This window comes from Bos grunniens, chromosome 24 (assembly GCF_055505025.1).
Source record: "Bos grunniens cultivar Pamir isolate PY7600 chromosome 24, Bosgru_T2T1.0, whole genome shotgun sequence".
NCBI lineage: Eukaryota > Metazoa > Chordata > Mammalia > Artiodactyla > Bovidae > Bos > Bos grunniens.
The window spans coordinates 62,354,666-62,468,865 of record NC_141188.1 but is presented as its reverse complement, the minus strand read 5'-3'; the positions used below and the strand labels follow the sequence as shown (position 1 = coordinate 62,468,865).

Sequence of the window (114,200 nt, the reverse complement as noted above, 5' to 3'; positions counted from 1 at the left end):
TTTGGGTTGCGTAAACTGACATGGGCTTCTTGGTGGCTCAGAGGTAAAGAACCTGCCTGCAATGCAGGAGATACCAGTCCAATTCCAGGGCAGGAAGAGCCCCTGGAGGAGGAAATGGCAACTCACTCCAGTATACTTACCTGGAAATCCCGGGGACAGAGGAGCCTGGCAGAGAGTTGGGCATGACTGAGCGACTGAACAAGGCCCGCTGGAACCAGAGGATGGATGTAAAGGGGCACAAGGGCAGCATGCTCGTTCACCAGATTCGATGTTTAAATAGGAACGAGTAAAGCAGGAGTTATACCTCAGACACCTGCTCTTCACCCAGCACTGCACTGAGAGGTAACCGAGGGGCGTGAGACGGTGTCATTGCCACCCCCACAACTCGAGGCCACAGTGGAATGGAGTGCGGGAGAAGGACATGCGGAAGGTGGCCTAGCACCTCTCAACAGCTGACCCCATGGACAACAGACTGGCTTTAATCTTTAGGTCCAGACTGGCGGGATGTTACTTCCCCGGCCAAGGATCAAAACTGTGCCCCCTATCTTGGAAGCACAGTCGTGACCACTGGACCACAAGGAAGTCGGTCTTATGTGTGTGTGTATATATATACATACATACATATACATATATATATATGTTGGTCTGGGCCAGTGCCTCTGGCCCTCAGTAGAAGCAAACTTGAGTCCTCTCTGGATAAAAGCATCCACATCTTAGGCCCTCAGGAGGCCCCCAGAGATTGATCAATGAGCTCAGAATTAAACACTGTGAAAAATACAAGCAAAACAGCCACCATGAGTGAGAATCAGCACAGAATTAAACTCCCTTCCTTCAGCTCATGAAATTAATCAGACACAGAAATATAAAATGATGATGTAGCACAAGTTTAAAGGCTGGACAAAGGAATCACAAAATAAGTAAGTGATATAAGACCATAAAAGAACCAGGAAGGTTATGGGGGGAAAAAGTCAACTTAAACAATTATAAAAGTTAACAAAACACACATCAATGTGGAAAAGAGAAAATTAGTATAGCTGAAGAGATCATTTTTTATCTAATCCTTAAATATGTACTGAATATTTACCACAAGTCATTACTGTGTTAGGCCAGGGGAGTATGCTGCTGCTGCTGCTGCTAAGTCGCTTCAGTCGTGTCCGACTCTGCGACCCCACAGATGGCAGCCCACCAGACTCCCCCGTCCCTGGGATTCTCCAGGCAAGAACACTGGAGTGGGTTGCCATTTCCTTCTCCAACGCACGAAAGTGAAAATTGTATAGCAGTGAACAAAACGGATAAAGGTCCTTGCCCATACAGAGGTTACAAAGTAGACAAGTAAAATACTTTAAAAACCAAATGCCTGGGAAAAGAATAGAGAATGCCACGTGTGGGTAGAGCTGTATTTTAAACCGGAAGGACAGAAAAGTCCTGGCTGAGAAACATGTTTGGGTAAAGACTTGAAAGAGACGAAGGTCCTCCCATAAGAACACAGCTGGTAAAGACTTGAAAGAGACGAAGGTCCTCCCATAAGAACACAGCTGGTGCTGCTCAGTCTCAGTCTCGCCCGCCGCTGCCACCCTCGGGCCACACACTGCCCCCTAGCCTCCTCCGTCCATGGGATTCTCCAGGCAACAGTGCTGGAGTGGGCTGCCATTCCCTCCTCCAGGGGATCTTCCCGACACAGGGATCAAAGCCGTGTCTCCCACACTGGCAGGAGGATTCTTTACCACTGAGCCACCCGGGAAACCCCACCCATAAAAATACTGGGGAGACAAGCATACCAGGGAAAGGAAACACTGGGAACGGTGGCTCAGGGGCCATGGGGTGGGGATACACTTGATAAACTTGACCTCCTGGAAAAGAGGTCTGGAGGGGGTGAGAAGATGGGGCGAGGGTCCAAGGGCAGGTCCTGGGACCTTGTGGGACAGTCCGGGATGAGGCCAGGTGGCGCTCACGCCTGAAAGTGCATCTGCAGTCAGCGTCTATGGACTTGAACCTGCCTGTAACACGCAGCTGGCAGGCGACCCTCAAGCTCCTCCCTCCCAGTTTGTCTGGCCTGCCTTCTCGTGTGTCTGCAATCCTCTCCTCCCCCTAGTCCTTCACCTTTGACGTTTTCCCTGACTGTTTCCGTCTGATTTATTTGTACCCTGACCCCTGCTCCCATCTCAGCCTGTATATACAGACCCGCCTTTGTGTCCTATTGACTGTTTCATGCCTTCAACCAGGAGCTCCATACCCATGAGGAGGAGGCGCAATCATCAAAGGCAACGCTCAATATATTGAAATGTCCTCTACAAAATGCCAGATTATTGCAGGAAAGGGCTAAACGGTGACTGCAATAAAATTCTTTTGGCGCTATTACCGGATTTGGCTTGTCTTTAATTTAGGCGCACTGCTGAATGTGCAATCAATATTTTAGTAATTATGTACAAATAGCTCTTGTTATAAATCAAAGTTGTGCTCACTGCCTTAAGCTCTGGCTTCGGTAACAAGCCTTTTCTTGAACACCGTGCTGTTTCGGTGTGAGTCTCTTCACTCGGCTCCCAGGACCTTTCTCCCACAAAGCTGCATGTTGGGGCCAACTGGTCACACAGATACTAACTTCCCTGCCCGGCTGGAGTGAACCGAGATCAGCTCGCTTACCCATGGGAGAATCAGGCTTCTTGTCTTGACCGCGGGATTCTAGCCAGGAGGCTGCGCTGTGTGGTCCAGGCCACCATGACCCCCTGCACAAAGCTCTCCAAAGAAGTGCTGGGACTTGAGCTTATTCTGCGTGAAGGGCAGTCTGGAACACACGCTGCAGGGCGGAGCTGGCCCGTCCTGGTGTGCCGGGCCTGGTGTGCCCCGTCACCGTGTGCGGCGGCTCGTCAGGCTGCTGCTGGCAGGGGCAGCGTGGTTCTGGGAGGGGGGTCACCCCTGAGGTAAGGCAGCACTCAGGTGCCCTCAGCAGTTGGGAGACAGGTATGTGGACCCAGATAAAGAGCATTTGGGTGGGCACCCACAGTCACCAATTTGCACTTTCAGAAGATTCAAACTGGAACAAGAAGTCTTTGCCAACAAAGGGGAAGAAAGCACAAAACTCTGTATTTTTTCTTCTTCTTCTTTTCCCATGAAGAACTAGGCTTAGTAGCAAACCAAGACAAAGGGGGATCTTTTTATTTTTCAAAGGGGGTCTTCAAGGAGTGGTGTCCTATGACAAGGCAATTTACACGGAGCCCGAGGTTTCCATGAAGGTTCTTCCCTGTCACCATTGAATGGCTCCGTTTTTTCTAAGCTTGTCCAAAGCACGAGACAAGATCTACTTTTCCATCTTCACCACGGAACCCCATCTCTGCGTTTGCAGGCCTCTCCCCACCAGCGTCTGCACAGCCCTCCGGGTTGGGACAGGACTCTGCAGTGACGCCCCAGGTCCCCGTAAACACCCCCATTTTCAGCCACAGTGATTTACATTCCACACGTCTGTCGTGGGTGGGCAAGAAGAGCAGACGCAGTCGTGACCGAGGGCGACTCCAGAGCAGGAAAGATGCCCCGGCAGCCGGTCCCCGGGACTCACCCCTCCCTCCGTCTCGTGATCGGAGAGCCACCGCCGTCCAATCAGCGGCTGAAGCGACATCCGCCCGCCCAATCAGCGGCTGAAGCGACATCCGCCCGCACTCGGCTTCGGTCTGACTCCCCACGTGCTCCCCACCCTGTGCCTGCTGTGATCGGCCACAAAGCCTTCGTGTGCAGCCCAGCACACACATTATGGGGGCTTATATCTACTCTTTTTTTTTTTTAGTGCTTTTTTAAGGGTGGTAAAAGTCACATAATACAAAACATGCTCTTCTAACCGTATTTACGTGTACAATTCAGGGCCCTAAGTACACTCACACTATTGTGCAAATCTCGCCATCGTCCATCTCCCAAACGTCTCACCTTCCGAGACTGGACTCTGTCCCCACGAAACGCTAACTCTCCACTCCTGCCCCAGCCTGCATCTGCTCCTGGCGCCCGCCAGGGTACATTCTGACTCTGTGAGTTGACTGTTTGGGGTACCTCATATAAGTGGAATCACAGTATTTGTCTGCACCAAATGTGTACTGGAATGAATTTTTAGGGTTACCATATGTCCTACAAACAGATTGTGTGTGTGCTCAGTAGTTCAGTCATGTCTGACTCTTTGCGATCCCAAGGACTGTAGCCCACCAGGCTCCTCTGTCCATGGGATTCTCCAGGCAAGGATACTGGAGTGGGTTGCCGTGCCCTCCTCCAGGGGATCTTCCCGACCCAGGGCTCCAACCGTGTGTCCGTGTCTCCTGCGTTGGCAGGAGGATTCTTCACCACTGTGCCAACCGGGAAGCCCACAGACAGATTAAATACTCTAAAAAAAAATCAGTGTGTTCGAAGCTCTGCTGCCGGCCTCCCTTCCTGCCCCAGGCACGTTCACGAACCTTCCTGCCTCCCGGTGACCTGCGCTGGGAAACTCCCGGGCCTGTCCCCTTCTCATCCCTGAGATGACAACACACACCCAGTTCTCGTCTCACTCACGCCGGGAACCTCGATGTTCCTCTCCATTCTTGCCTTTGGCTCAAAAGAAATTAAAAGCCCCCAAAAAATTCTAATAAGAGATGAAAACAAACACCTAACATATCAAAAGAACTAGTCATTTGACCCCTGGAAGTATGAATAGTTCCTGCCTTCTCTGTATCAGGGCACTGAATTAAAAATGAAAACAGAAACACACGTGTTAAATACACGTTTAAGTCTCACCTCCGACAGATGACTGAGGGGTGTTATGTGCTGAATTGTGTTTTTTTGTTCAACCCACAGAGATAATTATTTACTCAATAAAATTTAAACAGTTATCATGGCATAATTGGAAGCCGAGGGGAGCTTCTTTCTCTTCCCACCTCCTCTCAGCGGCAGTTGACAGAACCGCACCTTAGACAACATGGTTATTTTAAATAGTTTGCTTCTATAGTTTGGTGCTTCCCAGGTGGCGCTAGTGGTAAAGAACCTGCCTGCCAATGCAGGAGATGTAAGAGACACAGGTTTGATCCCTGGGCCGGGAAGATCCCCTGGAGGAGGGCCTGGTGACCCACTCCAGTATTCTTGCCTGGAGAATTCCATGGACAGAGGAGCCTGGAGGGCTATAGTCCATGGGTTGCAAAGAGTCAGACATAACTGAAGTGACTTAGCATTACCAGTCAGCTATAAAGTTCTCTTCTTTTTCATTTATGAGCTTATCAAGACTAGGAAGGTTTTGAACCATCCAAGAGAACCACTGGACCTCAGTGTCCTAAGGGTAACCTGGACACTTAAAGGGCTCCAAGGTCAGGAATTAATAGGATTAGCTGGCACCTGGCTCATCAGGACAGCTTGCACATCCAGCAGGTAAGCTAACTAGAGCTCACAGGAGGGATATTTCCGCAGCTGACAGCTTGTGCATAGTTAACAGCTTGTTAGTAGGAGACCCAGGTCGTGATCCAGACCAGATCACAGTGACTCCCCCAAGGGGCTCCTGACCCCTCTCCCCAGTTGCACGACGGTGGTCTCCTGGGTGGCTCTTTGAGTTTCTCCTGCCGTTTGGAAGGTACCATCCTTCTGCCTGAATTTCCACGTGGCGTTCTGCTGCTGCTACTGCTAAGTCGCTTCAGTTGTGTCCGACTCTGTGTGACCCCATGGACTGCAGTCTACCAGGCTTCTCCATCCCTGGGATTCTCCAGGCAAGAACACTGGAGTGGGTTGCCATTTCCTTCTCCAATGCATGAAAGTGGAAAGTGAAAGTGAAGTCACTCAGTTGTGTCCGACTCTTAGCGACCCCATGGACTGCAGCCTACCAGGCTCCTCTGTCCATGGGATTTTCCAGGCAACAGTACTGGAGTGGGGTGCCATTGTCTTTTCCCATGTGGCATCCTAGGCAATGTGAAACCCAGGATGGGGTGAATTAACCCTTATTTGAAATGCATTCAGTAAATCACTCCAGTTCATCAAAATATGATTCAGGAATCATGAAAACAAAGCACATGTTTGGTGCATGTCTTGAGAACACACAACGGCCCTTCCTGAGCCCAGGTTAGGAGGCGGCGATAGTTCAGCCATGTTCTGTGCTTCTGGGTAGCACCTTCTGCTGGGGGATGGACAGTGGACCCACTCGGAAGGAGGTGCAGCCGCCCCAAGGCTTCGGTCTGCCTTTTGTTTGGCACATCACCTGCTGCCCTTCTTGGAAAAGGCCAGAGGCCTCGTGGGCTTCTCTTCCCGTTCAGGGGGGCCTTCCTCTGTCTGCGTTTTATTGCCTGGAGCTCTACTAGCTGTCAGGCCGGCCTGCGGAAATTCCTCACCTGAGCAGTGCCTCTGAGTCAATCCCAGAGACACATGAGGAGCAAAGAGGCAGAGGAGCTTCGTGTCAGGGAAGGAGGCAGGTGAACATGCAGCAACCCGAGGGCACAGAGACTGCTGGAAGGCGTCCTGTCCTCCCCGACCTCCTTCTCCTTTTTCTTTTTTTTTCTTTAACTTTTTGGCCACACAGCATGGCATGCCGGATCTTAGTTCCCCGACCAGGGATCAAGTCTGTGCCCCCTGTGGTGGAGGCACAGAGTCTTAACTGCTCGACAGTCAGGGAAGTCCCCTCTCCTCTTTCTCGTTTGCTTCTTTTGATCCGTCCATTCCTGAGGACTTCCGATGCCAGCCCCTGCCAGCCGGGAGCCCAAGACACTGGGTGATGGTCCTGTCTAGAATCTGTGCTCTGAGAATGGCCTCTCTTTCACCCACTAGAGGGGAATAAACAGTGTCATGGAAATTTAAATCATCATTAATGGAGACTGCTTTATGAGAAAAGGTATTTTTCTTTTCCGAAGGGGATAAAAGATTATTAGCCAACTAGTTACTTAAGTTTATGTGAGCATACAGCATAGGGTGCCAGTGGTTTTCTGTTATTTTCAGGGGTAACTGTAAATTAAGGAAACGACAAGATAACTTGAGGACTTCCCCCCACCGCCCAAAGATAAATATGGGTTGTACCCAAGAGCTCTCAAAAAATAAGAAGAAATGCTACCTTGAAAACTAGATCAATGTGGTAGATAAATACAATGGGATATTACTCAGCCATAAAAAAAGAACAAAACTTTTCATTTGTAGAGATGTGGATGGACCTAGAGTCTGTCATACAGAGTGAAGTAAGTCAGAAAACCAAATATCGTATTTTAACCCATATACATGGAATCTAGAAAAATGGTACAGATGAACTATTTGCAGGGCAGGAATGGAGAACAGACGCGTGGAGACGGGGAGGGGAGGGGAGGCTGGGACGGCCGGGAGAGTGACCCTGACGTGTGTGCACAAGCGCGTGTGAGCCAGCTGGCCAGCGGGAGCCTGCCAGCCGCACGGGGCTCGGCTCAGAGCTCTGTGGTGACCCGGGTGATGGGTGGGGGCTTTAGATGGAGGGGCCGTATGTACACACACCGCCGATCCCCTGTGTTTACAGCAGGAACTAACTACACCGGCAAGCAACTATGCTCCAAAGATGAAACTTAAAAAAGAAAGAAAATTGTCAAACAAGAAAAATAAAAGCACCTTTTTCAGGCAAAATGCCCTGATCAACTGTATCCTCACAGCCAATGACCATTCTCGTGAAATACCGCACCTGGTGATTAAACCTGTTAAAGATCTGCTCAGCCAAGGATCAAGAGGGCACCCCTCACCCTCCCCTCACCCTCCCCTCCCATATGGGCCTTCTCACTGGGCAACCATTGCTTGCAAAAAGGATCCCATAGCTTTACATTTTTATGACCCTACTTCCAGCGGCCAGTAGTAGCCCACAGCCCTCATCCTTCTCAAGTCGTCTGCTGAGCCCCTAAGGCCGCCGGGGGCCTTCACTTAGCTCCAGCCAAGCTGAGGCTCTGGAGCCGGCCCCCTGGGGCTGGGCCGCAGCTCTGACAGCGCTGCCAGGGGCCAGCACCACAGCTACTCTGTGAGCGAAACTGGGCCCAGCCTGCAGTCTCAGGGTATTTACACCCACTGCCTTGGTTTGAATGTCGTCCCTCCCAAGAGCAGGGACCACGTAAAGAACTGGGAACAGACGCATCACTTGGAAAGGGCCATCCCTCCCTAAGGCTGCTGTAACAGCTTACTACAAGCCAGGCGGCTGAAAATAACAGATATCTCTCTTCTCACGGTTTCAGAGGCCAGAGGTCCGCGGTTGGCCGGCCACGCTCGCAGGGAAGGCTCTTGGGGAAGATCCTTTCTCCGCTCTCCCGGGCCCCTGGCAGCAGCTCACTAGTGGTGGTGCTCTGCGGCTTGGACCTCACTCGCCACGTGACCCTGCTCCTGCGCTTCTCTCGTTTAAGGACACACTTGCTGGATTGAGGGGCCCCTGTGCCCAGTCATCTCCATCCTTATCTTGACTACACTCGGGTTCTGGGGGGACGTGGGATTTCAACCCTGCATGGGGCTCAAGGATCATTAATTCTGGAATCACCCAGTGTTGACAGGGAGGCTAAGCTGGAAGCAGAGGGAGAGGGGATGTGGTGGATGGGGACGCACAGGGGGCACCTCTCTGTGCCTTCCCCACCAGCTTCCCTGGGGTTCAGCGGTGGGGAAGGCACTTGCCAACGCGGGAGATGTGAGTTCAGTCCCTGGGTCGGGAAGATGCCCTGGCGAAGGGAATGGCAACCCACTCCAGTGTTCTTGCCTGGGGAATCCCATGAACAGAGGAGCCTGGCAGGCTACAGTCCAGGGGGTCACAAAGAGCTGAACACAACTTATCAACTAAAAAACAACAATCTCCCTCATCGCTTACTCCTACCACTGAGATTTTTCCATGAACAATTCCTAACCAACTTGACACAGTCTACAAGCCTCTGTCCTCTCAGACACGGCAAATACCTCTGAGAAATAGTTTGTCAAGCTGCAGTTCTTAAGGGGGTGGGGCGCCTTACAATGGCCTGGCCTGGAGTCTCACCAGAACGCCTGCCCCAGGAATGCTGCCCAGGGTGTGGCGGGGACGGAGGCGTGCCTTGCAAATAAATCATTTCCACAGTGAAGCGCTGGCCCTCCTGCAAGTGTTTTGTATGTCTCAGGTGTGTAGCTTCTGTTTCAAACCGTGATGATGAACTTCCTGGCAATTCGTCAACCCTGGCACTTTTCTGGAGCCTGGGGAGGAGCGGTGGGTGGGGAAAAGGGATGGTCAGGGAGACCAGGGAGCAGCTGCCTGAAAGGGCAAATCACCCACATATCACTCATTTCACGTTTCCTAGAGTAATATGCACAAAGTTTGTAGCGGGGATGGAAAACCCAGTTGAAACCTTGTGTGGAAACGTGGGGACTGAGCAGGGTGCTGTGTTAGGAAGATTCAGCAGCTACATCTCTGTGCAAAGTGGGATGGGAGCCATGATAAAGTCATCATCTAAGTTCACGCAGCACTATTTACAACAGCCAGGACACGGAAGCAGCCTAGAAGTCCATCAGCAGATGAATGGATAAGGAAGCTGTGGTATATACACACAACGGATTATTACACAGCTATAAAAAGGAACACGTCTGAGTCAGTTTTAATGAGGGAGATGAACCTAGAGCCTCTTATCCATAGTGAAGTCAGAAAGAGAAAAACAAACATCATTGATTAACACATATATATGGAATCTAGAAAGACGGTACTGATGATCCTACATGCAGGGCAGCAGAGGACACACAGATGTAAAGACAGACTTTTTTTGGACAGAGTGGGAAAAGGAGAGGGTGGGATGATTTGAGAGAACAGCACTGAAACATATACATTATCATATGTAAGACCGGTCACCAGTGGGAGTTAGATGCATGACGCAGGGACCCAAAGCCGGCGCTCTCTGACGACCTGGAAGGATGGGGTGGGGAGCGGGGGCGAGGGGGCTCAGAGGGAGGGGACACGTGTGTGCCTACGGCTGATGCGTGTAGATGTATGGAAGTGCATGTGTGCACGCGTGCTAAGTCGCTTCAGTCGTGTCCCCCTCTTTGCAACCCCATGGACTGTAGCCCGCCAGGCTCCTGTGTCCTTGGGGTTCTCCAGGCAGGAATACTGGAGTGGGGTGCTGTGCTCTCCTCCAGGAGATCTTCTCAACCCACGGATCGAATCTGCATCTCCTACGTCTCTCGCATTGGCAGGCGGGTTCTCTACCGCTAGTACCACCTGGGAAGAAGCCCAACGTGTGGCAGAGGCCATCACAATATTGTAATTATCCTCCAATTAATATAAATTAAAAAACATTTTTTTAAGTTACCATCTGCCACAAACACCCCTGGGGACTCTTGGGTCAGGTGCCACAAAGCTGTCATGCTTCATGTACAGCTTTGTTTGGATCATTTCCTAAATGCGCTGCTTATAGACACAGGTAACAGACGTCTACGGCCTGACATAAAAATACACATAGTCATAGAAACAAGCTATTTGTATGCTATCCCCGCTTTTCCGTGCTTCTAGAGACATACTGATACTCAGCGGGTGAGTGGGTTTTGAATCGTCAGGTCTGAGGCGGGCGCTGGGTCTGCTTACACTCCCCAGCTGAGTGCCTGCCTGGTGTCACTTGGGTAACCAGGGTTCTGCGCTTAGGCCAGGCCGGGCTAAGCTTACTGAAGTGCGGGGCGGAGGAGAAATTAAGAAACGGGGGTGGGACAGTGCTGCGTTTTAAAGGGACAGGGTTTCCCGGGAAGTCCAGTGGTTAAGAACCCGCCTCGCGATGCAGGGGACACTGTCTCCATCCCTGGTCCAGGAAGACACCACCTGCTCAGAGTAACTGAGCCGCGCCCACAGCCACCCAGCCTGCGCTCTGAAGTCCGCGAACCAGCTCCTCAGCCCGCGGGCCGCAGCGACGGGGACCCGCGAGCCGCCCCGAGCCGAGCTCGGCAGCAAGAGAAGCCGCCGCGGTGCGCAGTCCGCGCACCCAGCCAGAGGGCCGCCCGTGCGCGGCAGTGGAGCCCCCGTGCGGCCAGAGTAGATACTGCATAAACGCGTTAGTTTAAAAAATGAAGTACAGTGGATACACATTGAGGACCTACTCGACAGCACAGGGGACTCTGCTCAATGCTGCGCGGCAGCATGGATGGGAGGGAGCTTGGGGGAGAATGGGCGCATGTATGTGTATGACTGAGTTGCTTGCTGTCCACCTGAAACCATCACGACATTGTTAATCAGCTATATTCCAATATAAAATTAAAAATTTAATTAAAAAAAGAAACTGGGGGTGGGAGTGTTTTTTGGTCCCAGTTCTGCCCCTAAGGGCAGCTGCACGCACCCCCGTGGGTAATTTTCAACTCTCAGCATCTGTTTCCCCGCCTCTAAAATGGGAATGAAGAGGCCGCCCAGTCTTCCGGCGCAGGTTGGCGAGAGGCGGATACGGAGGGGAGGTAGGAACAGAGACCAGGAACAGGGCGGGCGTTATCTGCGAGAAATCATTCCCGCACAGTCTGAGGGCAGGGCCATGACAGAAAGGACTGTGTGCATGAGCGGGGCACTGCCCAGGAAACCCGGCTCTGGCTGTTAAAGAGGACCACCCCGACGTCCCCAGGGCCCAGCTGTTCTGAGGATGCCAAGCAAGGCAAAGCGCTCACCCGGAGGGCGAGCAGTGCCCGGGACAGGGTGCGAGGATCGCCCGAGGGGCGGTGCCCGCGGCCGACCCTTCCTGCAGGGGCCCCTTCTGCAGGCGCCCAGGAGGGGCGGCCCAGGCCCCTGCCCTCACGGTCAGCCCCAGAGCTCTAGCAGGGGCGCGGGAAACTACTCAGCAGAACGTCTGCAGTGAGGCAGAGGGAGGAAGAGCCGTCTTTGCCAGGATCTCAAATGCCTGGCTAAAAGGGGACAAGAACCCTACTGTCCAGAGGCCAGGAAAAGAGGGTGTCTGGAGAGCTGGAGAGCAAGCCCATATTCTCTGCGGAGAGCTGGCCTGGGGGGACCGGGCCATGAGACCAGAGGATGTCAGCTGGGCTCTGATGCCCACGGTCCCTCCCAGGTAAAGGGGGTGGTGTGAGCAGAAAAAAAACCACCTATGGAACTTCTGTTTTTAAATGTTTAATCCCGTGCAAGGGGCTTTCCTGGTGGCTCAGCGGTAAAGAATCCGCCTGTCATGCAGGAGACGCAGGTTCCATCCCTGGGTCAGGAAGACCCCCTGGAGGAGGGCACGGCCACCCACACCAGTGTTCTTGCCTGGGGAATCCCATGGACAAAGGAGCCTACAGGCTACAGTCCATGGGGTCACAAACGAGTCAGACATGACTTAGCGACTCAACAACAACACCGATCCTGTGCAATAAAGCGAGCTTGAGGCTAAGAAGTCACAGGGCTGTGGGAGCAGAAGGGGTTCCTGACGTCTGCACCCCACGGGTGAGGTCAGTCAGTCTTCTTGTGAAAGGCTGTGAGTCAAAAGGCAGGCAAGGGGGCAGTTTGCCTGGTGCAAGAGGGCACACTGTCTACATGGAATATTAGAACACTAGTGAAACCGTCTAAAAGCTGGTCAGCCACCCGTGATCGTCGCACACGGCAGTTCCAAACGCTGATGATACAACATCGTGTGTGCGCTAAGTCGCTTCAGTCGTATCCGACTCTGTGACCCCATGGACTGTATCCCATCAAACTCCTCTGTCCACGGGATTCTCCAGGTAAGAACACTGGAGTGGGTTGCCAGGCCCTCCTCCAGGGGGTCTTCCTGACCCAGGGATCGAACCTGCCTCTTACATCTCCGGCACTGGGCGGCAGTTTCTTTACCACCGGGAAGCCCGGTGATACAATGTTCCTCACCAAAAAGCTGGTCGAAGTTCTAAACGACTGTGGTTACTGTGGAGTTTACTACTATACACTGAAGCCTCGATGAGCACATCTGTGGTGTTTATCCTTTTAATAAATAGTCCACGTGGACGTTAACCTGTCACCTAGGGAGGACGCAGTTACAGGCGCTTGTCCCCAAACAGGGCTCGAGACCCTGACAGTGGGGGCGACTGCAGACAGAAGTGTGGACTGGAGTGACTTCAATTCTGCTGTTCTATGTAAGCATGCAAGAATACTTTCAGACTGTCAGGATCCACCTGGAACAAGGTGCACGATGCTTTAAGACTGTTCTTGAAAGATGAGTGTGAAGACATTGGTGACAGTGCAGCTACTTCTACCAAAAGAAAAACAATAGTGAGGAAAGGGACAGTTATGTAAAAAAGAAAATCAAATTCAAAGAAGTGTTAGGAGAAATGACTGAAGATGTCAATGTTAAATTTGCCAGAAGAAATGAAACTTGCAGTGTTCAACACCTGAGTCAGTTGCCAGGAACTGGACAAATGCCCGGTAACTCGAAGAAGTCCTGTTTGCCATCATATTGGCACTTTCCTCTGATTTTTGCAGAAGCAAAACTTGAGGATCAAATACAACAGAAATGTGTGGTGCTCTCTGGTGATGGGTTTTAGTGAAAACTTTTCAATTGTGGTGGCGTTAGAAAGCTGCTAGAATCGATCCCGAAGAAACCCAGGCTGCATCGCCCATTCTGAAATTTGCTGTGACGTGGGACTGAGCTGGGTCTTCATCAAATTCATCTGTATGGTTCAGACTTCTATGTCTCTACTTATATGTCTTATATGTAGACATATTAGTGTGCTAAGTTGCTTCAATCGTGTCCAACCCTGCGACCCTAGGGACTGTAGCCCGCCAGGCTCCTCTGTCCATGGGATTCTCCAGGCAAGAATACTGGGGTGGGTTGCCATGCCTTCTCCAGGGGATCTTCCCAACCTAGGATTCGAACCTGCATCTCTTGCATCTTTTGCATTCGCAGGTCGATTCTTTACCACTGGTGCCACCTGGGAAGCCCTAGACACGTAAGTAATGACTATTTATATGACATAACTACTTAGATGTCTCCTCTTACAGGCAAGAGAAAACTTCAGAAATTAAAATGAGGCAAAATACTCCTCCATCCACTATGAGCCAGATCGGCAAATGTGACTGTGCTCTCTTCAGCCGTCTCCTCAAACCCTCGCCCACTGAAGGCTGTGTCACAGACTCAGGGGAGAAAGCTGGGGTCTTGGGGGTAAAACTGACTTGTTTTGATAATCCTGGCTCTGTCCCTTACTGGCTGCAAGCTCTTGGGCAATTCATTCTCCAAGCCTCCATTTTTGTTGTCTGTAAAATAGAGACAACAGCAGACTCTGAAAATCATTAAATGAGTACATACACACAGAGGATTTAGAACAGATCTGTCCTGTAGGCAGCAAAGCTCTGGACCCCAGGGAGGGACGTTCTGTAGTAGTTTAGGCATCAGACAACAGGGCGTCGGGAGCAGTTTTAAGGGTAACGGGTAGTTTCTTCTGGGAGACCTGCTCTGCTGTGTCTCAGAGAATGGACCAGTTGGAAGATGCCCTGTCCTCCCACAGGGACCCCCCTGAAGCTCTGATTGGAAGGCTGGGGTGTATTAGCAATTGCTGCTACGGCAGAGAGCTTCTGGCCTTGCTTCTCAGCTGTCAAAGCCAAGCATCCTAAAGCTACGTCTCCTTGTGAGCACGACGTGGCAGTGGACGAAACCTGGAGGCTTCAGTGAGAACGGCACACACAAGGCTGAATCCAGGTCATGCTTCCCTAGTGCTGGGCTCATCACTAGGGGGTGGGGTCGGGCCAATCTTAAGGGCCCACTCGGCGACTCTAAGGACTGGCAAGGAAGGAAGAAACTGGTAAACGATGTGTTAAAAATATGTTAAATGCTAACAGTCTGTCTCATTTCTAATGTTTATTTACGGGTATTTGCTGCTATTTTTCAGGAAATCTGGTAGTGAGTATCCAACTATCGCAAGCCTCCACCTGTTCCTGGGGAGCGGCTTCTGAAACACAGTCACACACTTCCAACAGCCCACGTAAGCTGATGGGTGGACGTGTCCTCTGGGGTGAACTCAGGGATAGCAGAAGACCCTACTTCCAAAACAGTCCAGCCACCTTCTTGGTGAATAAATGAGGAAAATATCACTTAGGAGCAGTGAACAAATGTCCATTGACTCAAAGTTCAATTCAGTTCAGTTGCTCAGTCGTGTCCAACTCTTTGTGACCCCATGGACTGCAGCACGCCAGGCCTCCCTGTCCATCACCAACTCCTGGAGTTCGCCCAAACTCATGTCCATTGAGTTGGTAATGCCATCCAACCATCTCATCCTCTGTCATCCCCTTCTCCTCCTCCCCTCAATCTTTCTCAGCATCAGGGTCTTTTCCAATGAGTCAATTCTTCACATCAGGTAGTCAAAGTATTGGAGCTTCAGCTTCCACAATAGTCCTTCCAATGAACACTCAGGACTGATCTGACTCAAAGTTATTGATAATCAATTATTTTCCTCAGATCAAGTTTTAACAGAGGAGAAAAGGGAAGAAAGAAGGGGGCCTGCAGTTTTGATGAGAGAGCAAAGAGAGGGATGCAGAGGAAGAAATGAAAGGCGGCCGATAGCAGACTTGTCCACTTCACCCTGGATGGAGCAGAATGAACAACAGCGGGAGGCTCCAGGGCTTTCCGGGAGACCCAGCGGTAGAGTCCTCTGTGAAACAGGAGGTGTGGGTTTCGGTCCCTGAGTCAGGGAGATGTGCTGGAAGAGGGAATGGCAACCCACTTCAGTACTCTTGCCTGGAAAATCCATGGACAGAGGAGTCCACGGGGCGGCAAAGAGTCAGACTCGATTTAGTGAATAAAGAAAGTTCTAGCCTGACCCTGTCTGACTCCCCTGTTGAAACACTTACAGTGATGTTGATGCGAGAAGTTGGCTCAGATCTGACCAGAAATGCACTTAATCCTGTCCCATTAAACCAGCCCATCCTTAGCTGGTCCCTCTGAGCGAGCTACGGGGTGTTAAGGCACAAGGGGTTCTCCCCTCTCTGCAGCCCAGGCAGCACCAGCCGACGCGGGCAGATAGCGCCTTCTCTGCCACCCACGCACCCAACCGGGCACAGGCCGGCCCGACGCAGCGCGCCGCGATGCTCAGCTCCGCGGCCGGAGAGCCTCCTCCCGCTCCCCTCCATCTGACTGTGTGGTCCGGCTGTGTGTTGATCCGGGGTCCTTCAAGTGATGGAGGTGATAGGAACTTGATCACAGAGGAGGCTGTTGATGAGGGGAGCAGCCGGAGGGTCTATCTAAAATGAGAATTAAGGATAAGTGAGGTGGTCTTCTGGGCTTCCCTGGTGGCTCAGAAGGTAAAGAATCCGCCTGCAGTGCAGGAGACCCAGGTTCGATCTCTAGGTTGGAAAGATCCCCTGGAGAAGGGAATGGCTGCCCACTCCAGTGTTCTTGCCTGGAGATTCCCATGGACAGAGGAGCCTGGCGGGCCACAGTCCAGGGTGTCGCAGAGAGCTGGAGGCGGGTAAGCAGGACGGCACAACAGCTCGGTCGCTGGCGTCGTCAGAGCCTCTGAGAACCGCCGCGCTGACACCCTCCTCCATCCCGGCCGCTCCGCTAACAGGTGCTGGAGGGGCCCCAGGTCCCGGGCCCACTTTCCACGGGGCCCGTCCCGCCAAGGGCGTCCCTTCAGGCGCGGTGTCAACCGGGTGAGTGGGCATTTCCTAAACCCGAATCAGCTGAGTTAACACACTGCGGATTTAAACAGGACGGCTCATCTGAGCGAGGCGGTTTCACAGCCTCATAGCGGGAGTCCCATTTAAGACCTCGACTAGGGCAGCAGAGTGCGCCTGTTTGCACCAGGACAGAAGTATTAACGGCAGCGAAGGAGAGAAGAGAACCTGGCGATGTCCTGGAAATTCCTGTAAAAGATCACGCGTGGGAGATTACATGAACACCACCCTCAGGGAAAGAGGCAGACAGGTGGCCTCGCACCCCGGGCTTCAGAAGCTGGTCTCAGCCACCAGAGGAGGAAAACGCCGTGTCTTTCCCCACCCCGGGTGGGCTGCTGCTGCTGCTAAGTCGCTTCAGTCGTGTCCGACTCCTGGCGACCCCATGGACTGCAGCCTACCGGGCTCCTCCGTCCATGGGATTCTCCAGGCAAGAATACTGGAGTGGGGTGCCACTGCTGGCATGGTGCAAAGATCCGACGTGTTTAGGCCCTTTGCACATCACCTGCTGCTGCGTGCGGTCTGAACACAAATTACTTCAGTCCCCTCGTGTCTCTTGTGTAGAGCAGCTCACTATAATTTTATCAGGTTAGAATTTCAGGGGATGAAGAACCGCTCCGATAAACCCCCAGCACCCAGCCCCTTGCTGGAACTCCTCTCCGCCAGAAGCCGTGTATTCGTTTCCCGGGGCTGCGTTCATCCGGTGCCGCGGCGAGCGGCTTCAAACAGCCCACGCGCCTTCTCTCCGGATGCTGGGGGCTCCGCGGCAGGTGAGGGTGTCAGCGGGGCCGCCCTCCTGCGGGAGCCGGGGCGGCGCGCGCGCCTCTCCCGGCGGCTGTGCAGTCCGTGGTCTCCAGCGGGCAGACTCCGGCGGGCAGACCCGCCTCCGGCAGCGCATTCGGTGCTCCCCGAGTCCGCCCCCGCCCCCCGTGCGTGCCTCACGCGCACTCTGTGTGTGTGTGTTTCTCGTGCTCTTCTAACAAGGACCCCAGTCCTGCTGGGCTTGGGGTCACCCTCGGGTGAGCTCACCATCACTCTTGAGTACGTCTGCACAGAGCCCGTTTCCAGATCCAGTCCCGTTCATAGGTCCTCACATTCAACCCACAAGAAATAGGAAGGGACAGGAGCAGGCAGAAACCCTCAAGACCAGGGCCAGGGACAAGTGTGAGAGCAGAGGGCTTCCCGCATCTCATCCCCAGACCCGCATAGTCTGAGGCTCTGCTGGCAGCAGCAGATAGCACTGCGCTCTCATACACTATTATTTCAATGGGCTGAGACAGGGTCTCAAAGATACGCCATTTCCCGAGAAAGGCAATGAGGCCCATTACTTCTCTGGAACAGCCTTCCAGTGCGTATCTGCCACTAACTTACCGCCCTTTACTTTTAGCAGGTGCAGAGGAAATAATATGATCCATTTACCACCATCTATGCATTTCCACTGAAACAGAGACTCAGCCTGAACTGTATAGAGACTTACGTCTCAGGCTCTATCTGGGATTCTTTCTTATTTAATACACTATCCGTTCTATAGGTCATTCAATAAATCCTACTGCGCTGAAACATGGACCGTTCTTGTTCCTTGTGCTTTTTTATGTCCACATTGCCTTGTTATTGATAATCCATGCACGCATGGATTACACTGAAGTGCTGTCCTCATAGAAAATATTTTCTCCTTCCAAACAGATGTAATAATGACATCTATCATTTACTGAGAGTCTTCTGTGTTCCAGACAGTGTGCTAATTGGTTTATATACATTATTTTATTGAATTCTTAGGACAAACATGCTGTCTGTATTGTCATTCCCATTTTACACTTGAAAAACCTGAGTCTTGTATAACTAAAATTTTATCTTCAGTTCAGTTCAGTTCAGTCGCTCAGTCGTGTCCAACTCTTTGAGACCCCATGAATTGCAGCACACCAGGCCTCCCTGTCCATCACCAACTCCTGGAGTTCACTCAGACTCATGTCCATCGAGTTGGTGATGCCATCCAGCCATCTCATCCTCTGTCGTCCCCTTCTCCTCCTGCCCCCAACCCCTCCCAACATCAGTGTCTTTTCTAATGAGTCAACTCTTTGCATGAAGTTGCCAAAGTATTGGAGTTTCAGATTTAGCATCAGTCCTTCCAAAGAACACCCAGGACTGATCTCCTTTAGAATGGACTGGTTGGATCTCCTTGCAGTCCAAGGGACTCTCAAGAGTCTTCTCCAACACCACAGTTCAAAAGCATCAATTCTTTGGCACTCAGCTTTCTTCACAGTCCAACTCTCACATCCATACATGACTACTGGAAAAACCATAGCCTTGACTAGACGGACCTTTGTTGGCAAAGTAATATCTCTGCTTTTGAATATGCTATCTAAGTTGGTCATAACTTTCCTTCCAAGGAGTAAGTGTCTTTTAATTTCATGGCTGCAATCACCATCTGCAGTGATTTGGGAGCCCCCCCCCCAAAAAAAAAATTCTGACACTTTTTCCCCATCTATTTCCCATGAAGTGATGGGACCAGATGCCATGATCTTAGTTTTCTGAATGTTGAGCTTTAAGCCAACTTTCTCACTCTACACTTTCACTTTCATCAAGAGGCTTTTTAGTTCCTCTTCACTTTCTGCCATAAGGGTGGTGTCATCTGCATATCTGAGGTGATTGATATTTCTCATGGCAATCTTGATTCTAGCTTGTGCTTCATTCAGCCCAGCATTTCTCATGATGTACTCTGAATAGAAGTTAAATAAGCAGGGTGACAATATACAGCCTTGACATACTCCTTTTCCTATTTGGAACCAGTCTGTTGTTCCAGTTCTAACTGTTGCTTCCTGACCTGCATATAGGTTTCTCAAGAGGCAAGTCAGGTGGTCTGGTATTCCCATCTTTTTCAGAATTTTCTAGTTTCTTGTGATCCACACAGTCAAAGGCTTTGGCATAGTCAATAAAGCAGAAATAGATGTTTTTCTGGAACTCTCTTGCTTTTTCGATGATCCAACGGATGTTGGCAATTTGATCTCTGGTTCCTCTGCCTTTTCTAAAACCAACTTGAACATCTGGAAGTTCACGGTTCACATATTGCTGAAGCCTGGCTTGGAGAATTTTGAGCATTACCTTACTAGCGTGTGAGATGAGTGCAATTGTGCGGTAGTTTGAGCATTCTTTGGCATTGTCTTTCTTTGGGATTGGAATGAAAACTGGCATTTTTTCCAGTCCTGAGGCCACTGCTGAGTTTTCCACATATCTAATCACATAGCTCTTTGGTGGTGAAGCTGTAACTTAGATTCAAATTTATGATTCCAAAGCTCACTTTGGACCATCTTTACATTTTTCACAGTATTCCTGGTGGATTTTTCTTGACCAGTCTAGTTTTGTTTTTTTCCCTCTCCCCAGTCTTTGACTCCCAAGAAGAGCAGCCCAGGTGGAGGGGCAGAGACTGACACCTAATGGTCCAAACCCATCTCAACACGCCCGCATTTTGTTTGCGGCCACCAGGGGGCGATATACCGATAAAGATCCTGAACTCAACCCAGTCCCTCCGCGAGCGCGGCTCCAAGGGGGCTTGGAAGCCCCGCATCCAAATGGCTGTAGAACCAGAACCAGACTACTCATGAGTCAAAACACACAAGAGTGGGCTTGTGAACTACCTTATTCACCGCAGCGTTTCCCTAGGCTTTATCAAAACTGAAAAAAAATTCCACACTGATGCCCTGTGATGGCTGAATCAAAATCCACTCATATACAACAGCCTCTATAAGCTTGGAAGCCACACGAATGTGCTTTCGATCTGTAAAGAGCTGCATCGATGTAAAAATCGTAATAATAAAAATTATATGTCCCATGAAGCTGAAGATGTGACCCCTGCCTGCCTGCTCAGTGGCTCAGTCGTGTCCGACTCTAGTGACCCCATGGACTGTAGCCCACCAGGCTCCTCTATCCATGGGATTCTCCAGGCAAGAATACTGGAGTGGGTTGCCATTTCCTCCTCCAGGGGATCTTCTCAACACAGGGATCAAACCCATGTCTCCTGTGTCTCCTGCATTGGCAGGTGGGTTCTTTACCACTGAGCCACCTGGGGAAGATTCCTGCAGTTATCAGCACTTAATTGCCTTGGACGCCTTAAAAAATATTTTGAAGTTTATCTAGAGTTGCAAGGGAACCAGAAAGACGGGTAGCTGAGCTCCTTGTTGCAGTGCCCAAGAGGGAGAAGGAAGCCTGGGAGAAGCGGGTGGTGGTAGCTAAGGAGGGTCGCCCTAGGGCCCCCTGAGCAGAGGGGACATCCTCACCTCACAGAAACCCTTCAAAGACATCGCCCACGGGGAAGCAGTCCTCAGGGGACTTCCCTGGGGCCAACCACCCAAGAGGAACCAGGATCTGAAGAGCCACCTCAGGAAGCTCTGAAGATTCCAGGGAGCAGGCTGTGTGAAACCCGCTGTGGCCAATCCCAGGGGTTCTGCTGATCCATCAGAGCCAAGGAACAAGGAAGGCCGCTCCCCGGCCCGAGGGACGGTGTAAATACTGCTGAGGTGCTGACAAACGCCTCCGCTTCAATCCGGCCCCTCAATAGTGCTGTTGTTTCTGTATCATGGAAAACGATCTTTCTGCTGGGAAGTGAAAAATAAAAGTTAGCTTCGAGAGGTGAAGCCCCGAGGAGGGGCCCTCCAGCTTTAACCTCTTGAGTTCCTCATCCTCATGGCTCGGATGAACCATGTTTGGGGGGCAGGGGGTGCTGGGAGCGAACACAGAGGTGGTGACTGAAGAGGCGGGTCAATCAGAGAAACGACAACCCCGATGACCAGTACGATGTCACCATTTAAGGAAAAGGGGAATCTGGGACAGACAGACGAGGAAGTGTTCATTCCTGGTGAAAGGCTAGACTCCGTCACTAGGCAGGCTTTAGCTTGAGGCGGCTGCCAGGCCCAGGTGGTGCCAAACTCTCCACAGTTTCCCGTCTCTCAGGGTCACCAGTAGATCAACAGACAGGGCAGTCGCGGAGCTCGGGTGTGTGGGTTTTGGCACAGGCTCTCATGCAACCGTGGAAACAAGACGGAGAGATGCACCTTGGATAGCATCGCATCCCGGCCGTGGGCTGGAGGAGCAGCGCACCCCGGGCAGAAGGCTTCCAGCACAGGCTGGAGGGGCAGTGCACCCCGGGCAGAAGGCTTCCAGCACGGGCTGGAGGGGCAGTGCGCCCCGGGCAGAAGGCTTCTGAGGCACAGGCCCCTCCCAGTCCCCAAACGCGGACAATCCACAGGACGCAGCTTGGAGCCAGGAGCTGAGAACCGACCGCACTCGCACCACTGTGTGAATGCTTAATACTGTGGCTGTGAAGACGCCCTCCTTCCCTGAGTGAGCTTGTTTCTCAAAAGACTAAACTCAGTATCCCCACTAGGTATGTGTGTGCGTTAGCCGACTCTGCGACCCCAGGGACTGCAGCCCGCCAGGCTCCTCTGTCCATGGGGTTCTCCAGGCAAGAATCTGGAGTGGGTTGCCATCCCCTTCTCCTTCCCAACCCAGGGATCGAACCTGGGTCTCCTGCATTGCAGCAGATTCTTTCCCATCTGAGCCACCAGGGAAGCCAATTCCGCTAGGTGCCCACTCAGAAGCCTGCGCATGAACATTCTTAGCGGCATCACTCACTGTTGGTTAGTTGCTGAGTTGTATCCAACTCCTCTGTGCCCCATGGATTGCAGCCCACCAGGCTCCTCTGTCCCTGGGATTTCCCAGGCAAGAATACTGGGGTGGGTTGCCATTTCCTTCTCCAGGAGATCAGGGGATCTTCCCAACCCAGGGGTCGAACCCATGTCTCTTGCATTGGCACGTGGGTTCATTATTGCTTGGCTAGCAAGGAAGCCCTAGCAGCATTATATATAGCCCCAAAGCGGAAACAGCCTAAATATTCATCGGCTGATAAACAAAACGTGGTATGGCCACACAAGATTTGTGCATTTCACTGTATATAAATCTCACCCTAATAAAAGAATGGTAGACAACAACAGAAAGTGTGGCCTATCCACCGTGGAGTATTATTTGGCCAAAAGAAGATGGGAGTACCAGTACATGCTACGACACTGAGGAGCTTTGAAAACATGCTGTTCGTAAGTGAAAGAAGGCAGTCACAAAAGACTGCGTATCATATGGTCTCATTTCCATCGACGTCTCTGAAATATCCAGAAAGGCACATCTTTAGAGACAGAAAGATTAGTGGCTGCCTAGGGCCAGGGAATTGGTTGGAGGAAAATGAGGGGTGACTGCTCAAGGATGCTGGGTTTCTTTTTCATGGTGATGAAAATGTCCTAAAATCAACTGTGGTGATGACTGCCGCATTCTGCGTGGGCACAAACACACATAACACTGAACTGTACACTCCTAACAGGTGAATTCTGCGGTATGTGAATCTTAACTCCAGAAAGCTGTGTCTAAGAAAAAGAGTAAACTCTATTAGTGGAATCCATGTAAAAAATGACTACACATTCTGAATGGTCTCATGTCAGAGGTTCTGTTAATTTATAATAGAATTTACCTGTCGGTCCCCCCTGCTGCTGCTGTTGCTAAGTCACTCCAGTCGTGTCCGACTCTGAGTGCCCCCCATCACACGGTAAATCCCTCTAGGGAAGGAACCATGCACTAGTCATCTCTGTATGCCTAGCTTCCAGCATGACTTCATGCCACAGAAGCTTAGCACTAAATGTTGAATTCTCAGTAAATTGGTAGCACACTAACTGGCAATCTGGTGAAATTAAGTGCTCAGTGAGTGCTTCTTTGTAAACATGTGACATTGTCCCTTTCTATAAAGTCAATTCCCCACTTACAAGACCGACTTTATAGCACTGAGTGCCCTAACTGATCAAAAATAAACAAAAAGAAAGGAAAAGACAAATCTGTATTTTTGCTAGCATTTATTCAGTCTTGAAATCCAAACAGGTAATATATGTAATACGTTGTGAATATTCTTTCTGGAGTTCTTTTGTATACGCAAGATGAGATGGAGATTTTAAGAGTAAGAAATTCATCAAGTTTTCACTGCAAGCACCATGGTCTTTTCCTAGTTAATTCTTCAGTATCAACCACAGTTTCCTTTATTGTGCCAAGAACTTCTAACTCCAGAGCAAGCTCAGTCTTCTCAATAAGTGTCCATGGATTATCTAATGGGTATAAATGTCTCCAAAGATATTCAGTGGCACATGATCAAAAGAGCTCTCTGAGCCTTCTTGAATCGTGGTTTTCGGCTATTCCACTTATACACACACCCTGTAGCTGGGCTACTCTGAATGAAAGCTTGACAATTCAAGCCCATCTGTAGGAAAAACTTCTTTATTCAATAGCATATCAATAACCTCAGATACGCAGATGACACCACCCTTATGGCAGAAAGTGAAGAGGAACTAAAAAGCCTCTTGATGAAAGTGAAAGTGGAGAGTGAAAAAGTTGGCTTAAAGCTCAACATTCAGAAAACGAAGATCATGGTATCTGGTTCCATCACTTCATGGGAAATAGATGGGGAAACAGTGGAAACAGTGTCAGACTTTATTTTTGGGGGCTCCAAAATCACTGCAGATTGTGACTGCAGCCATGAAATTAAAAGATGCTTACTCCTTGGAAGGAAAGTTATGACCAACCTAGATAGCATATTCAAAAGCAGAGACATTACTTTGCCAACAAAGGTCTGTCTAGTCAAGGCTATGGTTTTTCCTGTGGTCATGTATGGATGTGAGAGTTGGACTGTGAAGAAAGCTAAGTGCCAAAGAATTGATGCTTTTGAACTGTGGTGTTGGAGAAGACTCCTGAGAGTCCCTTGGACTGCAAGGAGATCCAACCAGTCCATTCTGAAGATCAGCCCTGGGGTTTCTTTGGAGGGAATGATGCTAAAGCTGAAACTCCAGTACTTTGGCCACCTCACGTGAAGAGTTGACTCATTGGAAAAGACTCTGATGCTGGGAGGGATTGTGGGCAGGAGGAGAAGGGGACGACAGAGGATGAGATGGCTGGATGGCATCACTGACTCGATGGACATGAGTCTGAGTGAACTCCTGGAGTTGGTGATGGACAGGGAGGCCTGGCGTGCTGCGATTCATGGAGTCGCAAAGAGTCGGACACGACTGAGTGACTGAACTGAACTGAATGTAGACAGGGGGTGATTTTTCTGCTTTGACAACCTCAAAGGTCCTACTGTCCAAAAGAAGTTCTGTTCCTTTGGAATTAAATTCTTAGTATATAGATTATAGAAAAAGAAATAAAAATTTAGCTTCACTAATAGACTATTTTTCCACTACCTTAGGCAAAAATCCAAAAGGAGAGGGGAGAACAAACTCATTGCTGGTGGAAATGCTAAGCAGTACAGTCTCTATAGGTGGGCATTTAGCAATAGCTGGCAAAACCATATGCATTTACCTTTTGATTCAGCTTATAGAATCTATTCCAATGATCTGCTCTCAAAAATAAGAAATGAATATGCACAAGACTTTTCACTATAATACCATTTATAAAAGCAAAGACTGGAAATAGCCCAAATGTTCATCCATAGGGACAGACACGAGCACACTAGAGCAGTCCCCATGTTAGAACACTGGCAGCCAGAAAGGAAGGAGGGTCTCTTCTGACATGGAGAGGGAGCTGTTTCTAGGTGCAGCTGAGCTGCAGAAATGTATGTAATAGATTATTTTTTTTCTAAGAGGGAAAATAATGAAAAATATATTCATATATATTCAGGTACATGTTTTCTTATATCAAAAAACTGAAGGGGACATCAAAGCCCCCCAAAACATATTATGATAGGAACAGGGATATAAGAGAGGGAACAGGAATGACAGCTGGACTTTCCTTGAGATATCTTGTTTGAAGACTTGTGGACCCAGTGGGGAAGGAGAGGGTAGGTGGGGTGGCTTGAGAGAGTGGCTCCAGAACACACAGATCGCCACATGTGAAACAGACAGCGGGGGAAGCTGCTATGATGCAGGGAGCCCGGCCCGTGCTCTCTGCCAGCCAGAGGAGCAGGATGGGGCAGCGACATGTTAAACAGACAGTGGGGGAAGCTGCTGTGACGCAGGGAGCCTGGCCCGCGCTCTGTGCCCGCCAGAGAAAGGGACGGGGCAGGAGGTGGGCAGGAGGCTCTGGAGGGACGGGGCACACACGTGCCTACGGCTGATTCCCATTGCAGTAGGGCAGAAGCCGACATGGCATAAACTGGTCACCCTCCAATAAAGTGTAAAAATTAAATTTAAAAGATCCCTTGGTTTATAGTTATGACCTTTACCTATGTATATATTTAACAACACAAAAGCAAAATTAAACCAAAATGGGGAAAAAACACAAACTCAAAAGTAAAAGGAAACAACTGACCCTAATGGTTAATCACACGGAGAGTCGTCTTTGCAACTGACTTTAAGACATGATTATTATATTATGGTATGTATACATGTATACTGGAGAAGGAAATGGCAACCATTCCTGTATTCTTGCCTAGAGAATCCTGTGGACAGAGGAGCCTGGTGGGCTGCTGTCCATAGGGTCGCATAGAGTCGGACACGACTGAAGTGCCTCATCAGCAGCCGCAGCACACACATACACACACACGTAAGTATACACACACACATACACACACACGTAAGTATACACACACACATACACCTGTGTACTCAGTCCCTTCAGTTGTGTCTGATTCTTTGCAACCCCATGGACTGAGCCCGCCAGGCTCTTCTGTCCATGGCATTTCCCAGATAAGGATGCTGGAGTGGGGAGTCATTTCTTCCTCCAGGGGATCTTCCCGAGCAGGGATCGAACCTGCGTCTCCTGCACTGCAGGCAGATTCTTTACCACTGAGCCATCAGGGAAGCCCCATACATATACCTACGAACTCCTAAATACCAACAAACAGAAATCAGAACAAAAGACCTCCGAAGAAATCTTAAAAGTATTTTCAGTAACCATACTGTTGGTAATGATGTGGTATTGTTATTTTGAACCAATATTTTGAACGTATTTGTAGAATAAAACAAATAAGGAATTATACTAATGTCATTAGGAAGCAAGATTTTCAGTATAAGAGAAAAGAACATGGAAAGTCAAAGAAGCAAAAACTGTATAAGCCCAATTCTGAATTGCAAATATCAGTATGAATTCAGAATGTACAGTATCTTTTAAAAACTTGCTTCCTAGATATTCCATTTAAAAAGTTTAAAAACAGTGATGCTCCGCATGAGGACAGGAGCAGAGGAAGGCAGGCTGTCAGGGAGGGAAAATGCCACTCTCCCACAAGCAGAGAATCAACTGAATAAATAAATAATTGAGCGAATGCAGGAATAAATGATCAATCCAATGTATTTAACCTCCATCTCATGCCTCATAAAAGGCTGGAAACTTGGGCCAGAAGAGTTTGCTTTCACAGTGGAGCTTGACCAGGACCCACACCCGCTTGCTCCTCTCTTGTCAGGGAGGTACCTTCTCAATATACTGAACATACTAAGAGATACGCCTGATGACTAGAGCAATCTGTCTTCCCTTTTGGAAGGCTGGAAAATAGGAAATTCCAAAAATGTCAAGTTGGAAGGTTATTTCATAACTGATGTTTCAGCCATCTCAGCAGATTTCCTCAACTGTGATTGTCAAGGGCTCCACATCGCTTCTGCCAGAACCTTTTCATTATCACACCAGCCATATTTCTGAATTTCAATTTCAATTCCTACAGCATGCAAGCACTTGTCTGCATAAGATGACAGGTGGCAGCTATTAGTTACACGGCCATCGCGCGCTGTAATGCCAAAGCCCTGCCAGGAATACGCTCCTGTGGTTTTTCAGGGAAATCCTAGGAGTCTGAGCATAACTTTTAAAGAGCTACCTCTTCAAGGAACTGATTCCCAGAAATATCCTTAAAGGGGATCCTTGGGGAACTGCCTGCACAATAACGATGTTGCTACTTGACTAACAAGAATACATTTCAAGGAGGATTTAATTGAATAGCTGAAAGGAGTCTTTTAGAACAGGGTCTGCCTCCCTGAAAATCACCTGGAGAAGGCAACTTCTATAATCTGAGATGCTTTGATGAGTCCTCCAGCACAGGCAGGAAAAAGGAAAAAATACCCAGTGTGATGACCTTCTACCAGGACTATAGATTTTTCACTCTAGATTGAAATCTTCAAAGCCTATGGCTTCATCAACTACCAATTTATTTGAGTATCAAGCTGTGAAGACATTGAAATCAATTATGTTGGCTGCAGCGATTAACGTGTGTCTAGCCAACGCTGGCATATAATGACTGCTTGTAACGCTTGCTGTCACAACCTTTTTATCATAAACGATATCCTCATTAATAACCAAACTCATCCCCATGGCTGTCTAACGGCCAGGAGGTCGCCCAGTCAGCACCCACACCTCGAGCTAATGCATCTCTCTAACAGCTCTCTTTTAGTTTTTATACATTTTTCTTCCAATTTTGACAATTTTTCATTTGTCACTGTGACTGAGAAAGGAAATACAATGCATAAAATATAAACTTGGCAAAAATGTCAGAAGAGCCAGTGCTCAAAAAATGAAGCATGATGTTTTGGTGGCAAATGTTAACACAGGCTCACAGACTTCAGACCAGAAGAGATACAGAGATGGTTGTATGATTGCAACAGGATTTCATCTCTAGAGGATCAAGGAGGTCAACCTAGCTAGGAGACCTGTGGGAAATCAGATATGCTATCAAAGACATGAAATTAAAAGACATATGTTCCTTGGCAGAAAAGCTATGACAAACCCAGCCAGCATATTAAAAGGCAGAGACGTTACTTTGCCGACAAAGGTCCGTCTAGTTAAAGCTATGGTCTTTCCAGCAGTCATGTACGGATGTGAGAGTTGAACCACAAAGAAGGCTAAATGCCAAAGAATTGATGTTTTTGAGTTGTGGTGCTGGAGAAGACTCTTGAGAGTCCCTTGGACTGCAAGGAGATCCAACCAGTCCATCCTAAAGGATATCAGCCCTGAATATTCATTGAAAAGACTGATGCTGAAGTTGAAGCCCCAATATTTTGACCACCTGATGCGAAAAGCCCACTCATTGGAAAAGACCCTGATGCTGGGAAAGACTGAGAACAGGAAGAGAAGAGGGTGACAGAGGATAAGATAGGCAGCATCACAAACTCAACGGACATGAATCTGAGCAAGCTCCAGGAGACAGCGGAGAACCGGGAGCCTGGCATGCTGCAGTCCACGCGGTCACAGAGTCAGACACAACATTGCAACTGAATAACATCAATGACACAGGCACAACCTTCGAGATCAACGCTGTCCCGCAGAAGGTGGAGATGATGGCTGGTGCCGGCGAGCATACGGCACCACTACCCACACACGACTTCTGAGCACTTGAAATGCAGCTAGTGCCGCGCAGCAGATGAATCCTCAACGTGATTTTACATCAGTTAGATTTAAATGGCCAGACCAGCTCTAGATCATTAGGTCCTCATGGGGGAAAGGTGTGCACCTTTGGTCTGAGAGAAGGAGGGTCACGTGAGACCTTCTGGAAACCTAACCATTTACATATGGCTATGGCAGGGCGCAGGTAGCCTAACCTGGGTATGTCTGGAGACTGGCTTCCCTGTGCCGGGGGCCCCGACCCACCTCAGAGTCACACAGGGTGCTGTATGGCATCCTCAGATCCAGGTTAGCACAGCCTGGTCCAGGGATGTTTCTGAACTTGGTGCTGAGGAATGGAACAGGGTCAGGCCCAGATATCTCGAGGAGTCACCCTGGAGAGCAAGAGAGACTGTCCTCCACCCAGGTATGGGAGTCAGAATTAGACGCACATGGAGGACTTCCAGGTCGAAAGTAGAATGAGGGCATCTCGTGTGCATGCTAAGTCACTTTAGTCGTGTCCGACGCTTTATGCCCCACAGACTGTGGCCCGCCAGGCCCCTCTGTCCATGGGATCCTCCAGGCAAGAATGCTGGAGTGGGTTGCCCTGCTCTCCTCAGGAATCGAACCCGAGTCTCAGTCAACCTGCACTGGCAGGCGGGTTCTTTACCACGAGCGCACGTGGGAAGGCCCGGGGACCATTACTCCTCCGCCCAGAGACTGAGGGCGCTGAGGAAAGGAGGAGTGGCCGGGACCCCCGAGTTAGATTTCCGGAGCCCAGCGGGGTGCATTCCTCTCCCAGCCCCTCCCCACGCGGCACCCAGGCGGATGTTCCGATAGGACAGAAGGCGCTGGCCGTCAGGCTGAAGACCTCTGCGCGCAGCTCTGGTCAGGAAGGACGCGGCGGCCCCGCTGAGGACCCCGCGGCTGCGACAGCAGGCAGGGAGCGGCCAGGGCACCGTCACTGGCGACGGAAAAGCTGAGGCCTCTCCCCACCTTTTCCGGACAGACTCTCATCCCCTCGGGGAGGCAGAGGGGCGGCCCACACCCGGGCTAGTAGTGACCTTCTCACCGCCCTTGTCAAGCGGAGGCTCAAGGTCACGTTTACTTTGATTTAGAAGAAGCGATGCAGTAACGGGGCACGTTTGGCTCCTGAACGTGAGCAAACCCACACCTGCTCGGAGACACGGCCTGGTTGGCTTCTCAAGCAAGTGTTCTGACCTGTCGATTCTCCCATCACGCCGTCACATCTGCTCCCAGAGGCCTGCTGCTTACAAAATGAATTCTCTTATCTCCCAGGCTCGAGGTCCTTTTCTAGTTTACAGCGGGAAAAAAACGTCCAAAAAACAACATGCGGAGACATGCCTGTGGTTTGGGCCGTTAATCACAGGACCCAGCGGGCCGGGTGGGAGCGCCCAGGCTCCTGGGTGAGGAGCCCCCTCTCCTGAGAGAGAGGGACGTTGTGCCTTCAGGTCAGGTGTGAGCCCCACCTCAGGCCTGAGCAGCCTGGGGCTCCACAGAGTGCCTCCTCCTCCCAAGGACCGGAGGGGTGGGAGCTGGAAATGCAGAAGCAGGACGAGGGAAGCGTCACCGCCCCCGGGGGGCTGGGTAGCTGAAAACAGTGGGTCCCGTCAAGCAGGACCTGGACGGGCTCGTTTATAAGCAAGAGCGCACTTTATTTAGAGCCCCGGGGGACGGTGGCCCCTCTCCGAAGGCAGTGCCATCACTCATTTCCACCGGAAAATAAACCCTCCCCCGCTCGGTCCACGCAGAGGGCCGGGAGGTGCGGGCGGGGCCGGAGCGGCTGGCCGCCTGTGCCCACCCCGGGCGGCCTTGTGCGCGGAGGGGGCTCGGCCCTGCTGCGCGGCCCGGGGCTGGGAGCTGCACCGCGCCCAGCGGGACCCAGTCGGCGGTAGAGGCAAAGCAAGTCCAGAGACGGAGAGGCATGGCCTGGAGAGACGATTGGCCAGGGCAGGGGAGGCCATGGAGTGAGCGGAAGGACAAGAGAGGCTGCGCGGAGCCCGCCCGCGGGAAGCCCGCTCTGGAGGCCCGGGTTCTGTTCACTTAGGTATCTGTACTCTGCAGGTGCTAAGAATACTGTTTATTAGGTGTTTGGGCTTCCCACACGGCGCTGTTGGTAAAGAACCCAGCTGCCAACGCAGGAGACCTAAGAGATGGAGCTCTGTCCTAAGATGGGAAGATCCCCCGAAGGAGGGCCTGGCAACCAGCTCCGGTGCTCTTGCCTGGAGAATCCCATGAAGAGAGGAGCCTGGCGGGCTACGGTCCATGGGGTCACAGAGTGGGAGCCAACTGAAGGGACAACAGGCACATTAGGGTTACAGGCTGTGCCTGGCACCCCGGGTGGTTTACATCACTTCTCAGACAGCCGGTATGTTCTGTTCCTATGCTTGTTTGGGGGCTGACAATTCAAGTGCAAAAGGGAAAGATCACAAGGGCTTTAGGTGACAGCACCATGACCCCAAGTCTGAACCAGGGGTCTGCCTACCCTCCCGCCCACCCAACCGCATGGCAGCAGGCCGGCTGTGCTTGTGCCTGGACACACACAGACACACAGGCGTGCAGCCTCGGAGAGGTCTCTTTTGGGAGGGACTGGACAGTGAAAGCCCACTGGGCCCCTGCCCTGGGGCTGTGCAGTGGAGAGATGAGAAGAGCTCTGGGAAGCAGCCAAATCAGCAGGACCAGCCTGGGGGCAGGGGGCGGGAGACCTCCTGAGCTCGGGGATTCCCAGAGATGCTGGGAAGGGCCCATGGAACCTAAGGTGCAGCTTGGGCTCCATGTTTTGCAGTATTTCTTTGATGGATTCTGGATTTTGTGTTGTGCTCAACTTGTTGTTTAGTTGCTAGGTCGTGTCTGACTCTGCGGCCCCAGGGACCGTGGGACTCCAGGCTCCCCTGTCCTTCAGTTAGTGCAAACTCACGTCTAGGAGTTTGCTCAACCAGATAAAAACAAAAGTTACCAGAATATTTCTCAGCTCTTATCAGCTGTTTTAAAAGAATCTGTGTGGCACCATATTGCATTTCTGTGTCTTGTTTCTTGTGTTCAACCCTTTTCTGCGATTCACCCATATTATTGTGTGAAGTGTATATTCAATCTCACCGTCACAGTATCCCACGGAAGGACTCTGCCAGTCCTTTATTGTTAACGGACATTTGGGTTGTTTGCACTTTGGGACTGTTTTGAGGAATGGTGTTTGGAGCCTCTTTGCCTGTGTGTCCTGGTGCTGGTCTGCAAAGGTGTCTCTAGGTGGACAGCTTTGATGCTGAACTCTGGGTCCTGGGGAATCATCTCTTCAGCTTTGTCCTGACACCAAACTGCTCTCCTCGGTGGGGGTCCCTGACTCCCATCCCCAGCACAGCATAAAAAGTACCCGCCCCTCTGTGTCATCGACAACTGAGACTGTTAGAACTGTTCAAACTCTGCCCATCTGTCGGGTATGTAACGATCTCCCACTTTAGTTTTGTGTTTTCTTGATGAAAAGTGACATTGGGTCACTTTTGACATATTGATCAACTCTTTGGATTTTCTCCTTTTAAAGTAATGTTTTGTTTACTAGATTTTTTTCTTATTGCCAGAAATCCTTCATATATTTTGAATACTAGTTTTTCATTAGCTACATGTATTTCAAATTTTTTCCCGTCTGGTTTTCATTTGAACTCTCTTTATGATGTCTTTTGATGAAGAGACGTTCTTTCAGTGTAGTTGAATTTGCCTTTTTTTTTTTTTAATGATCAATGCCTTTTATATCTTCCTTATGGAATCCTTTTCCTTGGGCGGATCAGTTCCAGGACCTCTGAGAGAACCAAAATCCTTCGATTTTGTAGTGCCTGAGCTTTTCTGGGATTCCAAAACACCAACAGACCTGCCTCTTGGTTCCCCCACTACCAACAAAGGTCTCAACTTTTTCTGATCTGCTACCAGTCACCCACCATCTGCAGCCAGTCATATGCTTTTCAGCTTCTGAATGTTGGTGCTTTCATCTGCTTTGCCTGTTATCTGTGTGTGTGTGTGTGTGTGTGTGTGTGTGTGTAAGCACACGAGCACACATACTTTTATTGTCACCATGGTGGGTTTCAGGGGGAGAGGCAATAAATACAAGTTCAAATCTCTGTGTTTAAATAGAAGTCACAGCAACATGGCTTATGACAGCAAGATAAATTGGAAACCTAAACATCCACCCACAGAAATAAAACAATTAGGTCCACGCAGTGGATACCACACAGCTACACAGCACTGCGTTGCATAGAGGCAGGCGAGTGTGGTGGCGAAGAACACAGAGTCTGACACTCGGCCGCTGTGTAACTCCAGGAGCGTTACTTTACCTCCCCCTCCAGCTTCCCCATCTGTAAAATGGGATTACATTTTAATCTATGTAGAACCGTTGGCAGGATTAAAAAAGTTAATATTTGTAAAGAAAGATGAGGAATTGCACATAAGAGTGACTACTCTTATTAATAAAACAATGAAGTGCGTTTATAGATGAAGACAGGGCTCTCCAAGGTGTATTAATAAACCAATGAAGTGCATTTATAGATGAAGACAGGGCTCTCCAAGGTGTATTACCAGCTTTAAAGGTGAAAAACAGTATGTAGGAAAAACATATAAAAACAGTATGATCGCACTTTCAAAAGGACAAATGTACATAATAGGTACGCAGAACATTTCTGAAAGGATACTCAAGAAATTGTGAGAGTGGTTATCTTGGGGTAAAAGGTAGAAGGGATTTTGAATTTAATGTCTTTTGGTATTCTCTGATTTTTTATGTGTGCTTAATACTGTTATAATTAAAAATAAGCAAATTAAAATATGGATAATTGTTGAAACTAGGAGTTTGTTATATTAGCTCTATATTTGGGTACCTTAAAAAAAACTTTTTAAATAAATTAAAGCAGGTAAACCATCTTTGTTAGATACTCTCCAAAATTCAGAGTTGAATAACTGGAGGCACGTGTGCTGTGCTCAGTCGTTAAGTCGTGTCCGACTCTTGGTGACCCCCTGGACTGCAGCCCACCAGGCTCCTCTGTCCGTGGGATTTTCCAGGCGAGAATACTGCAGTGGGGTGCCACTTTCTTCTCCAGGGGATCCTCCCGACCCGGGGATCAAGCCTGAGTCTCCCGCTTTGGCAGCAGGTTCTTTACCACAAAGACACCTGGAAGACCCAGTTGCCTCACTTGCCCAACCGCCTCCGCTTTTCTCAAATGTTGCTGTAAGAAACGGTCACACGCAATTTACTTCTGCGGTTGCCATAAAAAATTCTCCACTGCACCATTCATGTAAAGCCATCTGAAAAGTTTGTTTTCACTTATAAATGCACGTAAATTAAGCATTTCCCTCAATTTCTCAAGCTATTAGGAAGCTCAGACGTGGATCCATAACCCAGACATGGTGACTCGGTTCACCAGCATAGCTGGCCTGCTTGCATTCTCTTTATTCCTTAATCTTTATTTCCTATTTCATTACATTTCGTGTACATCTATTATTGTCTCTTTGAATCCTTTTTTTTTTTTTTTACTTAGTTGATTCTCTTAAAAGTTTAATAGATTATACCTGCAGAGGCACCTACTTCCTGGGGTGACTGAAGTCAGGATATCTTTCTTCTGCAGGATCACCAAGAACGGTTTCATGAAGACGTGGCATTTGAACGGAGCTTTTGGGGACATATTGGGTTTGACAAACATGGGGAAGAATGTTACTGGCAGAAGGAGGTATAAATAAAAGAGCTATGGAAAGAGTGCACAGGCCATTTTGGGAGGATAATAGGATTTCACTGGGCCAAGCCATGGGTGTAAGGAGATGAAGGGTGGCCATGCTGGAGACATGGGTACGCTCAGGTCAGAAGGAATCCACACACCAGGCTGACGAATTCGGTGCTATGGTGTAAGAGAAGAATTTTTTTCCCAGAATAGGGAAAACTATTGCATATTTTTAGGCAGAGGACAGAAACTATCAAGACAGAGTTTAAAGACAAAGCTCAAATAGTACAACTGCTCTAGCAAGGCCCAAGGTGATGTAGCAGGAAACGAGGATCAAAGCGTTAGCCTCGGAACTTAGCATCACCGACTGAAAGGACAGGAGTTTGAGCAAGCTCTGGGAGTGGGTGATGGACAGGGAAGCCTGGCGTGCTGCAGTCCCTGGTCGCAAAGAGTCGGACACGACTGAGCAACTGAAGGAACCTCAGAAAGACCATGGTAGAAGAGCCACAGATAGTCTCAGAGACCAGGTTCTCCCCACGCTCTGCCGTTCTGGGTGCTTAAATCAAGCTTTTCTTTAGGGGAACCTTGGTAAACATTAAACAAGCAATACCACACATTTCTGGAGCAGGAAATGGCAACCCACTCCAACATGGTTGCCTGGAAAATCCCATGGACAAAGAAGCCTGGTGGACTACAGTCCATGGGGTTGTAAAGACTTGGACGCGACTGAACATCACACATGTAACCACAGCACTAAAATGGATTCCTGCCCAAGAGGTGATGAGGGGCAATTTTGGTTTTGGTTTTCACAAAAGACTTCCAGCCAGCATCTTTAGAGGGAACATGTATGTGTGCTCAATCGCTCAGTCGTGTCTGACTCTTTGCGACCCCATGGATTGTAGCTCACCAGGCTCCTCTGTCCATGGGATTATCCAGGCAAGCATACTGGAGTGGGTTGCCATTCCCTTTTCCAGGGGATCTTCCCGACCCAGGGATCAAACCTGTGTCTCTTGTATTGCAGGGGGATTCTTTACTGTCTGAGTCACAGGGATATAACTTAAAAACTCGACACTTGGAGATAATAGCGACTCACTGGTGGAGGCTGCAACCGTCAGATGAACCTTTGGGGGAAGGAAGAGATGACACTCCTAGGAAAGAACTTCATGAAGATAAAAACTTTCTAAACACAAAGACCCTGATTTGAAAAGTTACATGTGCCGCAACGTCACAGTAGCCTTATTTACAACTGCCAAAATAGGGGAGCAATTTAAGTGTCGGTTAACAGATGAATGGGTAAAGAAGATGAGATATATATATGTAAAATAGGATACTACTTAGCCATAAAAAAGAATGGAATCTTGCCATTAGCAACAACATGGATGAAAATAAACTAAGTCAGAAAAATGCAGATACTGTTAATATCACTAAGCAGCCTCACAGTTACAGAGATCAAAGTGGATAGAGGACGGAGGGAGGGGCAGTACAGGCGGGAGGGGAGTAAGAGCTACAGACTGGTAGGGATAAAATAAGCCACAAGAGTACAGTGTACAACACGGGGGACACAGCCAATATTTTACAAAAACTATAACTGGAGTATCATCTCTAAAAATTATGAGTCACTATACTGTATACCTATAACATACGATATCGGAGAAGGCAATGGCACCCCACTCCAGAACTCTTGCCTGGAGAATCCCATGGACGGAGGAGCCTGTTGGGCTGCCGTCTATGGGGTCCCACAGAGTCGGACACGACTGGCGAGACTTAGCAGCAGCAGCAGCAACATACAATGTTGTTCTTCAATAAAAACGTAGTAAAAAGATCACAGAGTACTTAAGAGTTGCGAAAAGTAAAATGCAGATTACTTTTTCTTCGAGGCATTTACCTCCTATGGAATATTTATTGCTGACTAGAATGAAAAGATAATAAAACATTCCCATAAAACAAAAATAAAAATAGAACTTTCTAATGGAGTGATCGTTAGACCAGTTGAATCCACTGCTCCGTCTAGGACGCAGGCATCGGAAAACGTGAGACAGTCCGATAAACGGGCCTCGTGACACGATGAAACAAGTAGGGCATGACGCCCAGGAAGCTTTCTGCCTAAAATAATTACACCTCAATCCAACTGTGCGTCTTGATATAAACATTATTTTACAGAAGAAACAGTAGGAAGAACTAGTTAAATGACAGCCTGTGGAAGGAATCAGATAAAACCAGCGTGTGCAACATTCTACAGGATAAGTGACCCATTTTCAAACAAATCAATGGCATTATTTTTTTTAAGTCTATAATAGAATAAAAAGGACTAGAGACATAATACTAAAATTGAAACAGTGACAGAATTTATTTCCTTGGGTTCCAAAATCACTGGGGACAGAGACTACAGCAGTGAAATTAAAAGATGACTGATCCTTGGAAGAAAAGCTATGACAAACCTAGACAGCATATTAAAAAGCAGAGACATCACTCTGTTGACAAAGGTCTGGATAGTAAAAGCCATGGTTTTTCTGGTAGTCATGTGTGGATGTGAGAGTCGAACCATAAAGAAGGCTCAGCGCCAAAGAATTGATGCTTTTGAACTGTGGTGTTAAAGAAGACTCTTAAGAGTCCCTTGGACTGCAAGGAGATCCAACCAGTCCATCCTAAAGGAAATCAGTCCTGAATGTTCACTGCAAGGACTGATACTGACGCGGAAGCTCCAATACTTTGGCCACCTGATGCCATGAACTGACTCATCAGAAAAAGACCCTGATGCTGGGAAAGATTGAAGGCAGGAGGAGAAGGGGATGACAGAGGATGAGATGGTTGGATGACATCACCGACTCAATGGACATGAGTCTGAGCAAATTCTGGGAGATGGTGAAGGACAGGAAAGCCTGGTGTGCTGCAGTCCATGGGGTCACAAAGAATCCAGTCCATTCTGAAGGAGATCAGCCCTGGGATTTCTTTGGAAGGAATGATGCTAAAGCTGAAACTCCAGTACTTTGGCCACCTCATGAGAAAAGTTGACTCATTGGAAAAGACTCTGATGCTGGGAGGGATTGGGGGCAGGAGGAGAAGGGGACGACAGAGGATGAGATGGCTGGATGGCATCACTGACTCGATGGACATGAGTCTGAGTGAACTCCGGGAGTTGGTGATGGACAGGGAGGCCTGGCGTGCTGCGATTCATGGGGTCACAAAGAGTCGGACACGACTGAGCGACTGAACTGAACTGAGCGATTGAAAAACAACAACTCAAATGCAATATATGGAAAGAGCTGAGAGCTTCTGGACAACGACCTCCCCTGAGCTGAGGCCAGCGCAGGATCTGGGGGCTGCGGGCCCAGCCGTCTAGCTGGGCACAGGGACCTCTGTGTGATGGGTAGGAAGCTATACCGAGGGGGTGGCCTGGGAGCTGGGACCAGGGGCATCTCAGTCACGCCCCCAGGTCCTGAGTTCATCGACGAGGGTGCCGGCTGCTCCCCACCTCACACACCCCATGTCTGGCGCCTGGTGCACCCCGAATTCTCAGCACTCAGCACTGAATCCTCAGTACTCAGTACTCAGGGCCTCTCTCTGTTCTTTATTTTTAGCCACCTGCATGGTTTGTGGGACCTTACTTCTCTGACCTACGGGAATCCAGAATCTAAGGACATCTCGGAGTCTTAACCACTGGGCCGCCAGGGCATTCTCTCTCTCCACTCGTTTGAAACCACAGATTACATTGTGCTCTGAATAATAAGTAAAATTAGTTTGCAGTAACTATAGCACTTTCCTTCTCATCTTTAACATGATATAAAAATTTATGCAAATTATCTTTAATAATCAAATATTTATATAACACCTGCTGAGACAACAACCAACAAATAGAATTAAGACTTTCTGAGGTGAACTATTTCAAATCCTGAGGGGTGCAGAACTCTGAGGCTGCATTTGGCGAGTGATTTATTTGGGAGGCACTGGCGGGGCTGGAGGGTGATGAGGGCTGTTCGTGGCTGACAAGTGTATGGAGTGGGGGTGAGTTCACATGCGTGCGTCACACACCACGGATACGTAAAGATGGACTTGCCTGGTGGCACGGTGGATAAGGATCCACCTGCTGATGCAGGAGACACGGGTTCGATCCCTGGTCTAGGAAGATTCCACGTGCGGTGAAGCAACTCAACCCGTGTGCCCTAACTGCTGAGCCCGTGTTCCAGAGCCCGTGCTCCCAACAAGAAAAGCCACTGCAGTGAGAGAGAGACCCACGCACAGCAACCCAGCATAGCGCCCGCTCGCTGCAACCAGAGAAAGTCTCTGTGTGGCAACACAGCCTCGGTGTAGCTAAAAAATACATAAATCAATAGTTTTTAAAAAAGAAGTCTTTAAAAAGGAGGTGGGGATAAGGTAAGACCAGGACAGAACTGGTTGATTATGCAGAGGGATCTGTGTAGTCCTGTGCGGGCTTCTAAATTCTCGGGAGCAATGCCGTCCCCGGCAGTTAAGGCAGGAGGCAGGAACCTCCCACTCCTCAAATAAGATCACATTTACAGGTTTCAGGGGTTAGAACTTCAATATTTTTGGGGGGGGGGAGACAACACCCCAATGACCCACCTATATGGGAAACATCTTTCTTCCAGAGTGATCCCTGAGTCAAAGACTCAGGTCTCCATCTAAAATGGGTTCTCTTGTCCCTGATATACTAGGGGGAAAGTGACCCCCAAACTCCAAAGCTTCAGTGGTTGTCCACTGTGCTGACTTCCAGCTGGGGGCCAGAAGTCATCTTTGGGGGCAGATGATTCTTTTGCTTTGGGAAAAATACAGCGATTGCCCGTTTGTGCAAAGTAAAACAAACATCCCTACTAAGAAAGGGTGCATGCATGCTAAGTCACTTCAGTCGTGTCCGACTCAGAAGCCAGGTGCTTCTGTCCATGGGACTCTCCAGACAAGAATACTGGAGTGGGTTGCCACTTCCTTCTCCAGGGGATCTTCCTGACCCAGGGATCGAATCCACGTCTCTTGTCTCCTGCACTGGCAGGCGGCTTCTTTACCACGAGTACCACCTGGGAAGCCCCCTGAAAAGAGTGGCTCAAGATAAAAGGACTTCTATGATAGTGTAAAAATCTGTCTTCGCCAACCTGCAGATTGTTTCTGGGGGAAGTGGAGGAGCCTGGATTCTAGGTAGAGTAAAGATGGTTCCAAGTGCCTTCCTTTGCTTGGGGTGGGGGTGGGAGAAGTGGATGTGAGGGTGTGGGTGGGAGTTACAGGCCGTGCAGCATGGAGCCAGGCTGAGGGCGAAGGGAGAAGTCACCCTGAGGGTACAGGGTGCCGGAGCCGGCAGTGTGGACTTGCAGTAGACGATGGCAAACTGGTCGTGCAGAATTCTGGAAGCAGATAATCCATATGCATCCTATGGAGAGCTAACTTTAAAAATCAACCATTTCCTACAAGAGCACTGACAGCAGCCCAAGGTTACCATTGTTCCAATTTTGGTTTTGGTTTTCCCCAGAGCATAGGAATCTTCACATTCTTTTCAAGACAACATTAAGGAAGATGAAAGTTTCCTTTTAATGAAAATATAACCTCATTTGAATGTTTAAAAATATCCCTTGAGCACAGGATCAATTGCTAGCCTACTTACTGCTTCAGTATTGAAGATGTTAGCGGTAAAGTTTTAATTACATAATAAGAGGGGAAAAGCCATAATTTAAGAGTGCAATTACCCAGAAGAATTTATCTCATTATCAACTTCTTTGAATAGATCTAAAGCCCACAGAAGCCTTGCTTTTAGGAAACAAAACAAACTCTGCTCATCATCAGCAACTATTTTAAACTGCGTTTGGAGTCAGCTTGTGGACAACATCAAGTGCTGGTGGGAGGACGGGGGCAACTGGCTCGAGTACTTTGCTGTGTTGCGAACACACACTCGGCAGACAGTCCAGCAACACCGCCCCTAGGCATTTACCAAGAGAAGTGAGAACTGTGTCCCCACAAAAACCTGTATGTAAAGATTTACGGCAGCTTTATTCATAATTACCCCAAACTAGAGAAGACTCTACACATGGACATCACCAGATGGTCAACACCGAAATCAGATTGATTATATTCCTTGCAGCCAAAGATGGAGAAGCTCTATTCAGTCAGCAAAAACAAGACCAGGCGCTGACTGTGGCTCAGACCATGAACTCCTTATTGCCAAATTCAGACTTAAATTGAAGAAAGTAGGGAAAACCACTAGACCATTCAGGTATGACCTAAATCAAATCCCTTATGATTATACAGTGGAAGTGAGAAATAGATTTAAGGGCCTAGATCTGATAGATAGAGTGCCTGATGAACTATGGAGTGAGGTTCGTGACATTGTACAGGAGACAGGGATCAAGACCATCCCCATGGAAAAGAAATGCAAAAAAGCAAAATGGCTGTCTGGGGAGGCCTTACAAATAGCTATGAAAAGAAGAGAAGCGAAAAGCAAAGGAGAAAAGGAAAGATATAAACATCTGAATGCACAGTTCCAAAGAATAGCAAGAAGAGATAAGAAAGCCTTCTTCAGTGATCAATGCAAAGAAATAGAGGAAAAGCAACAGAATGGGAAAGACTAGAGATCTCTTCAAGAAAATCAGAGATACCAAAGGAACATTTCATGCAAAGATGGGCTCGATAAAGGACAGAAATGGTATGGACCTAACAGAAGCAGAAGATATTAAGAAGAGATGGCAAGAATACACAGAAGAACTGTACAAAAAAGATCTTCACGACCCAGATAATCACGATGGTGTGATCACTGACCTAGAGCCAGACATCCTGGAATGTGAAGTCAAGTGGGCCTTAGAAAGCATGACTACGAACAAAGCTAGTGGAGGTGATGGAATTCCAGTTGAGCTATTCCAAATCCTGAAAGATGATGCTGTGAAAGTGCTGCACTCAATATGCCAGCAAATTTGGAAAACTCAGCAGTGGCCACAGGACTGGAAAAGGTCAGTTTTCATTCCAATCCCAAAGAAAGGCAATGCCAAAGAATGCTCAAAGTACCGCACAATTGCACTCATCTCACACACTAGTAAAGTAATGCTCAAAATTCTCCAAGCCAGGCTTCAGCAATACGTGAACCATGAACTTCCAGATGTTCAAGCTGGTTTTAGGAAAGGCCGAGGAACCAGAGATCAAATTGCCAACATCTGCTGGATCATCGAAAAAGCAAGAGAGTTCCAGAAAAACATCTATTTCTGCTTTACTGACTATGCCAAAGCCTTTGCCTGTGTGGATCACAATAAACTGTGGAAAATTCTGAAAGAGATGGGAATACCAGATCACCTGATCTGCCTCTTGAGAAATCTGTATGCAGGTCAGGAAGCAACAGTTAGAACTGGACATGGAACAATAGATTGGTTCCAAATAGGAAAAGGAGTACGTCAAGGCTATATATTGTCACCCTGTTTATTTAACTTATATGCATAGTACATCATGAGAAATGCTGGACTGGAAGAAACACAAGCTGGAATCAAGATTGCCGGGAGAAATATCAATCACCTCAGATATGCAGATGACACCACCCTTATGGCAGAAAGTGAAGAGGAACTAAAAAGCCTCTTGATGAAAGTGAAAGTGGAGAGTGAAAAAGTTGGCTTAAAGCTCAACATTCAGAAAACAAAGATCATGGCATCCAGTCCCATCACTTCATGGGAAATAGATGGGGAAACAGTGGAAACAGTGTCAGACTTTATTTTGGGGGGCTCCAAAATCACTGCAGATGGTGACAGCAGCCATGAAATTAAAAGACGCTTACTCCTTGGAAGGAAAGTTATGACCAACCTAGATAGCATATTCAAAAGCAGAGACATTACTTTGCCAACAAAGGTCCATCTAATCAAGGCTATGGTTTTCCCAGTGGTCATGTATGGATGTGAGAGCTGGACTGTGAAGAGGGCTGAGCGCCTAAGAATTGATGCTTTTGAACTGTGGTGTTGGAGAAGTGTCTTGAGAGTCCCTTGGACTGCAAGGAGATCCAACCAGTCCATTCTGAAGGAGATCAGCCCTGGGATTTCTTTGGAAGGAATGATGCTAAAGCTGAAACTCCAGTACTTTGGCCACCTCATGTGAAGAGTTGACTCATTGGAAAAGACTCTGATGCTGGGAGGGATTGGGGGCAGGAGGAGAAGGGGACGACAGAGGATGAGATGGCTGGATGGCATCACGGATTCAATGGACGTGAGCCTCAGTGAACTCCTGGAGTTGGTGATGGACAGGGAGGCCTGGCGTGCTGCGATTCATGGGGTCGCGAAGAGTCGGACACGACTGAGCGACTGATCTGATCTGATCTGATCTGGAGATACCCCAAATGTCACTCAACTAGTAAATGGATGAACACACTGTATTCAGGCAAAAGAATATTACTCAGCAATAAAAAGGAACAAACCATTGATACAAGCAGAAAGGAGCACCTTGCTAAGTGAAGGAGGCCAGACTCCAGTAGCTGCACACCGCATGCTTCCATTCACTGTGGGAAAGGCAAAGCTCGACAGGGGACCCAGCGCAGATCTTGGGTGCCAGGGCCTGTTGAAAGGGGGTGGTGTGATTCACTATGAAGGAGCAAGAGGGAATTCTGCAAAGATGGAAACGCCCAGTCTTCTTTATGGTGGTAGCTACACAACTACATGTGTTGCATGCTAAATCGCTTCAGTCATGTCTGACCCTTTGCAACCCCGTGGACCATAGCCTGCCAGGGTCCTCTGTCCATGGGATTTCCCAGGTAATCCCTGGAGTGGGTTGCCACGGCCTCTTCCAGGGGATCTTCCCCACCAATGGGATCGAACACACATCTCAACGTGTGGGCAGGCAGGTTCTTTAGAGCCTTACTAGTGCCACCTGGGAGGAGGTGATGGCGACCCACTCAGTGTTCTCGCCCGGAGAACCGCAGGGATGGGGTGCCTGGCGGGCTGCCGTCCATGGGGTCGCTAGGAGTCGGACACGACTGAGCGACAGCAGCGACAGCAGCAGCAGCAGCAGCAGCGCCAGCTGGGAAGCCATAACTGTATGCACTCGTTGGAGTGCACTGAACTGCAGTCTTAGCAAAGGTGAGTTTTATGGCTTGTACTAAATTATCCTGACTCAATAAAACTGACTTAAAAATCAATCATTTTGTGATTTCCTAAGTATAATGCTGATGTTGAACAAGCTTTCATTAACACTTGATGCAAACCAGGGTGGGGAAGGTGGGCAGGTCCTGTCTTTCAAATCACTAGTCCAGATGTTCTGTTGTAGCTGCTTTGCTCTGTCTGAGCAGAAGACACGTTTTTAGGGGGATAGGGCCCACGACTGACTGCACTGCTCCTGGAGAACAGTGGCCACTACTGGCCCCTCCTGGAAGACGTGCTCTATGCACGGACATCTCCTCACCATCCACACCATCCGTGGATGCCCAGGTATGAAGTGTCAGGTAACTGCTGAGATTGTATTTGCTCAGCTTCAAAGATCTCTCAACCACGCTGTGGAGGCTGTTTCATTATTTATCATAAATGCTCTAATGAATACAGTCATGGACAGGAATCTAGAGCCCTGCAGCCTTCACCCAGCAGATGCAAGTGCAGACAAGTGTCCAGGGGCAGCCGTGAGTGGAGGTGCTCATCCTTCTGTCGTTGTATGTGAATCTACTCTTGTTCTAATGATAACCAGATGATAATTAAGATGATGATAACCAGCATCATCTTAACTCAGAGAATGGAATCTCTTTGGGGACATAGGGCCAACAGATTGTGTGCTTAGGATATAAAGTGTCTAATGCAAAGTTTTAGGGCTCACTACTGAATCTGGGAGATTCTAAGTTTGATTTTAAGAGGGTTTGGGGCTTTAAAAAAATATTTCCATCATTGATTTATTCCACCCACATCAGTTCAACTTGTAGCCCAAAACAGAATACTTCATGATACTTTTAGTGGCAGCAAAACATAGCAGATACATCATGACCGCCATCCGCAAAGTCATTGCAACAGTGGGTGGGTGTGCAAACCTTAGGACTGAGGTGCGAAACCCACATACTAGCTTTGTGAGCTTGTGAAGTTCATTAATCCCACTGACCCTATTCTCTCTTCTGTAAAGATAACAAATGTCACTTGATGTATTTGCTGTGATGATTAAATGGGATAACATATATGTGAAGAACTTTGCAGGCTGCTTCAACAATCGGTTCCCAGGTGGCTCAGATGGTAAAGAATCTGCCTGCAATACAGGAGGTCCAGGTTCAATCCCTGGGTGGGGAAGATATCTCCACTGGAGTGGGGCAACCCACTGCAGTATTCTTGCCTGGAGAATCCCATGGACAGAGGAGCCTGGCGGGCCACAGTCCATGGGGTCGCAAAGAACTGGACACGACTGAGCAACTAACACTCACTTTAAACAAACAGTAGCTGTTTGCCCAAGTGTTATTTACAGCTCACGGGAGGTGAGGCTCTGTCTTCCCCTTGAGTCCAACCCACACTCTTGTCTTCCTGTAACAGGACTGGCAGTGGTCACTGCTGTCGCCCCTCCCTTTATTTACACAGAAACTTGTGTGCGGCTGCGGGGAGGGGAGGCTTCAGGAACAATGCTGCACCTACCTGGCTCACACTTAGCCACTGTCCCCATAGCCGAGGCGGAAGCGGCCGGCCTCGGGAGCATCCACCTGTCAGCGGCAGCTCTTCAGCACCAGCCCGTCGGGGAACTCTCGGCGCCTTTCTCCTACCGGACCTCTCACGGATGACCCCAATCCTTTGCAAAGCTCCCGAGGGTGCTGTGCCTCCACGCAGCCCAGCCTGCTCTGTCCCCCAACACTGGCTCTGCAGACCAAGGGCAACCATGGAGCAATTTTGGCAGGGCACGAAGGATCCTGTTATAGTGAATCTCCAGCCAACAGACACCAACTGGCCTTACCTTCGTGTGACCGAACAACCTTTCCCGTGATAACAAAATCTACCTCAAGGCTACCGGCTCCCCTTGTTTCCAGACACTGGTGATTGTAGAAATTTGGAGTTTGTTTTCATGGTTTCCCTCTCCCAACACCTCTTTATTGCAATATTATTTTTGTTGTTGTTTTGCTGTTTAGTTGCTAAGTCGTGTATGACTCTTTTGCAAAGCCACATTCGGGAGCCTGCCAGGCTCCTCTGTCCATGGGATTTTTCAGGCAAGAATACTGGAGTGGGTTGCCATTTCCTTCTCCAGGGGATCTTCCTGACTCAGGGATCGAACCCGCGTCTTGGGTGTCTCCTGCGTTGCAGGTGGATTCTCTACCACTGAGCCACCTGAGAAGCCCAATACTATTATTAATACATAAAATAATGAAAACAGAAAATATTGATAGAAAACATTCCACGTTTCTAACCAAATACATTTATGCCAACAAGTAAAACACAAAACACAGTTTTCACGGGTGAACGTGCTCTCTAGAAGCCAGACTGCGGCATTCCACAACGTCTCAGAGGCCAGAGCAGCCCACAGAGCAAGCAACAGCTCGAGGCCCTGCCACTGGGAGCCCCACTGTGAAAAGAGGTCCTATTGTAGACACATTTACTCTGAATAAATGCTACTGGTTTACATATCCTGAAACTTAATTTTATTATAAAATTAAAAATTTTTATGTCTTTATTTTTTTCACTAATAGTAAATAAAGAATGCTCTAAAAGCTTTAAATATGTGTTTTTCCATGGTTTCTTTGTCACTGAAATAAAAGGCCTAAAAACCTATATATTCTCATATCCAGAATATATAATTTGCAAAACACAATGAGAAAATAAACTGATTAAAAAATAGGCAAAAAATATGAACACACACTTTACCAAATAAGAGATTAAGATGGCCAAATAAACATACGACATGATGCTCAGTCATGGGCTGCAAATGTCAATGAAATTAAAGCCACAATGACATCTTTTAGAATGGCTAAAGTTAAAAGAAACGGACAACTGACACTGCTGACCGCTGGCGAGGACGTGGAGCAACTGGGATGCAGAATGGTGCAGGCGCTTCAGAGAATAGCCTCGTGGTCTCTTACCGTGTTAAACAGACACATTTACCGAGTGATCCCAGTGCTTCCCTGAGAGCTCAGCTGGTAAAGAATCCGCCTGCAGTGCAGGAGACCCCAGTTCAATCCCTGGTCAGGAAGATGCCCTGCAGAAGGGACAGGCTGCCCACTCCAGCATTTAGGGCTTCCCTTGTGGCTCAGCTGGTAAAGAATCCGCCTGCAGTACAGGAGACCCCAGTTCAATCCCTGGTCAGGAAGACGCCCTGCAGAAGGGGTAGGCTACCCACTCCAGCATTTAGGGCTTCCCTTGTGGCTCAGCTGGTAAAGAATCCGCCTGCAATGCAGGAGACTTGGGTTCGATCCCTGGGTTGGGAAGATCCCCTGGAGAATGGAAAGGCTCCCCGCTCCAGTATTCTGGCCTGGAGAATTTCATGGACTGTATAGTCCATGGGGTCGCAAAGAGCTGGACACAACTGAGTGGCTTTCACTTTCACTACGATCCCACAACTCCACACCTGGGTATTCATTCACCCAGGAGAAGTGAAAGCATGCGTCCACTCATATTATTATAGCAACTGTATCTGTAATTGCCTCAAGTTGGAAAAAATACAAGTACAGGTGAATAAGTGGTGGTACATCCATAGAATGGAATACTACTCAGCAATAGAAAATGAACCAATCACTGATGTACCCAACAACTTAGCCGGCTCTCAAGGGTGTTGCTGGAAGAAGATAAACTCAAATGGCTCCCTACTGGATGATTCCATTTGGATGACTTTCTGTAATAACAGCACAGAGACAGGGAACAGATGGTGATTACCAGGAATCTGAAGGGAAGGAAGGAGGAAACTGACCACAAAGAGAAATGGGGACTGTGGGGGCACTAAGTATAGCCTACATCCTGACTGCAGCAGCGGTTACCAACCTCTTGTTTTTGTCAAAACTCATAAAACTATATCCCTAAAAAGAGTGAATTGTAGTGGCTATAAATTACAAACTCAATAAACATGAGGTAAACAAAAACTTGCTTTTTTCCCATGATACAGTAAGTATTTTTGAAAAGTTCTTCTAACAGCTTTAAATATGCATCTTTTTTTTCATGGTTTCTTTGCCATTGAAATAGAGAGGCCATAAAAACCAATAAAAATGAACTTGCTTTTCCATTTCACTAGGATGATTTACTGCCTCTGCCTAGATTAAGGTAACTCATAGGAGTCTCATCATAAGAATGCAGTTTTTCTTGTGATTCTACAGTCTGTGTAGCCTTGTTTCCAGGGCTACATCTTCTCGTGAGAAATCAAGCACCTTGGTCACACTGAAAGCTTTCGCTGGGCTCCAGTTCCTGCCCATAGGGGTTTGGGCCTATACCACAACCTCTTCTGTGCTGGAGCCAATTTATTGTCCTCCCCATGGAGGGAGAGAAAGCCAGGACTCTAGGAGAAAGACAAACGTGCCATTCCAACCCACACATTCCAGTGTCCTTCACTCTGCCCAAGTGTCGGAGCTATGAAGGGCCCACCAGGGCCCATTCTAGCTGTGCGGCCCCGTGAGGCCGTGGGGGTGTCTGGGGACGAGCGGGCCCATTCTAGCTGTGTGCCCCCAGTGAGGCCGTGGGGGTGTCTGGGGACGAGAGGGCAAACCTTCTCCTTGTTTCATCAGATATGGGAGGAGGGTAACTTTATCAGCCCCTCAGGGTAGAATGAATTTACCAGATCAGACCTGGAATTTGGCATTTTAACTTTTATGCTATTAGACATCTTAATCTTCAATGAAGATTTTTTTGGAAAGTGTTTGTACATGCTAGTTTTATTAATACTAAGGGAATGGGGAGAAGAGATACTGGCTAAGCATGAGTGTCAACCTCACCTTGGGGTCAAGATAACTGGAGTGGTGAGGTGGACAGACAGACAGACATAAAGTCAGACTCCCAAGAGAGACCATGGTGCAGTGAGTCACAGAGGGTCGCATCAGAATCACTTAGGGGTCCCTCCATACTTGAAAATTTATTAACTTCAAACCTCGGGCCACATGGGGCTGTTCTACCAAGGGAGGCAGTTCCTCAGCAGGGGCCACCAGGAAGTGCTGGTCCAGGGTTCCCAGCCTCTGTGCCCCCCTGTACCTTTGCTGACACCTTCCTATGATACCACCTGACATGCTTGTGCCCCCTGCTGGCTCCACCACGGCCCAGTTTCAGGTCCCCACCTATTTTCGGCAAGGCTGTAGTAGGTGCAAGGTAGTCCGTTCACCAGCATAGCCCTGGGGAGTCAGAAATTGCACAGATAACCCCTCCCCAGCACTGCAGCAGAGCCATGTTTACAGTCCTCCCCAGCAATCTAGAACCCTGGACTCCCTGGGACTCTCTAATTATCCTCATCCTCTTTTCCAGGGATGCTCATGGCCCAAGCATCAAAAGCACACTGAATAAAAATGATCCAGACTCACCAACCAAACGTTTGGGCCTTTGGATGATTTATCCTTTCTCGCAAAAGGATGTTATGCAGCTCATACCCAGAGCCCCCAAAAGCAGATGGCCAAAGGGAGTCACATGCCATCAGAGACTGTCAAAGAGAAAAAACTTCAAAATTATACCTCTTCCACCAGGGCCAGCACTTCGGCTCAGGTCACCCTTTCGCCCAGTACCTCACCATCAAGAGTCTGTTCATTAAATCAGCCTAAACGGTGAACACAACATCGTTTATCTGTTTATGAACAGGTTCTTCTACCCAAAGGATCTCACCAATTTCCTTGATTCTGTAAATTATCACTTTTCCATGATCTGTGCCAATGGAAGGCAACAGTACTGTAGACCCAGTACCGTCATCATGGGTATCTGGCTTTGGAAGGAATTTCAATGCTGAAATATGAACGCAAGTCTCTCATTTGCAGGACTTCACTGCAGTCTGCAGCAAGGGAGCCTGCTCAGCGGAGAAGGGAGCCCTGACCAGGGCTGGGAAATGCCCCTCCCCTGCTCCCGAAGCACCCTCCCCACACCATCTGATAGAGAGATGGCAATGTGCCTGTGCTAGAGAGATGGCAAGAGGGCCCCACGCCCCCTTCACTGTCTCCCAATCCCCCAGGGTTCCCTGCAGTTCTGCGTGCCCTCCCCTTCAATCTGAGCGGTCCTGTGTCTTGCTCTTCTCAAAGAATGAGGCAGTAGTGCCAGCCTGCCAGTTCAAGCTTAGGTCTCAAAAGCATGAGACGGTTTTGCTTGCTCTCTGGGAACCCAGCCACCACCAGGACAAGCAGGCCAGGGCAGCCTGCTGGGAGAATGAGGGGACTGCAGGGAGAGGGTTCAGTCCAGCATCCAGCTGGCCAACCCCCAGCACACCAGCCAGCAATCTGCACGTGGGTCAGCAAGTCCAGCCAGGCTCACCCAGGCCTAATGAACCAACCAAGCTGAGCCAACCCACAGAGGCGGGAGCTAAGTCAATGGTGGTTGTTTTAAACCACTGAATTTTGGGGTACCTTGTTACACATGTAGAGCCCTCTCTCCTCCTGCCCTATGAAGGTTCCAATATCTCACACTCAAACTGCTCTTTTCCTTACAAGGAGAGCGAAGAAATTAATTCTTTCTATTTCTGAGAGTTGAACTAGGGTGGGGGTAGAAAACACCAGGCTCCATTTTCCTTCAACCCCTCCACCGCACAGCAACCCGCACTTTAAGGAGTTTTACTGGCGGGATCTACGGTGGCTATATTATTAAAACAAGGCACCTTACGTCCCAGCTCTTGTCAAGGTTTCCACCAATGACACAGTATAACCAACATTTGATACCACAGCACGCCACAGAGATCAGAAAGAAGTCAGGTCATTATTTCACAAAAAGATTTGTTTAAACAAGCCATGAAAAAAAGTGTGTTGTCAAATATAAGTTTAATAATCTCTTTATCACATTCCCCAGTTTTCCATTACTGTCTCCATTTCATCCTGTTTACATCTGTCACACACAACTCTATAATACAGACACAGAGCTATATTTGCTGTCCATTTCCTATCATTTAACTGTCTTTGGATCAGTACAGAATTAGCAAGGATCAGCATGGCAAAGAATATAGCTTCTTCTGAAAGTAGATTCTTATGCGTTTATTTAGCACCTTTTATTTAAGGAGCTCAAGATACTTTAACATTCACTGTAGCATTCTTTTGTTACTTCCAAGTAGGGAAAGTGTCAAAAATTACCATTAGTGCCTTTTTGTAGGAAAAATTTAAAAAAAGAAAGCAGAGAAAGGTAAGGTATCAGTGAGATGTGACAGTCACAGTAGAAACTTGGGGCTTTAGCTCTGCCTTCCCCTCAGTGAACTGAAATATAACCAAAGGTGTGATGGTTACTTCCGTTTTTATAGCATCTCTCTTTGGATGGATGTTATCTCAAAGGGCAGTGCAGACAGCAAATTCTCACCAACGGATCATTCTGGCAATAAGCTTATTTCCTGCCACTTTTCATGTCTGCTAAGGAGCCACAGAAATTATACAGCCACCTCTGCTTCTCCATCAAAAATCATAATCGACAGCTACTATTGTAGCATTTCCAACAGACCTGCAACCAACAGGGAGAAACCCTTGTGTGAGGTCACTGAAGTCTGGACAGTGACTACTATTAGCACTTTCAAAACCTACCAGATCCACAAAATCAATTTTAATGTGCTCAGGCATTGTAACTCTAGTATCTGAGGAAAACAAAGGCTAACTGGCCCAATGGATGAAACACGCCGGGTAACTCCTTTCAACCTGGTCACACTGCATGTTTCCTCACAACAGCACTGATGCTAAGAGAAAGCATCTCTGTGATACATCTTCTTAAGTTCACAATATAAGGACTTGGTTTTTAATTCAGATGCACGGAAAATAACAGGAATGTTTTCCACTTCTACAAGGCTAAACTAAAGACACATATTTAGGAAGAAAATGGGGCCTACTGCCTAACACATTTATGCTCTTCTTGTTTAGAAAGAAACAATGCATATTAACGTCTTTATTCTTCCTTTCTTGAACTTTTGCAGCACCTTCTTTTTTTCACTGAGTGTGCAGGCCACCATCCCATATCCTACTCATTTTCCATGTTTTCCCCATTCTCGAGAATGAGAATGCCAAGTGCAGAAACTTGGAGATTTTTAGAGACTTAGTTACCCAAGTTCTGCTGTCTCTGCTGGGATGGGTATGCACATTCATCTTGGCATATGGATGGGGATGGGGATGAACCATTTTGAGATGGATTAAAGGAGAAAGACACAAATTGCAGCTTTGGGCTGCCCAGAAGTTGACACACACCTAAAAATATTTAGGGGGATTCTCCCTTCCTTTAAAAAAACTGAGAACTCAGAAAAGTTTTCAAAAGCTCAAAGTCTCTCCTCTTGTTTCCCAAGCTTCCCGCCAGGTTTCACATTTCTAGCCTTTTCCCAAAAGTGCTTAATACAGACTCCTCGCCCCCACCCCCTCCATCACTGCACACAGGCACCTGCTTGTGAGAAGGGGTGAAAGAAATATAAAAAAGACCGTCACCCGCAGGAGAATTTTCAAGAAAATCGTTAAACAGTAAAAAGAAAGAAACGGGGTGGGGTGAGGAGACAGTATCAAGAAAAACGTTATGAAAGACAGTGAAATACAAATATCAAATATGGAGAAAGGGCTGGGGGGGAGGATACAGACCCAAATGGAACGGGACAGCCGTAGAAACAGATGCCATTTAGAGACAAACCACTGATGAGCTGATAATGGGAGGTTAAAGGAGAAGAAAAACTAGAAAAGGAGGTAAAAAGGGGAGCGACTGAAGACAGCAACGTGTACCTGTGCAATGCGTTGACACTTGACTGTGGACGGCAGAGTAGTAATAACAAACGTACATTCCCCCCTCCCCCCCGCCAAAGTCCTCGATCCCATTTAAGCAAGGTGGACGAAGGACGCCGGGTCATTTCACGCAGCTGTACCGAACGCAGGGGCGTGAAGGCGCAGACCCCGGGCAACGGCCGCGCCCAACAGGGACCACGCCCCTCCAAGACCACGCCCCGTCGCGCCCCGCCCCGCCCCGCCGCCGGGCGGCGACGCGGCTTCCGACGTGCGGGGCCCGCGTGTGGAGGCCCAGCGGCCCCGAGGGGCGCAGAGAACCGCCAATGCTGCTCCCGGCTCAGCGCCGCGTCTCGGCCGCCCCCTGCTCCTGCACCGGCCGCGAGGCCTTGTCGGGCTCCGGGGCGCCGCACTCCTGCAGTCCTGGGCCCACGTCGAGGCTGGCGCACGCATCCGGGAAGCGCGGCCCGAGGCCAGCGAACGAGTCGCAGCGCGGCGAGCTCTCCTCCTGCACTGGGCGTCCCGCCGGCTCCCCCGCGCCGCCGCCCGGCCCCGCCGGGCCCTCCTGCGAGTTCTGACTGACGTAGACCACGATGATGTCGCCCTTGAAGTTCATCACCTGCCCGCTGGAAATAAACGTGGAGTTACTGTTTCCAGTCACACTGCCTGCAGGGGAGAGGAAGAGGGAAGCGCAGAGTGAGTCAGGGATCTGGGCGGGAGGCTGGTGGACCCACCCGGCTCCGGACACGCGCTCCGTCACCTCCCCCGGCCTGACCCAGAGAGGAGGAGGGGCGCGAGGAGGAGGCAGCTCGGGCGTCGTCGCTGGCCGCGTGGGCGGCACGCGGGCAGCATCGCAGGCCCACCGATGGGTTCAGGTGTTGCGGCCGGCGCGCGCGTGTGACGGATGCGCCGCAGACACGGCCCAGGGCGCAGCGGTGGTCCGTGTGTCGGGAAAGCAGCAGAGGCTGGAGGGGAGGCCGCCGCTGACCCGACCCGGGGGCCCACAGCCCAGCCTCCTCGCTCAGCGCGCTCCCATCTTTTTACCCTCCCCGGAGAGGTCCCTGAGCCCAGCCCTGGATGGCCCTGGGGCCACGTGGGCCCAGGATCTAGCAGAAATTAACTTCCTTAACATTTTTTTTTAACTCCTAGAAAAAGATTAAGGGGAAAAAAAAAAACCTCAAAAACAATCTTACAAATCTCTGTTCCCTTCTGAACCCTGAGGTGGGGGGTTGTTTGTCCCCAGGGTGTTCTATCATAACCTTTTGTGGGTGACTGGATTTAGCCAGTCTTTAATTAGTGAGCCTTTTGAAAACCAAATAGAAAGTTCAGTGAATACTAGGACACCTACTGCCTCCTACTTTAAAGACTAATTGCTCTAGAAATGACCCCGGGTGAAAATCAGTGCCAGAAACCAAGCAGAAGCGGCAAAGCCCCAACCGTCAGCAACACAAGCAGAATCTCAGTCTGACCAGGGAAGGCGAACAGCACAACAAACAGCGCCTCACTGTTAACGCCATCTTTTCTGCTCCTTCTCTGTTATGACAAAGCTTAATAAAAATTTACACAAGTAAAACTTTTTATCATTACTCTCCATGAAGAGATTTCCTCCCGTATGGAGGGCATATTTTGGATGGTCTGACTTAAGAACCAACAGCATCCAGGGAATCCCAGGAGCCTCTCCATCCACCCAAAGGGCACCTGCAGAGATGCTGAGACAGGCCCTGTGGCCCATTACAGGGATTTCAATGAAAACAGATTTCAAATATGAGCCACAAATTGGAAGTCATAATTGAGGATTTATAACTCACGCCGTTTTTCCCATAGGTAGCTGTGTTGGGTGTGACCCTAGATGGGTGGTGGCAGGGGAATTTATTAATTCCCCAAGCAACTTAGGCAAGGCTAGCTAGTATTCCATTCAGCAACACGTTCTCCATTCCCTCTAAAACATTTAAACATGATCCAGCAATCCCACTCCTGGGCATATATCCAGAGAAAACTATAGTTTGAAAGGATAATGCAGCCCGGTGTTCATTGCAGTGCTGTTTACAATAACCAAAACACGGGAGCAACCTAAATGTCCATCAACAGGAATGAATAAAGAAAAGTGGTACATACATACAATGGCACATTACTCAGCCCTTCAGAAAGATGAAATAGTGTTATTTGCAGCTACATGGATGGACCTAGAGATGATCATAGTAAGCAAGTCAGACAGACAAATATCATACGATACCACTTATATGAGGAATCAAAAAAATGATACAGATGAACTTATTTACAAAATAGAAGCAGACTCACAGAAAACAGCTTATAGTTAACAAAGGGGAAAAGTGAAAGACGGCGTAAGTTGGGAACTTGGAATTGATATATACATACTGCTGTATTTAAGACAGATAACCTACAAACACCTTCTGTCTTTGTAGGAACTCAATATTCTGCAATAACCTAAAAGGGAAAAGAATTTGAAAAAGAATAGGTATACATATAACTGAATCACTTTGCTATCTACCTGAAACTAAAACAACATTGTAAATAAAACTAAACTCCAATATGAAACAAAAATTAAAAAATAAACAGGTGTGCCTATAATCCAGCACACCCTAAGCTAGGGGTCTACTCTCCAGTATGCCGATGTCTTTCTGCTCCCACCAGTTACCAAGTTCTCAGGTCTGTTTTTAACTAGTTGAACTCATGAAATCTAATTAAATACAAGCATACCTTGTTTTCTTGCTTGAGTTTATTGTGCTTTGAACACACTGGGTTTTGTATAAATTGAAGGTTTGTGGCAACCTGCAATGTCAGATAATGTCAGCATTTCTTGGCAATAAAGGATTTTTAAGGTATCTACATTGTTTTTAGACATGCTGTCACACTTAGTAGACAGCGTATGGTGTAAACACAATTTCATATGCACTGGGAAACCAAAAGGTTCATGCGACTCACTTGACTATGATGTGTGCTTTCTTGTGGTGGTCTGGAACTGAGCCTGCAGTACACCCAAGGTGGGTCTCTCTCTGTGTAAAGTTGTGAAAGGTAAGTGTGAAAAAAGGCAAATGCTTCTAAGAAAACTAAAGTGAATGCTTTGCAATGACCCAAATAAATGTGAGACACTAAACACAAAAGACACCAACCAGATGCTGAACTGGACAAGGCCTCTGTTAAAAGAAAACAAGAAAAGGAGTCTTTAAAAATGCAGAAGGAGTTTACACTCAAATTTGTTCTGCAAAGATCTATAATTTCTCATTCCCCACTAAAGAAACTGAAATTGGGAATTAGGATGGTGTGGTTAATGTGAAAAAGGCTCAGGAAACTATAACCAACCAACACATATGTCCCTGTACTAAAAAAAGTCAATGTGTGAATGTAAGTTATGTGTTTTAAGTTAAAGATGTTTAAGATATGAACTTGTAAATGACTTTTTCAAGTAACTCAGCAACCAACCAAGCCTGACACAAGGGCTCCTACCATAGCAGCAGCAGAATGAATGAATATAATAACCAAGAGAAGTCTTCCTAGTTGAGGGATCACTAGTTAAACACAAAAGTCAACGTGAGAAATCAAAAGTGATACGTGTATACCATAAACATTCCATTCCAGTTTAAAATATACCATGTTTAACAATAAAAAACAAAAGATACTATGTTTATTTAATAAGAGCAGCAATTGTAAGTGGCTTTAAAGTGTGATTTTTTTTTCTTGGTGTATTTCTTCTAGCTTTTTATTATTTCAACATTGACTGCTGATTCTGTCATTTTTCCAAAATTATATAAACCTACACACAAGGCAATGCTCACCAAAGTATGACTGATTTATGGTCTTGAATCAAATATCCTCTTCATATTGATTTATCTGTTTTTGTCATGGTATATATAATTTCTCCATCCTTTAAAATTTTGTTTTCCAACAAATCATCATCATGACTCCATTGTTGTTAACCTTATTCCTTGTCAGAATCTTCAGTCTGTCTGAACTCAGATTGAAAAACAGTTTTTAAACCATCCTCTTACACGTCAAGATTTTGTGTTAAACTTTTCTTCTTAAGAATTTCATTCCATGCCTTTGCCTCATGGCCAACATATCTTTGATTTACTCTATAGGGTCTATATTCTTATTTTCTAATTTTTTCCAAAATAGAACTCAAACCCTTTTGCATAAGAGATATATTTAAACATTTCAGAATTCTTTGATCCATAGATTGGATCAAGAATATTATTCTTGGGATGGGGAGGTAAAGTAGAGGGGGGAGGAACGAAAAAAAACAAAACTTTATAAATTCCTGACAATTAGGATGTAAAGACCAGTTACTTAGAAAGAGTATGAGATGCTCAATTTTATTCTTCATGTATTTCCTTATCAGAAGTACAATTAATGATAAAGACCATCTTTGATCAAGTCCAAGTCTGTCCTATTCACACTGACTTTTTATGAGAGGAATAAACTGGTACAGACAAGACTTCTTTAACAAGTTCTACTTATTTGCCAGTAGCAGTCAGTGGCAACGGAGCCATGTTCAGGGGCACGTAACCCGTGCAGCCACCCAGGACCCTGTGCTCAGAAGGGCCCCAGGCTTGTTTAATGTTGCTGCCGTCTTGAAACTCTTACTAATATTTGCAGAAGGGGCTTCGTAGTTTCACTGCCCTGGGCTCTGGAAACTTCACAGCTGGTGACAGACAGCCCTCAGAAGCCCTGCTCTGTGTTCTCCCCCTCACTGATGCTCTAACTTAGTGTCACTCTTTGGGGAGGTAACAGTTTATAAACTGGACATGTTTCAATATTGCAGACCTGTCTGCCGATCTACTTTTCTCTACTGAGAAAGAACTTAAGTTTTTAAAAACTCTTGAGTTGCAGAGGATATCCACCAGTGCCCCTACAACACAGATTGTACGATATGTTTCCTTGGTGTTCACGTCACATGTCACTTGCTGTAGAACTTTCAACACCCACTTTCTGAGAGAACTACCGAGACTTGTCCCTTTGAGAGAAGGTCTGCTGACTGGATCAGTGATACACCGAAGGTTTTGCCGCTGATCCTGTTTTGGTTCATTTAAAGTGAAAGGAGGGGCCTTCCCTGGCGGTGCAGCGGCTAAGACCCTGCACTCCCAATGCCGGGAGCTCAGGTTTTACCCCAGGCTAGGGAACTGGATCTCACGTGCTGCACAACTAAGAGTTCGCATGCCCCAACTAAAGATCCTGCGTGCCGCAGACAAGACCCAGAGCAGCCGAATAACCAATTAATTACAAAATTTAGATTATATTTTAAAAAGTACAGTGAGCACTCAGTCAGCTGCCAGGCGGTCCAAGCGCAGAATCCTTCTAGCGTTTTATCCCCCAATCTTGCACAGTCTCACCAATCCCACCTGCAACAGCAAAACGATTTTGGCAGCTCATTCTTTGAATTGTCCTGAAGCACCTCATCATTTTCATAGAAATAATTCTCATGCTTATCAAATTCATTTTTTTAAGCCGGTTAATGTTCAGTTAAAGTTTTAAATTACAAAAGGATCAGCTCACACTCATGGGACTGGGATGACCCATGGATTTTAGTAAGCTTGGCCATTCATTGGCTAGGAGCAGCAGGTCCCAGGCGTTCCAGCCTAGAGTGACCCACTAGCTGTGAGTCATCTGTCAGTGTGTGGTCGGCTTCCATCAGCTCCCTCTACAGAGGCTAGGAGAATGCAGGTTCATCCGTGGTTAAGTGGAGCTAGATTAAGATTAAGCTAGGTCACTATTACAGTAATAACAGTGACGTGCCCTGTGTGCTCAGTCGCTCAGCCATGTCCTACTCTTTGCGACCCCGTGGACTATAGCCCGCCAGGCTCCTCTGTCCATGGGATTCTCCAGGCAAGGATACTGGAGTGGGTTGCCATGCTCTCCTCCAGGGATCTTCCCGACCCAGGGATCGAACCCTCGCCCCTCATGTCTCCTGCAGGTTCTTTACCACCAGTGCCACCAGGGAAGCAGTAACAGTGGTACAACACCCCAAGTCCAGAGCTCACGACGTGTCCCCTCTCTGCTAGACGGGCAGCATTATCACACCAGCTTGCCGTTACTCCGCACCTGAGTGCCTCAGGCTTGCTTCCTTCCCCCCTGGACTGACTAACGTGACTTTAATAATGAAAACCAACACCCTTCTTTCCCAGCCTTGTCACATGCAGACTCACCTGCAAGTAATCTACTAACTTCAATGGCGTGCTAGTCTCCGCCGTCTCAACTTCAATAGCAAAAAGATTTTGGTGGCTTAGAGTGGTGTCTCACTCCCTGAAGAGCAGAAAAGTGCGTGACAGTGACTAGCGGGGTGCTGGTTTCAGCAGCTTCCCGAGCCCAGGAGGGCCAGAGATGGGGCTGGGACGGAGGAGCAGACAGGCTCTGAAAGCCCTGATTCCCACCACCACCCCCCCCCCCCCGGCTTGGCCTCGACTCGCTGTGGAATCCGGGACAAACCACCTAACAGTATAGTCTGCTCCTTTATGAAATGAGCATCAGCATTCAGGCCCATCTAGCCTGGCAGGTGCAGCGCCAGAGCAGGCACATGATAAATGTGAAATGAATGAATACAGGGATGTGTGAATGCCTGGCAGGACAGCGTAGGGTCGAACGAGATGGTGGCTTAGAAAACGCTTGGGAAATAACAAAGAATTTTTCACAGGTGCAAGGCTGGCATTACTCCTCCCAGAATCTAACAGTTGTGCTCATGACACTTCCCAATGGGGAAAGGTCTCGAGCAGCCATGTGATTTTCCCACTGCTGTCTTGCTGAAGGATTTCAACTGATCTTGAAGACTGAAAGGGCACTTACCTCTAGATATCTAACCAACTTTTGTTTTCTTGCTGAAGTGATCCATCATTCTAACCATCTCTGGTTTGAACACTCATCTGAGTAACTACACGAATTCCCCCACTGTCTCGTTTTCCATCATGCAGGTCAGCTGTGACTTGGATGTAGCACTACAGTAGGTCAAGGTTTCTTTCTTTCTTTCTTTGGCTGGACCATGCAACATATGGGATCTTAGTTCTCGGACCAGGGATTGAACGTGTGCTGCCTGCATTGGAAACTCAGAGTCTTAACCACTGGACCACCAAGGAGTCCAAGAGTAGGTCAAGGTTTTGAGTGAGTTGCTGATATCCTTATCTTGTGTTATGCCTTCGTCCAGAATTGTCCTTGCCTACAACTAATCATTCCCTAAGATCTGCTTTCTACCATTCAGCAGGTTTTACATGGTCGTGCGAACGGACCTGACAGGGCGAGGCCCTGGGGTGGTGAGGCAATAGGACTGCATGTCCACACGGTGGGTGCCCCATGGTTGCCATGGTTTCTGCAGTTGGTGCATGCCCTGGAAGGGGTAGCTCTCTCCACTGAGAACCAAGGACGCAACAGGATGTTCTGGCTGGTAAGGGGGGAATGTGAAGAAGGAATGGGGCGCATGAGACTTGTCCAAGATGCCTTAAGGCATCTTGAGGTCTTTATAGGTCCCAGTTGTCCGCAGGGGCTTCCTCGGTGGCTCAGCAGGTAAAGAATCTACCTGCAATGCCAGAGTTGCAGGAGACGTGGGTTTGATCCCTGCGTCAGGAAGATCCCCTGGAGGAGGGGCCTGGGAAATAACCATGGACAAAGGAGCCTGGTAGGCTACAGTCCATGGGGTCACAAAGAGTGGAACTCGACTGAAGCGACAGAGCACACACATACAAGCCACAGACCTCTGGGAATACAAGCTAAACCAGGCCAGTCACTTCCTTCTTCCTCACTGTCTGAAGCTGCCTTTCTGCCAGCTTTTTCCCAATCAAAGCTGCCCCTGGCATTTATTTTAACTTTATTTTACTTGCAAAACAGGATGAGGTTTGAGGCATGTGGAAGAAAGAGCCTTCCTCACCAAAGAATTGGTAACTGCAACAGAGGGGACTCAGGCCAGGGGAGCCATCACCTCTTGACACAGACACTAGCGTCTCTTCCCGTGGAAACCTCTGGGCCTGGCCTGGCCTCACCACTGCCCCTTGCTCAACCTGAGTAGCCAGTGATTCCGGCCCAAGTTTGCCTGTATTCTGTGGCTCACTGAGGATTCTCCAGTGCACGATAAACAAATGAAAACAGTATCATTGGCACTGATTTGTAGGGAGACCATGCCATGGTTCAAGGCACAGGCTTCAGAATCAGCTGTATGAGTTGTGGTCTCATTGCTGACTCGATGTGTGGTCCTGGGTGAGGAATGTGCCCATAGGATTTCTGTGAGGAAGTAAGAAGGTAAGCATTAGTCGCTCATCCAGTTCCAACTCTCAGCAACCCCATGGACTGTAACCCTCCAGGCTCCTCTGTCTTTGGAATTCTCCAGGCAAGAACACTGGAGTGGGTTGCCATTCCCTTCCCCAGGGGATCTTCCCAACCCAGGGATCGAACCTGGGGCTCCCACATTACAGACAGATTCTTTACTGTCTGAGCCACCAGGGAAGCCAAACTTAGCCAGCATCTGGTAACGCATACCTCTGATTTTGTCGTTCAGTTGCTAAGTCACTTCCAATTCTTTGCAACCCCAGGGACTGCAGCACGTCAGTCTCCTCTGTTCTCCATTGTTTCCCAGTTTGCTCAAATTCATCTCCATTGAGCCAATGATGTCATCCAACATCTCCTTCTCTGTCGTCCCCTTCTCTTCTTGCTCTCAATCTCTCCCAGCATCAGGGTCTTTTCCAATGAGTTGACTCTTCACATCAGGCGACCAAAGTATTGGAGCTTCACTTTCAGCATCAGTCCTTCCAATGAATAATCAGGGTTGGATTTCCTTTAGGATTGACTGGTTTGATCTCCTTGCTGTCCAAGGGACTCTCCAGAGTCTTTTCCAGCATCACAATTCAAAAGCATCGATTCTTTGGTGTTCAGCCTTCTTTATGGTCCAACTCTCATACCTCTGATATCACTGATAAAAATACAACCTTCAGGATTTCAGAACAGTCTTAATATATCTCTTAACACAGGCGATTGTTAGACCTCTATGTGAAGGCTATCTAAAAGGATGCTTTGAGAACCAGCATGACATGAGAGTTCTGACTTTTTTATTTTCTGGATATTTATTTATTTGGCTGCACCTGGTCTTCGTTGTAGCACGTGGTGTGCAGTTCCCTGACCAGGGATTGAGCCCCAGCCCCCTGCATTGGAAGCATGGAGTCTTAACCACTGGACTACCCAGGGAAGTCTTGAGGGTTTTCATTAAATTAGAAAATCTGAAGTTTCTAACATTTAAAATGGGTTGGTTGGCTTCACATTAATATTTAATGTGATTTAGGAAAAATTTTCAGGTCATTTGAGAAAGTTAAAAATAGCATTTTAAGTCAACAGAAACAATGAACAAATGAAGTATCTTATCAAGACCAGAAAGATGTATATACTTTGTGAACTCCGTGTTTTCATAGCAAGCTCCATGGAATCACTATTTCTCAGGCAGAGAGAATAAGCTTCCTTGTAAGAACCCAATTCCTGACAGAATTTACATTTTAAAGCAAGGTAATGCACACTTGTCTCCTCAAAGGCTTATTATGTTGTTTAAAATGCATGATGTATGAATATTAAATCACAAGAACTATAGCAAATATTATCACCTAATTGTCATGTAGATTTTCTTCCAAGGAAAAGAACTAAAAATATACACAAATACACTCAAATTACCCAAGCTATATTGGGTTCTTCTGGAATTTTTTAAAAACATATTTTATATTTAACCCATATGCTTCTCATGTGATTTTCCTTTTTATGGAAATGTAAGATCTGTTTCAGGCATTTGGAAGAAACTGGGTCTATGATGATATGGGAAGGGAAGCAGGATTTAATAGTTCCATTCTGAATCATGCTTGAAAATTACTTAGAATGGCTCATAAATGAAACCTTTTCCAAAAATGAGCCTCGTTAGAACAGAAAGAAGGTAAGCAGGACTAAATGAAAGCATATAGTGAACAAAATTTTCATATATTTTGAAATAATGCATTGACTTTTAGCACCAATGAATGCTGAATTTTATTACCAAATAACTGAACTATAAAGTATTTTTAACTTATAGAGTCCTGGAGCTAATGCCTGCTCCTGTAATACTTGGCTAAATGTCAAACATGTGGCTCAGTAAACAAAGTCTCCCTGGTGCTCAGACAGCAAAGACTCTGCCTGCAGTGCAGGAGACCCAGGGTCAATCCCTGGGTCAGGAAGATCCCCTGGAGAAGGGAATGGCAACCCACTCCAGTATTCTTGCCTGGACAATTCCATGGACAGAGGAGCCTGGTGGGCTGCAGTCCACAGGGTCCCAGAAAAGTTGGACATGACTGAGTGACTAACACTTTTCACCTTCCAAAATCAATACAAGTTAGCGGATGGCATTTCAGCAGGAAAGAGAAGCGCGCTAGAAACAGAGGACTGTTCTTTGCTTGAGGGGAGGGGAGAAAGGGGAAGAAAACTGGGATAAAAAGACCTTATCGGTCTCACAGGATGGAAGTGGATGGTCAAAAACAGTCGTTTCAGGACGGGGTGGGGCCCAGGGATGGGAGGCCTGGAAGGGGTACCCGGGAGTCGGGTGGGGCCCTCACCCTCCTGAGTCCCAGGCTCCCAGGCCTGAGCCTGGGTGTGTCTGTGCCGCTTGGATGGACCAGCATCCTTACTCTATGGGATTTCACAGAGTCGGACACGGCTGAAGTGACTTAGCAGCAGCAGAAGCAAGCTGCCTTGGGAGAGACTAGGAAGGCCAGGCGTGGTGACGGTCATGGCAACTCCTACCAAATAACTGGCCGTGGCTGCCTCAAGATGGTTGTTGTTAAAGATGTGGGTATCCTGGGCTCGGTGAGAAGGATGCCAGGGGTTGTTACCAGGGACTGCTGGGGGCACAGACAGGGAGTTTCCCTTGTTTAGGAAGCAGCATTTGAGCTTCCCTGGTGGCTCAGTGCTAAAGAATCCGCCTGCAATGCAGGAGGTGCAAGAGACTTGAGTTCAGTCCTTGGGTCTGGAAGATCCCCTGGAGGAGGAAATGGCAACCCAGTCTGGTCTTCTTGCCAGGAAAACCGTGGACAGAGGAGCCAGGCAGGCTATAGTCCATGGGGTCACAAAGAGTTGGACAAAATCTGAGCAGGGACTTGAAGGTCAGGAGGCACTGGGTGCTCTGGAAAGGGGACAGGGCAGGGACGAGGCAGCCACACGAAGGGAAGCATGTGGGCTCGAGCAGGAAGGGGAGAGGTTCCTGCCAAAGGGGCCATGTGGAGGTGGGCGAGCTGGCAAAGGGGCCCACGGGGCGCCCGCTAGAGAGGGGCCTGCTCGGGGGGCCGCACTTTCTCAGATTATTGATTCTTTTCGTGTTCTCCACTCCCTGGCGTCCATCCCTACTTCCAAACTTTTCCATGTCTCCATGTCTCAGCAGAACCTCAGTAAAGACTTGATAGAGAATCGTGTAGCTGGGGCTCATGAAGAATCGTTAATTGTGCTCATGAAGAATTATTGTGAGCCCCATAAAGAAACACCTCTCTCCAGCTCAGAAGTGTCTGAACCAATTATGTCATCTCAGGAGCCAGAATCAAGTCACCGGCCAGCTGGTGACACCTGCATCACCAGAAGCCATTCTTTCTTGTACATGGAATGATTTTCTAGACAGAAGCCTACAAACTCCAGGTGAAAGAGCTTGTCACTAGGTAACCAGCATGACATCATCAGGAGACTTTAAGGCGTCAGTTAGGGCACGGTTACACAGACTTCGACCATAGCGTCTTTTCCTCTCCACTGGTTTTGGCTGACAATCCTCCCTGCTCTTTAAGAGTTGTAACATGGCTATAATAGACTTACCGTCGGGTGTTATTTTTGAAAGATATGCTTATGGAGCTGTTTGAAGAGCTATCGTCGTCTGCAAAAGTTGGGTGCCAAGAAGGTGCTTTTCCTACTGAGGAAGTGTCCAGGCCTGTCATTTCTGCACAAACCCCTTGATTTGGTTGCAAGATTTTTTTTTTTCATTTTAAATACTCACACATATAAATCCAAAAGCCAATAAAAAGGTCACCTCCCTCAAGTCCTAAGAAGATGGTGCCTTTTAGGATTAAGCTCACTCATAACTTTTACCCAAGCACCATCCTCTTTCACACATTTTTATAGAACATAAAGCATGACAATTTTTAAAAAGCAGTAAAGAAGCACTCCCTGGTGGTCCAACGGCTAAGACGCCTCGCTCCCAGTGTGGGGGCCCGGGTTTGATCCATGGTTAGGGAGCTAGATCCCACAAGCCACAGCTACGACCTGGAACAGGCAAGTGAATTTTCTTTCTTTTTTAAAGTAATAATGGGCTTCCCTGGTGGCTCAGACAGTAAAGAACCCGCCTGCAATGTGGGAGACCTGGGTTTGATCCCTGGGTTGGGAAGATCCCCGGGAGGAGGGCATGGCAACCCATACCAGTGTTTTTGCCTGGAGAATCCCCATGGACAGAGGAGCCTGGTGAGCTACCGTCCTTGGGGCCACAAAGAGTCGGACACGACTGACTGATGACTAAGCACAGCACAGCACTAACGAGGAACTTCCCTGGTGGTTTAGTGGCTAAGACTCCACGATCTCAATGGAGGGGCACCAACTAATGACACAGCTAAAGATCCCGCATTGCACAGCTAAGACCTGGCACAGCCAGGAGAAAGAAAAAGCAGTAACGAGAAAGTGCTGTTTGGACCAGGAACCAGGAGGCCATTCATGTAGAAGTAATTATACAGGCAACAGCGCAGCCTCAAAACTCAGTCTGGCTGCTCCTCAGGCGAACACGAATCTGGCCCGCTTGCTGGCAGCGCTCTGCGGATGTTTTATATGGCTGAGCACCAGATTTAGACAGAAAAAGCAGTGTAAACTTCTTGCAAATTAACACCACTTAGTGGATGGTACACATTTTTTTCCCCTTTTTTCCATGGTTAGATGTTTAATGCTGGAGAGAAATAAAGGATACAAGCAGAGATGGGCACTGTTTTAACTCTTCATAGGACAGTTCAAATCTGCCATTTTGATATCATGACACTAAGGAAGAAAAAAATGATCTCTTTCTCTTTGGCCAACATTGCTCTTCCTAGAACTGCGTCCGTTTTTCACACGGCAGCAACGGTACCTTTGTGACGTCAGCAACTGAGAAAGGGCTCTGTCCCAGCAGAGTCAGGGACTTGGCCCCTGCCCCGTGGAGGCTCCGCGCTCCCTGCAGCCCCAAGACCTCACGCTTTGTGTGTGTGTCCAGTCAGTGGAAAGAAAAGTCACCTCCAGAAAAGAAAGAGAACCACACAAAGGAACCGCAGAGCCAAACTTTTAGATATGGAGATCCCTTAAAATCTTTGAAAAAAGAAAGCTGAGGCCTTTGGAAGGAAATATACATCAGGGTTCTTTGAAAAATACCCCCAGCTTATCTCCCTCTTTCATTTTGACTGAGAGCCGATCGAGCATTGACACAGCAGTGAATCTGTGTAGGTACAGCCAAACCGCAAAGCTTGGAAAACAGATTCAAATTCACCCTTCTACTCAATAAGCCGGGAGTCATCGCCAGCATGAGACAAAGCGGTCCCCACTCAGGGCCAGATGGAGCTGCCTCATGGTTATAAAACAATTCCGAGATCAGCTGCTAGAGCTGCTGGCGGTCTAAACAAAGAGGCAGGAAAGCAAAAGCATCCCAGGATAAAGGTGTCCCTGCCTGGGCTTTGTGGTTTTGCAGAAGGGAGGAGGCTGTGAGGCCCTTTAAATAGTACACGTGCACATGGTTCAGAGGGTGAGCACTCTGCCTGTGATGTTCTGGGAAGGTCCCCTGGAGGAGGGCATGGCAACCCAGTCCAATATTCTCGCCTGGAGAATTCCACAGACAGGGGAGCCTGGAGGACTACAGTCCATGGGGTTGCAAAGTGTCAGACAGGACTGAGCAAATAACACTTTCACTTCACTTTTCATATATTTATTTTTCTGGTGAGAGTGTCTAGAGCTTTTAGAAATTTCTGGAAGAGATCCCTGACCTCCCTGCTTCCCATAATACAGCAAATAATCTCCAGAGCCAGAAGAAGCCCTCAGCATCAGTGACCAAGTTCCTTGTAACTACACAATAAAACAGGGTGTTTTACCTTCACAGAAAGAAGCTATAATATTACAACTGGTGGGTCACTCGTGCTTAAGCAGTGATGCAGCAATAAATCTCAATCGTGATTTTAAATTGTAAAACCATCCTCCTGGTTCCATAAATACATCCTATGCAGTGACTATAAAAGAGGCTTCTCATAAAAAGCACCAAAGGACAGCTACTGCCTCATTAATTTGGTCCAGAATCAAGCGAATTACCCTCAGTAAATACTAATTCCTCAAGGATTAACTAGAGAATTTTGTTTGTTGTCCTGAAATTTATGAGTTTTGTGGGGTGGGATTTGAAGCCTAGGTTGCTTTAGGAAAAAAAACACCCAAATCCATAAATCTGAGGGAATGCCTTGACTTCAGCCAGTCCTGAGGTCAATGTTAACACTTCAGGGCTTAATGCTGGGATTTGAGACCTAACCCCGTCCTGAGGAGCCTGAAGGCAAAAGGGCACGAGACACGTGTAAACCAAGAGAGAGAGTCCGCAGAGAGAGAGAGTACAGCCCACAAACCCGACGTGCGGACTGAACGGAAACCCACCCAGCAAAGAGGCTTCTCAGGAGAAAACAGGAGCGGACTTTGCCACTGCGCATCCCTGCTCACCGGAAGGCGGGTGACTCGCGCGCAGACCCTGGACCGAGCCAGGCCTTTGTGCCGGAGGGACAGTCACTTACCTGAGGCAGGCGGCTGGTCACCGGGGCCCCCCCTCGTGGGGCCGGGAAGCTCGGTGGCCGCCCCGTCCGGGGGCTGGCCCCCCGCCTCGGCCCGGTCTGCTGCGGGCGGGAGGCCCATGCCGTAGGCGCACTGGGGTAAGGGTCCACTCGGGGGGGTCTCCAGTCCGGGCGCCGGGTCCCCCGAAGTCAGGTCCCCACAGCCTGCACAGCCGTCTGCAGAGCGGGCTCCGGCTGCCCAGTGCGGGCACCGGCCGCCGCCCGCCTCTCCGTGCAAGGACTTCTTGGGGGACGCGGGCCTCCACGCAGTCCTGCAGGGGGGCATGGGGAGGCGGGGGCTCTCGGAGCCCTCCAGGCTGTCCGTCCCCGTGAAGCACTGGCTGAAGCTGTCGTTCTCGCCCACCTCCAGGGGCTCGGGGAAGGGCGACCGGCCTCCAGGCGGGGTGAGGACCACCACGGAGTCTGCGGTCCGGGGGGACCTGTCCGTGTATTCGTCCTCCGTGGGCACTGGCCTGCAGGGATCCCCGTCGATCTCGCTGACCAAGGAGAGCATCTCGGCGTCTCCCCGGAGGGGACAGGCCGCTGCGCACGCGCCCCCCACCTCCGGATGGCACGTGTCTTCAGAAAACACCTTCTGTTCCAGCGTCAGCAGGAAGACACCCTCACAGACTTCGCGGGCGCTGGCGGCCTCCACGTGAGTGCAGCTGAAACTGTTGCCTGCGGACTCCTGCTGATTTAAATTCAGAAGGCAGAGCGTTAATACCAGCGTTAGAACGTGGTTCTGCTAAACGCGGCTGAAAACGGTGTTTATGGTAATCATTTCCACCATAACAAGTATAGATGGAATGCTCACTGCTGCGCTGTATTTGGGGTATTGAGGATTAGGGGGTGGGGGGAACCCTCAAATAGAGCCCAACCAGAAACAGATGAATCTGCATTTCCAAGGGGGCAGCGTGTTTACATCCAAGCAAGGGAGGGAGCTAACCCAAGTAATTTCAGAACACTGGATCTCACCTATGCTCTCAATCTCAATTTAAAAAAAAAACTCATAAACAAATATTGAATTCTAGTTAGTAGCTTTGCTTTTTGCTGTGGTATGGCTTAGTAATTCTGAAACTACTGCCTGTGTATTCTGGAATTGAGTAAATGAGTAAATATATTGAGAATAACAGGGTTTCCTGCTACGGGAGAAGGGAAGATTCGAGCACAGATAAGGAAAGACTGCAATGACGCCTGTAGTGCTGGGACCAGAATTACAGAAATCAGTGTGAACTCCGGGTGGTGGCTCAGGCAGTGAAGAACCACCAGCAGCGCAGGAGCCCCGAGTTTGGGAAGATCCCCTGGAGAAGGGAATGGCAACCCACTCCAGTACTCTTGCCTGGAGAATTCCATGGACAGAGAAACCTGGCTGGTTACAGTCCGTGGCGTGGAAAAGAGTCAAACATGACTAAGCGACTAACACAACAAAATACCTAAGAAACTGGATCTAAAAAGGATATCCTGGGATAATTACTGAAATCTTAAGATCAAATGTACACTCTATAATGTACCACTACTAAGTTTTTTGATTGCGATAAATGTACTATGATTACATAAGAGAATGTCCTTGTTCCGATGAAACTCTCATGGGAGTATTTAAGGATGGAGGAGCATGGTGTCTGCCCCTCTGAGAAGATTCCAGAGGAAGAAATATACATATGCATAGACACACGCTGCTGTGCTCAGTCGCTCAGTCGTCTCTGACTCTCTGCGACCCCGTGGACTGTGGCCCGCCAGGCTCCTCTGTCCATGGGATTCTCCAGGCAAGAATACTGCAGTGGGTTGCCATGCCGTCCTCCAGGGGATCTTCCTGACCCAGGGATCCAACCCGCATCTCCTAAGCCTCCTGCACTGGCAGGCAGGGTCTTTACCACCAGCATCGCCTGGGAAGCCCAGACACACATATGGAGAGCAAATAATAAAGCTTTGTGAAAACATAAACAGCTGCTGGATCTGAGTAGAGGGCACGTGGAAGTTTTTTATACTACTCTCACTGCTCCCCGACAATGTTGAAGTCATATCCAAATTAAAAGCCACCAAAATAACTACAAAGGGAAGGAATGCGACCGCTCTTCTCTCCTAGGGGTCTGTCCTGGGCAGTCGAGGTTGGTACTGAAATAATAATGTAAATAACACAAGGGCACAGAGATGACCTAAACAGAATGAAAGGCAAAGAAAACAGCATTTAGCATTGGGATCAGTCCTGGGAAGTGAGGTCCCACCCCCTTACTCATTCACAATTTGGCTCAATATTTGATTAATAATAGCGATAGCAACCTACGCACTCCATGGGTAGGCTCTTAATTCCCCAACCAGGGATCGAACCCAAGCTTCCTGCAGTGGAAGCCCAGAGTCCCAACCACCAGCCCCCAGGGAGTTTCCCCAAATTGTTAGCAGTGCTTAAAGGAGGCACTTTAGATTTCTAAATTTACCTTATTTCCATTCAGGCGGCCGCAAGCCTCATTGACCCAGTGCCACAAATTAGCTAGGAAAAAACAAAGTAAAGATAAGGGCTTCATATTATTATTTCCTATTTCTAATTCAGTATTATTGACTTCTACGTCAGTTCAATACTATCTTTAAACACAATCATCTGCAAATCTGTGAGTAAAAGATCCTGAGAGTGAAAACACTGAATCAATTTAAAGACTATGAAGGCATCTTCCTCCTCTTATCAAAAAGGAACTTTTTGATCCATGTAAAGCCGAACATTGGGTTGGCCAAAAAGTTCGTTCAGTTTTCAGTTCAGTTCAGTCGTTTCCAACTGAAGGTGTCCAACTCTTTGCAACCCCATAGATTGCAGCACGCCAGGCCTCCCTGCCCATCACCAACTCCCACAGTTTACTCAAACTCATGTCCATTGAGTCGGTGATGCCATCCCACCATCCCATCCTCTGTCGTCCCCTTCTCCTCCCACCTTCAATCTTTCCCATGGTCGGGGTCTTTTCCAATGAGTCAGCTCTTCGAATCAGGTGGCCAAAGTATTGGAGTTTCAGCTTCAACATCAGTCCTTCCAATGAACACCCACGACTGATCTCCCTGAGGATGGACTGGTTGAATCTCCTTGCAGTCCAAGGGACTCTAAAGAGTCTTCTCCAACACCACAGTTCAAAACCATCAGTTCTTGGGCGCTCAGCTTTCTTTATAGTCCAACTCTCACATCCATACATGACCACAGGAAAACCATAGCCTTGACTAGACGGACCTTTGTTGGCAAAGTAATGTCTCTGCTTCTGAATATGCTATCTAGGTTGGTCATAACTTTCCTTCCAAGGAGTAAGTGTCTTTTAATTTCATGACTGCAGTCACCGTCTGCAGTGATTACTGTTAACTCCTATGATAATCTCTCTCTTGGAGGATTGCAAAAGCCCTCCTTACTGGTGGGTCTGCATCCACGCCTACTGTACCCCTAAATTTGTTTTAATTAGTCAAATACCCAAGTACTAACCCACAGGACTGGTTCCTTCCCTCTGCTCAGGATGGGAGCACGCTCCTTCGCACCTGCAAGGCTGCGCCACCAGGACACGCCTCCCTTTCCAGGTTCATTTCACCCAGGTTCTCACTCTCTGCTCCGACTGCACTAACTTTCCAATCCCCCCAGCTCGCACTGCTCCCTCCAAAGATGCAATTCTCGTTTCCCCTTGGGCTAGTGCAATCCAACCTGTCTTTCAGATCTTAGCTCCCCTGGGAGGCCCTGGCTGACCACAAAGCTGGACAAACAACTCTGTCACCTGAGGCTCTGTACCTCCCTTTCCACACTCAGCCTCACTCTGGGCAAAACGCCTGCCTTGCCCACCGAGGAGCCTCGTCCATAAGGACCAGGCTCTGTTTCGTTGCTTGGTATTACACCCCAGGGCCTGTCCAGCCCCTGGTGACCAACAAACGCGTAGTAAATGAGAGATGAAGAGGAAGCAGACCGTCACACATCCTGACTCACTGACTGGCAGGCCCACTGCCCTTGGCACTCATAAGATAATGGCCAGAAGAGATGACGACAGAGACAAAACTAAAGAATAAAACACCAGAAGTCTGTTCATCTCATGACAACATGACTGGATGAGCCGGCAATCCATCAGCACCTCTGAACATGCATTGTTCACATCTCCACCTCCATTGCTGGGGAGGTGAAGCTGCATTGAATAACAATATTCAACAGCGAAGAGACTTTTAAAAAAGGGAAGTCCAACTTTTCCCCTTCACTCTCTGCTTAACGCTTGGCATCTTCAATCACCATCTTCCCTCTTCTGTTAGTCTTTTGATCGCCCAGGGTTACATTAGGTATTGGAATGGTAATGGAAATAGGAAGATATGCAGGGTTTTGTGAAGTCCATGGATGTGACTGTGGGAGAACCGATGGAACCACAGCAAAGGCGGATGCGATAAATAAGCAAGCAGCTGAAAACGGGGAAGGACGGTGAGACGGCAGGTGCTTCAAAAGACGACATGTTACATGAACGCATATGGCGGAGCCCCTTTGCTGCCCACCGGTAATTATCACAGCACTGTCAATCGGCTGTCCTCCAGCATAAAACAAAAAGTTAAACAAATCAGGGGCACTGGGTTTAGGGAACCTAGTGATGTCTTGAACTCTTTCTTAAAAATTATACTGTTTTAGCTTTGGAGTATAAAAGTCAAACAGGATGTGATGTTAAAAGATACTATCAAACAATTTGTTGGTGGAAAACTATTCCCAATAAACAAGATGACATTTGATCATTCATCTAAGAATGAGCAACTGCATCTTACTGAATATAAGACAACTTATTTTCAGAATTTTAAATTCACCTATCAAGGTAACCCCCGAGTCAAAACTTTCCATCTGCCATTTACCTGAACATATTGTTTTTGTTTTAATGAATTATGTAATTTAAAATGTATTCTAGGTTACATGCAACCCCTGTATATCTGATATGCATAATCTTTACAATATTTATCAGTTTCCTGCACCTAGGATAAATAAATATATTTCTTATTCATAAACAAGAACAATGGATTTTTGTTTGTTTTGCTAGAGAACAATGAATTAGATATAAAGCATGTTTCACTTTAGTGTAAACAGATCAAAAGAGGCAGTCAGAGGGCAATATATGTATCTTCAAAGCACACACCTAGAAATGCATCAGTTTAAGACTCATGTTCAAAACCCACCACGACACGGTACCTGTTAGTGCTTTCCCTTTTTTCCTGTAGTAAACACCGAAGATGACGGCAGCTACTAACGCCACAGACATGAAGAGCAGCAGAATAATTAAACTGGGCAAGTAAACCTGCGGTTCTGTGTTGGAAGAAAATGAGAAAAACAGCATTAACTATTGTTCATTTTTACTCTTTCTCAAAAGCATAAGCCTTTCAATTAAATCCTGGAATCAAGGCTGTTGGAATGGAATAAAAGAAGCAGGAAGGGACCCAACGCGCACTGTAGGTTTGTCGAGGAGAGCTCCCATTTGAAAGGGTGAAATCAGCAATGCAGCCCAAGCCTGCTGACTGCCTTTGCTCAGAGAGAGGCCAGCCCAGGACCAGCTTTAAATGCTCGCACTTTAGAACAACCCTAATCGGCTTCACCGCACCATCCGGCTCCATCTTTGCTTGCCTACAGAACACTTCACTCTCCCCAGGTGGATGGGCTCCGGAGGCAAAAAGAAGCCCCTTATCATAGCTCCTTCCAAATAACAACATGGTACCGGGGTTTTGCTGGTCATGAGAATGGAACCACAGCCACCCTGCAAAGCGTTTCGGGTCCTTCGTCTACAACACAGTTGGACTCAACCGTTTTGTTCATCCCGCCTGATGACTTGTAACTCTTGTTTTACACGGCCTGGTTCTGGGAGTCTGGCCTTCCTTTTCCTTCTGTCTTTTTTAAGACAGGTTTTAACTCTCTTGGTTATCTTTAACGTTCTCTTCAGAATGGTCTTTTTAAAATGCTGCTCTATGTACTTTCTTACCGGAGCCTTTGACGCCCTCCTGTTTGCAAACTGTCCAAGCTGCAGCCTTCTTTTCTGAGCCGTGTCCACCGACAGAGCTCTGTGGCCACGGTGCTCCTGCCTGCTTAGGAAGCTCCTCCTGTGCCGAGACACCTGGACCCACCTCCACAGCATCTCACTCACCCGGGCAAGCAGCTTCCACACTAACTGCCCGCTTTCTGTCAGTCACTGAAACTGTCGTTGAGGTTTATTGGATCCTCCAGATGTTCCAGAAATAATGGTAATTGTATTCTAGCCAAGTTGCTGACTCTGGTTGGTGACCAAAATCTCCCATAGATATCCTGCTGTGATAACCACTACCTTACCATATTTGGGCATTTTAATTTATATTTGCACCTCAGTTTTCTTTCTTTTTTGGGGAGTATATATGAATAAAATATTGGTTATCCATTCCACAGTAGAAAATCATCAACTAAACAACCTATCTGGAATTACAACACTGATAAAATGAAATACTGAGCTGACCACAGATAGCGAAGTTGCTCAGTCGTGTCTGACTCTTTGCAACTCCATGGACTGTAGCCCGCCAGGCTCCTCTGTCCATGGGAATTTCCAGGCAAGGATACTGGAATGGGTTGCTATGCCCTCCTCCAGGGACCACGGATAGGATGAGATGAAAAGGGGGAGATGGTTGCCTCTGGATACAGCATGTAATTGAGAGAAATCTACAAGAGCTGATTAGACTGGGGCACACCTACCCAACCAACCTTTTCTATTAAACATACCATTTGATGGATTTGCAGATGGGAGAGGACTACAAACCACATCTAATTTATCGGTTCCGTGACGCACTTCTGTCTCTCCAAGAATGGTACAGCTGTGAAGGGAAAGGTACGTAAGTCCTTTGGTTTCATATCCTTATTTAAAAAAAAAAAAAAAAAAACCAGCTATAAAAGATTCTATCCCATTAGACTACAAGCTCACTCAGGAGAGGAACCAAGGTCTTCCTGGACATTTGCACCCCCAGTGCCTGTCCACACACACTAAGGTGGACAGAGAGACAAGCGGAAGTGAGTACTGCCACTGCTAACATCTACTCTTAGAGTGCTGTCCGAGAGAGCAGACTGGTGTGCTTAGTAAAGAAGGTTCCGAATCCAATTACCATGGCTAAGTGGTAAACTACAGATGAATACCCTTTGAAGTTGTAAACATAGAAAATCTTTTTGAAAATAAAACCTGGATAGGTGGATCAGACAGTGAATATTTAATGAGAATCAACTTATTTGGAAGTGAAAGAATCATGACATCGATTATGAGTATTCAGCAATAGGCATGCAGTGAAAGGATCCAGGAATTTCACTACGACTTTGCTCATATAAGTGTGAGACAGTATACAGGCGAGATGATACATTATAGATTTATTTATCACTGGAAAAAACTGGAAATCACTTAAATGACTATCAATAGGGAGCTTGTGTGGAGGAGGCAATGGGAACCCACTCCAGTGTTCTTGCCTGGAAAATCCTATGGACGGAGGAGCCTTGTAGGCTGCAGTCCATGGGGTTGCTAAGAGTCGGACACGACTGAGCGACTTCACTTTCACTTTTCACTTTCATGCATTGGAGAAGGAAATGGCAGCCCACCCCAGTGTTCTTGCCTGGAGAATCCCAGGGACGGGGGAGCCTGGTGGGCTGCTGTCTATGGAGTCGCACAGAGTCGGACACGACTGAAGCGACTTAGCGGCAGCAGCAGCAGCAGGGAGCTTGTGAGAGTTGGACCATAAAGAAAGCTGAGGGCTGAAGAATTGATGCTTTCAAACTGTAGTGCTGGAAAAGACTCCAGAGTCCCTTGGACTGCAAGGAGATTATATCAGTCAATTCTAAAGGAAATCAACCCTGAATATTCATTGAAAGGACTGATGCTGAAGCTGAAGCTCCAGTACTTTGGCCACCTGATGCAAAGAACTGACTCACTGGAAAAGACCCTGATGCTGGGAAAGATTGAAGGGAGGAGAAGGGGACGACAGAGGACGAGATGGTCGGATGGCATCATCAACTCAATGGATATAAATTTGAGCAAACTCCAGGAGACAGTGAAGCCTGACGTGCTGCAGTCCATGGGGTTGCAAAGTCTGACATGAAGGAGCAACTGAACAAGGGAACTTATTAAATGGATTCTGGTGCATCTCTATGACGGCACCAGGTGGTTAGAAAAAGCCACACAGATGTAAGTCAATTAGTGTGGAGCGAGTTTTCTTCAGGATATATTATGTGGGAAAAAACCCAAGTGTGTAAACATTTATTTAAGCAGGAGGCTTCTATATGCACATATACAATGCACACACACACACACACACACACACACACACACACACACACATCTTTGCACAAATAAACCAGGGATGCTGGGAAGCTGCGAAAACAGACACTGGTGAGTGATACTAAGCATCGTAAGCAACTAAATAAAGTTAGAGAAGGGGGAAAGCAGCTGCAGCTACAAATCAAGCTTCAGTCAGACTGAATCTGCAGTGATACCCGGCTCCTGCCACCCGTCCGGGGGGACTGGCTGCAGGCGTTTCTCTCCCTCACGCCAGCTAACAGACTGTGTCTGTTGCGAAACTGGCTTCCAGAGGAAGCCTCCCCAAATTGCATCACTCTGTTTTCACAACAGACACAGCGGAGGTGGAGTTCTTCCACATCAAGCAGCTCTCGATTCCCTTGTCGCCACTTACTTGGTCCAGGGTCTGCAGGTCTCTGTGGCGGAAACGGTGTCGGAGAAGTAGCCTGAGGGGCAGGGCTCACACACCGTGTCCTTGTTGAGCTGCACTGTCAGAAAAACCAACGGACAAGAGAACACGGGACAGACGAGGACACTTAGAGATCGGCCAGGAGGGGCCCCCAGGCTCCACCCCCGCCCCAGCCGCCCCTGCGGCTGCTGGCGGAGGCCCCCCGGCTTCAGGGGGCCCGAGACCCCGAAGTACGAGACAGAAGCATGTCCAGGGGCAGGACGCGGAGGCCAGGCCTGACTCCAGCCCGGCTCTCAGTCCACGGCCTCTGCCGTCAGAGCTGCTGTCCCAGGCGCCCATCCTTCGTTTCCCGGCCAGGGAGCTGCTGCCTGTCTCCTTTCAACCAAGTCCATTCTCTCCTGTCTCCCTTGCCAGGCGTCAGTACAGAGAACGGTAGCCCATTAACCACTCTGAAAGGAAATTTCTTGCCCTGACACCTTCTGATCAGTAATCTTACCAGTCTAAGTATCAGAGTATTGACAAAGTTCAAAAACAAAACCCACGCTACACCATGGGTGTCCTTCTCTTAAACCAAGGGCTGGCAGTAATGGCTGTTTTCTATAAAGGGCCATATGATAATTATCGTAAGCTTTTGAGGCTCTCTGGTCTACGCAAATTACTTGCAACATGAAAGCTGTCATAGACAAGTATAAAGACACACGGCTGTGTTCCAATAAAACCCTATTTAGAAAGGCACGAGTTGGGGGTGGACTTTGGACCCCGCCTTAGGCCGCAGCACTCAAGGCAGGAGTTAATCCTGGTTGGTAAGCTGTCGTCGCCTCTCTCATATTCCTCATAAACCATATTATCAAACTAGGAAACGTCTCAGATTTCCTCTGTCTGTTCCTTTTACTGCAACTGGCACACGATGACCCTTTGGTAATTCCAATAAAGAAGGACGTTGGCTACCATGTGCTGTCATAATAAACAATTGTCTTGTGCCAAAACCACAAATTACTCTTGAAATTAGTAGCACTTCTGCGGTTTATCTTCATGAATAAAATGCAAAAATAAGGAATTACATTTTCTCTGTCCAAAGTCAAGTGGGAAGTACACTCTTGGTTTTTGCAGTTGCTCAGTACACAGCAGGTGTGCGTGCGTGCCAAGTCATTTCAGTCGTCTCTGACTTTGAGACCCCATGGACTGTGGCCCGCCAGGCTCCTCTGTCCGTGGGATTCTCTAGGCAAGAGTAGTGGAGTGGGTTGCCAAGCCCTCCTCCAGGGGATCTTCGCGACCCAGGGATCAAACCTGGATCTCCTGCGTTGCAGGCATATTCTCACCGTGTGAGCCCCCGGGGAAGCCCCAATAAGTAGCGGACTCATTCCTTACTCTAGCAATAAGGTTTGCCTTGAAACGATATCAGCAAAGGTACAGTTAACTACTAGTCACTCAGATGAATTCAAACAGCTTTTAAAATGATAATCACACTCTAGAAGAGTAACCCTTAAAAACAAAATGACTCCTAAGGGGCTGCAAGGCACAAAGGGCTTGAAAGGCGCTGACTTCCATACATGCTCTCATGTCTGCTCTGGCCCGCTGGGGCATCTGCACTTTCTCCTTGTTTTTCTCTTTCACAAGCACACTACTCCCACCTACAAAAGAAGGCACACTTCATACCTACTCCAAATCCTACCATAGAGCCAAACTCTGAGATGCCAAACAAAGCAACAAGTCAAAGGATCGGTGACAGAAAGCTCCTTTGTTCAGAGCACCTCAGGATAGCTCTGTCTCTCCCTGTCCATCTATTAGGGCTTCCCCCCACGGCTCAAACAAAGAAACCGAGGGCAATGCAGGCGATCCCAGTTCGATCCCTGGGTCAGGAAGATTCCCTGGAGAAGCGAATGACTACTCACTCCAGTATTCTTGCCTAGAGAATTCCATGGACAGAGGAGCCTGGCCAGCTACAGTGCACGGGGTCATAGAGAGTTGGACACGACTGAGCGACTGACATCCACGAAGGGCAAGGGCGTAACAACAGAAAAGGGGCAGCTGGCATCAGGCTGACCTGTTCTGAGGTCACATGCGTTGTCCTGCAGGGGTGAGATTTTCGCGTCACCCTCTCTACCCTTCAGCTACTGCGTTCCCAAAGGGGCAAAGCAGAGGAGACACGGACCAGAAATGAAAAGAAAACAAAGCAGAAAGGGACCAGCACCTTCTTTCATGCAGTTTAACCAACTATATGAAAGGCCCTGGGACTTAGAAGAAAGACAGACAGACCCCGGGTCTGTATCTGAGAACCAGGATTCACAAGGGAGTAGGCTGTCATGAGATTTGCTTTAGTAAACAGAAAATCAAGTCCGACTTTTCCCGAGAGAAAGCCTGTCTGGTTTCACTGATAATCTGATAATAAGGGCTGACTTAGTCAGACTCTGTGATGCAGATTTTCCTCAATACGAAATGAAATGAATAATATTTTAATTCTCCCAACCTCAGGCTTTACTTTTATAACTACAGTACAGCAAAATATAGTCATTCATCTTTTGGACCAGCTGCGTAATACTCACTGTAGAACAAATCAGTCCAGAAGAAATGTTTTTAACCTTAAAAGCTTGAGTCACAAGAAATTTTTTTAAATTAAAATTTCATGGCATTCCCTGGCAGTCTAGAGATTGGTTGGAACTCTGGGCCAGGGGTGGAGCAGGTTAAGGATGGGGGTTCGTTCCTGGTGGGGGAACCAAGATCCTGCAAGGTGCCTGGTGCAACCAAAAAGAAAAGAAAATTAAAATTTCACATGGGTTCGTTTTTAAAATGTGAAAGAGTATGAAAAGGTAATTAGTAAAAACCCTCTGAGCCTAAAAATATATTACTATGAAACTCTGTGGGGAAGGTGAAATGGATACAAATCAAAGGAGAGAAAAGAGCCACATAGAGTTTTCAACAGTTAGAGACGATCAGGGCAATTTTTTTTTTTTTTAATTTTTGGCCACACCTTGGGACATGCTGGACCTTAATTCCCCGACCAGGGGTCAAACCCACGTCCCTTGCTCTGGAGCGTGGAGTCTTAACCACCGCACCTCCAGGGAAGGCCTCTGATAGCCACCTTTTTACATGGATGATGATGGGTATCCAACTGCTACGGAGTTCAGAACCCACTGAAAATTTTAGAAAGTGTTACGGACTAATTCCCTGGAAACCAAATCCTTAGCAACTCTTGAAATTTGTAATAAAAATGCTTAGATGTCGATTTAAAATTTTGGCTGGAGGCACATGGCTTTGCAAAATTCTTCTAAGTGGGCACATAAGTTTGGGGACCCCTGCCCCTGCAAAACGTTTGGGGACCCCTGCCTGATCCGGTTTCCCCCTAAATGGGGGTGGGAAGGTTTCGCAGGAGGAGGAGCCTGGGGATGGGCGCCGAGCTCTCACGCGTCCTGCGGGCGCGCACCCCGCGCTCGGCCCCCGGGGACCCTCGTCTCCTCCCGCGCCCCCGCGCCGGCCGAGCGTGACGGCTCAGGGGAGCGCGCCGAGAGGCCGCAGGCGCGGGCCCGCCCGCACACGGGGGAGCGCCCGGGGAGGCCCCGCCCGGCCGCGCGTACCGGGGCGCCGGGCGCCGAAGCCGCGCGCGCACTCGGCGTTGCGGGTGCAGCAGCGGCAGTCCTCACTCCAGTGGTAGCCGGCGGTGCAGGCGCAGCGGCGCGGCGCCGTCCGGTTGCCGGGCTCCACGGCCCTCAGGGCCTTGCCTGCGGGAGAGAAAGATACAGCGTCCGCCTCGTGCCATTCGCGCCCGCCGTCCTCGCCCCGGACCCCGGACCCCGGACCCCGGACCCCTCGGACCCCTCGCGCCCGCCCGGGGCGCGCGCGGTGAGTCACGGAGGCCAGGATTCGGGAACCCTCAGGTTCCCCTGCGCACCTGCAGTGCTGGGACCAAAACAGCCCGCTCGTTTTTGGTTTATCTCTGTCAATAATTAGGACACCTGTGCGTTTTGAGAAGTCAATCTTCATGGTAGTAGGAAGATTAAAGCCCGGGTAGTTGCTAAGCACTGACGATTTTGACTCATGCAAAACTGGACTTCACAGCTCCTTGATTTCTAGTAAACTAATGTAAGACGCATTCTTAACACCAGGGCTAATGGGATCTAAACCCATAGGGTTTCTGGAGATGGGGTTCATCTGGGATCCTGGAGGGCCGCCTTGGAAACAGACCTGCCTCCCTGTGTGAGCAGATAAGTGGGAGAAGTACAGAGGCTGGGCCTGGTGACATACGTGGAAACTAATCTCTCCCCCAAATTCAGGATAAGGCGTTTGTCCTCTCTTTTGTTACAACACAGAGCAGAGTGCTCTCTGCTTATCTCAAACCTCCTAGCCCTTTCCAGGGTTTGTGCAACAGAGGTAAATGCTCACATGCTCAGCTCATCCTCGTTATTCGCTAGTTCATACTTGCGATTTCACCTTCTCCTTAAAATCTAATCGTATCCTCCAAATCAACACTCCTGGCGCTTTTGCAGTTATTCTCAGAAGCACACTGCTGCTGCTGCTGCTAAGTCGCTTCAGTCGTGTCCGACTCTGTGCGACCCCATAGACGGCAGCCCACCAGGCTCCCCCGTCCCTGGGATTCTCCAGGCAAGAACACTGGAGTGGGTTGCCATTTCCTTCTCCAATGCATGAAAGTGAAAAGTGAAAGTGAAGTCGCTCAGTCGTGTCCGACTCTTTGCGACCCCATGGACTGCAGCCTACCAGGTTCCTCCGTCCATGGGATTTTCTAGGCAAGAGTACTGGAGTGGGGTGCCATTGCCTTCTCCGTCAGAAGCACGCAGAACAGTGAAAACTTTGAGGCACCAGCCGACAGGTGCGTTCCCAGCAGAGGGCAGAGGAGGTGGTGCTGCCTTCCAGTTTCAGCTCTCACTGGAAATCAGAGTCCTTCCTGGGGTCTGTCTAGTGCCTTATTTTTGTGTTTTTTGTTGGTGAGCTCCTTCAGTAAAGTGGCCCCCTAGCCTAGGGCTGAACTGTTGCCGAGCGTTCTGGAGAAGGCAGTGATATGTCTTCCAGAGAAAATCCATATGTTAGAGAAAATTTGTTCAGTGTTGTTTATTGGGACTGTTATGAATCAAAATATTTCTTAAATAAGGTTACACAAAAACCAGGCACAAATCTCGGTCATATTTACGCACCCAGGGGCAGTATTTCCTAACTCAGTGTTTGTGCTGACTTTATAGAACTTAACTAACTATCATGAATAAGGACTTCCCCAGTGGCTCAGGTGGTAAAAGAATCTGTCTTCAGAGGGGAGACCTGGGTTCAATCCCTGGGTTGGAAGATCCCTTAGAGAAGGGAATAGCAACCCACTCCGGTATTCTCGCCTGCAGAATTCCATGGACAGAGGAACTGGTGGGCTACAGTCCAAGGGGTTGCTGAGAGCTGGAACTGGATGAGCGACTTAGCACGCACGCATGCAGGCACCATGAACAACAGGAATCAACTGCACACACACACACACAAAACAGCACAATAACACTATTTAAAACAGACCTCCTACCACTATACAGCCTCACCTAATCTGGATTGTCCAAACAGCCCTTGTACTGTATATTCCTTAATACTTATCAGTGTTAGTTATGGATTGATGTTTGTGTCCCCTGAAAATTCTTATGTTGAAATCCTAATCCCCTTCAGTGTGATGGCGTTAGGAGGTGGGGGCTTTGGGAGGTGATTAGGTCATGAGGGTGGAGCCCCTCTGAATGGAATTAGTGCCCTTATAATAAGAGACAGCAGAAAACATGGTTTCACTCTCCCTCTGCTCTCTGCCACATGAGGACACAAGAAAGTGGCTGTCCTGGAGCCAAGGAGAGGGCCCTCATCAGGAGCCTGAGCATGCTGGCACCCTGATCTCAGACTTCCAGCCTTCAGAGCTGCGAGGAATATGTATCTGCTGTTTAAGCCACCAAGTCTGTGGTATTCTGCCATAGCAGCCTGGACTGCCAAGGACAGAGCTGCAAGAGGAAACAAACCAACCAGAAACATTTCCCAGTTCACTGTCTCCAGCTGTAACCGCAGGGAAGCAGTGTCTCCTACCCCACTTCTTTCCAGACCAGAGCTGGGGGCCGGGAGGTCCCTCTCCCTTCTGGGTCCACTCTCCGAGGCCCAGGTCAGCTGTGAAGCACCAAGACCGACTTGCATAAACAGGGACAAACTGTCTGGAACGCACATGGACAAGAGTCATTTTCCTTGGAAAACTTGAATTCCGGTCTCCCACTCAGAATTTGTGGTTGTCATTTGTTGTTAAGGAGTGTCCGAATCTTTTGCGACCCCACGGACTATAGCCCGCCAGGCTCCCCCATCCGTGGGATTTCCTAGGCAAGAATACTGGAGTGGGTCGCCACTTCCTTCTCCAGGGATCTTTCTTACTCAGGGATCGGACCCCCGACTCCTGCTTGGAAGGCAGATTCTTTACTGCTGAGCCATCAGGGAAGCCCCCCTCCACCACTCAAAAGTAAGTGCATATAACCCTCTGTGGTGATGGATGATTTTGACATATTTTTAAATATCTTAATGCACCAGGTTTGGGGCTTTAATCAGTTTTGGCAGTAGACAGAGTGAATCTTTCTTTCCAAGAGACAGTGATGAGTCAAACTCATTACTAAGCAATGGGAAAGAAAAAAAGACTTGATCAGATGCTTCTGCTCAGTGGAGTTTCCATGTTATCTTCTCCAGACAAAATCTGCCAGCTTTCTCTAATTTTAGAAATGTTACAGTGCTTTAAAAAAAACTTATTTCCTAGTATTTTTGTTCTGTCTATTGAAAAAAAAAAACAAGGATCAATCCTTGTAGCAATGAGCCTTCTGAGCACCCAGACTGAAGTCACTAAATCAGTTGTTCTAATGAAGCAATGAGAAATCCTTGGAAGAATGGCTGATTCCAGCTTTAGGGAAGGAAATGTCCAAGATAAGCCTGGGAGAAAGAGCTCTTAAAGATACCCAAGGCTGTATCAAAAGAGGGTCACTTGGGAGAGGAGAGATAATCTAAGCCCCAGTAAAACTAGTAACTGCAGTAGATTAAAACACCTCCAATATGTAAATGCATGAGTTCATAATATTCTTTTTTTGTAAAAAATAAGCTCTGGCTAGTTTTATTAAAGAAAAATTGTGCGTGATCTGCTTTTCACCAGTCTGTCCTGGTATGCTTCTAATGATATCAGAGTCACCTGGCTCAGGAAGCCAGAGTATCTGGCTCTGCAGTATTCTCCACACACTGTGCCCAATTCAAGGTTATTTTTGCCACCATAGTGATAGACACTAGTGGTAAAGAATCTGTCTGCCAGTGCTGGAGACATAAGAGATGCAGGTCTGATCCCTGGGTCAGGAAGATCCCCTGGAGTAGGAAATGGCAACCCGATCCAAAATATTGCCTGGAAGATTCCAAGGACAGAGGAGCCTGGTCGGTGACAGTCCGTGGAGTTGCAAAGAGCTGGATACAACTGAGCGACTGAGTGCCAGTGACAGACACTAGTTTTGGCCATTGTAGCATAATACTCGATTTCAGATTCCCTCAAGGCTGGGCAGAGTTTAGCGAGGACGACCAGTTTCACTTTGCCTTGTCTGATCATTTTCAGAGTCTGCTTGTACCCCAGCACACACTTTCCACTTTTCAAAACGAAGCCTAGAGTTGATCAACTGGAGCGACCGGAGCCTAGACTTGATCAACTCTAGAGACTTTTTCATCTTCTTTGCAGCCTTAGGTGTGGGATGCCTCCAACTGAGTGCAGCTGCCAAGATGACAGGGAGCGAGAGAGGAAGCTAGCTCGTTATATTCATACAGATCCTCTGGAGACAACTTGGTGATGGGGTCGTTGTTTTGAAAAGTGGAAAAATAAAGTTAAAGCATTCAATCTGCCTTTCCTGTACAGACTGCACTTCAGGGTAACGACCAGTTGATGAGAGAAGTTTCTGGTTAGAAAGCATTCCAGCCAATAAATGAAGAAAGGATGATGGAGTTGGAACATCACCTTTCTGCAGCCCCTAAATGAAAATGGATCTAGGTTATGACGGTCAACAGCTGCTCATATCACCCAGAAAAGAGAGAAGCAGCTACACTGTGACCCCTGACATCACCTTTTGAAGGAGTTTTGCCAAAAACAAAGCAGAAAAACCCAAACCAGATTCTGATCAGCCTTCTAAATCTAATAACCCCTTTACAGGAAATACAGGGGACAGAAGACATCGTTTAATGAGACCGAGATAATGCAGCTAGCAAAGCCCTGACAGTGGAAACCCCACAGGACTAACGGCGTGGCTTCCTTAACAGATGACCTGAATGAAAGATGGAAAAAAAGAGGAGGAAAGGAACTTCTGGGTTGGGACTCAGGAGACATATTTTGATCCTATTCTTATAAATAAGCTTTAATTTTTAAAAGCTCTGAGGCAAAAGCCCTATAGCAGTAATGGTAAGTAGATCAGACTATGGAGGTAGGAAGACGTGGATGGTTTAGGAAAAAGACCTGGGAGTTAGAAGATCTGGTTTTGAGTCCTGCTTCTCATTTGTAACCTTGGAGAAATCACTCACTCCCTCTTAGTTTCTTCGTTTTTACAATGGGATAATTGTAAGTTTCTTCATTTTTACAATGGGGTAAGCGTAGCTTTCTCACAGGGTTGTTTTGTGAGAATTAAGTAACAACATATGTGGAAGTGCCGTGGAGACCTTCTGTCAAGTGTAAGATACCTTCCAGGACTGAACACACAAATATCATATATTATCACTTATATGTGGCATCTAAAACAATGATACAAATGAACTTATTTAGAAAACAGAATGAGACCCACAGACATAGGAAACAAACCTAGTTAGCAAAGAGGAAATGTAGGAGGGGAGATAAATCAGGAGTCTGGGATTAACATATACACACTGCTGTATGTAAAACAGAGAGCCAGCAAGGATCAACTCTCAGCACAGGACACTGCACTCAACGCTTTGTAATAACCTATAAGGGAAAAGAATCTGAAAAAGAACACACACACACCCCTGAAACAAACGCAACACTAAAGCAACTGTACTTCAATAAAAACTGGGGAAGGAAATGGCAACCCCACTCCAGTACTCTTGCCTGGAGAATCCCAGGGACCGAGGAGCCTGGTGGGCTACAGGCCACAGGGTCGCAAAGAGTCAGACACGACTGAGCGACTTCACTTTCACTTTCAGTAAAAACAAAACAAAACAGATATATTCCAGAACAGAAGTTCTATACGAAAAGCCGTAACACAGTGCTCCTGGGCTCTAAGGCACACCCTCGGGGGTCTGTGGGCAGACGTCTTCCTTGCCCCCAAAGTCAGAGCATCACCATATCCAACAATGTCATTCACCCACACTGCCCCGACAGGCTGACTCACCTGGGTCGCAGACTTTGTGCAGCAAGCATTTATCTTCTTCATTCCAGGTGTCCAGGTACTCGTCCAAGCCACAGGGCAGACAGACGCTCTCAGATGTAGTGGTGCATTTGGAAGACATGTATGTTCCTTAAATTAGAAGGGGGAACATGCGCCAATCAAAACTGCTTCCTCCCAATAAATCAATAAAAATGAGTCAATCTGGGAGTTCCCTGGCAGCCCAGTGGTTAGGACTCTGCATTTTCACTGCCGAGTACCCAGGTTCGATACTTGGTCGGGGAACTAAGATCCTGCAAGTCTTAGAGTGTAGCCAAGGAAAAAAACAAAAGCACCAACCTACCAAACCCTTTACATGAACATGGTCCCAGGATGTCCCCCAAAGACAGAGGTCATGTCTCACAGCAGGGGCTCCTCAGGCCTCCTGGCTGGCCCAGATAACCTCACTGGGGTTTGCTATGCCTGTGGTCACCACAGTCTTTTAGACCTTCTAAGTAAAACCCTAGCCCTTTCCACTCCCAACCTCTGCTCACTCAGGAAAAGAACTACAGTTTTCAAACTGGTGCCTGCAGAACTTGAGGGGTTCCCTGGGGACTAAGCAAGAGAAACTTCATCTCCTGCCTCACCTCTCCATCTTCAAACCCCTTTACTGTCGACCCGCAGAGTTCGTTTCTTTTGTCCTACGAACACTGTGGGTTCACGGTTAACTTTGTTTGATCAGAGAGTAATACACACGCTCAGAAACTCACACACACGCATATGCGTGAAATCAATGGATCTTTACTCTGTGCACCCAAAAAATATTTGTAGCTGAAATATCTATAAAGGATTTGTAATAAGGTAAGCTCCTTTTCCTCAAAGCTCCTCTTCCCTCCCCAGAACTGGGAGTGAGTGAGAACCCTCTAGACTTGGGGCCTCACCGAGGCCACAGAAGCAGCTGACCACCTCCTTGTCAAAACCACTTTGGGGAAATGGTGACCGATTTACCTCCTACTCCTCAGTAGCTGTTTTGGGAGAATTTATAACAGGATTTAGGCAATTTTTAGCAGTGATTCAAAGACAGTCATCCCCATCCCCAACCCTACCCCTGGCGAATTTCTATGAAATTAATACTTTTTTTTTTGGCCTTACCTCACGGCTTGCGGGATCTTAATTCTCCATCAGGGTTTGAACCTGGGCTATGGCAGTGAAAGAGCGGAGCCCAAACCACTGAACAACCAGGGAACTACTGCAAGTGATCCTTTTAAATAAGACTTGTATTGCATATTTTGAGAGTTTGAATCATAAACTTCTAAAACAGAGTTTTTAAAAAACCTCTTGCCTTCTCCAGAAATAGTGTTTTAGAAAACTGGTGCTTAATTCCAGTTCCTGAAACTGCTCTTGATTTTTAAGTTATTTCATCTATTGAGAGTAAGATTTTTGTCTTCAGAGTGACAGACATTACTACCTGCCACTGCCATAAGAAGCCTATCCGATTTCATTTGTCATCTGGCAAGATAGAATCAGTTATTTACTAAGGTTAAAACAAAAAAGAGTCCCACCCACTTTGGGAGGGCCACAACAGGAGGTTTAGCCGCACGAACCTGGCTCACATTTCTTACAGCATTGTCCAAGATGCTCGTAATACCTCTCGCTGGTACATGGAGGGGTGATCTGCAAAGTCACCTAGAAAGAAAATGTGCATCAGGCAGAGATTAAACACAAGTTCTTCCCAGAGGAAGCCACCAGAAACCGTCCTGCCGCCGCTCGGCATGATACCGCCCCCTGGCCAAAGATATGACTATCCTATTCTAGCTCATTTCTTTCCCCTAAGAATGTACAAAACCAAGGATACTGGCATCAAGATCCATTTAAGTATTTAAAAATATTTCGGTTACGCTCATGCTAACAGGATGGATTGAAAGGAAATTTAAAAATGGTACCCAGAAGGTTGAAAACTGCTTTTGACCAACCACGTACAGAAGTGGCCCCACTTCTGTGTCATCCACCGTGTGGTCAGTCCACTCTGGTCATAAAAACTGGGGAAGTACAGAGTGGGGTCCCTTCATACGTGTACTAGACTCTTTGCAACCTATGGACTGCATTCCACCAGGCTTCCCTGTCCATGGGATTCTCCAGGCAAGAACACTAGAGTGGGTTACCATGCCCTCCTCCAGGGGATCTTCCTGACCCAGGGATCAAACCTGCCTCTCTTTGTCTGCTGACTTTTACAGGCACATTCTTTACCTCTGAGCCATCTGGGAAGCCTGTGTGTTATACCAAGGGAAATGTGATCTGACAAGCTATTTATGATTTTAGAAAGATGCTTAATACTGCTTGCCTTTAAAAAAATTTTAACATGCAGAGAATTTTAAAAAGTGGGACAGCAAGGGGTTATAGGGAGCCTGTGACCTGGAGCCCGGAGCACCGCGGGCCCGCCGGCTCGGGGGATGTCCATGAGCCCCTTCAGCTTTTTGAACTTCGGTCTCCTTTCTGCATGATTCTAACACCAATAATAATTTCCACATTTGCTCATCTAAGCAAAGCAAAACAAAAGCCAAGTACCCTGCATTCACTCAGATTCTTATCAGTTTGCCACAGTAAAGCTCTTTCCCTTATCAGCTGTCTCTGTTAGAGAAAAACAACACACACCCCTGTTGACAAGCAGGCAGTCGAGTTACAGACCCAAGGGAGACACGGAGGCCCGGGGTCAGCAGCGCAGACGGTGCGTGCACACACCGAGGCGCAGGGCCTTGCTGGGCTGGGGTCCGCAGTCACCACCTTGCTCTCAAGGGGCTTTGGCTCTCCACGGTGGGCTGCAAGGGGGGCAGCGGGCCCTCCCTGCGCGCTGTGAGTGAGCACCGGCTCACAGGGCAGACCTCAGCCGGGGCTCCCGGCTGCTCAGCGGTGAAGAACCTCCTCCCAACGCCGGGGACACAGGTTCGATCCCCGGTCTGGGAAGATCCACATGCCGCGGAGCAGCTGAGCCCGTGAACCAGAGCGACTGAGCCTGCGCTTTAGAGCCGGGAACCGCGACTCCCGAAGCCGCACGCGGAGCCTAAGCTCTGCAAGAGAAGCCCGCGAACCGCAGATGGGGCAGCCTCCGCGGGTTGCGAGTAGAGAAAACCCGTGCCGCAACGAAGACCCAGCACAGCCAAAACTAAATTTAAAACCGGAAAAGAGGGACTTCCCTGGTGGGCCGGTGGTGCAAACTCTGCGTCCAAAGCAGGGGGCCCGGGTTCAATCCCCGGTCAGGAAACAGATCTCACACGCCATGAGACATGGCCAAAAAGTAAAAATTAAGAAAACAGTAAGTAGGGCGTGCAGGACGCAGCCAGTAAGGGCCTCCCTGACCTCCCCCAGGCCAGGCAAAGAGCTTCTGGGGGGCTGCGGCCAGGGACAGTTCCTCTGAGGTCAACGAGAGCGTCAAACGTGTTTCCGGAGCCAGGGTGCCGGGAAGGCTGTATCTGGACTTGGTTCCAAGGCCGTCTGACACTCTCTGTGGACCTGGGTAACGGGACCGACGTTCCCCAAGCATCCACCACGAGACAGGCTCGCAGGATCAGGGCAGTGAGCCCCGTGCTGCTGCTGCTAAGTCGCTTCAGTCATGTCCGACTCTGTGCGACCCCATAGACGGCAGCCCACCAAGCTCCCCTGTCCCTGGAATTCTCCAGGCAAGAACACTGGAGTGGGTTGCCATTTCCTTCTCCAATGCGTGAAAGTGAAAAGTGAAAGTGAAGTCGCTCAGTCATGTCCAACTCCTAGCGACCCCATGGACTGCAGCCCACCAGGCTCCTCCGTCCATGGGATTTTCCAGGCAAGAGTCCTGGAGTGGGGTGCCATTGCCTTCTCCAGTGAGCCCCGTGGACACTGGTAAATATGACCTAACAGAAACTGCCCCGCCTCTGCTCTCTGGGGTCTTTTCCTGTTTTTATCCGAGCCCGTGTCTCTGCGTCTGCACAGCAACGTGTGCACGGAGGAGAGATGCAGAGGCGAAGGTGAAGCTGGATGCAGTCAATGCAGATTCTGTTTCACAGAAAGGCTCCGTTTAAGCCTGATGGCATGCGAGCGCTCCTGCCATGGTGATGACAAAGCAAACCAGAGAAATGTGCGTTGGACGGTATTTCAGATGATCAAGGCCGATTGCTTCTAACCGGTAAGAAAACTGCAAGTCTCTGTAAGATAGGCGCAGGCTTTGTCTGGGTCACGTACACAGGTTCTTTTTAGGGGAATTTGCTGAAAGGACTCCTCCTGAAGCAGCAGCCAGAGCTCTGTCAGGTGCCCCTGTGGGCTGGGAGCTGGGCTCCGAACCCTGGCATCTGGTAAGCATCAGCCACCTGAATATGCGAACAGTTTGTTTACACGTTCAGGCGCAGGGCTCTGATTCATTCCGCCCATCCGCCCTCTAGCCCAGGAGTGTCACCCTGGCAAAAACAGGGAAGCTGTGATTCCAGAGGTGACCAGATGTCCTAACTCTTAAACAGATTTTCACAGATTATTCTTTAATATTCATCTCTGTCTCCTAAGCTAATTGTGACTTTACACCTGGACATGTCTTCTTTTTAAAGTACTGAGAGATAATTCACATACTATGAAATTTCCCCTTTCAAAGGTTATGATTCAGTGGGCTTTTTTTTTTTTTTTGTATATTCAAAAAGTTATGCAACCAGCACTGATGTCTAATTCCAGAACGTCTTCATCATTGCAGAACTGACATGTCTGTTTCACACCGCTATAGGATTACCAGTCTTTCAGGTTACATCAGTAATTCTGCTACTGGGAAAATTGACTGTGGTGAGGCAGACAATTCTGGTATTAATCTAATTTAAGGTAGAACTTAGACTGATCCCTACTTCGTTCCTGAGTTACATTAGATACTTGGCAGTACACCTTCAAACTTTCAAAATAACAATCAACATACAACTTATAAGGCAACATACGTACATAGATATGGTTCATGAAATGTGTGTGTGTGAGTCTCTCTGTCATGTCTGAGTCTTTACAACCCCAAGGACTGTAGCCCGCCAGGCTCTTCTGTCCATGAGATTCTCCAGGCAAGAATACTGGAGTGGGTAGCCTATCCCTTCTCCAGGGGATCTTCCCGACCCAGGGATCGAACCCAGTCTCCCGCATTGCAGGCAGATTGTTTACCGTCTGAGCCCCCAGGGAAGCCCCAAGGAAATGTGCTTTGAGGGTAAATAAGAAGCATCTAGAAAACTCCTGAGGAGGCCCGCACCTTCTGGAGGAGACTGGATACACTCTGTCGTCGTTGTTTCTCCTCCCTTGTTCTTTTTTTCCTCCCTTGCTAGTGGAGGTGACGGAATTCCAGCTGAGCTATTTCATATCCTAAAAGGTGATGCTGTGAAAGTGCTGCACTCAATATGCCAGCAAATTTGGAAAACTCAGCAGTGGCCACAGGACTGGAAAAGGTCAGTTTTCATTCTGATCCCAAAGAAAGGCAATGCCAAACAATGCTCAAACTACCGCACAATTACACTCATCTCACTAGCAAAGTAAATCTCAAAATTCTCCAAGCCAGGCTTCAACAGTACGTGAACCGTGAACTTCCAGATGTTCAAGCTGGATTTAGAAAAGGCCGAGGAACTAGAGATCAAATTACCAACATCCATTGGATCATCAAAAAAGCAAGAGAGTTCCAGAAAAACATCTACTTCTGCTTTATTGACTATGCCAAAGCCTTTGACTGTGTGGATCACAACAAACTGTGGAAAATTCTTCAAGACATGGGAATATCAGACCACCTGACCTGCCTCCTGAGAAATCTGTAGCAGCTCCAGTTAGAACTGGACATGGAACAACAGACTGGTTCCAAATAGGAAAAGGAGTATGTCAACACTGCTTATTTAACTTCTATGCAGAGTACCTCATGAGAAACGCTAGGCTGGATGAAGAACAAGCTGGAATCGAGATTGCCGGGAGAAATATCAATAACCTCAGATATGCAGATGACACCACCCTTATGGCAGAAAGTGAAGAGGAACTAAAGAGCCTCTTGATGAAAGTGAAAGAGGGGAGTGAAAAAGTTGGCTTAAAGCTCAACATTCAGAAAACTAAGAGCATGGCTCTGGTCCCATCACTTCATGGCAAATAGGTGGGGAAACAATGGAAACAGCGATAGACTTTATTTTCCTGGGCTCCAAAATCATTGCAGATGGTAACTGCAGCCATGAAATTAAAAGACACTTGCTCCTTGAAAGAAAAGCTATGACCAACCTAGACAGCATATTAAAAAGCAGAAACATTACTTTGCCAACAAAGGTCCACCTAGTCAAAGCTATGGTTTTTCCAGTGGTCACGTATGGATGTGAGAGGTGGACCATAAAGAAAGCTGAGCGCCTAAGAATTGATGCTTTTGAACTGTGGTGCTGGAGAAGACTCTTGAGAGTCCCTTGGACTGCAAGGAGATCCAACCAGTCCATCCTAAAGGAAATCAGTCCTGAATATTCATTGGAAGGACTGATGCTGAGGCTGAAGCACCAATACTTTGGCCACCTGATAGGAAGAACTGACTCACTGGAAAAGACCCTGATGTAGGGAAAGATTGAAGGCAGGAGGAGAAGGGGACGACAGAGGATGAGATGGTTGGGTTTGAGTAAGCTCCAGGAGTTGGAGATGGACAGGAAGGCCTGGGGTCCACGGGGATGCACTGAGTCGGACACGACTGAGCCACTGAACTGACTTAACCCTTGTTCTTTGCTCTTTGCCTCCAAGAAGCTGTTTCTTTTCCTCCACTTGCAGCACTAGGATGGGCCTTCTTAGTAGAGGATTTGTGGATCCCTGGGGCTCACACAGCACGTAAAACTCGATTTTTTGTGCTGGTCTCACTCTGATCCCACGCTCCATGTCCAGGATCCCACGGCTCTCCCTCTGCACTGCAGTCCCTGCGTTTGTAACTAGTGGGAACTCTAGACCTTGGACGCCCTGGGCTGCCCCTCTGGCTGACCCCCTGGGGACCTGTCCCTTGGTGCTGAAGGCCAGGCCAGCCCTGCCTGTGGCCTCCCTGCTCCCACGTCCCCAAACCCCACCTTCTTAGGCTTGGTCTTCGGCGAGCCAGAGCTGGGTCTTTTGGATACCAGCCTCTGTCCAGATGGCCCACATCCACAGAGGGGCATTTCTGGTGTGAATGAGTGGACGCCCCCAGCCCCTCCCAGTCCAACCCTCCTTTTTCCTTTGGGTTCTAGTTCTGACATCCCTCATTTCACCAGCGCTGGGAGAGCCCTCAGGCCTCTCAAGCTCCTGGTCCTTTGGCCCTTTCCTCCCGCTGCTCAGAATGTGGGCCTGACTCCGTCCTCTTATGCTGAAGCTCCAGTACTTTGGCCACCTGATCAAAGAGTGGACTCAGTAGAAAAGAGCCTGATGCTGGGAAAGAATGAAGGCAGAAGGAAAAGGGAGCGGCAAGGGATGACATGGTTAGATACCATCACCAACTCAATGGACATGAGTTTGAGCAAGCTCGGGGAGACAGGGAAGGACAGGGGAGCCTGGCGTGCTGAAGCCCACGGGGTTGCAAAGAGTGGGACACAGCGACCGGAAAACAATCTCCCCCTGAAACCAAAGATGGCAGCTCTTATCATTGGTAACAGTCCTCATAAGGCAGGAATTAGATGAAAATATGTTCCTACCTAAGTATTTCAGAAGCAATCTCCCAGGGAATGGGGTGGGTGGCGGGGAGCAGTGGGAGCCGGGATTCAGCATAAGGCGGCGGATTTTCAGTAAACGGGGTGATTTTCTCAACCACCTCCAGTCTCGTCTCTTTGCCCAAGACGGAGCAACAGACGGCCTTTGGTAACCGATTTGAGCGGTATAGATTCTAGTTATCTACATTTTTGTCTCGTTTGCCTTCAGGATCGACTTGTTTCCCTCTAAAACAACAGGGCTTTTGACCCCTCCTTGTTTTCATTAAACAAATAAAGCAGAACGACTTCTCAACTATTTATGGAATAAAGGGTACGGTCACATAAATTCAACGTTAGGTCTGTCACAGCGCTTGTGTTTGGGGAATAGGCTTTGATTCAGGGTACTTAGAAGCCTTGTAAAAACCACGCATGTGCTGACAGGGCCCTAATACAGGCTTAATCAGTAAACTACAAAAGTAATGTCTGGCCCGCAGAGTTTGCATCGACTAACTTCTGCTTTTTGACAGACAGCTCCTGAGTGTAGAAGGATCCCTAGAGGCTGTTTATAGCAAATATCTTTTACGTTTCCCCCTTTCTTCTCCCCTGCCCATATACATTCCTTGGACAGTCTTAGAAAAAAAGAAGTTAAAATTAAAATTAAAAAAGCAGTTAAGACAATGCATCTAGCGTATTGGCCATCTGTTACCTCACTTTCTTTTGTGTTTTGTGTCATGTCGATATTCGTTTCAGGGCGTACAAGCTGCTATTTAATTTTAATGGCTGACAGACTCTTCTGGAATAAGCATGTCTACAGTCTATGCAAGGCTTTGGGAGATAATAAATTGTAAATCAAAATTGTCTTTATAAAGCTCCGTGGATTTATTGGATTTGTTTCCCAATGCAATGCCATGTTAGGTCTAATCCTGAAAAACTCCAAGCTGAAGAAACAAAACATTTCTCTGAGTAGAGTGGCAGAGATTGGAGGATCTGTATTTGGAATCCTGCAGGGAAGATTGACTTAAATATTTATTTTTCGTGCAGTTAAATCAACCCAATTGTACCGAAAGGCATTATGAATCCTAAAATTACTTTTCTGCTCTACTGAAAATTCATGCTGACATGTAACAAAACAGAAAGAAGCTTGGCTCCTTCTTTCAAATCAAGAAGAAAAGAACTCAACCCAGAAGAACAAATGAGGGATTTTCCATAGATTTTATTTTATAAAATATCATCCATGACTGTATTTGAGAATCTGGCTGTAAATTAAGTAAAGATTGTATCACATTTCTGATTGTTACAGTCTAACTGAAAGAGGTGGTTTTTCTTAAGGGAGGAACTACTGAATGTGAAAACAACACTCAATAGACTTACAGCCTTTGAAAAAAAAATATCCTTAAAGAAAGTAAAAATTGAAAGTGCTCTCACCCAGAAATCAACTACTAGAGAGCCCTGTTCCCCAGAACATCAAGAAAATGGCTTTACTATGAGGATTTCACGCCAGGAGATTTGTTTTCTCTGAAGCCTTTCAGAGAGAAGCTTTTCGTTCTTAGAAACAAATAAACAACAAATACAGCAAAGGGCTGAGTCACAGGCCTGCGAACAGAGGCCTGCGTTCCTTCTCGTCCACGTCTCTGCTCGGCTGGCTGGGGAGTCAGGCCAGAGACAAGGTCTAGGGTTTCCCCTCTGAACACTTCAATTAGTGAGTCCAAACACAGACCCTTGAAATTGGGATGTTCTGGGGGACCTGTTAAGTTTGGTCCCTTTCTTATCTCCTTTTCTCGAGAAGCTTCCAGCCCCTTCTCTATTTTATCCAGCTTTATAGTCTCGAATATGGCACAGTCATATGTCTGTTACTGGAAAGAAAGCATCCACCATCAGACTTCTTGGTTAACAGTTCAGACCTGGAAGTGGATGTCATAGAGGAGTCATTTTAAGCTTGCAAATCAGATAAGGCAGGTTTCCATAGAAAATAGAAAAATGAAACACTAACTGAAGTCAAGTCTGAGGAGCCAGAATGTAAGGATTTAGCAGAGCAGAGGCTGGGGCTGGGCGAGCCCCTGGAGAAGGAAGGGTGGTGGTACCAGGGCGCCAGTGAAGACAGAGGGGACGCCTGGCCAGGTGGCTCCGCCGGTCAGGAAGGGCGGGGCGGGCTTCCCATTACGGCTCTTCCATCCAGGGCAGCTCTCCGAACCGAACTTCCAGGTCGGTCCGACATTTAAAACTGTCTGCTTTTCTACAACCTGAGGACAAGGTGGGGATAAGTCACTTCTGAGTCTCTGTCTCTTTGCCTATAAAATGGGGCGAATCATTGTACCCCTCCGACCGCAGTGAGGATGCGAAGGGGCAATTTGTGCAAATGATGTAGTGATGTGGTGATTTAGTTGCTCAGTCGTGTCTGACTCTTTGCGACCCCACGGACTGTAGCCCGCCAGGCTCCTCTGTCCCTGGGACTTCCCCAGGCCAGAATGCTGGAGTGGGTGGCCATTTCCTTCTGCAGGGGATCTTCCTGACCCAGGGATCGAACTCAAGTCTCCTATGTTGCAGGCAGATTCTTTACCTACTGAGTCACCAGGAAAGCCCGGCAAGGCAGCAATGGCAAGTGAAAACGAAGCCTGTGCTTCTTCCCGCTGAGGCCAAGTCGCTGGGGGACTGAGGTGGGGCCCCACCTCAGTCCCCCAGCGACTTGGCCTCAGTGATGCGCGCCCTAGCTGGTGGCCGCTGGCAGCGGGGTTAACCACGCCCCTGGGCTGAATCGGCGAGCCAGGTTCCTTCTATCAGATCGTCCCCTGATGGGGGAACGGAGGGGAAGGCGTGTTGGCAGAAACAGGAAAGAGGGTGCAGAAGAGCAGGGATTCGCAGGGACATCCCGAAGCCCTGCCAGCTTCTGGATGCACCTTCCCCGTTTAGTTTTAACCTGGCTGTGCCTGGAGAATCCCAGGGATGGGGGAGCCTGGTGGGCTGCCATCTATGGGGTCGCACAGAGTCGGACACGACTGAAGTGACTTAGCAGCAGCCGTGATCACACAAGCTGACATCAGAGTGTTTCTGGTGACTGGAAAACGTGGTTTGTTTTTTTTTGCCTCTCTGCAAGATGTGCAGGATCTTAGTTCCCTCACTAGGACTCGAACTTGTGCCCCCTGCAGTGGGAGTTGCAGAGCCCTAACCACTGGACAGCCAGGGGATTCCCAGAAAAAACATGTTTTTAATCGAAAAGGTTTATTTTTTTTACAGCCTGTTTGACTTCACATAAAGCAGTGCTTTCTCATGGGACTGAGATCGTGGCAGGTGGCCAGAGTCACTGCGGTGGTTTCTGTCTGGGGCTTCAGTCGGTGATGGCGGCCGAAGCTGGGTGTGGGGTGAGCTGACTCCAAGCTTCTGCTGAGAAAGGGGCTGGGAGATCCTGCCAGGGATTGCTGTCAACAGGGTCAGAATCGAGGGATATCCAAACGCCCTGCTAGATGTTTCCACTTTAAAAAACTCAACAGACAGCACTTCAAGCTCACGGTTTACAGAGGAAAACTCACACTTTTTCTTTGCACAAACCCAAGCTTCACATTTCATACTTCAGAACATTACACAGGCACCTGTGAAGATGATATGTTACTGATGAAAGAGATGAAGAAAATAAATAGGCAGCCTTTGGGGATCTCCTGTGCACCCCAATGCTTTGGCCACCTGATGTGAAGAGCTGACTCATTTGAAAAGACCCTGATGCTGGGAAAGATTGAAGGAGGGAGGAGAAGGGGACCACAGAGGATGAGATGGTTGGATGGCATCACCAACTCGATGGATGTGAGTTTCAGTAAACTCAGGGAGTTGGTGATGGACAGGGAAGCCCGGCGTACTGCAGTCCATGGGGTTGCAGAGTCGGACACGACTGAGTGACTGAACTGAACTGAACCACGCACCCCAACAGATCACCCTAAGCACTCCCTGGGAGACCACTGAACTGTGTGAAGACCTCACATTATACAAGCCAGGTGCATGGTCTAAGTCATGATGCAATACAGAGAATCAGAGGGTTTAAACAGAAAGCTCCCTGACATCTAGAATACTCCAGTTCCCTTTTTTGTTGTCGTTTAGTGGCTAAGTGGTGTCCTACTCTTTGAGACCCCGTGCCCGCCAGGCTCCTCTGTCCAGGGGATTTCCCAGGCAAGAAGACTAGAGTGGGTAGTCACTCCCTTCTCCAGGGGATATTCCCAACTTGGGGACTGAGCCCACGTCTCCTGCATCGGCAGGTGGATTCTTTACCAAAGAGTCTCCAGGGAAGCCACAATTGCATTTACAGAAACATATTTTACATATGACTCTTGAAAAAAAAATTATCGACTCTTGAAAAAAAAAATTCTGCTGCTAAAATTGAGGCTCAACTATTCTCTGATTGGTACAACGTGAAAAGATGTGTCTAGTTTGAGAAGAATGTGAAGAAAAGGATGACATTGTGACTACTATTGATAATGTATTAATAACTGAGCTGCTACTGAGGGATTTAGGACATTCTAAAATGCATTTTATGAATGTTTCCAGCGGTAAAGAGTATTCAAAACTTCAGCTTGAAGGCACTCATCACGGCTGGTCAACTACTAGACTCACTGAAAACCACTAATAGGAATCCACCCCCTCCCCTTATACAGACCACTCCCCATAATGGGGTTGGGAGCTGACCTCCTCACTTGCAGACACCAGAGTAAGGCCAGTCACTTCTCTGCCTGAGTCATCCGCCTTACCTTGTAAAGTGACTTTTCATGTGGTATGACCAGAAGGGGAATTTCAGCTTGGTCTAGGGTTTAATGACAGAAAGCACCCATCTCTTAAAAAGCTCTACTGTCATCACACCTTCAAGAACACCTTTCCTGAGCTCTCACATGCCCGTGCAAGGGACAGGCTTGTGTAGGACAAGGCCGTGGGCCCATCCCACCGTCTCAAAGTGTGCAGCGCCGGACCCCACAGGCACTGAGGAGAGAAAACTAGCAGGTGGGGACCCCACAATGGTGCAGGGCCTGGTCTGCCGAAGATCAGGTTCCAGGAAGTGCCTGGACACAGCCCTCACTGGTCACAGGAACAGGAAGGGGAGGGCACCCTGCCTGGGACACAGGGGAAGAGATCTTAGCAGGAGGACCCCAAAGCTAGGGGGCAGGGGTGAGGGGCAGAGGAGCCAAGGATGCTTGGCAGGAGGAGGAGGAGAGGAGGGAGACCCCGAGGGGTGCGGGCCCCGGGGCTGGGGGCCAGGGAGTGGACCAGGAGGACGTAGCAGCTGGGGAAGAAAGGGGGGCCTTTTAGCAGCACCCTGGGGCTTCCCTGGTGGCTCAGATGGTAAAGAACCCGCCTGCCAGTGCAAAAGACGAGGGTTTGATCCCTGGGTCGGGAAGATCCCCTGGAGGAGGAAGAGGCCACCCACTCCAATATTCTGGCCTGAAGAATCCCATGGACAGAGGAGCCTGGCAGGCTGCCATCCATGGGGTCGAAGAGTCAGATACGACTGAGCGACTCACACTTTCCCACACTTGGAGCACACTGCAGAGAGTGGTGGCGTGAGAAAGGCCGATAAGAAGGCGTAGGCTCCTTCTGACGATGCACAGTGTCTGATCGGGGGATGACCAGCGTCTCAGTGACGGGACGGCCAGGCCAAAAGCAGGTGTGAGCGCACGAGGCAGGGAGTCTCAGTCATGGAGGAGGGCGAAGAAAGAGGCTCTTTTTAGGGAGGGGATAAAGGGCTGTCTCCATCTGGAAACACTAAATTTGGCTCTTTCACGTCAGCCCTTTGAAAAGTAAAAATGTTATGTATATATTTCAAAATGCACGTATATATATACATAACATAATTTGCCATTTGAACCATTTCTTAGTGTATACAGTTAGTGGCGATAATTAGACTCAGATGTACAACCATCACTATGGTCTCCGCAGAACATTCGTGCCACCCCAAACAGAAACTGTCTTAGGCACTACACAGTACCTCCTCCTTCTCACCGCTGTCTGGGAGCCCTGGAGTTAAAGAACACTGCCATATTTCCTCCAGCCCCTGGCAACCTCTTTCTGCCTCCTGTCTCTGTGAACTTGACTTTCTAGGCGCCCCGCGTAAGTGGGATCATACAGGACTTGTCTCTGTGTCTGGCTTATTTCACTTGGCCTGGTCTTCAAGGTTCGTCCGTGTTGTAGCGTATGTGGGAACTTCGTTCCTTTTGATGGCAGAATGATGCCCCATTGTATGAATGAGTCAGTTTGCTTAGCCGTCCGTCTGTGGGTGGGTGTGTGGGTTGCTTCCATCTCCCTGTTGTGACGGGGCTGCTGTGAGCGGCAGTGAGCACCGGCACACAGGAACCTGCTGAGGTTGCTGCTTTCGGTTCTCTGGAGTCACACCCGAGTCACACAGTCTTTCCGTGTTCAGCTCTTAGAGGAGCTGCCAGGCATCCCCCCACGGTTTCTGCACTGTCTTAATCCATTCCCAGCAGAAATGCACCAGCTGGTAAAGAATCTGCCTGCAGTGCAGGAGACAGAGGTTCAATCCCTGGGTAGGGAAGATCCCTGGAGAAGGGAGTGGCAACCCACTCCAGTATTCTTGCCTGGAGAACTCCTTGAACTGAGGAGCCTGGAGGGCTACAGTCCACGGGGTCAAAAAAGAAACGGACACAACTGAGTGACTGACACTTTCAGCAGAAACGCACGAGGCTTCCAGCTTCTCCATGTCTTTGCCAACACTTGTTACTTTTCATTTCTTTTGGTAAGTGATCCTAATGAGAGTGGTTTTTCATAATTAATTAATTTGTGTATTTGCAGCACTAGCTGTTAGTTGCAGCATGTGGGATCTAGTTCATGGAGCAGGGACCGAACCTGGACCCCCTGCATTGGGAGCACCGAACCTTAGCCACGGGCCACTCAGTGTGCTTGTGACCTGCATTTCCCTAATGATCAATGATGCTGAATATCTATTTTATGTGCCTATCGGCCACTTTTAGAGAAATATCTGCCTAATTCCTTTATCCATTCTTATGGGGTGATTTCATTTTGCCCAGACTTGTGCACGGGACTAGACTTAGCTGTCAACAAGACTGACTCATTATATAGGACCAGAATGGTTACCAGAGGGCTGTAGGACCCTTGGATTCATTTTCACCATCTTGAAAGAAATCCTTGAGTGTCCTATTGAAGAAAAACTTTCCCAATCTAAACAGCATCACTGCGTGGTTCTCTAGAAAATAATCAAGGAGGTTTAGCATTTAAGTAAGACGTGCTTGGCCAGTTTACAACCTAAAAGTGGAACACACTGCATTCATTTACTCCCCAAATGCTGATTGAACACATCCTATGTGCCAGAGACAATTTTAAGTTTTGTGGACATGGTAGATATTAGCCAGAGAGAGTCCTTGCTTACAGTCCTTGGGAGAAGAATGACAGGAAGCAAACATGCAATGGAATCTGGCTGGAATGATCACGATGGAAAAATGAAACAGGATAAGGTGATGGAATTATGAGGGGAGCCTCACTGATAAGGTGACTTTTGAGTGGAGACCTGCATGAAGTGAGGGAACAAGTCAGGTTAACGGGAAGTCTAAATCCACACAACTGGTGACATAGTTTATCCGCATCACGAGTTAACATGTACCTGCTGCTTCAGGACTGTGAGGTACAGACTGCAGGTTCCCAGTGGACATAACACTTGAAATAATAAGCACTCCGTGCTATTTTTATCATCAGGGAGGAAATAATTTGTCATAAGACTTTTTTAATTTTAAAGTTTAACCGAGATAAAATACTCATAACAAAATTTACTATCTTAACCATTTTGCTATGAGATTTTTTAAAAATAGATACTGCACACAGAAACAAAAATCTGACTCAGGTCAGATTTAACTGGAAAAAAAAAAAACCGTAAAAATGTAGAGTAATTGTGGCCTTTTAGAAGTCTTGGCATAGTCACCATTTCGATCTACCAAACAATACAGTCGACTTCACGAGCTGTCTTGAAAGTTGGTTTTATGGCCCCATCAGCATCTTTTCCCCCCTGATCACCTTGATTCCAGATAAGCTCATTAAAAAAAAATCTTACTCAGACAAGAGCATATCAAAGGTCTATTGATTTCTGCTCATCTCTCTTTCTTACTCGGCTCACAATGCATGTATTATCTCTGCTCCTAGAAAACATATGGCCCAAGGGAAAATGAAGAAATAACCTTGCATTTCAAAACTTTAATTGCAAGTGTCTTTGTCTTCTGGGAGATGAGGGGTGAAGCAAGTCTGCAGCTGTGCGCTACCTGCAGCAGCGGGAACGTCTGTTCCCTAAACAGCGCGATTAGGGTGGGTGACTCGTCCTCACACCAACCCGCCCAGGCTCTGTGAATGCCCCCTTTATTCTCCCAGTGTGGAGGGTTTTTTTTTTCTTTGCCATTCTTGAATTTTTTGTTTTAACTTTTATTCATTTGACAGGAGAGCTCCTTTCTCCTCTTCCCTGCAGTAACCGTTACGGACCCGAGCTTCTCAGCTCACGCTGCTCTGCTGGGTGCCCAGGGCCCTGCGAGGCTCTGCTCTGCTCTTTGGGGGAAGTGACGTGTCAGTCCTCAGTCACGTCTGACTCTTTGTGACCGCGTGGACTGCAGCCTCTGTCATGGGATTCTCCAGGAAGGAACACTGGAGTGGTAGCCATTCCCTTCTCCAGGGGATCTTCCTGAACCAGAGGTTGAACCTGGGTTTCCCACATTGCAGGCAGATTCTTTACCAGCTGAGCCACCAGGGAAGCCCATGGTGGGAGTGCACCCGGCTAATAAGGCCTTTAGACCCCAAAGGAGCCAGGGAAGGGGCTAGATTGCCCTGGCCTGCTTCCTTTTCAAAAAACAATTCCTGTTCTACCTTTTTTTTTTTTGATGTTCAGTTCAGTTCAGTCACTCAGTTGTGTCCGACTCTGCGACTCCATGAATCGCAGCACGCCAGGCCTCCCTGTCCATCACCAACTCCCGGAGTTCACCCAGACTCACGTCCATCGAGTCAGTGATACCATCCAGCCATCTCACCTTCTGTCGTCCCCTTCTCCTCCTGCCCCCAATCCCTCCCAGCATCAGAGTCTTTTCCAATGAATCAACTCTTCGCATGAGGTGGCCAAAGTACTGGAGTTTCAGCTTCAGCATCATTCCTTCCAAAGAACTCCCAGGGCTGATCTCCTTCAGAATGGACTGGTTGGATCTCCTTGCAGTCCAAGGGACTCTCAAGAGTCTTCTCCAACACCACAGTTCAAAAGCATCAGTTCTTTGGCGCTCAGCCTTTTTTGATGTGGACCGATTTTAAAGTGTTTTTTGAACTTGTTACAATGTGGCCTCTGCCTTCCGTTTTGGGTTTTCGGCCACAGGGTGCGGGATCTTAGCCCCCTGACCAGGGGTCAGCCTGCACCCCCTGCACGGGGAGGTGACGTCCCCACTGCGCCCGGGAAGCCCCAGGCCTGCTGCTTAAGTGTGCACAGCGTGACCTGGAAAATGAATGCAAAGGCGCCGCTCGGTGGGCGGGTCTGGGGTGGGGTCTGCACTCCTAACAGGCTCTCGGGTGATGCCAGCACTGCTGCGAGTCGAGCGCCAAGGTCAGAGATGGGTTAGACCAAGATGAAGGCCCCTCAGGGCTCCCCAGGCCCCCACACCTGCCCCGGCCCGCCCCCATCCACTTCTGCCATCTCGCCAGCGGCCCTGCCCAGGACCGAGGCCGGAAGCGTACCGCGCGGCCCCTCGCCCTGTCCCTTCCAGCCTTGCGGTCCTGCTCAACCCTCGGCCCGGGTCAGCAAGGCCGATCAGTTGACTCCCCACTCGGGCCACTGTCATTTAAGCGAAGGTCTCACACCTGGAGTGCTCAGCCCTGTGCTAGAAGGTCTCAGCCGCCCGGACTGTCTCCTCTCACAGTCACGCTGAGGGTCACTGGCGGTTTTGCTTTTTAAACTTTCTCTTTTGTAGTGGGGCACGGCTGATAACCAAACAATGGTGTGACAGGCTGGGGTGAACAGTGAACTCAACCATACATGTACAAGCATCCCACGCACCCATTCTCCCCCAGATCTAAGGTGGGTTTCTGTGTTCCTCCTCTTCCCAGTCAACCGCACACTCCCCACCTCCCCCACTTGCCTGCCCCCCACGTCACTTTCGGGGTCACCCCCTGCTCAGGACCTTCAGTGAGCGCACTGGCTGTCTTTGCGACCCCCGGGCCTCGGACCTCCCCCCATGCCACTCTGGCGAGCCCGCCCGCCCCTGGGTCAACCCTGACCCCCAGCTTCGCTGCGCCCTCCCCGCCCCGGCTGGGCCATCCATCGCCAGCTGTACCCCGCCTGCCAGGCGCACAGCCCGCCTCTCCTGGGGAGCCTGTCCAGGGCCACTGAGCCACGAGGCCCTAACCCCCCACACATCTCACAGCCTCCGGGGGCAGCCTCCTGGGGTCACATCCTAGGACTTCGGCTCGATTCCAGGTTCAAGGCAGGATGAAGCCCGCTCCGGGTGCTGAGCCGGTGCCCACAGGACCCTGGGCCCTGGGGAGCCGCCGGGGGGAGACTCTCCCCATCTCGGCGGCTGGGAGGGGAGCACCACGGCCCCCTCTCTGGTACAGTCACTGCCACACTCGACAGCCTTCCTCTGCCTCGCTTTTCAAGACTTAGAGCCCAGGTCCAGGGCCATTCCTGGACTTGGCTGAACTCGTCCCTCTTCCTTTCTTTCCTGAACATAGTTGAGCTCCACCTTCTCTTGTCTGAGCCACAAGTGAGCTACACTTAAAAAGAAACACACACGAACTCAACCACCCAGGATACTCAACACCTCTGAGCGCTGCACGGTGCCAGGTACGGGAATCTGACTCGCCTACACTGTTCAGAGACGAGCGCTTCTCAGCCTCACTGCGCAAGCGAGCCACCTGAACCTCTCATAAAGATGCAGGTTTTCTAACAAGTCCCAGGTGATGCCGACACTGCTGGTGCTGGAGGAGCAAGGTCAGAGACGGCCTCAAGGCCCGAGAGCCAAAGGAAGGGCCCGAGAGCACTTCCGGGCTCTGCACCGTCATCTCCATCCGCACGAGGGACCCTGAGCCCTGCCGCGCCCACCACCGCGCAGATGCCGCGCGGCGGGAGGGGGCGAAGGGCAGAGCAGGTCCTCACTGAACGTCTCCCGCTGGCCGGGCACCGCGCTCGAGGCTCTCCCTTCCTTATCTTCCCTAGCTCCCTTCTTCCTCACCAAGAGACAAGGTGGCCCACTCAGACCGTGCGTGATAAGCAGAGTGGCACAGTGCCAGGCATGCAGCAAATGCTCAAATTCTCAGTAAATTATGAATAATATTTCCTGAAGGACTGATTGTGATCTTACAACTTCCCCTTACAGAAAACTGTAATGGTTTCCTACGAGTTCTGAATCAGATTCACGCTCCTCAGCACGGGCTCAAAAGGGCTCCACCAATCGGGGCAGAGTCAGAGACACCCTGGGGCGAACGGGAGGCCAGACCAAGATCGGAAATCCCTTCCTGGGCTCGGATTCGCTCTCGAACGGGACGGAAGGCAGGCCCACCTGGCCCACATGCGGCTGCTCCCGCTGCCGTCGGGAGAGGGCCTCTCACACGACGGCCCCCCCGGGACGCCCTGGACTCACCGTGCGGGCGCAGAGCAGCGGGCGCCCATCACCCCCGCATCCCTCGTCCCAAGGATCACCCCACTTAGTTACGATGACGAGCTGCCCATTCTAGGGCTTTGGCTGTTGTTCAGTCGCTCAGTTGTGTCCGACTCCTTGCGACCCCATGGCCTGCAGCGCGCCGGGCATCCCTGTCCCTCACGAGCTCCCAGAGTTTGCCTAAGTTCATGTCCATGGAGTCGGTGATGCCATCCCACCATCTGGTGCTTTGGTCATTTGTAACCAGACACATAAATAGGACCTCGGTGACCTGGGCACAGGGACCCGGACTGGAATAAGGAAAACCTAAGCTCCTCAGAAGGGGCCCCCCCAGCCCCCCACACGGAGGACAGAGCCTGGGGGGCGGCAGAAGGGGATGAACACGCCCGGGACGTCCTGACAAACGCAGGGCAGGGCTGGAGTGCCTGGCCCAGCGGGGACAGGACAGCTTCTTCCCGGCACCCCAGGGCTGCCCGCAGTCAGAGATGCCCTCGCGCCGGGAAGTGGCAGCGGTGACTCAGTCTGTCACATTTCTTTTCCTCCTGAGTCAGGGAGCGACCCGCACATGGACCCTGAGCTGAGGCTGCCCAGGGTGCCCGCCTAAACCCAGCCTTCAAGTCACAGCCTTTCCGCTTCTGCTCGGTGACAGCCGACAACAGAGCGCCCTCCGCAGATGAACCTCCTCGAGCGGGTCCCACAGATGCAGACCGGCGGTGCTATTTCCCCAAGCCCTAAGGAGCCTGCTTCTCTCTGCACGCCCCAGGCCTGGGGCTCTCCCTGTCTGAGCCCTGCCTGTCACGCAGCAACCGCAGACGCGGCTTCCCTGCGGGGTGAGGGCCGCGCCCCGGGGCTGACGCCTGCCCTGAACGCGCCGTTCTCATGGGGTCCTGGGCATTAGTCCTGTCTTCCCGGTGAGCTGGAGTGGGGATTAGACCTCTGCGAGTAGCACCTAGCACGTGCCAGGCACACGGGAGGGCTTTGACAGGTGGCAGGTGCGTTTAAGGCAGTCATCAGGCAATACTCCTTTAGCTCGGAGCTCAAAATCGTTCCGTGGCATCCGACGTCTACAGCAGCAGGTCTCAAACTCCAGCGTGCCTCAGAATCCCCTGCGGAGGGGGTGACACCGATGGAGGGTCCCACCCACAGGGTGTCTGATGTCCGGGCCTGGGGACATGCATTCCTCAGCTCCCAGGGTCCAGGCCGCCCCCACCTGGCCGGCTCGGGTCTTAGACACCAGCCAGGCCTTGGTTTTCTCCCGCTTGGCATCACGTCCGTCCAGGCCCAGAGGCTTCCTTGGCCCCTGTCCTGCCCTGCACGCCCTAGGCACCTGGCTCAACCCTCCGGGCAGCTGTTGACCCGCTTAACTGCCAGGGACGCAGACGGGCGGTCTCAGCCTCAATACGAGGCAGGGGTGTTCTGGGGCCCGGGCGCAGAGGGGAGTTCTGTTTTCCAGAGCACCTCCTGGAACTGCAAAGCCAGGATCCAGAGAATTGAAAGGAAAGAAGCTGACAGCGAGGTTAAAGGAAGTCGCATGAATAACTTGAGTGAGAGGAAGTAGTGGGCTGACGGTCTTCAACGAGAGAAACACGAAAATAGAGACAGTGGCCAGCGGATCTTCACCCCCAAACAGAGCAAATGCGAGGAACCGGGTCGAACTATGAGACAGTACTAGATTTAGGGCCACAGGGACGTTCCAGCCGCTGAGAATTGTTGAAGGATGCGCGGCAGAACCAGGGCAGATGTGATCAATCCCCACTAGGCTTGAAACAGGGACCAGAGTCTCCATTAACATGAATGTTTCAGACGTGATGCTGCTTTTCTACCCTGGGTACAAAACTGAGAGCCCCTGACAAGTTTTTCAACTGGACAGGCTCTTGGCAGCTGTCTGTGCTACTTAAGGGCACAGTTTTCAGTGAGGTGGTGCCAGTGGTCAAGAACCTGCCTGCCAATGCAGGAGACATAACAGACTCGGGTTCAATCCTGGGATCAGGAAGATCCCCTGGGGAGGGCATGGCAACCCACTCCAGTGTTCCTACCTGGAGAATCCACAGAAAGAGGAGCCTGGCGGGCTATAGTCCACGCGGTCGCAAAGCATAGGACACGACCAAAGGACTTAGCGTGCATGCATGCACATTGCAGAGAGGAGCAAATGTTTTTAAAGAGTCAGAACCTCAGAAAAAAGGTTCACTTCCTATTTGGGGGAAGTAAGGAGAATGGAGCTGGCAGAGGCCGTGGTGCAGACAGGACTTGTGTGACAGAACCCGTGTTCTCTTCCCGCCTCCCAGGTTCAGCCATCACGTTCACAACATGTTAAAGAGTTTTTCTTCCTCATTTTTCATGGAAAGTCTTCAAATTTCTGGTGGCTGGAGGAAGTGGTTCTTGTACTCTGAACACTGAACAGGAAATGTCATGAGTTATTATTATTCCAATGAACCCAAAGGGTCGTTTTTTTGCCGACGGTTCTTCCTGCCACTTGGAGACCTGGCAGCTCTCTGCCTTTGCCTGTGCCAGGAGGGCCTCTGTGTCACCTGTGAGGCCAGGGCTTTTGGGGGTGGGGGTGCAGAGGGGGCAGGCAGAGTGGAAGAGAAACACTCAGCTGAGGCACCGACAGCCACCAGGAAAAGGGGCCTCCTGCAGGAGAAAGAGCTCTGCCCAGCTGCCGTCCAAGGTAAACACGGCTTGGGCTGGGGGTGGGTGCGCCGAGGGCACTGTAGAAGACCACGGGGTAGGTCACGCCAGCCCTGATGATGGACTCAGGGGACCCCCGGCCGCTTATCTCTGTAGTCCTGAGTTTTCAAACTCTGCCTATATCCTGATCCTCTGATTCAAAGACACCTTTAGGCCAGGAAATGGCTCTGAATTCTAAGGCACACAAATTTCCTGCAGTGCCTTGGGGCTCTTAGCTTGTTTTTACCTCTAGGGGCTCTAAGGAATTTTGCTTCCCAGTACAACAATCCGAAGCAAATGGGATTCCATATCCTACACTGCATTCTTCTTTACTGTTTAGGGGAAAAATCCTTTACTTGCAACTGAAACTGATTTGACTTGGATTTGGACTAAGAAGTTTCCTTAATAAACTGTGCAAAAGGATCACGCAAATGGTCAGCTGTGTTGTCCTGACATCTATCATATATATATATTTTTAAATAATAGGTGCGACCACATCCTCTGCCCCTGTGTCTTCAGCACCTGGCACACCTCGGGGCACCCTGCACTTGCCTCCTTTCTCTCCCCACCTTCCTGACCCCATTCAAGCTTCTCCAAGTTCCTCCCCAGAGCAGGAGCCCTGGCCTCCTTCCCGCCCCCTGGGGACCCACCCCCGTTCCCCATGGCGCTGCTCCCCACAACCTGCAGATCTGACGCGCGTCCCTCCCCAGCACACAACACGCGGGGGTAAAACCTAGACTATTTGCACATAAAGCCCTTCTCGGCCTCCCTCTCGCCACCTGCCCTGGCAGCCCGGGAACACGGCCCTCTGGAGTCACCCCAAACACTGGACTCCGTCCACCCCTGTTATCCCCCAGCCGCTCCCACCGCCAGGCAGGGCGCCCACCAGCCTCAGACCCCCGCCCAGGCCGCCCCCTCGCCCTCTTTCTGCGCCTTAGACGTGCACGGCAAGAAAGTGGGGCCATTCCCCCGACGCCTCCAAGCCGGTGAAGGCCCTCTTGCCCTGGGCGCGCACCCGCACTCTGAGCGCGCTCCGGGGACGCACGGGTCCCGTCGCGTTCCGTCTGCTCGCGGCTAGACTCAGCGGCGCCGGGAGACCAGGGCTGGGCCTGCTCTCCTGGCGTCCCACCGGGAGGAGGCGCTCCTTTTGTTGAGCTAAATGAACACGTTCAACACAGTCTTCTTTCTTACCCTGAACATGGCAGCCCACGGAAACCTGAGGCTGGAGGTCACTGCTGGCCCACAGGACGCGGACAGCTGGGTCGTGAGCACACATCCACGCAGGCGAGCGCCTAAATGCTGACGGGGCTGCCTTAGCTCAGCAGGGCCAGGGAGGGGGAGGGCTGGGGAGCCGGCAGGCCGGGCCCCCGCCAGGAAACAGACTGACAGCGCCCGCGGATGGAGGGCAGAGATACCGGCGGGCCGCGCCTCCCGCTCAGCGCCAAGCCCACGAGCTCTCTGAGAAATCACTCCCACCGGGTCTTCTGTTCTGCCCAAGTCCACCGTCTCACTCTGGGGTTTTCAGGCTCAGAGGCTGGGTTTGGGGCGGAAAGGAGCTGAGTTTAATCTGTTTCTAGCAGTGGGTCCCACGAGGCAGCTCGGTGCTTGGAGCTTCCCAGGTGGCGCTAGTGGTAAAGAATCCACCTGCCAATGCAGGAGACAGGAGACGCGGGTTCAATCCCTGGGTGGGGAAGATCTCCTGGAAGAGGCCAGGGCCACGCACTCCAGTGGAGGAGACAGGAGACGCGGGTTCCTTCCTGAGTGGGGAAGTGGCACCCACTCCAGTGTTCTTGCCGGGAGAATCCCATGGACAGAGGAGCATGGCAGGCTACAGTCCATGGGGTCACAAAGACTCTGAGATGACTGAATGTCTAAGCTCCCAGATGGCAGCTGGAGTGATTGGGAAGGTACGGGTGGTGGGAAGGAAAATCAGCTGTCGGCGGGGATCCCAATCCCACCCACTGCGGCGGGGGGTGACTGAGGTGGGGTCGGGTGTTTCTCCTGCGGGCTGGGGTCCGGACTCTGCAGGCAGACAGCAGACAGCAGACAGGCCATGGCTGTCCACCAGCCCCCCTGGCCCAAGGGTGGGTTCCCTGGGGCGTGAGTCACTTGGAGAGCTGAGGACCATCTAGGCGGGATGCAGATCCACATCCACAGCAAGACGGCCCGCCAGCTTCCTCTGGACACACATGCGGAAAACACACCGCTTTCTTTTCCCATGCACTTCAAAAATAGGAAAACAGCATGGGGGGAATTTTAATACTGAGCTGGCAGAGAAAGTTCACGTGGCTCCTTCTTCAAACAGCACTCTCTGCAAAGGAGGCCCTGGCTTGGAACTCCCCTTTTCATGGCCTCATAAAACACTGATTTACTGACCTTCAAAGATACACCTTTATTGTTTCAGTTTTCCTGGCATAAGAATTTCTGGTAGATAACTGTAAAAGCAAACTCATATTTCCTTATCAACACAGAGAATACGTTCAGATTACAGATGTGCCATTTTCAGGGGAAGTGGTGGGAAGGAAATACCGGGGCGGGGGTGGGGGGTGGCGGGGGCATTCGAAATATCTGTGATCAACAAAACCAACGAAAAGGACGCTGATCCCGGAGTCTGTGACTCTCTAAACAAAGTAGGAACACACGGCCAGGTCTTCCCGCTAGGATGGGCCGGTGGGGCAGGGAGATTGTTGGGCCAGGGCGGGCACCCAGGAGCCCTGCAGCCCCACCCAGGGGATTTCCTCTGCGGGGTCTCCCCACGGGCCTTCCAGGGCCCACGACCTCTCTGTTCCTGATTAGTCTACCTTGCCACCTCAATGAGGGCCACACAAGTGTTATCTCAAACACTGCAAATGTTTACTGCCCTGTCTGTGGCAGGCTTCCTTCAGCTAGCTTTACAGAGTGCTATTTGCTATCCATAAAGTCATAAAAATATGTGGGTTTTCTTTTCTTGGCAAGATTGCTTTAGGCCTAAACCATTCAAGCCATCTTCTCCAATAGAGAGCTTTCTTCCCCAACTGCCTCTGACCCCTGATTTCCCAGCCGTCCTTCCAAGATGGCCTCGGGAGCGTCCTGCTCCGAAGCCCTTCCTGGTTCCTCCAGCTGTATCCCTCCTTCCTTCCCTGCACCGCTTCGTGTACAGAAGGTGTTACTCTTCGCCCGCCTTGTCCTCTGGACCCGACAGTGAAGACCCAGCTGTGTCTTGGCTGTGCATTTCCCCAGAACAAGGCTTTACATCCCAAATACCAAATACACTTGCTGGCCCGGGTATGAGCGACTCTGCCCTTAGGTCTTGGATTACTAGGGATAAACACGGCTGTGTGATCAATGACCTCAATGAACACAGTCTTGTCCTATAATTTCTCAACTCTAACAGCAGAATGATCAACATAGAAGTTTTCAGTGTTTTTCTTTCTGTAGACAAACACTCTTCTGTCTGAACTCAAATGCCCTCACTGACACAGACACACAGAGATACAATCGCAGAGATGTTTTAAAAGGCAAACCTTACAGCCTTCCAGGTACGTTTAAATTGATTTAATATAATGTTCATGGAACAAAATACAATGCTTGCAGATAAGGCCCTTTCTGGAAGCTGTTTTTGCCAACTATTTTACAAAAGCGATACCTCCGCCACGCCCCACACTAAACAGTTCTTCAGGCCTTGCCTAGCGGGTGAGAACTAACCACCAAGGCAATTCCTCTCTCTGAACAGACCAGGTGGGCCCAAAGCAGCCGTACCTGCAGGATGGCTCTTGGAACCCCAGTTTCTGCAGGGAGCCACGGCCACCCCCGCTCAGAATCAACGCGTCTGCGCTGGGGAGACTAGACGCACACACGTCACTTGTCACTTGATCGGAGCTGTCCCAGCACCCTTCCATTGCTTCCTGTTGGTGTTTAGTTGCTGAGCTGCGTCCAGCTCTTGGTGACCTCATGTACGGTAGCCTGCCAGTTTGTCTCTCCATGGAATTCTCCAGGGAAGAATATTGGAGTGGGTTGCCATTTCCTTCTCCAGGGGATCTTCCCGACCCAGGGATTAAACCCCCAGTCTCCTTCATGGCAGGCAGATTCTTTACCACTGAGCCACCTGGGAAGCCCCGTTTCCCGTTTAGGTATGATTTAAAAATGCACATAATTCATGCAGCTCAAAGGGAAAGGGCGGGATGGTTGGGGAGAGTAGACAGTACTTGCTGAAAGATAGCTCTGAGAAATAAATGGGTATTTTGGCTTTTTTTTTTTTTTTTTTTTTGGCTGCATCGTGAGGCGTGTGGGATCTTAGTTCCCCTACCTGTGATCCAACCCATGTCTCCCGCATTGGAAGCATGGAGTCTTAACCACTGAACTGCCAGGGAAGTCCTGAGAAAGAAATGTTTTGATAGCAATTGCTGTCAATGTTAGAACCTACAGCACTACATGTACACATATATGTACATATGAAGTTTTTGCAATTAACACTGTGAGGTGTTTTTCTTTTTTTAAAGCTGTGTAGTGAGCAGGGTTTTCTCAGGTGGCTAGCTATTCCCTGGAGCCCTCCTCCTGTGGTTTAAATAAAGCAGCACACCTGTCCAACCTGTTGAACACTTCATTAAGCAACACCTAAAGTGCTTACAATGAGAAAATGCCTTCAGGCTTTCCCGGCTTCCCTGCCCTCAGCCATTCCCGGAGGCTCCCTTAGGCAGAAAGGGAACAGGCCACGTCTTCCAAGAGAACCGTCTGCTCCAGCCCACAGCCTGTACTTCTGTCCAGGCTCTAGTCCCAGGTTGGTTTGCCATCTCTCCTCACTCCAAACACAGCCCTAGAAGTGCTGTTCTCTCTGGAAGCTGTCAGCAAGAGCCGAAGCCAGTCTTTACAGAGCAGGGGAATCTGAAACTGCTGAAAGCAGAAAGCCACCAGCACTTGCCCTCTAAGGGACTTCCAAGGGGACAGGCTGTCAGAGGACTGTGGGGCTGGCTTTCCCACACTATAGCTCTCCTCCAGGGGACAGAAAACCAGTACCTGCTTTTATTCACCTGGCAACTGGACCAAGTGATCCCATAGAGAAATTTCTTCCGGAGGGCTTGGGATGGGGAGGGAACCCGGATCGGGGAATTCGGTTTCCCGGTCCCCTCAGCCCCCTTGAGTCTTGAACAGCCCCCGGGACTCGAGGGGAAAGGCCGCAGAGGGGAGTCCCGGGCTGCTCCCGGGCTGGAGACCCAGCGGGGCCTGGCCGCGCTGAGGCCGCCCCCTGCCCCGCCTGCCCGCCCGCTCAGCACCCGGAGAGCAGCGCCCTACAGACCGGCTCCCCGACTGACTTCAAGCACCCCGGGTGCGTTGGTTTTTCCAACTGTGAAGACTATTTTGTCCCAGTATCATCACAGGGGTTCTGAGAAGTGACTCTGTGTCATTCTGGTCCGGAACCTGAGCCGGTGGTTCTTGAACTGCTTGCAGGTTTGTGGGAGTGCGGTGGGGGCAGTGGAACTGGAGGGGAGAAGGGAGATTTACAGAAAGAGGGGAACGTAGGAAAACATTCTGATTTTCTTTTCTTTTTTTTTTGATTTCCTTTTTCAGAAAAAAATCTCCTCTGTCCATGGGATTCGCCAGACAAGAATGCTGGAGTGGGTTGCCATGCCCTTCTCCAGGGGATCTTCCCGACCCGGGGATGGAACTCTGGAAGGAGAACCCAGGGTCTTCTGCACTGCCGACGGATTCTTTACCATCTGAGCCACTAAACTACCAAACCCGGTCTCAGCGCGCGCTCTGGATGGACACCCCCGCAAGGGGCAAGCATCAGCCAGTCCACCTTCCGACAGCCGCCAAGCGGAGGTGGGGAGACGGAGTGAGGCGCAGGTAGAGTTAAGGACCGGGGCTCAGAATGGCCCGAAAGGAGAATCCTACTTAGGACGGTTGGTTAACTTGGGCGCTGCCTGCGGTTCTGAAGTTTTCTCTCGAGTCCGTCCGCAGGGGAAGGGGACGTGTCTACGCCGCTGTCTCCGCGGCAGCGATCGTGCGGGGGCCCCTCGTCCGCGTTCGGGTGCCGGGGTCCCGCAGCACCCCAGCATCCCTGAGGCTCCCGGTTCCCTCCTCCCACAGTCCGACCGCACCCGCCGTGGCTCTCCCCCCAGATCCTCAGCCCCCAGGCTCCGTGCGGGTCTCGGAGCCCCCGGCCGCGCGGAGGAGGGCGCGCAGGGCGCCCGGCGCGGGGCGCGGGCGGCGGGCGGCCTCCTTACCTGCAGCCGGCCGAGCAGCGCCAGCAGCGCCAGCGGCGCGGGCAGCGGGCGGCGCCGCCGGGCGCGCGGTGCCATGGCGCGGAGGGCGGGGGACGGTGGCCCGCTCTGCGGCCTCTGCTGCCCGCGCGGCGGCCCGGGACCTCGGGTCCGCCCGCTCCGCCCCGTCCAGCCCCGCCCCGCCCCACCCCCGGGCACCCTCCCTGTCGGCGCTGCGCCCTCCTCAGGCCGCGCCCGGCGCAGGGCCCGGGCTAGGAGGCGACGCCCGAGTCCAGCGCGCTGAGGGTGCTGGGGGTGATCCGGGGGCTCTCGCCGCGCCCCCGCGGAGCTCCTGCCTTCGGGAGGCTCCCGCAGACACTGCGGGCCCGCACCCCCGGACTGTCGGGGACACACTCCCCGGAAGAAGGTAGCCCGGTGGCCCCGGCCAGCCTCGCGCGCGCCCCGAGCCCGCGCTCACCCTTCCAAGCCGGGACCTCCCAGAAGCGAATGCCCAGCAACCAAAGGTCACGCGGAGAACTCCTCGCGATCACTGCCGAGGGCGCGGGTTCAGTTCCCTGGTGGGGAACTCAGCTCAGTTCAGTCCAGTCCAGTCGGTCAGTCGTGTCCGACTCTGCGGCCCCATGGACTGCAGCCCGTCAGGTTCCTTTGTCCATCACCAACTCCCAGTGCTTGCTCAGGCTCAGTCCATCGAGTGGGTGATGCCATCCAACCACCTCATCCTCTGTCGTCCCCTTTTCCTCCCGCCTTCAGTCTTTCCCAGCATCAGGGTGTTTTCAAATGAGTCGGCTAAGACCCCACAAGCGGCGCGCCTCGGCCAAAGAAGAAAAGAAAGAGCAGCCTGGCTGACAGCAGAGCAGGGCAAGCTCTTGGAGCGTCAGAGACACTTATGTCAGAAGTGTCAGAGACACCCCTCTAAGCCCTCCCCACTTGGGTGCTTGTGCTAAGTCGCTTCAGTCGTGTCCAGTCTTTGCGACCCCATGGACTGTAGCCCGCCAGCTCCCTCTGTCCGTGGAATTCTCCAGGCAAGAATACTTG

The 114,200-nt window shown here is 49.4% G+C and overlaps 1 protein-coding gene across 3 annotated transcripts; it reads right to left on the bottom strand.

Moving 5' to 3' along the window:
- Nucleotides 1-50,348: 50,348 nt before the first annotated feature.
- On the bottom strand, nt 50,349-113,323 carry TNFRSF11A (TNF receptor superfamily member 11a). 3 transcript variants are annotated; one of them, XM_086373710.1, is made up of 10 exons: nt 113,169-113,323; nt 86,654-86,735; nt 85,077-85,202; nt 79,296-79,439; nt 75,709-75,802; nt 73,763-73,854; nt 72,218-72,331; nt 69,489-69,541; nt 67,021-67,747; nt 50,349-52,939 (listed from the first exon to the last, which is right to left on the bottom strand). In XM_086373710.1, exons 1-10 carry the CDS (start codon nt 113,241-113,243, stop codon nt 52,614-52,616), a joined length of 1,833 nt encoding a protein of 610 aa, XP_086229836.1. In that variant the 5' UTR covers nt 113,244-113,323; the 3' UTR covers nt 50,349-52,613. The 3 variants fall into 3 exon arrangements, with proteins under 3 accessions (XP_086229836.1, XP_086229837.1, XP_086229838.1); XM_086373711.1 differs by having other exon boundaries at nt 67,021-67,744; XM_086373712.1 differs by lacking the exon at nt 113,169-113,323 and adding an exon at nt 108,157-109,378.
- Between the last annotated feature and the right edge of the window lie 877 nt (nt 113,324-114,200).

Coding starts and splice junctions, on each gene's coding strand:
- TNFRSF11A (XM_086373710.1), bottom strand. CDS start 113,243: ATGGCACCGCGCGCCCGGCGGCGCCGCCCGCTGCCCGCGCCGCTGGCG. Junction 79,440..85,076: donor GCACAAAGTCTGCGACCCAG/GTGAGTCAGCCT, acceptor TCTCTCCCGCAG/GCAAGGCCCTGAGGGCCGTG. Junction 75,803..79,295: donor CTTCGGCGCCCGGCGCCCCG/GTACGCGCGGCC, acceptor TTTTTCTGACAG/TGCAGCTCAACAAGGACACG.